We start from the raw sequence: 135,925 nt of genomic DNA, 5'->3' as shown, positions 1-135,925 counted from the left end.
TATCCACTGAGCCAAGCCGGCTAGGGCTGTATCTCTCTTTTTAAAAAATTATGTTTTTATTGATTTTAGAGAGAGAGAGGAAGGGAGAGGAATAAAGAGAAAAACATCGATGGGCTGCCTCCTGCACGCCCCCTATTAGGGATTGAACCCTCAATCCAGGCAAGTGCCCTGGCCGGGAATTGAACCAGTGACCTCTCGGTGCATGGGGGTGCATGGGATGGCGCTTAAGCAACTGAGCCACACCGGCCAGGGCTATATCTCTTGATCAGTGCATTGATGTATATAGTCCTGGGCTGTGCAGTCTCCCATCCCTTAGCTCCAGAGTAGGCAGCCCAACTCTCAACCCTCTCACCAGCCACCATTGCCTCAGTCAGACTTTTGGGAGTTTTTCCCCCAGTGTCCACTCTCTCCTGGTCAGGGCCCGGGTGACATTTTTCCAGTCCAGCTCATCTTCCAAAGATGTAGAGAGCAGTGGTTTAAGAAGCCACACATGTGTCCGCTCTCTCTGAGACAGACCCCAGAGGTCCATCTACCCAGCTCGCTCTCCTCTGCCCCAGAAGTTTTGCTCCTTTTCTTTCTCTTGCCCTCATTCATGCCGAACTCTACCAGGCCTGTCCTCATTCCCTTTGTCCTGTCCCCACCCCACCTCTGACACATTGAACCATTCCTCAAATTGCCTAATGGTGTTCCAAGCAGGAGGCTTTCAGGGTTCAAGGCAGAGAGGAAAAATATGGGCTTGTGGGGTCAGCCAGGTTAAAGGTCTTGTGCTTTTGGAATAAAAGTATCCATGTCAGGCTTGCCCCTGTGCTTCTTCTCCCACCTATCCAGGTTACCCTGTCTTTTTATAACCCCCCCCCCCCCACCCCACACACACACATCCATAGTCTTAGGGAAAGTCCACAGAATCCCTTTAGAGTTCTTAAGATCCTGGTTTGTGTTCCAGGGAATCTGGGGACATATTTTTTAAAAATATATGTTTTATTGATTTTAGAGAGAGAGAGAAAGAGAGGAAGAGAGAGAGAGAGAGGAGGAGAGAGAGAGAACGAGAGAAACATTGATCTGCTGCCTCCTGCACATCCCCCACTGGGGATCAAGCCCTAAACTCAGGCATGTGCCCTGATGGAAAATTGAACCAGTGACCTTTTCGTGCATGGGACGTCACTCCAGCAACCGAGCCACACCGCCAGGGCTGGGACATATTTTAAATTGCGCTGGAAGATGTTTAAGTTTGACTAACACGTGAGAATTCTTTAAGTCCATTAGAAGTGACTTACTGAGGTGGCGGTGCCTGGTGCTGATGCGGTGGCAGGCTTTGCTCTCTTTCTCCCTCTGGTGGTCAATCAAGGCAGGTAATGGCCGATAATCACCTCTGAAGTGCACACCAAGCTTTTGATTTGTGTGTGGTTGCTGGGCAATGGGGATCCAGTCAGGGAATTGACTTAGGGGAGGAAGCCCCAGCCAGCTTTCTCTGGGAACCTGAAGGCCTCCCAGAGTGACCCACAGAGTGCTCTGCAGACACCGCAGACAGACATAGATATTGGGACAGGACATTACTTCCTTACCCGTTTTCCTTTTTTTATTACTGTTGACTTTCTGCTCAACAAGGGGCCAAAGAGGAAAGAGAGTGGAACTTGGCACGGGCCTGGGGGAGATGGTGAAATGGGGAGTCTACTGGAGGTCGGGAGGGTGGAAGGAACTAATCCTGGCAAGAACAGGAAGAAGCTGGCAGTGATGGGCGAGAAGGTTCAGGAACGTGCCTGTAAGATATGGAGCCCACTTGCAGGATGTGGGATGGCTGGAGTACTTGGGGGGAGTTACCTCTCGGACAGACATACTTCTATATCTTCTCTGAGTATAAGAAGATGAAATAGTGAGAAAGGAAAACAGGCTGCAATGGAGGGGTGACTGGTGGAGAGGCAGGAAGAATACTCCCCAAGGTCGTTGAATTTTACACTTCCCATGGGAGGTTGGAGGTTTTGGGGTGCAGACTGCATATTGTGAGCTCTTCTTCCATAAATGGACTTCTTTTTTGAGCAGAGTAAAACCCCCAGACCCCTTTCTTATCCCTTAAAAACACCGAGATTTCTCCCTAAATTCCCAGATTAGCTTTGGAGCCCATGACAGCTCCAGACTCCGTGCCGAGCAGACTCCATTCAGTGTCTGTGACTCCAAGTTGTGCTGAAGAACTGAAGTGATAAACATACCTGTTCAGCTCGAAGCATGTCAAACTCAGCATCAACCTCAAGATGTCAGCCCCCAGCCCTCCACTGCCGTCCTCCTGAAGAGGCGGCTGGAGCAGGTGATGGCGCTCCTGTCCGCTTCATGGCGTTGCTCCTCAGCGAGGCTCTTCTGCCGGGACAAAGCCCCGGATCCTTGTTAGAGAGACGGGGTCCCAGATGGAGCTTCTGAAGCTCTGCCTCCAAGATCTCTTGGAGCTGAAGCGCCGCCCCATTTCTCCATCTCCCCCAGGCCCGTGCCAAGCTCCACTCTGCTTCCCCCAGCCCTGGTTGGGGAGAGCCAGGTGTTGTCGCCTAGTACCTGGAGGAAGGAGAGGGTGGCACAGCCGTCCCAGAGTGATCACAAGGCATCAGGCACCCACACGGAGAGGAGTCCATCCCCTTGTGTGTCATTATTAGGACTCGCCACCTCCCCTGCAGAGTCCCTCCGGGGCCTGGGTCACCTTCAGCTTCTCACCCCAGAAGCCTCTGACCAGCCTGAAGAGAAGACAGAAGAGCACTGCCTCCCCTGGAAGGAATTCTGGTCCAGGATGGTCTCCATGGGGACAGTAGAGAATAAATGGCACAGGATGCTTTGCATTTGGGGAGGGAGCCGCCAGCTTCAGAGGTGTTCTGCAGTAAAAATGTAAATTTCAGCCCTGGCCCCCATCCTTGACCTCTCTGCCCATTAGTTCTAGAGTCGAGCGGCAATGAGCACGGATTAAGAATCTGGAGACCTGGGTCTCTGGAGAGAGCTCTGCTAGGAGCCTGCAGTGTGGCCCTGAAGTAAGTACCTTCTCGCTCTGGGCCCCAGTGCTCATCTGTGAGAAGGTGGAGCTGGGTGAGCTCCCGCACCCCCTCTAGTGGTCAAACTCAGTTTTACCATAGTTGTCATCCTTCGACCCTCAGACGCCTCACCCGCTCTGTCGGTTGGGGCAGGAACCCCTTCTCCAAGGACAGGGCAAGCAAGGAGATAGCAGGAGGGGCAAGAGCAGGGGATTGTAATGCCCTCTGGTGGGCAGGGGATTGTAATGCAGCTCTGGGAGCTGGAACTAACACGTATGTGTGCATGTGTAGGTGCATGTGTGTGTGTAGCGGGGGGTGGGGGGTGGCAGCAGATTCACTCTTTCCACTCCGGGAGTGAATGAGAGAAGATTCCTTGAAAGATGTCTCCTCTTTCTTTTAGGAGAAATAGACGTGGAGTAGGTGGGCTTGCCCCTCTTGCTTTTTCCTTGGAGGAGGGGACAGCGGGCTTTGGACTCTGATTCACTCTGCCTGCAGCGTGGTAGGAGAGCCCGCTTCACAGGCATGCAACCTGTCAAGTTGCACATGGCCCCATGCTTGGTTTAATGTTGAATAATTCTTAGTGCTTTTTAAACAAGGAGCCCTGTATTCTCATCTGGCGCTGGAACCCGTAGATTATGCTGCAGGTCCTGCTTGTTACCATAGGGTCTAACCCATTAGGCCCGTTAGTCCCATCAGGGACCGACCCCATCCCCACTCCTGACCCCACCACGGAGAGCTTCCGGCAGGTAGAGGACGTATCCAGCCGGTACGAGATTGAGTTTTCTAGAAAACTCCCGCAGTCATTGGAGGACTGAGTCTCCGGCCCCACCCCTCGGACTCCGTGAACCACTGGCTCTCTAAGATCTAGGGCCTGATCCCCCTGGCAGAGAGATGAGGAGTGATCAGCGGGCAGAGGGGGAGCAGGTCTCCCCGTTCAGAGTGGGGCTCCCTTAGGGAAGGGGCCCAGTCTCTCCCTTAGCCTAAAGAAGACTCCTTCGAGCGGACTGACGTGCGGGCTGAGATCTCACTGGACCAGGAGGTGGGTCACACCCCATCCAGCCACACTCCGCCCCAGCCCCGCCCCCAGCCGTCTTAAGCCCCGCCCCCAGCTTCCTTAGTCCTGTTATCACCTCCCGCGCCCCGCCTCCGGCGCTCACTGTCTGTCCCCCATCACTTTAGCCCCGCCCCTGATCTCCCCAACTCCGCCCCATGCAATCCCGGTCTGTCCCGCAGCCGTCCTAAGTCCCTCCTCTCGCCTCCACAATCCTGAGGTCAACCCCACAGCCTCCTCCTGAACTCTCTCATCTCTCCGCCAGGACCCCGCCCCCACTGTGTCCTCCAGCCCCGGCAGCGTCCAGTCCTTTCCTTAGAGGTCCGCCGTTCCCAGGCCAGGCCCTTCAGCACCAGCAGCTCCTCCACCTCGTCCTGCAGCGCCAGACGCCCCGTGTGCTCCAGGGGGGCCGGCGCAGGCCTGGACTGAGCGTTGAGTACAGGACAGTGGTGACCAGGACCCTCCCCACCGCCTCGACGTGACTTCACCCAGTGAGCCCCGCACAGAGGCCCCTTCTGGGGCTTGGGGTCCTGTGCCCTCCCTCACGTACCCCTCCCCAGGGGATCGAGTCTGCAACCCAGGCGTATGCCCTTGACCAGAATCGAACCCAGGACCCTTCAGTCCGCAGACCCACGTCCTATCCGCTGCACCAAACTGGCTAAGGCTGCAATGCTTTTTACGTAAATACTTTTAATAACGTCCCTGCCTGCTGTCAGGTTGTTGTTTCTCACTGCTGTTATTCTGACTGTAATATACTTTTTGCTGCTTCAGATGTATTGCTTCTAACGTGCTGTAGGCAGGAAACCATAGTTGCAAAGTTATTAGAACTCTATGTATTTTTAAAACTTGGTAAAATAAATAAGTTCTGGGTAAGAGTTCCTGTGAACAAAGTCCATGAGCCTTGGCCGGTGTTTGCTTTCGATGACCTTTCTGGGCTCACATGGCCCCTGTGCACACCTTGTCACCCTGGCTGTCATCACTGATACACTAACCTGCCAGGTCCCCAGGGATGGGCACCGTGACTTCCTCATCTTTGTGTCTGCAGTGCCTGCCACATAGCAGTAACTCAGTAAATGTTTTTCGAATGAATGGGTGGACTTGTGGCGGCATCAGTTTTGGCAGCTTGGATGTCTTCTCTGCTTTGTTTGCTGCATTCCTGACTTGGGGCAACATCCCTCCTAGGCAGGAGAGAGTCCCGGAGAGATGAAGAAAACCTCTTTCTAGTTGGAACTCCCCTTGGCCTAGTGGGGAGGCACAGTCCCTCCCCGTGGGAGAAGCTGCCCGAGTTCTGCTGGTTTTGATGCTGACAGCCCTCACTCTGCAGGAGAGCTCAGCGGTGCACCCGAAAGGTCTGCATGTTGAACCCAAGGCAGGAAGGGTGGGGCCCAGCCCCACCCTGCTGCTCCTTAGCTGCCTCCCTCAGCGCCCGGTGCTCGGTTTGCTCTCTGTTCACTTCCTCTGGTGGAGAATGAGACTTTGTAGGTGCTTTAGTCTCTGTGTCGGGGGTAGTCTGGGTCTCATTAGGTTCAGAGCTCCCCAAAGAGAAAGAAAGCTGTTTACGCCATTAGTTTGGGGGTGCCCTGAGAGTTAAGTTCAGGTCGCTGCCCCTCTGACTTGGGGCTCCCTGAGGGCAGTGTCTGCTTTCTCCACCTCTTCACAAGGCAGGAAGACGCTGGCGGTGGGAGGGCTGAGTGAGGGACTTCTTTTTTTTTTTTTTCAAAAATATATATTTTTTATTGATTTCAGAGAGGGAGACAGAGAGGGAGGGAGAGATAGAAACATCAATGATGAGAAAGATTCATTGATCACCTGCCTCCTGCACACCCCCTACTGGGGACCAAGCCCACAACCCAGGCATGTGCCCTTGCCCGGAACCGGACCCGGGACCCTTCAGCCCGTAGGCCGGTGCTCTATTCACTGAACCAAACCAGCTAGGATGCGGGACTTCTTTCTCCCACCTTTACACACAGCCTGCTGGCTGCAGGATGCCGCCTGGGGAAGACAAGCCGGGGTCTGCCTCACGCCTCCTGGTTCTTGCTCAGAGTGGGCCAGGCGTGTGGCTGGGCTCTCTTGGCACCTGCCAGCTTTGTTCTTGGCTGCAGCACATGGGGTCTTGAGTGCAGCCCACTCCTCCTCTGCATGTAGCAGGCAGATGGGCCGTAAGCAGACAGCAAAAACGAGGCCACCCAGCTGCCTCGCCAGGGCCTGAGAGGCATCTTGGAATATGGGTCCTGAGCCCTGGTCCCTGGCAGAGATGAGGATGGGGGTGAAATCAGTGATGCCACCCCTTCCTGCCTGCCCTGTGGGAAAGCACAGCCCGCAGGTCAGGGCACTGAGGAAAGGGCTTAGGGGTTCAGTGACTGTTGTTCCAGGTGGTGCATCCCTGGGTCTGTGAGGCCTTGCTCTGTCCAGTCTCCTGTGATGGGCTGAGTTGGAGCTGCAGCATCTGAAGCCCCCCTCCCACCAGGTTCTGACTCAGGGACCCCAACTGGCTGGGGTGAAGGTGTCTTTCCCTGGAATGGGAGCCAATGGAGGTCCCCCCTGCCACCTCCCCAAGTGCCTACTTGCTCTCCCTCTTCCTTTTCTCCTGTCCTTGCTCCACAGAAGGAAAGGAATTTGAGCCAGAGGGGACCCAAGGGGGTAGCTGGTGGGAAGTTTGTTATCCAGGGCTCCTGTCCCATCCTGAGCTCACCGCTGAGATTTGGGGGTAAGTGTCAGGGTGGGGGCGCTAACGCTCTGCAGACCTGAAAGTTTTGGTCTCTGCTGCTCAGGATGATGGGGAGTCTAATGAGCCTCTAGGAATGGGCCCCAATGGCAGAGGCACAGGGCCCCACCTGTTCCCCACCCTTCCACCTCCACAGATCTATGCAGTCTGCTTCCCAGAACCCAGCGAGACATGGTCCAGCCTGATTCCAGTAGGGGGTGGGTGAGCCAGAGTGGGGCTGAGAGTGGCAGGGGAGGGACTGATGGAGGGTTTGATAGGGAGGGGCCAGGATTCCAAGGCCCAGGCCAGGGTGTGGCTGGGGTGGACAGTCAAGGCTGCAGCCTGAACCTTCCCACACCCTATTCCTTCCCCCACCCCTGAAGTGGGGAGGCCCAAGTCTCCTGAGACAAGAGGATGGGTGGGGTGCCCCGGGTTTTTCTGACATGAATCAAATTGAGGCTTCCTGGATGATAGGAGAGCTCAGCCTTGGGTTGGTGGGAGGAGCCTCAGGGATGGAGAGAGGAGGAGTGGAGAGGTGGGCTGGAAAGGAGACAAGGGCATCAGGATGGGTCAGAGGGACCAGGGGAGGTGATGGATTTCTCCTTGAGTGGCCACCCAGTCTGCCCCAGGCTCTGCCCCAAGCTGGGGGAACCCTGGTTCAGTGGTTCTTACCTTCAGCTTCTACTGGGGCTCCTACAAGCTTTCCCAAAGCAGCTGTTTTCTCCTTGGAGGCCACATGGGCAGATCACTCTGCATGGGGGCAAGGGACAGGGTGTGCTGATCCCTCTGGGCCCCTTGAGAAGCCTGTTTGGTGATAGGGATCTCTCATATAGCCCCCTGCTTCAGCCAACTTGGTCTTCACCCTCTTACCTCCCCACCAGGAATTCTTTCATTAACTTTGAGCACATCTAGTTTCTCCTACCCCCTGCTCAGACTCCCGCTGAGAGAAAAGAAGATTGCAAGATGGCAATAGCTTCCTTTCCCTTTGCTGGAGACTGCTAGCCGATGACTGATGTCCAGACATTGCCCTCTTCCCGCCCTCCCTGCAGGCCCCCTCCATTCCCCATCCTTCCCGTTTGTCATCATTAATTCATAGGCCCTGGCATTTCTAGCAGATAGACTCTAGTGCCAGGAGCTGAGTGCCTAGTGCCAGGTAGGAAGGGAGAAAGGAGTTGGCATCCAACCCAGCAGGAGCACCCCCCACCAAAGGGGTGGTAGCGGTGATGGTGAGGCTCTCAACACCTCCCCCCTCCTCATTGCCAGGAAATGAACAATAAGAAAAAGACCAAGGGCATTAACAAAAGTGACTTTATTGAGTTGTCTTGGGGTGATGTTCTGGGTGTGGGAAACCTTCTAATCCTCCCCACCCCTGGCTCCACCTCCCCAGTGAGGGACCCATCCCCAGCTCAGGCATAGAGGAGACCACTACACCCCCAAGGGAAAGAGTTCAGGAAACCCTTCAATATATGAAGGAGAGAGCAGAAAAATGGGGAGCCTCTGGAAAAGGAACCATGGGGCCCTAAGCCAGAGTTTCCCCAAAAGAGGACCTAGGGAGAGGAGCCTAGAGAGAGGCAGAAGTGAGGGGGGGAGCTTCTCAGTAGAGGTGAGAGAGAGGAGGAGCTCACAGGGACCTTCTCCATCTGACTGCACCCCAACTTTCTGACCTCACCTCCAGCTTGGCCCCTCCATCTCCTTGCCCTCCTTTGCAATCTCTATTTCAGCTCCAAGGTAGGGCTTGGTGCTGCCCAGACTTTCCAAGTGGTTCCACATCTTCTTTGCCTTTGTCCACACCCTTTCTGTAGGGTCCTCCCTCTTCTGCCCAAAGCCCTTAGCATTCTGGAAGAGTCAGCTCAGACCTCCATGCAGTGAAGCCTTTGAGACCAGCTCAGCCAGGCAGAGGCTCCCTCCTCCGTGCGCACACAGCTGTCTGCCCTACCTGAGTGGGCACACGTGCCACCTACATTCTCTGTTCTGTCGTCCCCCCCTCACCACGGTGCACTCGGGAGCTTTGAGTCTTGCACAATCTGGGCTCAAAGCCGGCACCCAAAACTCCAGGCACCAATAATGGTGTTGGCTGGAAGAGAGCGATCAGGAGTGTCGGAGAGACAGAGGAGGGAGGGGGGTGGGATTTGGGGGTTGGGATGGGGCTGCAGAGGAGACAGAGGGGGTCAGAGGACAAGAGAGAAAGCCCAGGGGAAAGAGTGTGGGGTGTGGGGCCAGAGGAGTGGACCTGGTCATCAGACCAAAGTGCTGAGGGTGGAGGAGTCCTCGGAGCGCACGGGCAGCACGGGGGCCCTCTTGAGGGGACGTCGGGTCTCATCCCGATTCTGCCACACATAGTGGGCCAGATAAGCCACCACCAGCGCCAGCCAGCCCCCCATGGTGACCAGCAGGGCCACATCTGTGCTCCGCCGGGCCCCGCCCCGCCCCGTCCCACACAGCTCTTCCTCCCCGGCCAGCAGCAGAAACTCCTGCCCCACGAGGTCTGGTCGGGCTCCAGGGCCACACACGATGCCTGTCCCAGTGCCCGGTGCCAGCCTCACCTGCCTGAGGACCTCCTGGAGGGCACAGTCGCAGCGCCACGGGTTGGCAGACAGATTCACTTGGATCTGCAGCCCCGCAAAGGCCTCCACGGGCACTGAAGCCAGCTGGTTGGCAGAGAGGTCGAGGTGCCGCAGTGTGCCCACCAGGCCTTGGAAAGCAGCCCCTGAGAGGTGGGCAAGGACATTATGGGACAGATCCAGCTCCTCCAGAACAGGCAGGTGCTGGAAGGCGCCAGCTGGCACCGATGCCAGCCGGTTGGCATCCAGGTAGAGCTTGCGGGTGTCGTTGGGAATGCCAGTGGGCACAGCAGTCAGGCCTGCCTGGCTGCAGCGGAATGTCCGCTCACCAGCTTCCTCTGCCATGTAGCAGCCCTGGGGAGGTACCTGGGGGCTGGGCATGGTACCCCCTGTGCCCATCACCAGCAACAGGGACAGGAGGTGACTGGCTGGTGCGAGCATGGCCACAGATTGGCATAGTCCTGGGACGGAGTAGGATCTGGGGAAGAGAAAGTCCCATAAAGGAAGAGTGAGTCAACAGAATTCCATTTCCCACTGCCAGCTCTCCCTTCCGGAGGGCTCCCTGTGGAGTCTCTGTGAACTGGGGACCTTCCTTTGGGGGATCTCACAGGCCTGGCAACTTTTTTTGCTTTCTCTTTGGGGTTTAGGGCTCCTCATTCGGGCCCTTTGGGTAAGAAGTCCCCTGGGCCCGAGACTCTTCTAGACTCTCTTTGATTCTGGAGGGCTAATCTATGAAGTCTCTTGGGCCAAAGCCCTGTTGTCATTCTGGGTCTGGGGGCTTCTAAGTGTCTGCTTCTGCCCACATATGGGTTTTCCTCAGTGGAATAAAGTCTTTTCCCACCACCTGACCTGGGCGGCTGCCAGGCGGGCCAGGTAGGCACCAGAAGGCCGGTTGGCACTAGAGTGAAGGATACAAATAGGACAGGTTGGTAATAGGACTTCAGGGCACCCAGCTAGGCTAGGTGACTAAGGGCCCACCTCAGTGCCCATCTACCCCTTTCCCTGCAGCATCCACCCCTCTGCCTGCTCCAGCTTTGTCTCCTCCACCCCACCCCTTTCTGCCCTGTCCCCTCTCTCCTCTAAGCCTCTCACCTCTGTCGCTGGGAGAGCCTTCTCCTGGGCTGCCCCCTCCCGGAAGCAGCCTCCCTGCTGCTCCGCTCTGGAGACCCGCTTCCTTCTCCAGAAGTCCTGCTCGCTCATAGCTGCTGGAAGTTGGGGGCTGGGACCCAAGAGTATTGGGTTTCCTGGCATGTGACTCCGGGCCCTAGGTATCAGATACCTGAGCCATGGCCTGGCTAGACGATGCCAAGAGAGGGCAGATCCTGGACCCTGATGAACTCTGCCTGGGGAGACCAGGCGCCATGTCCATTCCCTGCCTCGGGCTCCCCTCCCAAGACCTGATGCTGTCATCTTCCATCCCTCCTCTCTCAGCCGGGGAGGAGACCCTTCCGTTGCCCAGAGCCCGGCCCAGCAGAAGGATCCTCGCTTGACAGACCTACGGGCAAAACTGGGTGGGCTCAATCTCACATCCATTGCCTCCAGCTCCCCCCAACTCCACCCCTCCCCCCACTCTCTGTCTCTGGCCTTCTACTGCACCCTGTAGCAAACTTGTCTCGGCCTTTTCCTTGGAAAACTTGTCTCACCCTGGAGGACTTCATTTTCTGCTCCTCACAGGGTGCCCAGCCCTCTTACCTGGCAAGGGGCACTGTGGTTCAGTCTTAGTTTGTTCTCTGCATTGTTGGTAGATGGCCCCTCTAGGAGTTGGAAGGGGTTCTTCAAGGTGCCCAATGTCAGATACGGTTGTCTACGAGTATTCCTGCCGATTTTATGTTCTGGATTGGAGCTGACTCCGGTTCCCTCACTTTGCTGGGACACTCGGTTCCAAAGTTGGTACTTTTAACTCTCTGTCATGCCTGAGAGCCAAGGAGGGCTGGGACACCATTCCCCAGGGCCTCTTGATCCCACCCATCATTTGCAGCCCAAGCCACCACGTTACATCACCGTCTCCTGATGTTCACTGGGTAGTGGAAGAGTGGGGTGTCACAGAGATTTGCACAGAGGAGGCTGCGGTCACATGCTGTGGAGAGCTCCCTGAGAAGGAAAACCTTGCTGGACTTTGTAAGAGACTCTGGGTGACCAGGATCAGACACAATGCAGGACCCAGTGCACAATGCAAATGTGGGGCCCTGTGTTCCAAGAGTGTCCGAATGTCACAATATCCAGAGCAGATGGCAAAACCAAGTACAGGGCCCTTCTGAGCACAAGGTGTGGCGCCCTGGGCAACTGCACAGGTCACATGCCCACAAAGCTGGCCTTGTGTAGGTGACCTTTGACCAAGCCACTTCAGAAGTGTACCAGGGGACAGAATCAGATGGTAGGATACCGGATGATGTCATCTCTGGGGATGTACTGACCACTGACTCATTCTTGTGACATCGACAGGGCATTTCTCACACTCACTCACATTTGTCCGAGGAATCAGGTAAGCTACGTTGTCTACCTTTGGGCAGGGGAAGCGAAACGTTTGCCTGCGGGTTGCTTGTCGGTTAGCCCAGGCGCTGCGCCATTGAGTGAATACCGCAGAGTCCATTTCGGAATTGTAGCTGCATGTGGAACGCTACCCCTCCCACTGCTCTTCTCTCACACCGGGCAGGGTGGGCAGCTCAGGCACAAGAGCTGAGCCTGGCTGCTGACGGAGAGAGCTGCCTCCTTTTCAGACTAAGGCGGCTGCCAGGAAAGGTTGGGACCGGGGTGCCCAGCACAGCAGCCGTAGGAGCAGCGGTCTGGTCTGTGCTCACAGGAGAGGCCACCGGAGCGTGGATGTGGTTAACGGAGGGCCGCCAAGTGCAGTGCTCAGTGTGAAAGGGAGACCTGAGCGGAAGGAGGAGCCACACCACGAGGGTTGACAAGGTTGGAAGAGAAATTCCTCTCCGCCTTTCATTGGGTGAGGATTTCCTGCGAGCCCCATGTTTCAGGCACTGTGCTTGCCGAAGGATATACAGACGCTGTTCTTAAGGGCCCAGATCTGTAGCTGTGGCTAACCCAGCCTGCACATTAGAATCCCCTGTGGGGGGGGGGGGGAAGCTTTCAAAAATTAGTTCTGCCTGGGCTTCACGTGGACCAATTAAATTAAAATTTCTGTGAATGGGGCCTAGGCACTGGTATTTTTCAAAAGCTCCCTGGGTATCTCTAATGTGCAGCCTGAGATGAGAATTGCTGGTCTGAGGAAGACATGGACATATGGACACTTGTCTCCACAAAGCCTTAATGTGATGGCTGCGTAACTGACGTGTGTACGGAAGCTTTGAAGCTCAGAGAGAATAAATCTCTGGGGCAGAATCTGCTGGCTCTCTACTTGGTATTGTAGGGGAGGCAACATTTTACCTCTACCCTCTTAGGGTTTTTCAGCCAGGCCTGAGAATTAACCTGACATAAGACAGATTAACAGGTGCAAAGCATGCACATTTACATACCTTTTACATGACATGAGAGCCCTCATAAGACAGTGAAAACCCAAAGAAGTGGAAAAACATAAATACTTTTGTCCTAGGTTGAATAAAGAGAGGCAATTGTAGAAAAGTAGCTAAAATATACGAGGCTAGAGGAAGATTAGAGTTATTTTAACAAGGTCTGTTTGTGTAGAGTTCTCTGGGCTTTGACTCCCCATCGAAGAATGTGTCCTTTCTCCCAGTACAGGGAGAGCATCTTTCACATGGCAGTTTCTGTCTCCTGTTTTCTGGAAGAAAATAGGAGATAGGAATGCCCTTCTGGTGTCTGTGTGTGTGTGTGTGTGTGTGTGTGTGTGTGTGTGTGTGTGTGTTTTAATGTGCCTTTAGCTCAAAATAATCCTTATGCCTAAGTGGCATATTTTGGGGTGGCCTATTCTGTCACCCTTCAGTATCCATTCCTTACCTCCTCCTTTGATGACAGGTACTGATTTGGGGGTTGCAATGTACAATGTACTCAGTCTGTCCTGAGAGAGCCTGATTGGTCCTTTCAGTTTATTAGAAATCCTATTGCCCACTTTTCCCAGTCACCATTGCAGCTGGGGTGGCCCAATTCTGATCAATAATATCTAAGTGGAAGGCTGCTCAAGAGGTTTCCGAGACTGTCTTTGATTCACTCATAAAAGAGGATGGGCTGGCCTGGCTGGTGTGGCTCAGTGGTTGAGTGTCAACCTATGAACCAGGAAGTCACAGTTCAATTCCCCACTCAGGGCACATGCCTGGGTTGCCGGCTTGGTCCCCAGTAGAGGGTGTGTAGGAAGCAGCCAATCAATGATTCTCTCTCATCACTGATGTTTCTATCTCTCTCCCCCTCTCCCTTCCTCTCTGAAATAAAAATATATATTAAAAAAAATAAAAGAGCATGGGCTGAGCCCTCCCCTTCTCCCTACAGCTTTCTCCCTGCTTTGGACACGCAGGGTCAACTGTGGCCATCTGTGACCTTGGGGCAATAAAACAGAAAGGAAAGGCCAGGAGCATCATGGAGATATTGGCCTGGATATCACTGAACCACTCAACCAACACCAGCAACCACCTACCACTGGACTCATTAAAAGTAAACCCCTGCCCTAGCCGGTTGGCTCAGTGGATAGAGCGTCGGCCTGCGGACTAAAGGGTCCCAGGTTCAATTCCGGCCAAGGGCACATGCCTGGGTTGCAGGCTCGATCCCCAGTAGGGGGCGTGCAGGAGACAGCTGACCAATGATTCTCATCATTAATGTTTCTATCTCTCTATCCCTCTTCCTTCCTCTCTAAAATCAATAAAAAAAAATATTAAAAAAAAAGTAAACCCCTGTTTCAGTGCTTCTGAACGTGGCTGCACATTAGAATATGTGAGGTTTTGAAAAACACTGATATCTGGGTCCACCACAGAGATTCTGATTAAACAATTTTGCATGCTTCTGGGGATGGACTTTTAAAACCTCCTTAGATGACTAATGGCACCCGGGTCAGACTCATTCCTTTGCTTGGTATTTTCTGTTGCTTTCAGATGACATCATTCTTATCTGATACGACTAACTTTTCCAGGCTAACAGGGAAAGCTTCACCAGGAGTGACATTTGAGCTGGGTGGTTAAGGTCGAGTTCATTAGCTGGAACATGTGCAAGAGCAAGGGAGCATGAGAAGGCCTGTCTTCTCCTAGATTGTAGAGGGAGCGGTGGGCGTGGTAAAGGCTATGGTTGAACTGGAAATGGATCAGGTCCTTGTGGCCTTGTATACCATGTAAGAATTGGAACTTGGTTTAGTAGCTGATGGGTGGGTTTTAAAATTAGCTTTTATATTTGGGTCACTTTGCTGGCTGTGTGGAGAATGTGTGTGTGTGTGTGTGTGTGTGTGTGTGTAATTTTAAAAAATATTTTTATTTATTTCAGAGAGGAAGGGAGAGAGAGATGGAAACATCAATGATGAGAATCATTGATCGGCTGGGTTATCAATACATTCCCCACACAGCCTGACTGGCATGGCTCAGTGGTTGAGTGTTGACCTATGAACCAGGAGGTCACGATTCCATTCCTGGTTGTGGGCTCCATCCCCAGTGGGGGTTGTGCAGGAGACAGCTGTTCAATGATTCTCTCTCATTGATGTTTCTCTTCTCTCTCTCTCTCTCTCCCTTCATCTCTGAAATCAATAAAAATATATTTAACAAAAAAAATCCCAACACCAAAGTGCCCTATACCTGAACCGAGAATGTACTGATGGAAGAAAGACCAGTCATTATTACAACAGTCCAGGTGGGAGATGCAAGTGCCTGCATGGAAGCCATGATGTGGGACTGAAGGAGCCATGGATTCGGTGTTCCATTCTTTGCCATGACCTGTGGGGTGCATAGGAAAACTCATGGGCCAGGCTCAAGACCATCCGACATTTGTGGCACTGGGTACATCCTTTCCCAAATCCCCTTGGGCCTTTGGTTCTCTGGACCTCACAGTCTCTGAGATCCCTTACAGCCTGATGTCCAATGCGCCTATGATGGTGGGGCCGGGGAGAGGCTGAGGCATGGCAGGCCTGGCTCCCAAGTTCAGGGCCCAGGAAAGTGGGCCCCTCAGGTCCCCACCCTGGGTGGGGTGAATCACAGCTTCTCCCTTCAAGGGCAGTAATTCCATGTCCCAAAGCTGTGACCTTGGAGAAGAGGAATTCAACAGGCCTCCAGGCCCCTGCCTGCCTGAGGTAGCCTCAGATCCGGACTGGATAGAGGGGGATAGCTGAAAGGAAAGGAGGAGGGCTAGCCACTTTACCTAACAGTTAGCCAGGTACACAACCAATGCCAATGTTCTGGGCAGTTTCCGTACGAGGGGCAGCTAGGGCCTCTGCTATTCCTGTTTCTTGTGGAAAATGGCAAAGCATTTACACACCTCATGCTTCCATCCTTGAATGTACTCTCTCAATTGCTCAATGCACTCCTGGCCCTCTGAGGCATTGGGGATGCAGAGGGAAGTAAAAGGCCCCCTACACATTGGGGAAGACAGACGTGTGCACAAATACGGCCACCTGATAGCCTATGGGAGGGTTCTAGCTGATGTGTCAACAGGAGTCCGAGGAGCCCAAAGCACGAAGCAGTGGACTCTGCCTGGACAGTTGGGGAAGGCTTCACAGAGAAGGTGACAGGTGAGCGAGGCCTGGAGGGATGAAGAGGCGAGACAAGAGCAAGACGGAGCAAGGTGGGTTCTGAGAGTGGAGCTCAGTGGAGCTATAGTCTTGGATGTGTGTGGGAGTCACCTCCTCCAGCTAACATCTACTGAGAATCCACCATGCGCAGGAAATGAAACTATGAGTAAGACAGGGAGCAAGCACCCTCTCAAGGAAAGTGGATGCGTAATCCATCACTTAAATATAGCACCCTCAGGGCAGGACAGAAGTCTTTCCAAGGCACCTACGGAAACAGAAGGAATGACTTTTTGGGAGAAATGCCACTTCCCAGCTGTGTGACCTTGGGCAAAATATTTCAACTTTCTGTACTGCAGTTTTCTCGTTTGTAAAGTGGGGACAGTAGAAATACCTACTTCCCAGGGCTGTGTTAAAGTTTGTACATGTAAAGCCTTTTGGGCGGTCCCTGGAACACAGCGAGTGCTAAGTGACATGAGCTGTGATTGTTACGGGAAGGAGTTGGCATCAGGCGGGGGGAGAAGGGCCGCCTAGTAATGCAATGGGAGGGGCACCAGGGGAATTTTTCTGAAAGCTACTGGTTTCTAGGTATTGCCCTTTCCATCTGTAATATTACGTGTTCTAAGCTGCCTTTGCCCCTATAGGAGAACATAGCAATTACCCACATTTAAGAAAATACAGATGGAAGGGGTCATAAAGAGCAGGCCTGCTCTTGGTTCCAGAGGGAGGTTCTGGTTCCCAGGCCTTGGCTCTGGCCCTGGAGGCCCTGTCTGGCTCAGCCCCTTTCCTCTGCAGCCCAAAATAGCCAACCACAGGGCTGGGCGAGGGGAGGAGATGGAGTGCCCACTGGCAATGGTGCCACCCCTGCACCTCCCGCATTTCCCACCAGCTCAGTAGCTCTCACTCAGTGCTTATCTGCTTAGCATCATGCCCCCCTCTTCACCTCGGCCACCACGTGACTGGGGTGCCCCCACCCAAACAAAAACACGACCGCCAACACAATAAAGGTTTTTTTCTTCCTTGCGTTTGCTCTGGGAGAGACCTCAACACCTCCCCCCAGGAAGGAGCCGGGGGCAGAGGGGGACCAGAAATGAATTGAAGGGGAGTTGGGGGTAGTCAGAGTGGAGGGGTACCATTCTTTCCCCCAGAGGTGTATGTGGGGGAAAAGAGCTGTTTCTTACACCCCACCTCCTCACTTCCCACCACCGCCATCACCCTGGAATGTGTTCCCAGTCTGTCTCCCGCCCATGTTTGCTATCTCTGCCCACATGGGTGTATCTATGGCAAGCAGAGGCCATGCCACCCCGCCAGATGGAAACACCCCAAGGCTGGGAAATGCAGCTGTCTCCGCGGTCTGAGGCCCTTGCAGAGGACAAGGGAGCCCGTGAAGGCAGCTTACTCTGCGTTCAAAACACAAATACATTTCATAAAAAATTTAAAGCTGACAAGCTCACATTACACAAAGTTTGAAACCAGAGAATGAAAAAGATCACCCCAAATCTCTCCCTCCTAACACAAGATCTGTTTTTATTTTGCTGAATTTCCACAGGCCAGTAAAGCAGATGCTCAGATATCATTTAAAGGCGGAATGGGTTAATACGAGGCAACACGTACAGAGCACTTACTATGCGCCAGGAATTGTTGCGAGTGCTCACCTTTGTGGGCCCATTTCATCTTCACAACAGCATGAGGTTGACAATAGCATGATTGTCACCATCTCCATCGGGAAACAGGTAACTGAAGCACAGAGAGGCTCAGTGAGCTGCCTAAGGGCACACAGCTGGTAACTACAGGAGCTGGAAGTTGAACTCAGGCAGTCTGGTGCCAGGATCTCACCAAACACTTTATTTTTTAAAATCACAGTGGTTAATGCATGTGCGGGCTTACTAAAACTTCTTATGGTCAATTTCAAACATTAAAAGTAGGTAAAATGGCCGAAACCGGTTTGGCTCAGTGGATGGAGCGTCAGCCTGCGGACTGAGGGGTCCCGGGTTCGATTCCGGTCAAGGGCACGTGCCTTGGTTGTGGGCACATCCCCAGTGGGGGGTGTGCAGGAGGCGGCTGGTCGATGTTTCTCTCTCATCGATGTTTCTGGCTCTCTGTCTCTCTCTCCCTTCCTCTCTGTAGAAAATCAATAAAACATATTTTTAAAAAAAAGTAGGTAAAATGATATAAACAATCTTATATCCCCATCATCCAGTTTTTATCGTAATCACCTCATGGCCCATCTTGTTTCTTTTATTCCTCCGCATCCCTCACCCAGAGTATTTTGAAGCAATTTCAGTCATCATATCATTTCATCCACATATATTTTGGTATATATCTCCAGAAGATAAGGGGAATTTTTTATTTTAAAAATTATCACAATACCATATCATGCCCATGGACACAGACAATAGTATGGTGAAGGCCTGAGGTGGGGGCTGGATAGAAGGGGGCAAAAGGGCGAAATGGGGGACATCTATAATACTGTCAACAATAAATAAAAAAAATTTAAATTCCTTAATATCAATTTGAATAGTCAGTGTTCAAATTTCCCTGATAATTTAATATTTAAAAAAAATAATGTTAGTTTGCTTAAATCAGGATCCAAATATATTGCTTAATTTATTTTCATCTGTAAGTCTCTCCCTCTCCTATGTTTCTTCCAACTTATTTGTTAAGGGAATTGGGTGTTTTCCCAAGTCATTCTTTTTCTAGATTTTGCTGACTGCAGCCCTGGGGAATGCTCATGCTATTTTTCCCCCTGATCTTTTCATATAACCTAGAATTTTCCCACACTGCCACATCGTTTTCACAACCACTTACTATATGGCTTCATACTATTCCATCCAATGGATATATTATAATATTTTTCTTGGGCATTTGGGTTGCTTTTGGTTTTCCACTATTATACATAATGCTGGAGGGGGTAGTTCAGTTGGTTAGAGCATTGTCTGGATATGCCAAGGTTGCGGGTTCGATCCCTAGTCGGAGCACATACAAGAATCAACCAACGAATGTATAAATAAGTGGAACAACAAATTGATCTCTCTCTCTCATCCTTCCTCTCTTTCTCTAAAAATCAATAAATAAAATAAATAATGCTGGAATGAACCTCCTCACATATAGTAAGTACATGGGGTGCTACCAGAAATGCAGTTCTGAGGCCTGAACGATTTTTCAACCACTTGGCCCATATTACCAATTATTTGTCCAAGGGGTTGTGCATTCCCCAGCACCCCATAAGAGTGCTGCCACTCATCCTGAACAGTACTTAGGCCTATTCATCGCTCAAGGATGTTTGGTGAAGACATGGTAATTATGAGGGCAGAGAGCTACAGAAGGAGAAGGATGATGACAGGGACTCAGGCTACATTAAGCAGAAAGTGATGCACAATTTACCACAATCCTAGAGTGAGTCAGAACTCTATTCATTTCCATTGTGAAAAAAAAAACCTTGATAATAGGAGTTATTAATAGGGCATGGCACGTCCAGTTATCTTTCCGTTAGACTATGCATTAGTCAGCACCTTATTCGAGATGTGGGTCCAGTCTAGGTCAGTGAACTTCACTGGGAAAGACCTAGACAGCTCCATCAACTTGAAGGAGGTTGGAAGAATCCCAGAGAGAAGTCAAGGTACTCAAGTAGGCTCCACTTTGGGGGGTGGGGGGAGGGAGGAAATATATATATTCCGCCCGGTGCATGAATTCGTGCATAGGTGGGGTCCGGCCAGCCTGGCCAGGGGGAGGGGACATGGGCGGTTGGCCGGCCTGCCTGCTGGTCGAACTCCTGGTCAAGGGGACAATTTGCATATTAGCCTTTTATTATATAGGACATACACTGAGTGGCCAGATTATTATGCTGTCAGCGATCATAACAATCTAGCCACTCAGTGTATATCCTCAATGTTTTGGAGGTTTCTGTGGGAAAGACAACACTCAGTTGTTTGCTTATGTCTTCAGAAGGCTGACTATAAGGAAAGGTTCTCCAGGAACCAGGAGAAACTTCTGTAGGACACAGGGAAGAACCTTTTCAGTCTCTGGGGGTGATTATTTAGCCTTGGGATGAGTGCTCTAGGGCCACTGGCCCTGGAAATATTTGAGAAGCAGCCTGTTCTCCTGATCCGAGTGACTCAGATATCCACCTGCTCAGTGCGCACTAGGTGCTCCCGGGGCCCCACTCCAGGTTTGTGACATCTGCTTCCTGGCGGCCCTCTGGAGAGGGGTGGGTGAGGTCTGAAAGGAGTACTTCCCAGACTGCCCGGGCCAGCCTTCTCCTTCTGTCCCCTCACATTCACTTCAGTGTGTGTTCATAGCCAGTCCGGTTGGCATGTCATGACATCACCTGGTCCTGCTATTCCAGCCTGCCATGCACAGTGGACTTAGAAAGAAGCTGGGCAGGGCTAGAGGAAACTACTCAAACAAGGCCCTCTTGGTGACTCAGGAGACCTCAAGAGCCATTTAGTTCAACCTCCTACAGAAATAGCTTTCTACAATGCAACAGATGCTTTACATACATTCTTTTGAATTTGCACAACCTTGGAGGGAAGGTTTCACAAGTGTGGAGTCAGAGATTGAGACAAGTTATTTGCTAGTAAAGGAGTGCCTGCTAAGTCTACACTGCAGTAAAATCTGTGCCCTTGCATGCGGATGTGAACACTGCAGGCCAGAGAGCTGGAGCCTCCCACCCAAAGCCACACATGCCAACCTGGGACTGGAATTCAGGGTCCTAACTATTGTTCAAGGAATCCTCCCAAGACAGGCATCCTCTTCTGACGTTTGACGTGGGAGGTCAAGGATGTGGCCAGCCTGAGCCACCTGTAACTGAGTAGCCAGGCTCTGGACAAATGCTGCCCACGGGCCGCGCGTTCTCTGCTCTCCAAACTCTCATTCTAAGCCCGCTTTCAGGAAGACGGAGCAGGACAAAGGACTGCGCTAGTCCGATTCTGGAGGAGCCACTCTGGGGCCAGGGTGGAGGCAGCGAGGTGTTACTGAAAAACTCTGACCTGAGATCAAATTCTGGGTTCTAGTCCGGGTTGGGACCCAGCAGGGACCTATGGCGAGTCACTTAAAACTCCGAGTTTCCTCATCTGCAAAATGGGGGATGTGTAAACTGCACTTGAAGCGGGCGCGGACGCAAAAGCAGTTATTATGCCCCAAAGCAATACCATCTGATCTTCGTATCACGTCCTATGGAAACGTCCAAGGGGCCCAGCGAGGCCTCGCCTAGAGAAGGTGGGCGCCGGGAAGGGGACTACAAGTCCCAGGTGGCGTCGGGAGGGCCGGTACTAGGGCAGCGGGAGAAACTACAACTCCCAGGAGGCATCGGGCAGGTCGGCGCTGGGCGGTGACGCCGCGAGGGCCGGCGCAGGGCGCTGATTCGGCCGAAGGGCCAGCGGGGTGGCTACCGCCGCGGGTTGTTACTAAAGCAGCGGCCCCCGCCCCCGGGCACCTCTCGCGGGCCCTCGAGGGCCCTAGACCCCCGGCCCCGCACGGTGAGTCCGAATGGGCGGCCCCGGATGGCCGAACTGGGAGGCTCCTGGCTCTAGAGGTGGGGCGGGAAAGGAGGTGGGAGCTGCCGGGGAGGCGCCCCGAGCTGGAGGGGACCGGGGCCGCGTGAACACGGAGGTGGGGGCGTGCGTCTGCCCGCGGGATACCCAAAGGCGAAAGTGGGGGCGGAGGCCGGGGGTGGAGCGCGGGGAGGAGCTCTCGAGCTCAGGCTCGGGGTGAGGGGCCCGGAGCGGCTGGGCTTCGGGGATGAAGGTTTGGCCGCTTCCAGGGCTGGGTGGACGCGTGGAGGTGGAGGTGGGGGTGAGGCTCCGGACCTGGCCAGGCTCCGAGTGCGAGGTCCCGGGCTGGGGAGCGGAGCGGGAGGTCCCCCATTCGGTTTGAGGTCCCCCATTCGGTTTGAGGTCCCACTCAGAAAACCCAAACAATAGTGAGGACTCCGCCTCCGTGCTTCACCTTCTCCCCGGGATAGTAGGGGTTCGCCCTAGTATTCGCCTTCTTTCCATTTCCACCGCCCTCCGGAGTCCGGGAAGCAGGGCCCGAGCTAAGAGGTAAGCTACTGTGGTGAGGGGTGGGCAGAATGAAAAGGGCATTGTGGCGTGCTGCCAGGGACTCCCCGTTGGGGTCCATTCGCAGGTTTAGATGCTTTGTGCTCTTCACCCAGAAGGGAGAATGGGCATTGCTCACCTGGCAGCTGCCCTGGGACACCCTGTGGTGTTGGCTTAGGTGTTGGACAGACACGCTGGGCAGGCATGTTTGTGTGTGGAGTCAGGGGAAGGGGAGGGAAGTAGTCGGGAAGAGCCACCAGCAAGAAAGTAGTTAACAGAACAGGGTTGCTGGAGGCTCTGGTTTGAGGCAGGTTATGAAACCACTTCAGGGGCTGGCACGGGCGGCCACCTGCCAGCTGTGGCCTCGGAACTTTTCAGCCTCAGCTGCTGTAGACTTGCGTTACCTCTGCCAGCTTCTCCCCGCATCTCTCCTTCTGGGCTGGGGGCAGCTGGTTATTTTACAAGGGGAAGTGAAATGTACCCTGAGTCACACACAAGGCTCAACAAGAGTGCGTCCAGGCTGCCAATCGTTTTCTTCATTTATTGATCTGGCCTGTCTTTTTTTGGAGGTTGTGGATCTCCTGGGATTCCTGTTCTCAGGGCAGAGAGTGTTCAGGTTCAGGAAGAAGCTTTCCAGAGTGTCCGTTAGGCCCTAAGTGCAGGCCCCTCCTAAACTCATCAGGCTTCATTGGATGCCCAGTTTCAGCCAGAAAGGCGTGTAGAATGAGCTGGGATTCAGTAAGACTCTTGGCACTCCGGGACAAAATACCAGAGAGGGCTAGGGGTCTCTACTTCTGCACCTTGTAGGTCTAGGTAGGGGAGTAGTGGGGAGGGGCAGCAGCATCTGGTAGACTTGGGAACTGTTTCTCCTTAGTCAGTAGTAAGTCCTTCAGAGCCCTCACTTCTTAGCCAGCCCCAATCTCTCTCCACCTACTCCCCAAGGTGGAGGCTTTTGCATAGTTGGTTCCCAGGAGCTGTGTTAGGGTAACTGAAGCCCCAAGCCCCTGGGAAGGTAAACAACTGAGCCAGTCCAGGTTTTCTAGTTCCCTGGGCTTCTCTTGGGCCCAATTAGCCAGCTTAATGCATCGATTCTTCTAGGATGCACCCTGGGTCATCTCACGTATGTTTGCATATTGGAGAAGTGGGTTGTGTGTCACATTTCCCCCTAGGTCTCTAAGCTTCGAGTTGTCTGAGAAGAGGAAACTTGTTCCCATTATCCTGGACCTGGGGAACCGATCCTTGAGAATTCTGGCGCCTCTACAGGCTTGGCTGTGATCCAGTCAGAGATTGATTGCAACTGAGTCTGAGGGGGTTCGTTGCAGCAGGGTTAGGATGTGGCCTTCTGGGCACTTCCAGGACACCCCCACCTGGGTCCCCAGGAAAGATGGGGCTGTAACCATGGTGATGACCTTAGGGTCTTTCTCAGGCAGGACCTTCTCTCAGCTCAGGAGGTGAGCCAGTACAAAGGCACCATCTGTTCCACCTCCTGCTGGTCACAGGGCCCTCAGGGATCTGGGGACAGCGGAGCTCTGGACCAGGGACTGCTCATTCCCTTCCTTACCTGCATCTAGGAATGCAGCTGAGTTGCATCGTCACCTGGGCACCAAGGGCAGTCCTCCTGGTCCCTCGTGCTGCATGCTTCTGCCATCAGAGCTGGGCAAGGGAAGGCACGGTGCTCCTCACACCTGGAAATAGGTGCTGGGAATGGAAGCGGAAGTGAGGATGGGTGGGGTAGAGGGAAGGGGGCAGGAGAGAGGCCGCAGGTATGGTTTTGTGACATGGAGAGGGGTCTGTTGATGGGGGTTCCAGCTGCTGTGGGAGCTGTAGATGTTCTCTGTCCTCGCCTCTCTGGTGGGGAAAAGGGTGGTTTGGCAGCAGAGGGGGTGGCATCACGAGGGTTAGCCTGAGCTGCTGCCAAATGGATAAAACATCTGATTGGGTTTTGTGTCACCAAGAAGGAGGCTTCCAGGTCTGGGCAAAGGTTGATCCTAGTCTGTTGTTTTCTCTTTTGTTCTCTCCCACCCTCTTTTTATCCCGTCAGTCCTCCTGGGTCTGGATTGTAGACCCAGTACTGGAGAATTAGGGGAGATGGGTAGAAGCAATGACCCCCGCCCCCAAATATTTCATCCAGTGATCTCCTTGCAGGCCCTGCCTCTTGTTATCCCATCTGATGAGGAAAGTGGGAAAGGGTTAGATGTCCCGTATCAGCCCTCAGTGAGAGCCCAGCAGGGTTTATGCTGAGTGATTCTTAGGGTGCAGGCTTTGTGGGAAGGGGGCTCTGGTGAGAATGCTCTGGAGGATGAGACTGAGGGAGGGGCAGTGGTTTCTTTGCTCTGGGGCTGGATGTTTCTTGACCTGTCCACCCCGGCAGTCTGCTGGAAGGGGACTGTCCTGATGGGTGATGTATGGTGTTTATTCCCTCCCAGCATTTGGGAAACGTATAAGTTAAGACTTTCTCTGGCCTCCTTGTTTATGAATCAAAACAGTAGAACTGCCTGGAATTCTTGGGGAGAGCAGGATTTGGAGGGTGTGAGGGGGCAGAGAAAGTGGTGTGACCTGGCTCACCTGTGCTGCGTGTTTGCAGAGCAGCGGCAGGAGGGGGCAGCAGGATGAACGTGGGCACGGCACACAGCGAGGTGAACCCTAACACGCGGGTGATGAACAGCCGCGGCATCTGGCTCTCCTACGTGCTGGCCATCGGGCTTCTCCACGTCGTGCTGCTCAGCATCCCCTTCGTGAGCGTCCCCGTCGTCTGGACCCTCACCAACCTCATCCACAACATGGTGAGGGCCTGCCTGCTGCCCACCGACCGTGTGAGCTGCCCTTTGGCGGGACCGAGAAGGGGCCCCGAGACCTGGGCCAGAAGTCAGGGTGACATCTGATAACATCTGTCACCACAGTCCAGACCAAGCTCTCATCTCTGACCCACGCCCCCTTCTGGGTTCCAGCCCTGTGCACTCCAGTAAGAGGACTGAAATCTGCAGATTTGTCCCCTCTCCAGGATGGGGTAGCTTGTGGACCTGGAAGATGGGCCATCGAGAGCTGAACTATGGGTCCCAGAGGGTCCCCGGGACCCAGGTGCCCTGCCTGCAGCAGAAATGCCCCTTTCCCAAATTAGGATCTCACACCATCTTGACTGGAGCAGAAATGCCCCTTTCCCAAATTAGGATCTCACACCATCTTGACTCTTGCCTCTCTCTGCTCCCTCACCACCTGCCTGCTACCTTTCACTCTTTTCGTGGCGAGGCAGGGGCCTACTTCCTTCCCATCAGCTTGTCCCCTCCCAGCTGGCACGGGGAGGCTACCCCCTTCCATGTGTCTCCTCATGTCAGGCCTGCCCTCTCACCCTTATTCTCCTGCCAGACTCCCAGCTGCTTCATCCTGACTTCCAGCCCACAGGCCCCTGCGCACCAGAGGGAGGCTCAGGTCACCCAGAGCCCACTTCTGTGACTAGGGTGGAGGGGCTGAGCTGGAGGGCCTTTTGCCTTTTGTGTCCTCTAATGAAAGCCTCTCCCTCCAGGGCATGTACATCTTTCTACACACGGTGAAGGGGACACCCTTCGAGACCCCGGACCAGGGCAAGGCAAGGTTGCTAACCCACTGGGAGCAGATGGACTACGGGGTTCAGTTCACAGCGTCTCGGAAGTTCTTGACCATCACGCCCATTGTGCTGTGAGTGTCCTGGATAGAGGAGGATGCTAGTAGGCAGGCCAAGGCCCCGGGGGACCCTGGGGCCCCACCAGGTCTAAAGCCCTCCAGTGTGACTCTTAGCATAGGAATGAAGAAGGGAAGGCGGAGCATCCCTGGCCATATGCTGGGCTCAGGCCTTGTGCCTCCCTGCCCCTTTTTTCATTTGGGGTTTCCTTCCTGCCAGTGAGGTAGGTCCACAGGCCTGGGGTACAGCGAGGGCACTGAGTTGGGAGGGGCGTCTTTATTTGGGGAGATCTTGCCATCTTACTTCTGTCCTGGGGGCCTTTGCCATAACTTCTCAGCTGTCAGGAATTTGCCTCCCCCACCCAGGGAGTGAGGGAGGAAGGGGTCCTTCAGACAAAGTCTTACACCTCTCCTTAACCTTTTCCGCCAGGTACTTTCTCACCAGCTTCTATACCAAGTACGACCAGATCCATTTCATCCTCAACACTGTGTCTTTGATGAGCGTGCTCATCCCCAAGCTGCCCCAGCTCCATGGAGTCCGGATTTTTGGAATCAATAAGTACTGAGGATACAGCCTCTTCCCTGCCCAGATGGCAGGAGAGCGGTAGAAGCCTGTGCTGTGTTGCTGAAGACAGAGGAGTCTCTGGATACTGCCAGAGATGGGGGTTGAGCCTCTGGGCCCTAGTTTCCCCCCTCACTTCCCCCGGTAGCCGACTTGAAGTAGCTTGTAGCCGGGTTGGGGTGGGACCTCCCCCCCACTCCTCATCCCCCGGACTCTGACTTTCTGATTTTTTAAAAATCTTTTTCTTTTGCCTTTTGGATAGAGACTCTGAGGGGGTGGTCATGGCATGAGCTGGGCTCCAGGCTGAACACAGACCTGTGAGCTTGGGACAAGAGGCCAGGGAAACCCCCTGCTCACTTGCTCATTCTCAGACCGCTGAAGCACTTTAACCCCCATGAGGGTACGGTACAGCTTCTAGATTGTTCCACTTTAGTTCTCCAGTTTTTAGGATGACTCGCAGTGTGTGCTTGTATTTATGAAAGCCAGTGGGTGATGGTGCCTCATCCCTCTGGTCAAGAACGTCTAATCAAAGCCTCATGCTTCTGTCAGCTCCCCTACAACCCACCCTGGGTAGTGGGTGGGAGTGGAGAGGGTAAGGAGAGGGTTGGTGGGGCTGGGCATGGATGGCCTGGTCCCAGAAGTGAGGGGGCTCGGGCTGCTGCCATCCTGCCCTGGTGGAGGCGAGGAGGGGTAGGAGAAGGGGTGGGCATGGTGAGTTGAGATTCAGAAAAAGGGGGGGTCACATAGCAGCAGAGATTGGTGGGAGGGAGGGAAGGTGGGAACAGAAGCTAGACGTCATTCTTTGGGAAGTGGTCAGAGAGGGGGGCAAGCTGGGAGAGTTAATGTACCCATGGCATGAGGGTGGTAATAGGAAGGGAGACTGCCGTGGGTTTGAAGCTCCTGGGTTGGTGTGATGGGGTGGAGATGGGTGTAAGAGGCGATTACGTCGTTAAAGCACAGGTCCAGTTTGACGCTGCCTTCTGCAGGATTGTGAAGGGCGTGGGGAAATGGACAGAAAGGATGAATGGTGCGGTCCTTCACCTCACAGCCTCTCTGTGTAGACGGGCGCTGGGGCAGGGCCTCTCGTGTGACATGCACGTGTGAGGCTATTGAGGCCACCCCAGGCGGGTCAGTGGGCTGCAGAGTCCTGCCTGGGCCCTGCTGGTGCAGGGCAGGGAAGGAGCGAGGAGTGGCAGGCGCTGTCTCCTCACCCCGAGGGGCAGAGAGGTGGGCAGGAGCCTGAGCGTGGCTGGGAGGAGCCGCCGTCTCCTTCCCCAATCGCACTAGGGTCTGTGTTACTTTTGAAAAGGTGTGGGTGCCCGTTCCCCCTCCCAGGGCCCTGAGGAACGAGGGGAGGTCATTGGCTCTGTTTTCTGCCTCTTGGTCCCCCAGCCCCCACCCCATGTATCATAGGGATCTTTCACCTCAAAATCTTTCTAAGCCAAGTGTGAATAGGATTTTTACTCCCTTTGTACAGTATTCTGAGAAATGCAAATAAAGGACAATGTGTTCCTGAGTCTGGCCTCTGCTTCCTAGAGGGCCCTGGGGGGCGGGGCAGGGCAGTGTGGGAGCCTCGGGTGGGCCATCTGCCTGGATGGTGGAAGGGGCCCTGGGACTGCTGCTCTCCCTGCAGTCGGTCCCCAGCAGAGCTAGGAGCTGTGAGGGGACAAAGCAGCCACAGGCGGAGAGCAGACTCTGTTCTGAGACTGCCTGGCTGTTCGAACCTCGGGACAGGACTTCCAGACTCCACAGGCTGGGCTGGCAGAGAGATGGCTTACGCCATGGCCAGGGAGGAGGTCAGTCCAGCAATGGCTTCAGGAATGAAGCCAGAGTCCGAGGGGTGCCCCATCTTTTCCTCTGAATGCCTCCCCGTTCTGACTCTCCCCCTAGTCCTCCCTCTCTGGAGGGCTGCACCTCCTCCTGGCCTTTGTGTCTTAGAGGATCTTCATGCTTCTCCTCACCCCCCCCCACCGGTAAGCGTGAGTGGGAGGGGCAGAGGTAACCCCCAGGATTTAGTTAGGCTCACGTGGCCAGAGAGGGAGTCCTTTAGCAAGGGAACTTATCTCTGAATTCTTATCTCCAAGGTTCCTAGCATTTCAGTTTATTCTGAGCAGTAACCATCTGCTATTCCCAGGACAGGTGCAAAGTCCTGGGTGGAAGGGAGGGGCTGCCCCCGGCAGCCTGGCCTCCTCTCTGGCCCTGGTCTAGCATCACAGTCCTCAGAGTGGGTGTCGGGTAGAGTACAGGATCTTTGCTGAAATCCACCTACCGCCACCCCTGCTGCCCTGAGTGCGGCTCACACAGCACTGGGAGGAGAAATGCAGCCACCTGGGCTCAGTCCTGGAGGTGGGGTGCCCTGGGAGCTTCCGTGGACCTGCAAGAGTGCAGTCAGGTGAGGGCTGGGGACACATCAGCAATCATTGGTTCAAATCCCAGCTCTGCTGCTTACTGGCTTTGTGGCCTTGTCAAGTTAACTTCCCTGAGCTTCAGACTCTCCCTCTGCTGTATAAAGGTAATAATTCTTGCTCTAACCGGTTTGGCTCAGTGGATAGAGCATTGGCCTGTGGACCAAAGGGTCCTGGGTTCGATTTCAGTCAAGGGCACGTACCTTGGTTGCAATCACCTCCCCAGCCTGGGTCCTGGTCGGGGCACATGCAGGAGGCAGCCAATCAATGTGTTTCTCTCACATCGTGTTTCTCTCTGTCTTTCCCTCTCTTTCCCACTCTCTAAAAATCAATGGAAAAATATCCTCGGGTGAGGATTAACAGCAACAACAAAAATAGTGATGCTGTGAACTTAAATGTGAAAATACCTCTAAAGTAAAATAAAAAAGACAATACCTCTTAATGCTATTGTGAGGATTAGCACAATGCCTGGAATGCAGTAAACACTAAATATGTGGTAGGCATATTAGTATTATTATTAATTACTACCATCATCATCTGAAATGTTCTTTCGGAACTGAGGGAGGCAGGGGCCGGGAGACAGGCAGGCTCACGCTGGTGATTATCTCTGACCAAGGGATTGCCTCTGACCAAGGAGTGGAGCCAGGGTCCCTCCCCGGGAAAGGAGGTGGGCGAAGAAGACAGGTGGCATCTGCCTGAGAGGGCCACCTGGGAGCTTGTGTGAGGGGGCAGCGAGGCTGAGTCCTTTTTGTTTTGTTTTTTGCTAATCCTATCCTGAGGATATTTTCCCATTGATTTTTAGAGAGAGTGGAAGAGAGGAGGAGAGGCAGAGAGAAACATTGATGTGACAGAGATACTTCCATTGCCTGCCTCCCGCGCACACCCCGACTGGGGCTGGAGATTGAGCCTGCAACCAAGGTACGCGCTCTTGACTGGAATCGAACCTGAGACCCTTCAGTCCAAGGGCCGATGCTCTATCCACTCAGCTAGGGCTGAGTCCTTCTCTTTGACCCTGCCTGTCTCTACAGGTGTTAGTTACTGTTGCTCTTTGAGTCTTCAGTGTTACCCACCATTGCATGGCATCCGGGTAGCTGGTTCTGGTGAGATCACTCTCGTATCCTTAACACAGCCGTAGCCATTGCCTGCTGGCCCTTGGTTCGTACCACCCATATTCTATTTATTCCAAACTCACTGAATTGCATGGCCTAGTGTTCCTTGTTCTGCACCATACCCTGGCCCAAACTCACCTAATCAACTAGAATATGTATCAGTCAGAGATAAAGCTATACATATGCCACCTGCTCCCTGTATTTAAAAGGAGAAAAGCGTTTCTTACCTTTGGACTTACCTGCCTCTAGCTCAGCCATAATGCGGCATATCTAAAGGTCTGATAGGTGGGGCACCTAGCTCTACCCAGCTTTCCAGCTCCTTTCAATTCCCTTGTTACAGCTTCCTCAGACACAGTGGGCAGGAGTTGCACAGAGATCTTACAAAGGGGATTCTCACAACCTCCATTTCTGGTGAGTAGTTGAGGACAGAGGAGAGGTGGGTGGCTCCTGACATGGGCCTGTGGGCCCTGGGCACACTGCCTTTCCAGACACCCCGAAGAATTCCTAGGTTGGGAGTGAGGTGAGAGTTGGACACCACGATGGGGACAAGGACAGGAAAGAAAGCATGGGTGAGCAGGTGCCTGGCCAGCCAAAGGGACTTAAGGGAAGGTGGTCAGAGGAAAGATGGAGAAGTGGAGCCCTGGCCCCAGGAGGGAAGCCAAGGAGCCTGAGGAAAGGGAAAGAGCTCTTAAAGGAGTTGTTGAGTGATTGATGGAAGGGGCAGGAGTAAGAAGGATTTAGAGATAAGAGAGCCCTGATGTGGTGGGGACAAAGAGCTGCTGCTGAATAGAAACGGGGAGGGAGCAGCTGTGTCAGACTGGACTGGTGACGAGCCTGTGGAGGGTCCCACAGAGCAGGGGAGATAGAGCGGTACAGGGGCCAGCTTTAGACCAGGAGAGGGAGAAGGGGAGAGTGGGGGGGGGGGGGGGAGAAGCCCCAGGTGGAATTTTGGAATTCATTTTAGTTTACCCAGTGTAAGGGGACCCTTCAGAAGGTGACATGAAACTGAGGAGAGAGGACCTGGAGGTGGGCTGGCCAGGGTGCCCAGCTCCAAGCCACTCTTGCACCCAATCCTCTCTCTTCTGTTTCCTTCTGAGGCCGACTTGTTGGGAAATGGTTGGTAGGGGCACCCATGCAACTGCCTTGCAGAACATAGCAAGGGAGCGAGGCCCAGGAGTCAGAACGAAAGGAAGAAGTAATCAGTTGCCCCTCATCCCTCCTGGGTCCTCTGCTTATCAGCACTGGTGAGAGTCTAGGGGATGGAGGGCCTGCCTTCCCACCCCTCAAGGTCCCTCTGGGCAAGGGGACAACTATGCTGTGGGAGACGCAGAAAACAGGTCCGACTTTCCATTTGGGGCAATCACTGCTCCATCCTTCCTCCAGAAGGATTCCATGAGGGGCAGAAACAGGGAAAGCAAATGATCCCAAGTCCTGGTTGGCCTAGAACCTTTGGATCTTCCTTGACCCCAACCTGCCTAAGGTAGTAGATTAAAAAACCTGAGCGAATATCTCCCAAACTGAAATTGGCTTCCTTTTCCCAGTAGGTCCAGGCACAATGCCCAGCGTATTTAAGACAATTGCAAGAGCTGTGGTCCAAGAGTTGGATGCTGCAGGCGATATGATTGAAGTCAGAAGCGTCCTTGATGCTGACAAGTTTCATTGTTTCTGTCTGGTGATGGGGACAAATACACGCCATTTCTACAGAACAGACCTCACCCTGGAGGACATATTGGAGAGTGACGAGGGTGAAGGGCAGTGTGATGAGCTGGATTTTGGGCTTCCAGGTCAGTGTGAGGTACAGGAGAGATGGCCAGACAGGAAACTTGGCCCCCTCCTACTGCGCCCCACCCTCAACTCCCCATTGCCAGCAACCAAGTCAACCAGTCAACAAAGATACTGTAGAATTTGTATGAACACATCCGCATGGGATATGGGAATGGGGAAGTGGAAATTTATTTTTCTTTTAAAAATGTATTTTTATTGATTTCAGAGAGGAAGGGAGAGGGAGAGAGAGAGAGAGAAACATCAATGATGAGAGAGAATCATTGATTGGCTGCCTCTTGTACACCCCACACTGGAGATCAAACCCACAACCCGGGCATGTGCCCTGACTGGGAATCGAACCCTGACCACCTGGTGCATAGGTCGACGCTCAACCACTGAGCCACACTGGTCAGGCAGAAACTTATTTTTCTTGGAAACTATTCATAAATAGTCTTTCTTTCCCAATTTTCCCTTTGTAAATAATTTGTTTTAAAATTAGCTGATGTCTTCGCATGTGTTTATATGTTTATCACTTAAGTGGGTACATAAGTGGAGGTCATTTGCTTAGTGGTTAAGAAAACACGCAGGCTTCAGAGCTGGGGACATCTGGTTTCTAAGTCTGGCTCCACCACTTACCAGCTGGGTGACCTCTGAACAAGTTTGCTTTCTCATCTGTCAACTTGAGCAAGACTGTTGCAAGAATGAAATGAGATAAATTACGTAAATCATTTATCACAGGGCCTGCACAGAGGAACACTCAAAGTTCACCAAGTCATTCTGCTGTGGCGGTTATTATGATTACCCCTTCGTGTTCCCTGGAGATCTTGACTAAGTGGCTGGTGAGCAGAACTCACCAAGGGCTTGAGGGGGCTCGTAGAGGAGTATGTTCCACCCCCGGCCTCCACACTTGGCTATTCTTGGGGTTTTCTGGATTTGAGGAGCCCCAGGGTAAGTGTTGTTGAACCCTCACTTGAAGACATACCAGTGTCTCACACCTCATGGAGAGGAGTTCTACAGCTCAGACGCCTTGGCTGTCGCCCAGTTGGGTGTCATCCTGAGACGGAAGAGAATTCTGACAGTCCCACTGTACAGTTTTAGAGCACCTGCCATGCCAGGCACTGCTGTCATGTGACCAAGAACAGTGTCCAGATTACTCGGAGGTGGCGGCTGTTTTCATATTGGAGTTTAATAAAGCAACCGGGATGTTTTGCCATGATCATAAAAATTTGACTAAGTCAGTTTAACTTCCTTAAAGGGAAAGTCTATCTGTTTGCATAAAACATTCAGAGGGAGAGGTGAAACCAAACTTTTAAAAAAATCCGTAAGAGTGAATTGGTAATTTGAATTGATTTTTAGCAACTTGGCCTGCTCCCTTTTCAAGTGGTTATTTTATTTTTTAACTACATGGTGCCCGCCGGGCGCGGTGGCGCGCGCCTGTAGTCCCAGCTACTCGGGAGGCTGAGGCTGGAGGATCGCTTGAGCCCAGGAGTTCTGGGCTGTAGTGCACTATGCCAACCTAAGTGCGCTATGTCTGCACTAAGTTCGGCATCAATACGGTGACCTCCCGGGAGCGGGGGGCCACCAGGTTGCCTAAGGAGGGGTGAACCGGCCCAGGTCGGAGACGGAGCAGGTCAAAGCTCCCGTGCTGATCAGTAGTGGGATCGCGCCTGTGAATAGCCACTGCACTCCAGCCTGGGCAACATAGCGAGACCCCGTCTCTTTTGAAGCCTCAAGGAAAAATATACGATCGCCTTTTCATTACCTGAACTTTTAACTACATGGTGCCCATGGTGTTAAAGCGTGCATAGGGTTTGTTTGTTTGTTTGTTTTTACTACCTAAAGTCCATACTTCATTGAGATTATCTTAATTTACCTAATATCCCTTTCCTGTTCCAGGACCCCATCTAAGATACCACATTACCTTTTTTTTTTTTTAAATATATTTCTTTATTGATTTCAGAGAGGAAGGGTGAAGGAGAGAGAGAGAGAAACATCAATGATGAGAGAGAATTATTGATCGGCTGCCTCCTGCGCACCCCCTACTGGGGATCAAGCCCTCAACCCAGGCATGTGCCCTTGGCGGGAATCCAACCTGGGACCCTTCAGTCCGCAGGCTTACGCTCTATCCATTGAGCCAAGCCGGCCAGGGCCTACATTACCTTTAGTTGTCATATCTTCTTAGGCTCCTTTTGGCTGTGACAATGTCTCAGACTTTCCTTGTTTTTTATGATCTTGATATTTTTAAGGGGGATTCGTCAGGCATATTGTAGGATGCCTCTCTATTGGAATTTGTCTGGTGCCTTTTTCTCATGGTTAGACTGAGATAATAATGGGTTTGGGGAAGGAAGACCATAGAGGTAGAGCTATTCTCATTACACTATATCAAGGGTACGGACTACCAACATGACTTTCACTATTGATGTTTACCCTGGTCCCCTGGCTGAGGTCGTGTTCATCATGTCTCCCCTATAAAATTAGTCTTTTATCCCCCTTCCTATGCTGCTCTCTGTGTGCATAAGGCTTGCTTTTTCTTTTCTCTCTGATAATGTATATGCAAACTGTTACGTTGCTCAAGAAACAAACGGGTCCTGAGACATGGGTGTCGCACATACAGGACTGATCCTAGGCACTATTTCCACTTCTGTCATGTCTCACCACTTCCAAATGTGTTTTTCTCTGGAAATTCAGAGATCAGTGTGACCTCTATCCTTCTCTTTCCAGGTTCAAAGGCTGAGTTCCAAGCTTTGGATGTGGTAGACTCAACAAGGGAGTCGACAGGGAAATTGCCCAGGGGAATTACAATCGAAGGGGCCTCCCAAGAGTCCCACGAGCATGACATCACGATGTTGAGGTCCACGATATCCCAGCAATATCTGGATCCGCTCCAGGACAGGTGAGGCTGGAGGGAGGCAGCAGTGGGGAGAATGAAAAGGAGAAGCCCATATTGCGCGTCAAGGGCATCTGCGTGGAGGGCAGCCTCACTCCCTACTCCCCGTACTCCTGCCACCCACTCCTTTACTCAAGCAGGCCGTATCTTCTTCTCCGCCTTCAGGAAGCTGTCTTGTTCTCCCAGCATCAGGAAGTCTTCTGATGCCCTCAATTCACTCACATCCCTGCCGCCCTCCAGGGTGACTGATTTCTCTGGCTTGAACCAAAACGTACTGGTTTCAAGAGGCCGCTCTCCTCTGTTTTCTTATACTGAGTTGCCCAAATCTGTATTTTGTGCTTATTTCCGTCTCTGGGTTTATCACCAGCACTCGGTAAGAGAGCTGGAGAGAAGCGAAGTGAAATTAAAGCACCCCTGTAGGGCATTTTCTGCACAGAAAGTGCCACCAGCCCACCCCACCCCACCTGGGTGGCCCCAAGTGCCACAGAGTTCTGATAGCTGAGGTGCTTCCAAGGGTCTGCAAGGACATCACCAGCCTTCCCCTCAGCAATTGTTTTGTTGCTGGTGTTGGTGTTCTCTTCCTTGGCTGGACTTGTTGGGAGCTGTGGAGCCGCTCAGGAAAGGGGGCCCCAGGGCTCTCCTGAGTGGATGGATGCCTTTCCCTGAGTGGATGAATGCCTTGGTTTTTCCTTTTTAATTACAAAGCGAAAGGCTTACAGTGAAATTTTACTGATCCTTGGAACTACCTCTCCTGACCATAGTATTGTTGAGGAGTCGTCTTTGGAATTTTTCTAAGGGAGCTCAATTTTTTCTAGAAGGTCTGTTTTTTGTTGTTGTTTGTTTCTTAAAAATATTTTTTATTGATTTCAGAGAGGAAGAGAGAGAAAGAGAGAAGAGAGAGAGAGAGAGAGAGAGAGAGAGGGGAGAGAGAGAGAGAGAGAGAAACATCAATGATGAGAGAGAATCGTTGATTGTCTGCCTCCTGCATGCCCCACACTGGGGGATCAAGCCCATAATCCAGGCATGTGCCCCTACCAGGAATTGAACCATGACCTCCTGGTTTAAAAGTTGATGCTCAACCACTGAGTCAAGCCAGCAGGCCAGCCGGCCAGGCTGGAAGGCCTATTGTTTCTAGGGTGAGGCGAAGTGGTATGTGCATATAAAGTTGGGGGGCAGGGTACTCGACAGATAGAGGAAGATCAGAAGAGGCAAGGATGGAGGCCTTCCTTGAGGGTTTGGGTTCCAAGTACCAGAAGTTCCATCAGGCTGTTTCCTGTCACAGAATGAATTCCTTATGGAGTCAGAGATGCCTCCCGGAGCCTCAGGGTGGACAGGGCGGCCGGCCGGGCCCCAGGAATCAGTCTGAGGAGCTGGAGCCCCTCCTCAGAGGAGGGAGTGTTGTGGGCTGGGCAGATGCCTATCTCAGTGCCGTGGGAAAGACACATGCTTTGGACTCATGCAGAGGAGGACTTGAATACCAGCTCTGTACTTATTAGCTGTGTAACCTCGGACAATTCATAACCTGTCTCTGAGCCTCAATTTCCTCATGTGAAAATGGGTACATTTCTGCCCACATCATAGGGTTGTGGTGAGGGTGAACTGAAATGGCGTGTGAAGGAGCTTGCAGTGCTGGTACGTTCTTCCATAAATGCTAGTTGAGCTCCCTTCCCACTTTGCCCTCTCTCCCCCCACAGTGGGCAAAGTGCACTTTCATCTCAAATAGGAACTGGCTGATGGAGAGGGAAAAATGTCCCTGAGAGGTGGGGCCCCTGAGATCCTGAACTCTCACCCCCCACACTCTGTCCAGGGAAGCCGAAGAAAAAATTACTCACTTCGTTCTATCAATGCAGACAAGGGGAGAAGGCCTGTATCTGGTGACAGAAACACTGGAAACAACAAAGAAGGAAAGAAACCCTGACAAGTGAATGGCAATTTAAATTTTGGAGCCTGCTGAAGTTTTTCAATCTCAAATATGAACGCAAGGTTAGGGTCCTGGGGGACAGGGCCTGGGGGGAGAGCCAGCCTGGGCCCACCCACGGCGGGTAGAGAAATGCCAGCCCAGACTCCAGGCTCTTCAGTTCTTCCTCCAGGCCTCCCTAGTAGACGGGCCTGCTCCTTAGCCTTCTTAGGACTTCCCTCCTTGCCCAAGAAGGTGTGTGTGGCATCACTAAGTTCCTCCCCTGGTATCTCTAGTGACGCCCTGTGTTCATCTGCTTCCTAGCGCTTCCCATGGGTCACCATTACATGGGTTGTTGTTTTTTTGCTAATTCATTGTCTGCCTCCCTTTCTAAGACATAAGAGGGCAGGAGCCACAGTGCCTGGAACAAAACAGGTCCTCAATGAACATTTGTTGAATGTACAGGGGAAACCACATGAGTTTTGAGGTCAGATGTAGGTTCAAATTTCAGCTCTGTTAGTTTTCAGCTGTGAAACGGACTCACCTACTGACCCTCTCTGAGCCTCAGGCCTCTTGTCTGTAAATGGGGCATAAGATCTCTACCTCCCCCCAGGATTGTTTGGGAGATCAGGCGAGATAACTGTGCAGAGCACCTAGGGATCAGTTAACATGAGCTCCTTTTTCCTAGCACCAGAGGGCAGTGACCATCCCCCCAAAGCTGGTCCTGGGCTATAGAGTGAAGCAGCTTGTCTTCCCCAACGTGGGAAGGATGAGGAAGCAAGGTCTGCTGGGGGCAGGGTGGGTGGGGAGCTTCACACATGAGTGGAAGGGGGGTTGATTCCGCCAGGCTCTGTGTCAGCCTGGAGGGGCCCTGGTGAGCTTGAAGGTGCTCACCAGGAAGGAAGAGAGCAGGTTCAGGGCTGGGGAGAAGGACTGAAGCTCCTTGCTCAGACACCACTGAACCAAGGATCTGATCTGCTCCATCATGACACTAGTCCTTCCCCAGAGGCTTTAACTCTCATCTCCCCCCCAGTATTTGTTTTTTGTTTTTTTGTTGTTAATCCTCACCCAAGGATATTTTTCTCCATTGATTTTTTTGGAGAGAGTGAAAGGGGGGAGGAGGGGAGAGAGAGACAGAAAGAGAGAGAGAGAGGAGGAGAGAGAGAGAGAGAGAGACATTGATGTGTGAGAGACACATCAATTGGTTGCCTCCTGCACAGCACGTGGGATCGAACCTGCAACCAAGGTACATGCCCTTAATTGGGAATGAAACCGAGACCCTTTGGTCCTAGGGCTAACACTCTAACCACTGAGAAAAACCGGCCAGGGCTGTTTATTTTTTGGGGAGGATTGGGGAGAGACTAGAAAGAGGAACTTAGAGAAAACTGGTCTTTCTGATACTGGAACCTCTCTCTCTCTCTCTCTCTCTCTCTCTCTCTTGTCTCTCTGTCTCTCTCTAGTCGCTTTAGATACTTGTTTCTCCAGAAAAACAAAATCCTTTCCAGAAGGTGAATGAGCTTCTGGGCCTCCTGTTTTTATTCTACATTGGGCAAGGATACTGTTTTTAAAAACAGGATAACAAATAACAAATGGCCTGGAAATATAGTTATTAACACTAAGAATGTAATAGGATGCCCCAGAGGTGGGGATGTGGTAAGGGCAGGAGAAAAACGTGCCTGTGGGAGAAGTAGGTTGGATTGCATGTTAGCGTAGCGTTTCCAGACTCGGACAACTTTGGCTTGCTTTGTGTGGGTCAGTGTGCTGGGTCCCGGGGTCACAGCCCCAGGAAGCACTTCTGAATTACATGGCCAGTTCTCACATGGCAGCACTGGACTGCGGAGTCCGATGGCCTTAGGCTCTAGTCCTGGCTCTCTCACTCATTAGCTCTAGAGCCTCCTGAGCCATGGTCATCCTGACTTAAACATGAAGGGGTTAGACCAGAAGATCCCTGTGATTCAGAATGTGGCTTCCTCTGGAATTTCAGAGTCTTTCCTGGATCCCAGAAGAATTGTACTGCCTGATTGACCTTGGGAAGGGATAGTGAGGTCTAGATGTGGTTGAAAATTCAAAAAACTTCCAGAAGTTGTAGAAGTTACAGGTTCAGTCCTGGCAAGGCCTTGCTAGCTCAAAAGAGTAAATCTCTTGTCATTCTTATGTGCCGTAACAGCAGAGTCGGGAGATAGATGCCAGTCCCTGCTCTGACACATGTTTGCTGAGTACCGACAGCATGCTCCACCTTCTCTGGGCTTGTTTCTTTTTCAATCATCTATGTATAGTCCGACGGCTGCCTATCTCTGAGGATGTGGGAATGGGTCTGCAAATATAGTGCTTGTCATTTACACATAGTGAGGAGGACACTGGCTCCCTGGCATGGGCAGTGAGGGCTCAGAGTCCAGGAATGAAAACTTTCATCACTGGGAAGAGAATATCAACAGGGGGCTGGAGGTGACCTGCAGAGGAAGATGGTGGTTCATCTTGTTTAGGTAAGGATGGGAGCCAGCTATGTTTAGGGTGGCTGCACCCTTCACCCTTGAGCCCTCTGGCCTCAAGGACTGGAGCTCAGGTGGGGTGGCTGAGTATGTATGTGTGTGTGAGTGGGGGGGGGCGGGGCTTGAGGGGAGAAAGGTAGGTCAGGGCCCAAAGCAGGTTTTAGCTTTAGTCTGGGGGTTGCATCTGTTTCCTCTAAACACATTGGTTGTGCATAGACATCACCTAGGGCAGTGGTCGGCAAACTCATTAGTCAACAGAGCCAAATATCAATAGTACAACAATTGAAATTTCTTTTGAGAGCCCAATTTTTTAAACTTAAACTTCTTCTAACGCCACTTCTTCAAAATAGGCTCGCCCAGGCCGTGGTATTTTGTGGAAGAGCCACACTCAAGGGGCCAAAGAGCCGCATGTGGCTCACGAGCCGCAGTTTGCCGACCACGGACCTAGGGGAACTTTAAAAGTAGTGATGCCCAAGTGCCACCTCCGGAAATTCTGATTTAACTGATCTGGGGGTATGGCCTGGGCATCAGGATTTTAAAAATCACTTCCCAGGTGATTCTCATGTACAGTCAAGGCTAAGAACCACTGCTCCAACTTCCTCTAAATCCTCACTACTCTTAGTATGATCTAAAGATTGCACTTTGAAAGGTAAGGACTCAATAAGCTTGGATTTCCTGGAGGTGGAGAAGAATTTGGGGTTGGTACTAGACTGGGGGTGAGCTAGGGAGATGGAAGTGGGGTCAGCGGGCAGCAATTATGGTGGGTGTTTGGGAAGAAAGATGCTTCATTTTACCAGGAAAAGATTAGAGGAAGGGAACAGAAGTGTTCTCCAGAAGAAACATAGACGAAGAATAGGGTCTTGGTAATGGAGCTTGTTGGGCTGGGTAGGGTGGGTTCTTAACTGCTGCCTCAATAGGAAAGTCTTTGAACTTGGAGGATTTAAGAAACATGAAGGAGAAGGTGCAGGACACAGTGAGCGGTCTCCAGGATCTGACTGAAGAGGAGCGAGAAGATGTGCTAAGCTACCTCATTAAGTGCCTCACCACAGACGAGGAGCTGAGGATCTAGATGAAAGAGTAAGAGGCCCTAGAAAGAACTCGGGCAGAGAGAGGGAGAAGGCGAAGTGCAGGCAGCAGACACACCGCAGACAATCTGCTCCAGAGGGACGAGTGCTCACCTCCCATCTCCTGGCCACAAGTCCTGACCTCCGGTGAGCTGCAGATGGAGGGCCCAGCAGGCCCTCTCCTGAGTAGCCTTTTTAATGCTGGCATCTTGGTTGAGGCACGCGCAGAAGCCATTCTGGAGTTCCTGGAAGCCTTGAAGGGTGAGGAGGAGTCTGGATGGATGCTGATGTGGAGGACATGCTGAGCAGAGGGGTCTGTGGGGAACCACGTCTTGGGAGGAAGGTGGTACACATTGCCTTTATCTCTTGTGAGGAGTAAACCATCACATTTCAGAAACCAGCCATCTTCCCCAGACCAGGGGCTGAGGGACTGCCTCCTCCTCCCGTGTGGCAGTCTCTGACCTCCCGTAGGCTAAGCGGGAAACAGGAGCCACAGCAGGAGCCCATTGGGAATACTCCCATCTCGCACGCCCAGGAGCTCTCTGGAACCTCTTCTCATGCTTGTCTTGGTCTGATCAGACACTGAAGCCCTGTCCCACTGCGTGCCCCTCCCTCCTTTTTACCCTCAGAGCTGTCTGAGGAGAAGGAGCTTATGGCTGAGACCCTAAAGAAGGGGACCCTGCCCCTGTTGAAGGACCAGGTAAGAGAGTCTGGGCTGAGGGCCAGGTCTTAGTAGAAATGAATGCCCATGCTTTCAAGGGACCCAGAAGTCCCAGGATTTTGTCCCTTCTGACTTAGCAGTTCTTTGTCAGCTCATGTCCATCAAGCTGGTTTGTGGCAATTCCCTGGACATATAGTTTCCGGGACAATTAGGAATGGGCAAGAGAGGGAGGTGTATTAGTCCCAGGATGCAGTTGGCACCATCTTAAGTGCCAAACTGATTGGTTAGCAGTGCCTGTCACTATGCTGAAAGTATCAGGCTCTCCGGGCCTGCAGGGAAGAGGGCCATGCTGGATGACTGTGTCTGCCATGGGCTCAGGGTTCAGGGGTGTGGCCAAGTATAGCCATTGCTGGTATATTTCTGTGTTTCTAGCTTTTACAGCCTGGTGGATTTCCTTCCAGGTGGAGTCTCTCCTGGAGCAGAACTGGGGTGAGCAGCCCTGTGATGTGGGCTGTGACCTTGAGACTCTCTATGCCCTCTATGTTGCTATCTCCATCTTGCTGCAGCTGAGTGAGAAACCTGCCTCTGTGCCTTCCTGTTAGCTCTTTTTTCCCCCAATCCTCACCCAAGGATATTTTTTCCATTGATTTTTAGAGAGAGTGGAAGGGAAGGAGGAGGTGAGGAGAAAGAGAGAAACATCAACGTGAGAGACACATTGATTGGTTGCCTCCCGCATGCACCCCTAAGGGGGCTGGGGAATCTGCAACCGAGGTATATGCCCTTGATCAGGAATCAAACCTGAGACCCTTCTGTCTGCAGGCCGATGCTCTAACCATTGAGCAAACTTAGCTTTTTAACCATTCTCCCCACACACCTCTGGGTGCTCCCCTCCCAGTCCACCCACCACAACCCTCCCCATGTCACCAGAATGAGGTCTTTAGAACAAGCAGCTGGCTCTTCTTCGATACATCCCATTCCCTACATGATAATGTACAAAACCAGACTGGATTGTTTGCACAGACTTCTTATTAAAAGTGGAAGATTGATCATATTTATTTCCTCTCCTTCTTGAAACTTCACTAAATGACAGTAAAGCGATGGAAAAGACATAAACCCACAAGAATAAAGAGAGTGAGGCAGCAGGTAAGGGATTTCAACACATCTTTGGAAGCTAGAAAGTCATTAAAGGAGTGCAAGCCGGGAAGTGCAGGGCTGAGGGATGCTGCTTTTTCATCATAAGCCTTTTAGTTCTATTTAATATATTTTTAAGACAATGCAATTAAAAGTATCAGACATATGCTTGTTATAAAAGATTTCAAATATTTCTCAAATATTTCTTTTCCATCTAATATACAACCACTATTAACATTTTGGGGTATGTTAACATTTTTCCTGTGCAATAGCTTTTAAAATGGTCATTTAAACATGAAGCTAGCCCTAGCCGGTTTGGCTCAGTGGATAGAGCATCAGCCTACAGACTGAAAGGTCTCGGGTTCGATTCCGGTCAAGGGCACATGCCCAGGTTGTGGACTTGAGCCCCATTGATGTTTCTATCTCCCGCTCCCTTCCTCTCTGAAATCTATAAAAATATATTTAACAAATAAATTAAAAAAATAAACATGAAGCTAGGGTGATATAACATAGATTTGTTTTGTATCTTTTGAACTAGAGTTATTTTTTTTCTTTTAAGTTTGTAAAAATATTATATGCAACAGGAATTCTCATAAGTTCTGTTGGTCAACCACTTTGGAAGACTAACAGTATCTACCAAAACTAAACATATGCCTATGACCCAGCAACTCCACTTCCAAGGCATATACCCAAGAGAAATGAGTGTATGTATTTACCAAAAGACAAGCATATACAAAAACATTAATATAAGAGCCACACTGAAAACTCTTCAAATGTCCATTAACATTAGGATGGATACATATATTGTGCTATATTTACATAATAAAAGAGAACAAATTACTACTATACATAACAACATGGATGACTCTCACAGACATAATGCTGAGCAAGTGAAAGAACATTGGTTTTTTAAATTTATTGATTTTAGAGAGAGAAGGAAGAGAAGAGAGAGAGAGAAATATCCATTTGTTGTTCCACTTATTTATGCATTCCTTGGTTGCTTCTTGTATGTGCTCTGACCTGGGATTGAACCCACAACCTTGGCTTATGGGGACAATGCTCTAACCAACTGAGCTACCTGGCCAGGGCAAAACTCATAAAAAGCATCTACTTACTGACAAAATAAAGAAGCTCAAGCCATAATATACAGTAAGTGAAAAGGAGACCTAGGAGATAAGTATCAGAACACTAATACAATTTTACCCCTGGTAAAGGCGATGGAGATCTGCAAATCTGAGTAAGCTGGGACTTCACTTTGGCCAGCCTTGTGGTCCAGAAGTCAAGGCCAAGGACCCATCCAAGATGGGGAGTCCAATAAAAGGAGACATTCTCCATATTAAACTGGAATCTCATTAAGGTAAGGGTGAATCATCAGTAAACCCACAGCCCTTGCCTCACCCGCAGGAAACTGTGGGGAAGACTTTTGGGATTGAGTGAAGAAGAGGTTTATAAAAAGGACAAAAGTTCTGAAATATTGTGGCCGTAGGCTAGTCTTTTCACAGAACTTAGCCTGCATTTTCATCATCTGGGTGTTTCAGAGTATCTCAAATTGCAGACTTAGTTTATGAAGGAACAGGATTGGTTGTGTACCCAGATACCTGTCAGAACGAAACACAAATCTTTTCTGGAGAAAGTTATTTTAATTTCCACAAAAAACATTTAAAGAACAAGAGTGGTTCCCAGTAAAAGATAACAAAGCATACAAGGAAATGACACTATGAGTAAGAATAAGCAGAAACAACAAACAGCTCAGACATAGATTCTCATGCATAAACAGACACTTGATATATGGGAGAAGTATCATTACAGATTAGTGGGGAAAGGCTAGACTTTATTTATTTATTTTTACTAGCATTGCAGGAAATGTTAAAGGGAGTGCTTTAAGAAGAAGAAATTGAGAGTGAGAGGAACATACATCAAGGCTAGACTTTTCAATAAATGGTCCAGGACAATTGGGTAACCACGTGGATAAAAAATGAAATTTGATTCCTACCACCCAGTATATATAAAATTCCAGGTATATTTCAGACCTAAATGTGAAAGGCAAAATTATAACTATATTAACATTATTAGTAAAGACTTTTGTTCAATCAAAGATATAAAGAAGTGCCCTAGCCAGTTTGGCTCAGTGGATAGAGCGTCAGCCTGAGGCTGAAAGGTCTTGGGTTTGATTCCGGTCAAGGGCACATGCCAGGGTTGTGGGCTTGATTCCCAGTAGGGGGCGTGCAGGAGGCAGCCAATCAATGATTCTCTCATCATTGATGTTTCCATTTTTTCTCCCTCTCCCTTCCTCTCTGAATCAATAAAAATATATTTTAAAAAAGAAATAAAGAAGTGAAAAGATAAACCGCAGAGTGGGAGAAAATATTTAAAACATGTAACTTACAAAGCAACAGTAGCCAATATAGGGAATTTGTACGAATCAATAAAAAAAAAAAATGACCCAATAGAAAAATAGACAAAAGTCTTCTACAGAATTTCTTTTTTAAAAGAAAATCCTAATGGCTAAAAAACATGAAATGATGATTAACCTCATTAGAAATAAGGGAAATAAAATTAAAACCACTATGAGATGCCAATGCTTATCAAATTGGCAAAAGGTTAAAAGTGACTATCACTTTTCATGAAGATTGTGCCAAGAGCGAAGAAGGAAGGCTCTGGCCCTCCCAAAGCCAAAGCTGAAGTAAAGGCTTTGAAGGCAAAGAAAGCAGTGCTGAAAGGTGTCCACGAAAAGAAAGATCTGATGTCACCCACCTTCTAACGGACCTAAGACACTGTGGCCCCGAAGGCCACCTAAATATCCTTGGAAGAGCACCCCCAGAAGAAACAAGCTTGACCACTATGCCATCATCAAATTCCCCCTGACTACCGAGTCAGCCATGAAGAAGATAGAAGACAACCATACATTTGTGTTCCTTGTGGGTGTCAAGGCCAACAAGCACCAAATCAAACCGTCAGTGAATAAGCTCTATGACATTGATCAGGCCTGATGGACAGAAGAAGGCATATGTTCAACTGACTATGATATTTAGGATGTTGCCAACAAAATTGGAATTATCTAAACAGTCCAGCTGGCTAATTCTAAATATAAAAATTGTACACTGTGAAAAAAAAAAGTAACAATATCAAGTGTTGTTAAGTGCCTGAAACTTGCATATACTACCGCTGAGAGGGTAAATTAGTACAATCACTTGAATACCAATTTGGCATTACAAATGGAAGATTTACTACCCTATGACCCAGATATTTGACTGCTAGTATAAACTCTAGAGTAACTTGTGTGCATGTGCATCACATGTGTTGTACTTTTTAAAAACTATGTTTTTATTGATTTTAGAGCTAGAGGGAGAAGGAGAGAGAGAAATATCCATAAGAGAGAAACATCAATCGGCTGCCTCCTGCACTCCACCAACTGAGGATCGAGCCCACAACCCGGGCATGTTCCCTGACCCGGAACTGAACCGGCAACCTCTTGGTTCATGGGTTGATGCTCAACCACTGTGCCACACTGGCTGGGCATCACAGTTTGTTTATCCATTCTATTGTAGGAGAACACTCAAGTTGTTTCCAGTTTTTTACTATTACAACATCCTACTGACAAAAATTCTTAAAAGTATATATCGCCTGGCAGGTGTGGCTCAGTGGTTGAGTGTTGACCCATGAACTGAAAGGTTGCTGGTTCGATTCCCAATCAGGGTACTTGCCTGGGTTGTGGGCTCAATCTCCAGAAAGGGGGGGGGGTGGGCAGGAGGCAGCCGATCAATGATTCTCTGTCATCGTTAATGTTTCTATCTCTGTCTCCCTTCTTCTCTGAAATCAATAAAAGTATGTTAAAAAAAAATCTGAACAACTCACCAAAGAAGATATACAGATGTCAAATAAGCACATGAAAAGATGCTTAGTATTGGATGTTATTAGGGGATTTAAAATTAAAAGAACAATGAAATACCACTATATACTTATTAAAATGGCTAAAATCCTAAAACTGAAAATACCAAAGCTGGTGAGGATGAGGAGCAACAAGGACACATTCATTGCTGATGGGAATGCAAAATGGTAAACCAATTTGGGAGACAGTTTGCAAGTTTCTAACAAAACTACACATAATTTTACCATAAATCCATCTATCATGTTCTTAGGTATTTACATGATTAAGTTGAAAACTTACGTCCACAAAAAACCTACACACAACCCTGGCCAGTGTGGCTCAACGGTAGAGCATCAGCCTGTACACCTAAGGGTCTTGGGTTCTATTCCTGGTCAAGGTCATGTATCTGGGTTGCAGGTTGATCCCAGGCCCCGGTCTGGGTGCGTGGCACATGCGAGAGGCAACCAATTGATGTGCTTCTCTTACATCAATGTTTCTCTCTCTCTCTCCCTCTCTCCCTCCCTCCCCCCTAACTTCCCTTTCTCTCTCTCTAAAGAAAAAAATCAATGGAAAAAATGTCCTCAGGTGAGGACTGACAACAACAAAAACATAAAAAACCTTCACGCAAATGTTTACAGCTACTTTATTCATAATTACCCCAAACAGGGAGCAACCAAGATGTCCTTCATACATCCATACAATGAAATATTATTCAGCAATAAAAAATTATCAAGTCACAGAAAGACATGGAGGAGCCTTAAATATATATTGGTAAGTAAAAGAAGCCAGTCTGAAAAATTTACATGCTTTATGATTCCAAGTATAGATATTTTCGAAAAGGCAAAATTATAGGGACAGTAAAAAGATCAGTGGTTGTCAAGGATTCTAGGGTGAGGGGGAGAGATGAACAGATGATGCACAGGGGACTTTTAGGGTGGTGAAACTATTTTGTATGAAACTGTAATGGTGGATGCATGTCATTACGAATTTGTCAAAACACATAGAACTGTATTACACAAAGAATGACCTGTATGTAAACCATGTACATACAGCTAATAATGTATTAGGATTGGTTCATTAATTGTGACAAATGTATTATACTAATGCAAGATGTTAATAATAGGGGAAACAGGAGGGGTGAGAGTGTGGACTAGAGCGAGTATATGAACTCTTTAATATCTTCTCAGTTATTCTATAATATAAAAATGTACTAAAAAATAAGGTCTATTAATTACGTAAAAAATAAGTTAAAAGCAAAGGGACAAAAAGAAAGAACTTTTTGCTCCTAAATACAAAAGTCATATATATATATGCTTTTATATCGTATAAGTAATTTCAAGCAAATTAATATATGGAAAGTACAAAGTTTTTATTGTATTATACTTTGCTACTCTTCTTGACCGTAATATAGTCTTAGGCACAGAGCAACAGATTCAGTTTGTAAACAACTAAACATATTTCATTAAAAATCATCCACTAAATACACATTCCTTTGTACAATGGAGATTTTAGATTAAACGCCTTCTTAGAAATGCCATGTCAACTATCTTTTTTTTTCTTTTTTAGTTTCTAAAGTGTATGCTTTCCAATGTTTTGGTCTCATTGATCTTTCTTAATGGAACTATGATGCTCTGGGATGTGAACAAATCTTATGTCCCCCACTTCCACAAGCAAGTAGCAATGCTTTACCTCTAGTCTTCATATTGCAATTTTTGTTTGAAGTTTATGGGCAAAATTTAGCTCCGTAGGCAAGGATGGAAATGCAGGTGTGACAAGTAACATCAGCATCTGGACTAAAAGTCCCAGGACTACAAACCACTGCAGAGGAAAACACATGGAGTAGATTATTATAATTTCAATTAGAGATATTTTATACCAATAGTATAAACCTGCCTTTAATAACACATCATTTCAATATCTATGATATATTGAGTAATGTTCTGTCAAGTTAAGTTATAGAGAATATTGAATATGTGAATTTCAAACATTGTAATTTAATGATATTAAGGCAGGAGAAAGTTAGAATCCCATCTTTCCCATTAGTATCAGCATTTTATAGTATCTTCTGCAGTGCCCTATTTATGAGTTCCTATTCCTAATTCTCTAGTTCCTATTTCCAATTCTGTTTTCTAGGTAGGACCATTCTGTTTTCCTTCACAGTATAGTAGCTTAAGTCAGAACACTGTAGAGATGTTTTATAATATAAAAGAGTATATTAAGAAGAATTGATTGCTATATTCAATTCAATTATCCTAAGTGAATTATTAATTTATTCTAAGTACTCTAAATATATATATGTATATTTTAATTTTTATTGCATTTATTGGAGTTGGTTAATAAAATTATATAGGTTTCAGGTATACAATTCTATAATACATCATCTGTAGATATTTATATTTTATAATTACCGCAACAGGTAGCACAATTACTGTGTAGACCTTCATTTTTTCCAAAGCCTGAACGACAGCTATCCATACGTGCCATTTGAAAACTGTGGTCCATAAAATGCATAGCTGGTAGAGTTTTATTATAGTCATGGTAGAAAAGAAATGCTTGGCTTCGGAAAAATTCTGCTATTCGATCTTTTGCCTAGATTTTAAAATAGCAGTGAGAAGTAAAATGACTAAACTGTGAAGCAATTTCTCCTCCTGCATCAGAGGCAATGAAACGTACTATCAGCACACTCACGCCATCCATGTTTTACAAAAAGATGAATTCCTGAAAAGTTATGTTAATACTAAAATTAGCCTTGACCTTATCAACTATTATTAATTCGTATGTACACTGGTTAAGAAAAATTAACTTGAGATTAATAAACACTTGTTTTGAATTATTTGCAGCATGTCTATTCCATTTTTAGATAATATTATTTCTAATTCCAAAGAACCAAGTAAAATGGAAACTAAACGTTTTCTTTAATCAGCATTACAAACTAATGAATAAATTTTATTTTATTTTTTTTAAGCATAGAGTTTATTTTTTATTTTTATTTTTTAAAATATATTTTATTGATTTTTTACAGAGAAGAAGGGAGAAGGATAGAGAGTTAGAAACATCGATGAGAGAGAAACATCGATCAGCTGCCTCTTGCACACCCCCCACCGGGGATGTGCCCGCAACCAAGGTACATGCCCTTGACCGGAATCGAACCCGGGACCTTTCAGTCCGCAGGCCGACGCTCTATCCATTGAGCCAAACCGGTTTTGGCTTAAGCATAGAGTTTAATAAGGACTAATATAAATTCAGTGCTTCCCATAACCCATGCATAATATAAACGTTACGGGCTCAGGAACTAGATCAGGAGAGTGAAGAGATTTTTTTAGACTATGCCCTTAGCCTCTGAGGATGGCTGAGGAGACATGAACCAGTGCACGAATTCGTGCATGGGTGAGGTCCCTCAGCCTGGGGGGAAGGGACCATGAGACGTTGGCCAGCCACAGGAGGTTGGCTGTGAGAGCACACTGACCACCAGGGGACAGCTCCTGCATTGAGCATCTGCTCCCTGGTGGTCAGTGTGTGTCATAGCTACCGGCCAGTCATCCAGTCGGCCGGTCATTCGGTCCTAAAGGTCACTTAGGCTTTTATATATAGAGATCATAGATACAGTTTTGAAAGAACCACTGGTTTAACCTAGGATGACCTGATTGTGAGGTTGTTCTTCAAGCTGCTGCTTAGTTAACATTTGGGAAACAAAAACCAGGGACCCATTTTCTGTGACAGAAAAACATATATTAACCTAGGGAGGTATATAATATTCCATATGTACTATTCCAAAACAAAGCATCTTGAAATAGCCAAGACTCACAATCTCAGTATAAATAACCCAAATCAAAAGTCAATAATACTTAGTTTTTAAAATAAAAGAATAATTTAAATCTACTTCTGTAGAATGTATTTATTATTGATAAATATTCACAACATGGAGAAATAGATTTTTGAATTAGTTAGAAAAATTTTAAATAGCTTTATTGACTATTCAAATACTTTCCCCTTACAATGAAATTCTCACCTGGAGGATATTATGATTAGTGATATTTTCACAGTCAACAGCTTCATTGCATGCACTTTCCCACTGTGGTACAAAAGCATGAACTGGAAAGGAAAAATGTATCTTCACAAGGATTCTAAAAAGTTCCAAACATTCCAATAAAGCTCTAAATACTGAACTCAGTAGTATGAATGGGTGCATGTGTTGAATCTATCTGATCCCAGTAATAAAGTTGCAAAAACTGAATAATTTATACATTATGATTTTACTCCATCTGGGGGCTAATGGAAGTAACTACAAGGCTTTAAAATAAATAGAAATAAGATAAAAATAAAAATGTTTTGGTTCCTCCCTTTTATTAAGTTCTCCAAAATCCAATTTAAAATTCTGTAAAAAGCTATGGTAAATATTAGCTGCACAGTTAAAAGCCATATTTATAAAAATAAGCAACCATATATCACAATTGAAGGTAAATACTGTAATGTGTTTATTTTTTAACCAGGCTAAGGCTAACAATATATTTTAGTGCTTAATAAACATTTAAGGCCTACTATTTGAAAGCTCACATTAATATGGTAATTAGTTTTGTAATCTGTCATGGTTCAAGATTAAACTCATAAAATTAAAGAAAAGTTTAAAAATTTTTTACCTTGAAAGGCTATAAATAATTCAGGTATGAGGCCATGTTTTGGAAGTTTGACAAAATGGCATTTATATGATGGTTGTTTGATACGGCAAGACAAATCAGAAATTAAATTATTCAAGATTTTCTTCAGCAATGTAAAAAGCAGTTCATTATTTCTTCCTACACAAGATTTTGTGGTAAAACGTACGGCCATCTGATATGAATAATCAGGTTCCCGATAGGCTTAAAGAAAGATGAGAATAAAAACAATTGTGTCTAACATTAATTATCTGTAACAATTTTCAAGTAACATGTAATAGTAAATTCATCAATCTTGAAAATCAGCATAGACACTTAGCCAATAAAATGTTTTATCAGTTTGCTCTCATAAAACTATACAAAACTAATAACTTGAATGAAAAGAATATTATTTTCATCTGATATATTATCTACTCAGTACACGTAAAGTAGTGGCTTTGGTGGGCTGGCTATATATATGTGTTAAGGAGAAAATAAGATTTGGGGAGGGTCTTCATTGGCAGAGTGTCATTGTTGTCACAATAGCCAATGAAAGGGATCATTAATTTGCTTTTATAGGATTAAACATCAGTTTTTAAGATACCCGTCAAAATTATGACAAAGTAGATTGCATACCTAAACAATGGGAAGTGGGAAGCTGAAAGGGGATCATTTAGGATACACTATCTTGACATTAATTTAAGAGTTTGCCTGGTCAAATACACCCAGAATGCTCTGTAAAACATAATGATTAGATAGGGTATCCCAAAAAATGTATACACACACTTAGAATAATTATAAAGGCAGTATTTATTAAAATACATTTCATTTTCAAAATTGAGCTATCAGCTGTTAAAGTGCATGTACATTTTTGGGGGATACCCTAGATATGACAGACTCATTTTCACTAAAGAAACCTTACACTTAATTCTAATCAAGCTAAGCATATTAAGTTAAAATGTGCCTATATTCTTACCAAACATCATAAAGTCATATCTATTCTTTACCATCTTTTCTTTTTGGGTTTGTACTTTGATAATCTTATAAGAAAGAGTACATGAATAAAGTCCAGATAAAGACTCCAGAAAATCTTTCACCATCAGCTTTCCTGTTTTAGTTATATTTATTCGATAATTTCCTAAACAGAAATAGTAAATTACTTGGTTATTTAATATATAACAATTCAAACATTATTTAGTAAGCTTAGGGTTACAAATAAATACAAAAATGTAAAATTTAATGGACTATTTTAACTTTAAGAATTTGACAAAATCTTAATTCTGTCATATTACTCTTTGGAGAACCACAGGAGATAAATACAGCTTTGAAATAGGTTTTGGTTTTCTTTAATTCATTTCTTGATGTATCTAACTTCAATTGGTTTATACCAATCATTCAGTAAATAAAATTACACTGCCCTATAATGCTATACAATTTCTTCACATAAGACAGAAATTAATATTTATAATCCACGGCACTCTTCTAATATCCTGAAAATTACATATTAGATACCTCATCTCCTTTTACAGGTGCTATAAGGATACATTTTAGGTTTTATAAATTTTTTTAGCTAAAACAACTCTGGGAAGTGGGGTTCAAAAATTACTGCTTCAGTTTTTACGTAAGGAGAAAATAAGGCACAGACCCAGATATATGATTTGTCTAAGTATGGAGCAAGTGGAACTGCAATTACAATTCAGCCCAGCTGTCGTAGCTCAGTGGTTGAGCGTTGACCTATCAACCAGGAGGTCAAGGTTTGATTCCTGGTCAGGGCACATGCCCAGGTTGAGGGCTCGATCCCTAGTGTGGGGCATGCAGGAGGCAGCCAATCAATGATTCTCTCTCATCATTGATGTTTCTATCTCTCTCTCCCTCTCCCTTCCTCTCTGAAACCAATAAAAATATATTTTAAAAAATCAAATATCCATTTGTTTATTCCAATAAGTGACAGTGCTTTTCTAAAAAAACTAGAGGCCCCATGCATGAAATTCATGCCCAGGGGGGTGTCCCTCAGCCCGGCCTGCACCCTCTCCAATCGGGGACACCTCAGGGGATGTCCAACTGCTGCTTTAGGCCCGATCCCTGTGGACCGGCAGTCAGACATCCCTCTCGCAATCCGGGACCACTGGCTCCTAAACGCTTACCTGCCTGGCTGCCTGATTGCCCTAACCACCTCTGCCTGCCGGCCTGATGCCCCTAACTGCTCCTCTGCCAACCTGATCGCCCCCTAACTGCCTTCCCCTGCCAACCTGATCCCCCCCAACTGCCCTCCCTGCCGGCCTGATCACCCCTAACCACTCTGCCTTGGCCCCCGCCACTGTGGCTTTGTCCGGGAGGACGTCCTGAAATTGTCCAGTATAATTAGCATATTACCCTTTTATTAGAATAGATGTTCACATCATTAAAAAAGAAGGTATTAAAATCAAATAATTTACCTGTTAATGGCTTTTCATCAGGCCCAATCCATAAGTACGTGGGGTCCACTGTTTCTTTTTTAGCAAGTTCTATATCCATACAGACAAGGAATGGGCTATTTTGGTGTAATTCTACATATATCTTCACTGTGATAAGATAAAATAATATATAACTACATTATATAGCAAAATTAACTTAATAAATGCAATACCTACCATTTTGTCCCAAAGATACTCTGATTAGTTCTTTTCAGATTTCACTATTTTTAAAATCAGCGTATCATTCATGATAACATTTAGAATGCTAAAGCCCTTTTTGTTTTTCATCGTTTTATTTATTTTTATTCTCACCCGAGGATATTTTCCCATTGATTTTTAGATAGACTGGGAGAGAGAGAAAGAAATATCATATCGATGTGAAGAAACACATGGATTGGTTGCCTCCTGCACATCTCTAACCAGGGCCCAGGCAGGGGAGGAGCTTCCAACTGAGGTAGGTGCCCTTTACCGGAATCGAACCAAGGACGCTTCAGTCTGCACAGACCTTCTATCCACTGAGCCAAGCCGCTAGGGCTCTTTCTCATAGTTTTTAAAACTAGTCAATACTTTTCTTTTTCTGTGATATTATAGTTTTGCTTATAAAAATGTACACAATACAATGTACAAGTTCAGAATTCACTGCAGTCATCATTATTTGAAGGGTTAGTGGAATCAGTTTAAAGATCAGAAAAGGACTTGGGTTTGGTGGCGAAACTATTTTAGATGATCATTGTCACCCCTAAAGGAAATTTGATATTTAACTATAAATGGGAACAATAATTAAGCCTATATGGGGCATACTAGGTCGATTTTCTGCAATTAACCTATTCTGTTTCAGATTTGGTGGGAGCAGCAATAATCTGCTTGGAATCAATGTGGCCCAAGTTATTCATTTTAAAGCCTATTGAATGCCGGGTTCTGAACATACAAAGAAGACTCCGTCCTACAATGTGGTGGTGTCAGGGAGGGGCAGAACTCCAAACATCGAGAGATTCCAAACATGAGACATGCCATGAACCGGCCCAAAGTTATCTCAAGTTAGCCATTTGACTAGTTTTCCTTGGGGGATGTGGGAAAGTTTCATCACAGCGATAAAGGGCATTTGAGCTGAACCGTAAAAGATGTGTAGTTCTAGATAAGCAGGGGGAGAGATAAGAGTGTTGCAAAGAGAGAAACTTCCAGTCCTGGAAATGACTCCTCTGAGTCGGCCTGGTACGTTGCAAAGGAGCAGAGACACCTGTAAGTGAGGTGGCACCAGAGAGAGAGATCTGGATCGAATCCTAGCTCCTTATCCTTACGAGATGTGGGGCTTTCGGCAAGGTGGCCTAGCTAAGGCGGAGCAGGGTAGCTGTAAGGATGACACCAGGCAACCTTCCGGAAGTGCAACGAAGCACACAGCAGACGGTCAATAAGCATTGGCTGCCTTTCCCTCCACGGGAAGAACTTAGCAGGTCCATGGCACCCCGGCTCTTCCGACAGACTGTGCAGGTGACGAGGTCTTGATTACCTGTGTGCACTAGCTTGCCATAAACGAAGCCTTTCTCAGTGAATTCGGAAAAACGCTGCCATCCAACTGTGGAGGAAAGAAAGCACTGACATTTTAGGTCCAAGAGGAGCCAGGGGCTCAGAGTGGGGCAGGGCGGGGCGAAGCGAAGGAGATAGGCAAGAGGGGAGAGTCCTGGAGGCCGGGCGGGAGGATCCCACCTCTGGTGAGGTACCAGAGCACCGTGGAGACCAAGACCCACGCTCGCATCGCCTCACAGGGCCTAGGGTCCCGCGGGAGCGTCGAGGGGCCTGCTCCTTCCTATCTCGGCCCCGCCCAATGCCTCCTCATCTCCCCCTCCACTGGGCGGAGCAAACCGCCGGGGTCACGCCCGGGGGCGGGGCGAGAGGGCTCTGGGCACGCGCACTGGAGGCCAGCGCCCTGCCCTGCCCCCCCCCGCCCCACCCCCCTCCCAAAGCGCGTGCGCACGCGGCCTGCTTAGTGTGGAAGCTTCGAGCCTCCTGTCTGGCGCCATTTTCCCGCGCGCTGGCGTCCTGCTTCTCCGAGCAGCCCTTGCCGGAAGAAAAGAGGACGGGAAAAGAACCCAAGGCGTGGAGTTTCGGCCCCTTCCTTAGGCTAGGGGCTGAAGAGTTCACAAGGAGAACACTGCAGGTCCTAAATATGGCGGTGGGCATGCGATGATATTAGGCCCCAGGGAAGGGAGAAGCTTGTGAGAACTTCCTCCTCACAGGGAACAGAGAGCATTTCCTAGGTCCTTTTTCTCGTGAACAGTGTCTGAAACTGTGTCACGACCTTTTTTCACACTCTTATACCCAATCTGTCCCCAACTGCATTTTCCTACCCACGAAACGAAGAAGGTGTTTCCATGCCTTCCCACTCCAGAGGAACGTTTAAGCTTCTTCGTTTTCAGCTTCACCAGATGACAGGGGAGACCTTGCATGCAAATCTGTGTAGTCACCTTGCTCTTAGAAATGGGCTCTGTTGAGCCCCAAATCTGCTTTTCCTGTGGGGATGGATAAGGCAAGATCAGAGAACGCCAGGAGAGACCAGGCCGGCGTCTTTCATGCTTCCTTCCTGGCTATTAACTCGGTGGCCCGAAAGCCTCTGTTGTTGTCTATTTCTTAGCAGCGGGACACCCTCGGTCGTGGTTTTGAGTAGGCTGGTGGGTAGAGAGCCCAAGGTTCAGACAGGGTGCAGAATGATTATTTGGGGTGAGATCAAGAGGTGGTGTGTGTGTTTTTTCTTTCTTTCTTTTTTCAGTTTTATTTCCTTCCAGCCGAGTCAGTACTTGGACTGTCTCAGATGGTCCAGGAGCAGCCTTTGTCAGTGATTTCATTTTTAGTCACTGTTAATTTTACTTACATAGCATAAGCCATGAAATGTGATTAACTGAGTCAGATCCACCCCTGTCAGTTACCATGTCTAGATTCAGTTTAGCCTCAACTGTTCCTTCTTAAGGTGATGAAAATGAAGGCAAATGATCTTTGATTCCCTAGAAGTTTACCAAAGTTTATTCCTGTTTTAGTCAAAGTACGTTATAAATCCAGTGTTTTATTAGCTTCTCAGTTATAAGTAATTGATCCTTGTAAATCCTGTATGATAAATTTGAATGCTATCAGAAGAGTCTTCACCAAATGAATGGTATATTTTTATTGGTTTCAGAGAGGAAGGGAGAGGGAGAGAGAGATAGAAAAACATCAATGATGAGAGAGAGAATCATTGACTGGCTGCCTCCTGCCCGCCCCCTAATGGGGATCGAGCCTGAAACCTGGGCATGTGCCCTTCATCAGAATCGAACCCGGGACCCTTCAGTCCTCAGGCTGACGGTCTAACAACTGAGCCAAACCCGCGAGGGCCAGATTTCCTTATTTTTTAGCTAATGTCCTTTTTCTGCTCTAGGATCCCATCCTGTTTCCCATATTACATTTAGTTATCATGTGCCCTTAGGTTCCTCTTGGCTGAAACAGCTTCTCAGACATTTTTTAAATTTGATGACTTTGACAGTAACAGTTTTGATGACATCGATCTGACCTTTGACCTTAACTGGTGGGGCACTTTGAAGAATGTCTCTCTTGGAATTTGCCTGGTGTTTTCCTCACTAGTAGTCGGGGGTTGTGGGTTTTGGGTGTGGAAGGCTACAGAGATAAAATGCCATTCTCCTCACATCAAGTGAACATTCTATCAACATGCCTTACACTGTTAATGTTACCTTGATAACCTGGCTGAAGTAGTGTTTATCAGGTTTCTCTACTATAAAATTCTCTACTATAAAGTTACTATACTTTTTTGGAAGGAAGCCACTATGAGAAGCCCACACTTAAGGTGTGTAGAGTAGCCACATAAATTATTTTACCCATTTACTTTTTACCTATCCTCTTAGGTATCACTCTCTGGAGTTGGAAATACACAATTTTGAATTATTTAGAGAGTAGTAACACGTTCCAATGTTAACAATAAAGAACAATGCCATGAAGATAAAAGTTTTTTATAACTTTTTAATATTCATCCTTACACCATCCCTGTGAAGTTTTACAGTTCCTCTTCTGTTACTTTGATGTGCTATTTTTTGCTTTTAGAAACTAACAAACAACAAATTTCCCCTTTCAATACTAAAATTAGACTTTGTGTTTAGACTATTTCTCTGAAATTGATATTATCCTGTAGAACTCCAACCCATACAAGCTGTAGAGATGCCTGGCCTTAAAACAAAGCCAATCTAAGGCATTCACTCATTTTAAAAAAAAAATCACACACACACATACGTAGATATGTATATATGTTGACCTTCTGTACCCAGGCATATTTAAAATAAACTAAAATTCATAAAATTGTAAGCGTACTTTAACTTGTAAGAGTGGGTTTCTTCCAATATGATCTACTGATGCACAAACGCCCAACCTTAAGTCTCAGATATATTTATATTATATACACTAATAATATAAATTTATACCAAGGGTGGTAGTGATCTTTTTTAGAATGATTCACATATTGTCCAATTCAGTACTATGGGTATCTTTATAAGGTTCACCTAAACATGTCCCTCAGACTTAGTGTGAAGAAAAGATCTGCTTTTGAAAAACTGTTATGTGGTCATTTCCCCTTTCCTCTCCTTACAGTCAAATGTGTGCTTTACTTCTATAAAGTGGGAAGGATGTTGGGAAAAGATGCTTATAGTACATCTTTGTGTACTAACATCTTTGAGTTAATTTTACTATCTTATCCCCTGACCCTAAACTCCACTTTTTAAAAACGTACTTTTCTGATACATTATATATGTATTTTTGTAAGCTGTCTAGGGTCCAATTTGAAAGAAGGCAGGGTAGTAAAAAATTCACAGACATAGAGTGTGTAGTATTTTGTGAGTGGAGGCAGATAAACTAAGCAGTTCCCAGAAAGGAAAACCCAAGTGAGAGAATTGCTTCCCAAAATGAAAAAGGTGAGTTGATAAAAATGTCCAAATCCTTTTGAACTGTCTTAGAAATTTCTGCAAATTTGGACCAAGAACTTTTATCATGTGAAATGAAAAACTGAGGAAGAGAAAAAAAAAAAAAAGAAAAGAAAAAGAAAAACTGAGGAAGAAAAACATAATACTTCTAATGAAGTTCTCACTGTTATTCATGGCTATGATCTTGGAATCTAGACCAAAAGTTCCAGATCTTGCTCAATTTAAGACAAACCGCCTTTAACTTAAACTTGCAAGAAAGCCATCCAGACTCCCCCGCCCTTCACCCAATGTGATAATACTCTCCCATCCATATTCTTCTAAAATAGACATTTTGAGACAAGTTGCTGATGCGCCATTTCCATCCTATAGGGGTTCTCCAGTTTGACATTCAAAAAGGGGATGGAGGCGCGGAACCTCCTGCGCTCCTCAGTGAGCGTCTTTTAGAGCCGCCGCCAGCCAGCGCCGCTGTAACCCCGCGCAGCAGCAGGTCGCGGGCTCCTGCCCTTTTCGATCTGCGCCGACTCGCCAGCGGATCTTGGGGACTCCCCGAGCCGGGAATCTCCCGCCAGCTGCGAGCTGCGTCCTGGCGACGGCAGGAGCACGTGGAGTGGCCGGGTAGCCAGAGCTGCTGCTCCAGCCCAGCCAGGCGGCGAGATGGAAGGTGAGCCTCCAGCCTGCTTCTTTTGTAAAGGGTCTTTGAAAAGCTCGGCCAGGGCACGCAGCAGAGAGAGTTCCTTCTGAATCTCGGTTTTGCTTCTATTTGCTTCTTTTGTCAAAAGTAAGCATGAGGCATTTCAGAGGGAAAAGCGCGTCGGTTCTCCTACATCTCTCATTTGCTTCCCTTCTCCTTGCCAACTTTGGAAAGGGGTAACTTGTCCGAAATGCAATTTTTTAGGGGGTGTCAAACATGAGGGGCCAACTCTTAAGTCTACAGAGGAAGAACGCTCACGGGCGACCCTGAAATGGCAGCAAACATGGCTTGGAATAAATAATCCCTTTGGATGTTTCTTTTTTCATCTGTGGCCTCAGTGTCCATTGGATTTAGGCTAATCTGAGTGGCATGTTTAGAAAGAAAGGTGACTTTTTTCTTCTAAGAATAAATGCTGTCATATAGGAAAGGTAACTTTTAAAGTGGTTGGCATCTGCTGGTCCCTTGGAACTCGAACTTCCAATGATCCTTTTTTTACCCATAGCAAAAATCAGGCTCACATTGAGTTTCATTTGAATTAATTTTGAAAGCCATAAAATTATCTTCGCTTCTCCAAAAAATTTCAATATGTACTTCTTTGGGATAACTAAAATTTCACACTATTATAAACTTTTCAATAGTCTTTTCAACAAGTGTTACTAAAATCTTGAAAATGGCAGATGTATCTCAAGTTGGGGGAGGTGGTCCTATTTAGAAAATCAGAATTTATGAGAAATGTATTCGTTCAATTAATAGATGAGAGAATGACACCTAATTGAAATGTTAATTTTATAAATATCATGAATAGCATGGATTTTTCTTCATAAAAAATCAAAGGATCTCTTATTGCCAATGAACTTTCATCTTTGGCAGCTTTAGGTCTAGAGCATATGAAGTTATTAAAGTTAGATTAATTTGGGATATGAAAATAAATATGATGAAGCTTTTATTTCACAATATAATTGAGTGCAATGGTGTGGTCCTAAATCCTCAGCTTGTACAAGGGTATGCTAACAATTTTTTTAAACTACCTTGGCCCATAAGTAGAATGCAAAATAAGTCAATGAACAGTATGTATTTAGTGTGTTCATAGAAACGTTAAAATGGCCATTATTGAATAATGTTCAAGTATTTTCTCTTATGAAAAATTCTTTATGCTTTAAAAATTTTTAATTATTAGGGTTTTTAAAATAACTTAAAAATTGGCATTTTGAATATTTTAAAAATGGTTTATGAAGTGTAATTTTTAACTTGTAAAAGTTCTGGCCAAAGACAGGAAAAAATTAGATTACTGTACATAATGAAAAAAATACTTTTTAAGAACTCTCATGCTTTTATTATAAATAAATTGCTGAATTTGTTTTTATGAAATTATAAATCAGAAAAAGCAACACTACTTTTTCTAGTCTTAGCCATTTCACTTCTCAAGAATAATGTACAGAATAGTGTAAATTCATGGAAATTAGAGTGTTTCTCTGAAAATGTTACTACTACCAAATTCATTTAATATGAAGTAAAGAAATTATTAACTAAATAGAATAAATTAGGATATTAATGCCCTAACAAAGACTTTTAGATAAGCCTGGATGAAGACTCTCTGGATAAGGAAGGAATGAAAACTTGTATAGAATTCAGAACGTACTATATATGGGAAAGATACAATGTAGAATATAGATCAGTGGTCAGTTGTGAGTTTAGATGACTAAATTCATAGGTTCATGGAGATGGATAGTATATAGTAAGCTTAATGCAAAAACGTCAACACTTAATCAAAAAATAAAAATTTTAAAATGGTTAAAGATGTGACTTAGGGTATTCTAATGTCAAGTCCTTGAGAACAGAGTAATGTAGTTAAATATCTTGTTCATTGATAGCCACCCAAGATTGACTAATATGGCTCATGTGTGTGATATTTAAAGTATATTTATATTATTTTGATATTTTGGTCTCAATCTAGCATAGAGATTTGATCTATATTGTGTACTCATTTTTTGACAATGTAAGAAAGTGGAGTACTTTATGGAATGTCTTTATTTTTTGCCCAATTTGTTGGCCAAATTGATATGCTAGAGTTTACTGTGAAGCTATATAGTTAGTCATTTCTTTAGCATACAAAATCTTTTTAAATTCATTCATATTTTTATTCAATAGACATTTATTGAGACTTTATGTGTGCAAATAGATAAAATATGCCTTTGAAATAGAAATCTTGTCATATAAAATTAGTCAATGTACATGATAAATTAGAAGCTATAAATTTTTTCTCACGATCTGTGATCCTAAATATTTGCTTTTTGTTTGTTTTTCATAGTACATATTTTACTTATATAGAATAGTGAAAGGTGAGCACGAATAATCGTTTGTAATCCAGTTTATATAGCATTATGCGCTGGTTATTTGTTCTGATGATCCTAAATATTTTCTATCCAAAGACTATTTATGCTGCTAAATTTTGTTATTTGTACTGTAATAATTAGTTTCATCTATCTGGTATGGTTGAGAAATGAGGTGGTTCATAAATATGAATTTCACAAGTATTGGCATGTTTTTCATTAAATATAAAATCTTTCTATTTAAACAATATTGGATAGAGATTTTTCTAAGTGTATTTGTTTTACAGCCCTCTGCTTTATAAATAGGTGCACAAGAGATAACTTTGATTTGGTGACCCTGGGTCACTATTTTGACCATCAGCTAACGTATTGTTCTATAGTATATTCTCACAGGGGTTTTGAACTGTGCAGAACTGAATGCCTCTACACTAAATATTCCCTGGTTATTGTGCAATTTTTGTCTCCTTCTTGATGTCATCTTCTACTTCTTACCACATTGCTTTTGTGGAAGCCATTTTTCATTTCAAGGTCCCTTTCCATGCTCTGGATGGTTGAGATTTACAGAGATATACCCTTCGGATGGTGGAGGGTACTAGCCCTCCATTATGAGCTGATGAAGGATGAAATGGTAAAGGTCAAAGGAACAAAAGCCACAGAAAGGCCATGGGGTCCTAGTAGGACATAATTTTAGAAAATTTCCTATAATCCAATGAAATAGACTCACACTTCTTCTATGTCTGCTAAAATTTTCACCCCATTCGTTACCTGGCTGTGCTTGTCTGCTCATCTTTCAAGACTCAGGCGTAATCTCCTTCTGATGACCTTCCCTGGTGCCTTCTGGTACTTATTCTACCCAGTTCTTCACTTCCCTTAGCTAGGCTAGAGGCCTTTCCTTTCTGTGCATACGTCTGCCAATTGTACTGAAAATATTTATTGATTTAAGTGTTTATTTCCCCACTAGTCTTTAAGCTTCTTATTTTTCTACATTCAGTGCCGGAAATAGTTCCTGGTTCATAAAAGACCCTCAGGGTTTGTTGCATTAGTTAAGAAACTAGTGCTGAGGAGTAATTTTTATTATGTTTATTATGATGCCTTTTATTTTATTAATTTTTGTGAGTAGGGGATTGGTATTAGCAATTCTTTGATAGAACTCAGAAAATTCTTAAAGTACTTAATTAAATGGTATAATAGAAAAAGGAAGCTTAGAAAACAAAAATTTTGGTTTTTGTGTGTGTTTTTTGGCTAGCCTATCACTTAAAGCCAGATCTTATCTATTAACTTTATATCAGCAGATTTTAGGATCACATATTAATTCATTGAAATACAGATCAGATATAAGCAGAAATTTGTTTTCTCAATCGGCAAGATATAGATGATTAAAATTAGCATAAAAATTTCCAGTGATACTTTTTAAATATCTTATTATAAATTTGTCATTAGTATATAAGTGTATACTAGTATATACTTAACACTTATTTGGGACTAAAATATCATTGGTAGGTATTTTATTGGCCAGCCACTGTTAATTGGCTCCTAACTCAAGATATAGTTCTTAGGTCATGTATGAGAACCGAGTGATTAACACAGAAACCTGCATGTAATAAGTGCTCAATAAATTTTTTTGTGTGCTAAGGATTCATTAATTATTGTGAAAAGAGACCCTAAACATCATAAGGACATACAGTGCTCTCTGCTACCTGGCTTTTTAAAAATAAAATTCTCCATTAAGTGGTATATTTATAATTATTAAAAATCATAAGGATGACCCTAAGGCTTTTTAAATCACTACAAAAAGGTAAAATAATATAAAAGTAATTACAGTATATTTCTATTATATGTAAATGTGACTTTTGTATAACTATTACTATAATGTAATATCTCAAAATACTGTAGTCCCCAGTGATTATGAATGATAAATTTTTCAGTCTTAATTGAAACCTGCTTTTTGCATTCAGTTTTTAGAGTCTAAAGTCGTGGTGTACAGTAAATCAAAATAATATGGAGTTGATACCATATATTGGATACTAGAGGCCTGGTGCACGAAATTTGTGCACGGGGGAGGGTGTCACTCAGCCCGGCCTGTGCCCTCTTTTAGTCTGGGAGCCCTCAGGGGGTGTCCGACTGACGGCTTAAGCCTGTTCCCGCTAGTCAGACATCCTTAGCACTGCCGCTACCGCCACTGCACTCACCAGCCTGTGAGCCTGGCTTCTGGCTGAGCACTGCTCCCCCTGTGGGAGCGTACTGACCACCAGGGGAAGCTCCTGCATTGATCATCTGCCCTCTTGTGGTCAGTGCACGTCATAGCAACCGGTCATTCTGCTGTTCGGTCGATTTGCATATTAGCCTCTGATTATATAGAATGTGTCCCATCTAAGAGAGATAAAAAAGTTGTGTTTACTAATGGATATGAAACAGAATAAAAGCATTTATAGAACAATATTCTTTTTAATATTTATTTATTTATTTCAGAGAGGTAGGGAGAGGGAGAGAGAGATAGAAACATCATTGATGAGAGAGAATCATTGATCGGCTGCCTCCTGCATGCCCCCTAATGTGCCCTTGACTGGAATGGAACCTGGGACCCTTCAGTCCGCAGGCTGACGCTCTATCCACTGGGTCAAACCAGCTAGGGCTAGAACAATATTCTTTACTCATTATCAGTAATTCAAAATCAGCTCACCTCCTAACATTTTATATCAATGAAATTGGCAACACATACACATATCACAAATTATACTTATTGAGTGTAGGATAGGGGACATATGTAATACTTCAACAATAAAGAATTATTAAAAAAACAAACTATTGAGTGCTTTTAGAAATGAAAACATCAGGTTATTTGTTGGTTTATAAAGAAAACTTTTTTATAGGAGAAATAGTAAACATTTCAATAGCATCATAATACAAAACTATATTTTCTATTTTTAACTCTTAATTATCCAAAGATTATTTAACTAGATTACTTACATATTTTGGATATTAATACACCTTTAACCCCTTCTAGACTGTCACATTCCAAAATGTTGGGATTTTTTTTATCACGGTCCAGTCCCCAGCACATAGTAGGAGTGCAGTCATATTTATTGAGTGAATTAATGAATGAGTTGCCTGTATGTTTGGTCATTTGACCATTGGTTTGGCTTTTATGGTAAAGAGAATAAGGTAAATAGTGACATTGAGAGGTTTGGTAGAAGAGTTTGAAATATTGGCTAAATCCAATAGGATGAATACTACCATCTTTCTAATCCAATATTGGCTCTTTTCTGCTCTGAGAAAAATAATATAGTTCCTTCTAACTTTTGGATTTGTTCCATTCTTTTTTTTTTTTTAATTGATTTCAGAGAGGAAGGGAGAGGGAGAGATTAAAACATCAGTGATGACAGAGAATCATTGATCTGGTGCCTCCTGCATTCCCTCTACTGGAAATCGAGGCTGTAACCCGGGCATGTGCCCCTGACTGGAATCAAACCCAGGACCCTTCAGTCCGCAGGCCGACGCTCTGTCCACTGAGCCAAACCGGCTAAGGCTGCTACATTCTTTATTTCAGTGAAGCACTGAAATTTCCACAGTATTTTTTCCTGTGCATATTGGTTCATGTAAAATTATTTAAGTAAGAGTATCAGTAACTTTCCTATTCCCTGTAAAAGGCTTAAGCTGTACCGTTCAGAATTTGAAAAATAGCCCAGCAGGCGTGGCTCAGTGGTTGAGCGTTAATCTATGGACCAGGAGGTCACAGTTGAATTCCTGGTCAGGGCACATACATGGCTCAGTCCCCAGTGTGGGAAGTGCAAAAGGCAGCCGATCATTGATTCTCTCTCATCATGGATGTTTCTATATCTCCCTCTCCCTTCCTCTTTAAAATCAATAATAAAAATATATTTTAAAAAATCTTATGTGGGACAGATGCAAGTGTGATATTCCACTTGAGATGGGGAAAGAGGGCAAGAGACTATTGCTAGGCCTATCTAGCTATTGGCCCTTTCCTTCCCCAGCCACAGATCAACACTTGTGCCAGCCCTCTGAAACCCTGGAGTTCCATTGAACACATTTTGAAAATTACTGATTCGGATGGCTGCATGTTTTGTTTTTTTTCTATTGGTAACCCTGTATCTAAACTTGCCTCTTTCGATCTAGTTTGAGGATTGCTGCCAAAATGATCTTCCTAAAATCTCAAGTTACTCCTCTACTCAAAAACCATTTTAAGTATTTTTTTTTAAAAAATATATATCTTATTGATTTTTTACAGAGAGGAAAGGGGAGGGATAGAGAGTTAGAAACATCAGATGAGAGAGAAACATTGATCAGCTGCCTCCTGCACACTCCCTACTGGGAATGTGCCTGCAACCAAGGTACATGCCCTTGACAGGAATCAAACCTGGGACCCCTCATTCCGCAGGTCAACACTCTGTCCACTGAGCCAAACCGGTTAGGGCAAGTATTTCTTTTAAAAAATATATATTTTTATTGATTTCAGAGAGGATGGGAGATGGGGAGAGAGATAGAAACATCAATGGTGAGAGAATCACTGATCAGTTGCCTCCTGCACACCCCACACCAGGGATCAAGCCCGCAACCTGGGCATGTGCCTTGACCGGGAATCGAACCATGACCTCCTGGTTCATAGGTTGATGCTCATCCACTAAGTCAGGTCAGCTGGGCCATTTTAAGTATTTCTTAGTTGGGCATTTCAGATAACTCACAATGTAGCTTCAGTATTCCTTGCCAATGGTATCCTTTGTCCCCTCATGTTATTCTGGGCTGCTTAATTTTTCCTGCTTTGTCTAACTCCCCATTTTTCTAATGCTGTTCAAACTCAACAATCCAAAAATGAACTCATGGTCTCTCCAACCCAAACTAACGTCTGACTTTTCAACACTGTTAATATGATCACCATTGTGCCAATTGAAATCCTCACTCATCCATTATGTCCTTCATTCGAAGTTGGAATCTCTCTTTTCTGATACTTGGTAACATTTTATGTATGTCTAATGACTGCTAGAACTGAACTGCATTTTATATATAAAGATTAAGTATTTTTGCATGGTTTTAATATGATCCAAATTGTCTAAGAATGCAACTACTATATAAATTAAGAGATGATTCTTTAGTTCGGAGCCAAGACTTTGGCCCTTATTGATACAACCTGCATTCTTCTGCATTTTTAGCTCTTGCATTCATGGTGATTCTACAAATATGTCTGACTACTTTATTATTATATCTTTTAGAATAATTATTCTGCTACATTTACATATTGAAATACAAGTTGTCATCAGTTTCACTTTTATATTAGGGCTTTATTTTAAAAACAACTTGTATGGGAAGATAGGTTATGTTTAATTCATGATGATAAAAGAGGTATCCTATATAATAAAACCCTAATATGCAAATTGACTGAACGGCAGACCGGCCAGTTGCTATGTCATGCACTGACCACCACGGGGGCAGACGCTCAATGCAGGAGCTGCCCCCTGGTGGTCAGTGTGCTCCCACAGGGGGAGCCGGGCTCACGGCTGGTGAGCGCAGCGGTGGTGGTGGGAACCTTTCCTGCCTCTGCTGCAGGCGGGAGGTAAGGAACAAGGGGTCCTGGACTGCGAGAGCCCCGGACTGCGAGAGGGATGTTTGACTGCCAGCTTAGACCCAATCCCCAGGGGTAGTGGGCCTAAGCCAGAAGGTGGACATCCCCCAAGGGGTCCTGGACTGCAAGAGATTACAGGCTGGGCTGAGGGAACCCTCCCCCCACGCATGATTTTCATGCACCGGGCCTCTAGTTATAAAATATTTTTGCTAAATGGGGGACACTTGGTAAGATTGAGAACCACTCTAAGTTTACTATACTGCAAGAGACCAGCTATAGCCTAAAAAAGATAACGTGCACGAAAATCACCTTGCATTTATACTAGACACAAAATTAGGGTCCAGCAAATATTTCAGTTTGGTTCACAAATTATGTATAAGGATCCTTTCTTGCTAATCTAAGTGTGGTCTCTAGACAAGCAGCAGGGAACATCTGGGAATTATTACAAATGCAGACTCTTAGGCCAGACTTGCTGAATCAGAGTCTGCATTTTAACAAGATTCCTAAGGAATTCTTATGCACATTATAGTCTGAGAAGTATTACCCACTATTTGAAAAGTATCCGTGAAATTTATCATCACTCTTATAGCGCATTATGGATTAGCAGTGGATCATCTTTATATATATATTTAGATTGTATTTTTATTGTTTAAATGCTAACTTTAAAAGATAGTTGAACAACAAAAGCTTTATAACATTTAATTTTGGTATTGTATACATTTATAACACAACTAGAGGCCTGGTGCACAAAATTTGTGCATGGGGGGGGAGGGTCCCCTCAGCCCAGCCTGCACCCTCTCCAACCTGGGACCCCTTGGGGGATGTCCGACTGCCGGTTTAGGCCTGATCCCGGGGATCGGGCCTAAACCGGCAGTTGGACATCCCTTTCACAATATTGGACCACTGGCTCCTAATCACTCACCTGCCTGCCTGCCTGGTCACCCCTAACTGCCCCCCGCAAAGCCTGGTTGCCTTTTACTGCACCCCCCTGCCGGCCTGGTCGCCCCCAACTGCCCCCCTCTGCTGGCCTGGTCACCCATAACTGTCCCCCCTGCCGGCCTGGTCACCCCATGCAGCCTGCTGTTCAGTCGTTTGGTCATCCCTCATTAACCCCCCTGCCGGCCTGATTGCCCCACACAGCCTGCTTGTTCAGTCGTTTGTGTCCCTCACTAACCCCCACTGCCAGTCTGGTCGTAGGCAGCCATCTTGTGAGGGTGTGAGGATTAATTCGCATATTACCTCTTTATTATATTGGATATAAATCAGAAGTCTTCATTTTTTTATTCAAAAAATGTTTATTTATTGAGTGCTTGTTATGTGCCATGTATGCAAAAATATTGGTAATACTGTGGTAAAGAAAATAGACAATGCTTTTGCCCTCATGGAATTTATAGTCAGGTAAGAAAAACAGGCCCCCCAACAAGTAAATAGCAGAAGAAATAATTAAAACTATGCCATGCATTATGAAGGAAATAAAAAGAGTGCTAATGTGGAGAACAGTAGTGGGGGCAGGGTTGGTGAAACTCTCCTCTAAATAAGAGGTCGAGCTAGATAGAAGTTTGGTTATCCTTAGCACATATATGATTTTTAATGCCATGGTAATGAATTGTATCACCTAAAGAGAGCACGTAGTGAGAAGAGGACTCAGAATTGAGGCCTGAGAAACATCTTATTTAGGTAGTCAGGTGGAGGAGGCTGGAGACAGCAAAAGAGAAAAAGCAACAGGGCAAGACAGGAGGAAAATCAGCAGAGTGTGGTGTAATGGAATTCATGATAGGAGCGTTCCAAGAAGGAGTGGGTGGTCAGCTATGTTGAATGTTGCTGAAAAATCAAGTAAGGTGAGGACAAAAAGTGTGGGTTAATTTTGGTGACATAAAACCTGCTATTGACTTTAACAAAACTGTTTTTTTTTGTGGAGTAGTGGGGATGGAAACCAAACTGAAGTGGTTAGAGCAGGAATGGGAATAGAGGAAGCGGAAACATTGATCAGACCATTTTTTTTCCAGAAGTTTAGCTAAAAGGTGAGAAGCACATAAATAAGTGGTGCTGATGCTGGAGACAAATGTGAATCAAAAAAATGTTGCTTGTTTGTTTTTCAAAGATGAATGGCAAACAACCTGTATCCTAAGTTAATTGGAAAAAAAATCAAAGGCTAAAAAAAAAAAAATCACATGACAGAACATCTTAAAATCTCAATTCTCAGGGAAGTTTGGGGAATTAGCTATCACTGAAACTATCTTTATATTTAATTGTCACATGATATTATGACAATTAAATTTATGTAAATTTCCTAACCAGGAAAAATTTTAAGATATATGGTGTCTTTTCAGTGGATGGTTAGTGTAGATATAATCTATAAAGACTATTAGAAGAATCATTAAAACCCTTGGAATTCAAACTTTTTGCAAAAGTTGGAACATACTGCTCTAATTGCACTTGTAAGGTTTGGATTTTAGATCTGTGAGAATGTTTGAGTGTTCAACAGATTTTTAAAAAATACATATTTTGGTTGCTTGGCCTGTGTGGCTCAGTGGTTCAGCATTGACCTATGAACTAGGAGGTCACAGTTCGATTTCCTGTCAGGGCACATGCCAGAGTTGCAGGCTCGATCTCCTAGTGTCTGCAGGAGGCAACCAATCAATGATTCTCTCATCTTTGATGTTTCTATTTCTCCCTCTCTCTTCCTCTCTGCAATCAGTCCTATCTAATAAAGAGGGAATATGCTAATTGCTTTCAGGCCTTCACAAAGATGGTGGTGCCCACAGCCAATAAGGAGGGAATATGCTAATTGACTGCCACGCCCTCAAAGATGGTGGCACCCATAGCTACAAGATGGCGGCGCCCAGTCCCCTCAGCCCCGCCGGGGGCTGCAGGCGCTCCGCATGGCTGGGCCCACCCCCAGGCGGGTCCGGCCGCTGCGCACTCCTGCCTCTGGAGTCTCTCAGTCCCCTCAGCCCCCCAGCTGCCCAGGGCTGGCCCGAGGCACAGGCAAGCCTTGGATGGCTTGCCCAGCCGCCCAGGGCCGCTCGAGGCTCAGGTAACCAGGGCCAACTGAGGCCACTGCAGCAGAGGTGTGATGGGGCATTGCCTTCCCTGATCGCCGGGTCGCCTCCCGCTCCTGAGGGCTCCCAGACTGTGAGAGGGGGCAGGCCAGGCTGAGGGAACCCCACCCCTCCAGTGCATGAATTTTTATGCACCGGGTCTCTAGTAAAACTATATATTTATATATATAAAATAAAAAATATAAAATATATTAAAAATATATTTTTTTATTGATGCACACCCCACACTGGGGATCAAGCCCACAACCCAGGCATGTGCCCTGACTGGGAATCTAACTGTGACCTCCTGGTTCATAGGTCAATGCTCAACCCCTGAGCCACACTGGCCAGGCCAACAGAAATTTTTAAAATAAGTACACGTCTTAAGGTATGTAGCTTGATTCATTTTTACCTATATACACACCTTCCAGATCAAGATATGGGACATTTGCATCACCCCAGAAGGTTCCCTTATGCCCATTTATAATTAATATACCCTCCTCACCCAAAGTTAACCATTATTTGGACTTACATAAATCATATATCAGTTTTCCTATTCTTAAGAATTACATATAAATGGAATCATACAGTATGTCCTTTTTTAATGTCTGGCTTTTTTTTTTTTTTTTCTGAATATACTCAAGGTCCATATTGTAACATTTATTCATTCTCATTTGTTGTTGAATAGTATGAATATACTACAATTTGTTTATTCATTCTACTCTTGATGGACATTTGATTATGTCCAGTGTTTGTCTGTCTTATGAAAATTCTTATGCATGTCTTTTAGTGGACATATACACTCATTTCTCTTGGGTATAGATTTATGATTAGCATTTCTGGGTCATAGGGCAGGTGTATATTTAACTTTAATACATATTGCCAAGCAGTTTCCAAAGTGGTTGGGCCAGTTCACCCTCCCACTAACAATGTCTGAGAGTTCCACTTCCATGTCTTGCCAACATTTGCTATTGTCAGTCAGCCTTTTTAATTTTAGTCATTTTGGTGGGTGTGTAATGGTATTTAATTGTGGCTTTAATTTGCATTTTCCTGATGAATATTGATGTTGACTACCTTTTCATATGTTTATTGGCCATTTGGATATCCTCTTTCCTGAAGTGCCTGAAGTGCATTTTTTAAAAGTTGGGTTCTTTATATTTTTAATTAGTTTTGTAGGCATTTCAAAAATATTTTGGAAATGTATACTTTGTCAAAAGTGTATTATAAATATTTTCTCCCAGTCTACACTTTGCTTATTTATTTTCTTAATCTATTTAATGACTAGAATTCTTAATTTTAATAAAGGCTAATTTATCAAATTTTCTTTTTTGGGATTAAGTGCATTTTATGTCCTGTTGAGGAAATCTGTGCCTATCCCAAGGCCATAAAAATATTCTCTTGTGTAGAAATTTGTTTTTTTTTTAAACTTTCACATTTAGATATATTACCCAGTTTAAATTAATGATTCTGTTTTCTACCCCAGTTATTTTATTTAAAAAAATATAGGCATTTTACATTTATAAAATGAAAATTTTACTAGGAATATGTGGGATTCACTTATATTAGCACAAACATTTTTTTTTAAGTAGCAATAACATGAAATGCACATTCTTTCTTTTCTCTCTACATGTTCATTTATGGCATGTGATAGTCATGGTAAAATTGAAATATATCTGTCTATAAATTCAGAGTAACTGACCTTTCAAGGGAAAATAACACTAGATGTTAAATTTGTTGTTTTAAACCTGTGCTCCATAGTCTATAATTTCTTCATTAGACATTTAATCTAGGGGGAAAATGGAATACTCAATTTTAAAAAGAGATAAGGTAGAAAGAATTGGAATGGTAACATGGGCTGTATTTGATCCGGTGCCCTCAGAAAGTAGTCTTGATATCTCTTAACCTTTACCTTAATCCAAGGAAGAAAGAAAGGAAGTATTTCATGGTTGGAGGGATTACTCTCATTTTAAGGCATGCTCCTTGTTTTTATGTCTTCATTCCCCTTCAATCATAATCATTTGAAATTAATTGAATCTAAAATCTGTTCTATTTCTGTTCTTCTAAGATCTATAATCTATAGGAAAGCACTTTAATTAAAACATTAAATTCTTTGAAACAAAGGTAAAACTCAAGAAATTAGTCCTGCTTCTCTCCTTAGTGTGTCACTGACATTGTACCCTTGGACAATTAGGTGACTATATTTTGTCATTCTTTGTGTCATGAACTTTGTTGGTAAAATGGGGAGAATAATAAATGCAATTATACTCTTCATTTTCCAGAGATGCTGTGAGATAATGTGAAATTTCATTTAAATGCTTCATGATACCTTTTTGGAGGACCACAAGCAAACAAAACCAGGTCCAGAAGAAAGCTCTCACCGCAGTTAGGGAACTGAATAATAGCATCTGAGTAATAACTTACCTTGTGTGCTCCCAGGAAGCTGAACTAGGACCTGAAATGGACATTTCAGGAAATTTGAGTTCAGCTACATTTAAGAAGGAACTTATTAAACGTTTTTCCTGAAATGGAAAGGAATAACTTCTATATTATTGGAAGTGTCTAAGGGGAGCCCATCCAGCCCGAATAGGGAGATATTGGAGGGAATTCAAGCATCAGGTGGCAGAGGAAGGTCACTCAGCTAGTTAAGATATCTACTCCATTTCTTTTTTTTTTTTTTATTTTTAATTGATTTTTTACAGAGAGGAAGAGAGAGGGATAGAGAGTTAGAAACATCGATGAGAGAGAAACATCGATCAGCTGCCTCCTGCACACCCCCTACTGGGGATGTGCCTGCAACCAAGGCACATGCCCTTGACCGGAATCGAACCTGGGACCCCTGAGTCCGCAGGCCGACGCTCTATCCACTGAGCCAAACCGGTTTCGGCTACTCCATTTCTAATATTCTGATTTCATTAGTCTTAGGTATCATTTTTCATTATGCAGAATTGTTCTTGTGATGCCAAGATTCCAGGAATTGATTATATGTGGTAGTAATAAAAAGAAATGGTGAAGGACCTTTTAGAAATAATAGCTAACACTTCTGCCCCTAATGTTAATGTTGCAAATGTGAGTACATTTTTATAGTGAGTGACTCAGTTTCCTAAGATTTTGGTTAAAAAGTAAAAATGAACATTTTAGATTAAAAAAGAACTATTTTTTAAGAGACATGGGGATAAGAGTCAGTTTATTGTTACGAAGATAAAAAGGAATGTCAGCGTTCAGGGACAGCTTTCTGGCAGCCACCAGACACCAGAACTGCTGGCAGCTGGCAAAGTCAATGCAGCGGTTATTCTGAGATTTGACATTTTGCTCTCCTTTAGCACCTACAACTTCCTACTGGGAAAACAGAACAGCCAGTGAAAACTTGATCTCTGAAACTTAAAGTATAATTTTGTTAGCTGGTATTCTCAATTGAATAATAATTACATAGTAGTCTCAAAATGAAGGCAAGTTCATAACCCTTCAAGTTAAAAATATGGTTACAAATTTTGTTGCTAATGTAAATAATTTGGTTTTGTTAGTAAGTGGTTTATATTAAAGCAAAGAGGTAATAACATTCCCGTGTGAACTTTGATGAAATCTTAATTAATCAGACTCCTGCCATTTCCAAGTTTAAATTTTAGTTGTAATCTACTCCCTTTAATTTTGCAGCACATAAAAATGCTGGAATGTCTGAGAAAAATATTGATATTATAACAAAAATTCTAGCTAGTGAAATTTTTTAAAATGGCATCTTTGTCAATGAAAAAGAATCTGAAGGAATAAAAACAAACTTGAAATGGTCATCTTCCAGTAAGCATTGTGAGGAAAGCTTGTTTTCAGTACTGGTAGAAAACAACTTGATATTGCTAGTAAAGCTTTGAATTGGTGAAGTGCTTTGGAAAGCTACAAAAGAAATAGCCTTTAACTTTTACAGTCCAATAGATCTGTCAGCCATCTCAGTAATAGAATAGCTATGCCTTTTATAAGATTTGTTTTTAAAAGGTAAGGTGTCACTGGAAAGAACTAATGATTTAATTAAGCTTAAGAAATATTAGATTGAGTATTAAGTTGCAGGAAAGGAAGAAGAGCACCTGATATGAATGAGTGTTAACTAGGGTTTTCTGCTGGTTTATAATTTTGGCTTTTAAATGAGATAATAAATATTTTTTTATCTAATGATACCAAAAAGTCCTAATGGAAGCATGATGCCACATATATATTTGTACACATACATATAAGTACACTTAAAAATATTTTACCTGAATATTTGGCATCATGTGGTGGATTTTTTTTTACGTTCTGAAAAGTCATATTAATTTTTCAATCGGTCACATTTGTAAAATATTTTGTGTGAAAGGTGCTGTCTAGATGACTTATAACTTTGATAACTACATTAATGGAAATCACAACTGTTTCCTAGAATTCCAATTATAAAAATAGAAATATTGATAGGAGATAGTCCTTGTTAAGTTGTTTCCTGGCATAATATCTTCGAAAGTTTGGTTAATGTTTAATTTTTTATATGGTTTGATTTACTTTTTTCCCCTTGATCCAAGTTACACAATATACTTCTAATTTTTTTCTAACCACTTAAAAATGTAAAAACCAGAGTTTTCATGTTTGTTTTAAAATTTGCAGTGGTATCCCAAGCAGCAGTGAGATATTCTAAAACAGTGCTATTTGGTATAACTTTCTGAGGTGATAGAAATGTTCTTTTTGTTGTGCAATAGAGTAACCACTAGCTACATGTTCTTTGAATACTTGAAATGTAGCTGGTGTGGCTGAAAAACTACATTTTTAATTTTAATTAATTTAAATTTAAACTTAAATACCGCAAGTGCCTAGTAACTACTTTGTTAGACAGTACAGTATTACTATTAGATTAGTATTAGTAATAGATCTAGAGTTTGGCAAACTTTTCTGTAAAGGACCAGATAGTGACTGTTTTAAGCTTTGTAAATCATATAGTTTCTGTTGCAACTACTCAGCTTTGCTGTTGGACTATGAAAGCAGCACTGGACAATATGTAAGTGATTGGGTTTGTCTGTATTTACAATAGAACTTTTATTTATGGGCACTGATATCGAACTTTACATAGTTTTCAAGTGGCACAAAACAATATTCTTCTCATTATTTTTCTAACCACTTAAAAATATAAAAAAATCATACTTAATTCACGGGCCACACAAAGACAAGTGGTAAGTCGTAGTTTGTGGAACCTTACTCTAGAGTGTTCATAAGGATCAAGAGATGTAAAAATTCATGGTAGAGATATAAAAATTCATGTCCATCATGAATGGGCACTATTTGGGGAGTTAAAGACACAGCAAAATAGCAAGAAAAAATGCACATAACATCCCTGTTCTCATGGACCTTACATTCTGGTGTGGGGAGGCAGATAAAAACAAAAATGACCAAAAATATGTCAGGTGTTAACAATAAATAAATTTTATGAAGAAAAATAAAGCAAGGTAAGAGAAAAAGTGACAATGGAGGATGACATTTTATATAGGGTAGTTATGTAAAGCTTATTTGGTAAGGTGACTTTTGAGCATACACCTGAATGAAGATAGGAAGTGGCCAGCTAGCTAGCTGGGGGAAGAGCATTCTGTTAAGAGGGGAAGGTAAGTACAAAGGTCCTGAGGCAGGAGCATGCTTTGCCTATTCAAGTAACAGGATAGATATAGACAATATTGTTTTTCAATGAAATTAACCTACTTTGAAATTCTTCCATCATCTGTACTGGATATGTATAAACATCAGTAAAGAAAACTGTATTTCTGTCAAAAGCAATATATAGACCCTTCTTTCTTAGTTTTCTAGAGCCTTCTTTTAAATATTTTAAAGGTATGTTGACTGCCAACACATTGAAAGACCCCAGAATATCCCATTAAATGGAAAATTTTTGAGTTTTTTTTAACTGTAGTATAAGAAATTACAAAATGATCCATTAAAAACTGAAAAGTTTTAGACATATTTAATAGTTGGGAATTCCTTTACCATCTACCTACGACTTCATGTTTTTATAAAGACCTTAATTTCAGGGAGAGAAAGTGTACTTCAATCTATTTTGTCCTTGTGTTTTAAGTATTTTTTTAGCACCTAAGAAGAACATCCATGCTGCCTGATTATGCATGGTTTAATGTCTCCTTAAAATTCTGAATACTGAGTCAGAATCTTCTCTTAGAAACTACTCAGTTACTTCTAGTGTTATTTACAGCACAAAAAGGCCTCTTGAAAAAATATTTAGAGTTATTTAAATGTCATTGTCAGAGGATTTAAAAGGTTCAGGGGACCAGGACCTTTTTTCTTTAGGTCACCAAGTCAAAAGCCATCTTTCTCTGTAGTAACTAGAAGATGTTTTCACATGAAGGTTGCTCATGTGAAACCTTTAAACTAGGTTTCTTTCCTTTTTTTTTTTTTATTAAGAATCCCTTTAGTATGCAATTAAAAGTTTCACAGGTAGTTTTTTTTTAACTAAAAAAACCCAAAAACTCACAACACTGTCAAACTTACAGAAAAGTTGCAATACTGTACAAAAAAAACCCTGTTTTTTCTGGAAATTTTGAGAGTAAGTTGCTGATATGATACCCTTGAATACTTTAGTATGTATGTTCCACCTTCTACAAAACAACTATCAAAATCAGGAAATTAACATAGATACATTACTACCATTTAATCTTTGGACCCCATTCAGATTTCTCCAATTGTTTTTCTAATGTCCTTTACTGCAAGAGTATTCAACTTTGTATTTAGTTGTCATAATTCTTCACTCTCTTTCTGTCTGAAACAGTTCCTCAGTTTTTCATGACCTTGATACTTTTGAGGATTTCAAGCCAGTTATTTTATAAATGGTCCCCCAATTAGAGTTTAGTTTGTTTTCCCATGGTTAGATTCATGTTATGCATATTTGGCGGAATATCACATGTGGTGAAGGCCTGGGGTGGGGCAAGTGGGAGCAGGATAGAGGGAGTCAGTGGGGGGAAGGGAGGGGGGAGAAGGGGATATCTGTAATACTTTCAACAATAAATATATATTTCTTAAAGAATGAGATAGGACAAAACAAAAACAAAAACAAAACAAAAGACCCATGGCAAGGCCCTGGCCAGTGTGGCTCAGTTGGTTGAGCATCATCCCATGCTCTGAGAGGTCACTGGTTCGATTCCTGGTCAGGACACATGCCCAGGTTGCAGGCTCCATCCCTAGTAGGGAGCATGCAGGTGGCAGCCAATCAATGATTCTCTTTCCTCATTGATGTTTCTATCTCTCTCACCCTCCTCACCCTCTTCCTTCCTCTCTGTAATCAATAAAAAAATATTTTTAAAAAATAAAATAAAAAAATAAATTCTCTGGCTGATTCAAATTGGTAGCTGATAGTTGAACTACACTTATATGAGTCACACTCTGAGCAGCCCATCTGAACAGAAATTTGTGCTTCTAAAAGGGTGGTCTGGGAAACACTCAATCCCAGGCTTACTGTGACATCTGGTTACCCTAGCTGCTGCCCACCACAAATGAGACAGAATTTTAGTTTAAATCCAGGCAAGTTAACTATATGCTTTATTTTAAAAAAGTAAAATAAAGAAAAATTCCCATATTGTTGAAAGGAACATAACAGGATACATAAATTCTATAACACCATTTACAATGTCCAGAGTATTATCCAGAATTTTTAGGTCATGTGAAGAAGGAAAATGTTACCTGTACTTAAGAGAAAAGGAAATCAGTGGTTACTGAACTCAAGATGACATAGATATTGGAATTGGAAGACAAGGATCCTAAACAGCTATAATAATTATACTCAGAGATATAAAGGAATATATGCTTGTAATGAATTAACAGATAGGAAATCTCAGCAAAGAAACTATTAAAAAAGAACAAAGTGTAAAGTTCTAGAACTAAAAATTGTAATATATGAAATAGAAAGTTTATTGGACAGGCTTAACAGCAAATTATTATTCAAATCCACTTACTTTTGTCTTAACAGACAAAAGTAAGTGGATTTGAATATATATATATATATTCAAATATTTAGGCTTATATATATATATATAAAAGACTAAACTGAACGATCGGTCGCTATGACACACACTGACCACCAGGGGGCAGACTCTCAATGCAGGAGCTGCCCCCTGGTGGTCAGTTTGCTCCCACAGCCAACCTCCCGCAGCTGGCCAACCTCCCACGGTCCCTCCTCCCAGCTGGCCAACTGGCCCTAATCAGCCCAATTGGGACTGGGTGAGACAGCCCTGATCGCCGGCCAGGCCAAGGGACCCCACCTGTGCACGAATTCGTGCACCGGGCCTCTAATATATCAATGAAAGTATTCTATCTGAACAACAGAGAAAAAATATTGAGGGGAAAAAAGAATAGAGTCTGAGGGAACTGTGGGGAAATATGAAAAAGTCTAACATATATATGCAATTGAAATCCTAAAAGGAAAGGAGCAAGAGAATGGAGGAGGAAAATTTTAAGAAATAATGTCCAAAAATTTCTCAAGTTTGGTGAAAAACATAATTTTACAGATAAGTTCAATGAACCCAAGTGGGATAAATTCACATAAAATCTACCTAGGCATATCAAGCCAAAAGTAAAGAGAAAACCAAAGGTAAAGAGAAAATCTTGAAAATATTCGAGAAAAAGAATCTATACTAATAAAAGGGTAATATGCTAATTAGACCGGGAGACCTTCCCGACAAAGCCATGGTGGCGGGGCCAAGGCAGAGGCGGTTAGGGGAGATCAGGCTGGCAGGGGAGGGCAGTTGGGGGTGATCAGGCGAGCAGGGGGGAGCAGTTGGGGGCGAGCAGGCCAGTGGGGGGGTGCGAGGGGTGGCGAGCAGGCTGGTGGGGGCGATGAGGTCAGCTGCGGGGGAGTTGGGGGTGATCAGGCGATCAGGCAGAGTGGTTAGGGGCGATCAGGCAGGCAGGCAGGTGAGCTGTTAGGAGCCAGCAGTCCCGGATTGCGAGAGGGATGTCCTACTGCCAGTTTAGGCCTGATCCCACAGGGGTCCCAGATTGGAGAGGGTGCAGGTTGGGCTGAGGGATAATCCCCTCCCTCCGTGCACAAATTTTGTGCACAGGGCCACTAGTCCTATATAATAAAAGGGTAATATGCAAATAGACCAAACAGCAGAACAACTGAACAACCAAAGAGTAATATGCTAATGATATACTAAGGCTGCTCAACCGCTTGCTATGACATGCACTGACCACCAGGGGGCAGAACTCCAACCGGTAGGTTAGCTTGCTGCTGGGGTCTGGCCGATCAGGACTGAGCGAGATGGGCCGGACACCCCCTGGAGCCCTCCCACGGTCCCTCCCCGGCCTGATTGTGAACCTGTGGGGTCCCTCAACCTGGCCTGCGCCCTCTCACAATCCAGGACCCCTTGGGGGATGTCAGAGAGCCGGTTTCAGCCCTATCCTGCAGGCCACTCCCCTTGGGAGGGCCCCAGTTGCAGGGCTCAAGGCTGGCAAGCGCTGCTGCAGCAGGGCCAGCCTCTCCCGTTTGGGACTGATTGGGCATGAGCTCGTGGCAGGCACAGTAGGGCCGGGATGAGCGGGAGTGGCAGGTAGGAGTTGCAGGTGGTGTTGGACTGCGGGTTTCAGCCCGATCCCTGCAGGCCACCCAGAGGGACCCAATCCGTGCATGAATTCATGCACCGGGCCTCTAGTAATATATAAATATTATCACTAACTTATCAGAAACAGTAGAGGATAGAAGACAGTAGAATGCCATTTTTATTTATTTGTTTATTTTTTTACATTTTACTTTTTTTGGTATTTTATTATTTTTTTAAATTTAATAAATCTTTATTGTTCAGATTATTACAATTGTTCCTCTCCCCCCGCCCCCCCCATAGCTCCCCTTCACCCGGTTCCCACGCCACCCTCTGCCTTAACTCCCCTTCCCCCACTGTCCTCATCCATAGGTGTACGATTTTTGTTCAGTCTCTTCCCGCATCCCCCACACCCCTTCCCCCCTGAGAATTGTCAGTCCACTCCCTTTCTATGCCCTTGATTCTATTATATTCACCAGTTTATTCTGTTCAGCAGATTTTTTATTCACTTGATTTTTAGATTCACTTGTTGATAGATATGTATTTGTTGTTCATAATTTTTATCTTTACCTTTTTCTTCTTCCTCTTCTTAAAGAATACCTTTCAGCATTTCATACAATAATGTTTTGGTGGTGATGAACTCCTTTAGCTTTTTCTTATCTATGAAGCTCTTTATCTGACCTTCAATTCTGAATGATAGCTTTGCTGGGTAGAGTAATCTTGGTTGTAGGTTCTTGCTGTTCATCACTTTGAATATTTCTTGCCACTCCCGTCTGGCCTGCATAGTTTCTGTTGAGAAATCAGCTGACAGTCGTATGGGTGCTCCCTTGTAGGTAACTAACTGTTTTTCTCTTGCTGCTTTTAATATTCTCTCTTTTTCTTTTGCTCTTGGCATTTTAATTATGATGTGTATTGGTGTGGTCCTCTTTGGATTCCTTTTGTTTGGGGTTCTCTTCACTTCCTGGACTTGTAAGTCTATTTCTTTCACCAGGTGGGGGAAGTTTTCAGTCATTATTTCTTCAAGTAGGTTTTCAGAATCTTGCTCTCTCTCTTCTTCTGGCACCCCCATAATTTGGATGTTGGTACGCTTGAAGTTTCCCAGAGGCTCCTTACACTATCTTCATATTTTTAGATTCCTTTTGCTTTTTGCTTTTCCAGTTGGGTGTTTTTTGCTTCTTTGTATTTCAAATCTTTTACTTGATTCTTGCGATCCTCTAGTCTGCTGTTGGATCTCTGTATATTATTTTTTATTTCAGTCAGTGTATACTTAATTTCTAGTTGGTCCTTTTTCATATCCTCGAGGGTCTCGCTAAATTTATCGGCCTTTTCTAGAAGATTCTTGAAAAACCTTATAACCGTGGTTTTGAACTCTATATCCAGTCATTTGCTTTCCTCCATTTCTTTCATTTGTGACCTATTTCTTTGTCTCTGCATTTTGGCTGCTTCCCTGAGTTGATAGAGTGGCTTTGTGTGCTAGGTGTCCTATAGGGCCCAGTGGCTCAGCCTCCCCAGTTACCTGAGGTGGACACTCTTGGTGTACCCCTTTGTGGGCTGTGTGCACAGTCTTCTTGTAGTTAAGCCTTGATTGTTGTATCACTGGGAGGAATTGACCTCCAGACCAATTGGCTGTGTCTACGCTGGGAGAACTTCTGTGCTGGAGACACCCTTATGAGATAAGACTTGCAAAAGCCTCTGTGCTCAGCTTAGATGGGGCGGAGTCTCAGGGCAGAGCAGACAGCAATGGCTTCTCATCAGCCCTGCCCTGTGAGGCCCCTAGGTCTCAGTGTCCCACGGTAATTGCTGCAAGCACCTCTGAGAGAAAGCTGTCCTCGAGTTTCGCCCACTGTCAGACAGTCCAGTTTCTCCCCGAATGAGTCTGGGTCCCCAGAGTCTTTCTCGGAACTGGAGTTCAGAGCAGTCTGGAGCTTTTGTCTCCCTCCCGATTGAGAAAGCCAGCTGCGTACTCAGTTGCCAGCCCTCTCTGTGCACGCCTCTGTATCTCTGCCTTCTGCAGCTCCTGTGAGTTTCAGTGTGCTTTTCTCTTTCCTTCTAGTTGTAGAATTTCCACTTAGCCAGCCTTCCTGTGGTTTTGGATGATGTCCGTTTTGTCTTTTAATTGTAGTTTTGAAATTGTTGTGCGAGGCAGCAGTTTAGGTGTTTACCTATGCTGCCATCTTGGTTTCTCCTAGAATGCCATTTTTAAAGTGCTAGATGAGAACTGTTAACCCAGAATTCTATAACAAGTAAAAATATCCTTTAGAATTGAAGGAAAAATAAAGATATTTCCAAATAAATTAAAACTAAGTTGTCATTCACGCAGTGGCACCACTAAAAATGCAAAAGGAAGTTATTTTTTTATTACTTTTTTTTTTTAATTTTATTGATTTTTTACAGAGAGGAAGAGAGAGGGATAGAGAGTTAGAAACATCAATGAGAGAGAAACATCGATCAGCTGCCTCCTGCACACCCCCCACTGGGGATGTGCCCGCAACCAAGGTACATGCCCTTGACCGGAATCGAACCCGGGACCCTTGATTCCGCAGGCCGACGCTCTATCCACTGAGCCAAACCGGTTTCGGCTACTTATTACTTTTTAAAATATATTTTTATTGGTTTCAGAGAAGAAGGGAGAGGGAGAGAGAGATAGAAACATCAATGAGAGAGAATCATTGATCGGCTGTCTCCTGCATACCCCCAACTGGGGATCAAGCCTGCAACCTGGGCACGTGCCCTTGACTGGAATCCAACCCTTTAGTCCGTAGGCCGGTGCTCTATCCACTGAGCCAAACTGGCGAGGGCTAAAGGAAGTTCTTTAGACTGAGTTCCACAGATGGGAGCTCAGGTCTTCATGAAAAAAAAAAAAAAAAAAAAGCAAAAGCACCAGACATATTAAGTATGTGGGTAAATACAAAGCACTAATTTTTCTTCTTAATCTCTCTCTTTTTAAAAGACAATGTAGCAAGTTTTTTCCTTCTTTTTAAAATAAATTATTTTAGAGAGGGAGGAAGGGAGAGAGAGAGAGAAACATCAATGGATTGCCTCCCTCATGTGCCCAACCTGCAAGCTAGATATGTGCCCTGACTGAAAATCACACCCACTACCTCCAATCAACTGAGCCACACCAGCCAGGGCTCTTCTTACTCTCTGTAAAATACAATTGCTGTGTAGCTAATACCTTATATACTCCTTGAGGCACTTTTTAAGGAGGATATAGGGAAAGAATAGTCCTGCTCTAAAGAGGAAATCTGCTGCTAAAGCTTCCAAAATGGTATCCTTATTAATTTTAGGATTCTCAAATCTGAAAAAATTTTTCTCTAAGCAGCTAATATTTATTATGTATACTTTTTCAGATATAAAACCAAATGTGGAACTGAAAAGCAGTCAGGAGCAGTCTGTGTCTACAGGTAAAGTAGCATCAGTTCTTTCCTGTCTAGAAATAGAACTTTACTGAAATTACCTAAGAAAGAGGAACATTCTGATTGCAGTAAAAATGCTATGGAAATGTGTTGGGGAAGAAAAATATGGTTGTCTCTTCCTGTTACAAAAACAACTCATCAATTTAGGTAATATAAGTTCTTTGGTATTTTAGGACCAAGCCATACCCACCTACTGATTCGTTTGAAGAAAGACAGTTTTTTTTGAGTAATATAGTAGCTTCTATTTGAACAACTTGAGCTTTTCACTCTAGAACACTGATCAGCAAACTTTTTTTGTAAAGGGCAGATAATAAATATTTTAGATTTTCTGGGCCACATATGGCCTCTATTGCAGAAACCTCTTTATATTTTTTACAACCCTTTAAAAATGTAAAAGCCACTCTACCTCCTGGGCCCATACAAAGACAGGCCATGGTTAGATTTGGCCCGTGGGCCATCGTTTGCTGACCCCTACTTCAGAATGAACTATAAACATTTAAAATCATGTATTTCCCCCAAATAACTCCTATGTTTTCTCTGTTGATGAACTCACTTTTTAAATAAAGGTTATGTTGCATTAAAAAATTTATCACTTAAATGCCTTTTTGTGTTACTGTGAGTTGGCCCCAATTTTTCTGTGAGTGTTCTTTTTTGGGGTGAGTTTTGATCCTGTTTATCACATTTGTTTTTATGTAGGAATTTTGTTATTTGCTGGGCTGATTCTTTTTTCTTTTATATTTTTATTGATTTCAGAGAGGAAGAGAGAGGGAGAGAGAAACATCAATGATGAGAGAGAATCATTGATTGGTTGCCTCCTGCACGCCCCCTACTGGGGATTAAGCCCGCACCCCGGGCATGTGCCCTGACCTGGAATTGACCTCCGGTTCATAGGTTGATGCTCAACCACTGAGCCACACTATTCTGGCTCCACATAATTACATTTATATGTTAACAGAAAAGGAAAATAGGAAGCTTACTCTAAGGAAAGCATCTTTCCAAAATTGGGTTATATTAGTATTTTCAGGCTAAATATTTCTCATCACTACATATCAATACTTCTTGGTCATAAATAGCAATAACATCCTACCAGATATTGTAAGATATCCCAAAGGAGAGAGAATTTCTGTACAGAAAGAACCCGAGTTCATTTTAACTCAGGTGAAAGAAATATCCAAGAAAATCATGTTTAATGGAAAAGTGCATGAACCCCAGATATATTTCTAAACCTCAAGAGTTTTCACATATATCCCACTTAGAGTATGTGTGAAAGGGATACTATCACTAAGAATTTGTGTGAAGCTGAGATGGGAATCTACTTTATACATGTTTATAAAAAATTGTTTAAGTTGACTGCATAGTTAAAATTCTTTTTATCTCCTAGAAGGTCCAGTGATTTTAAATGACTACAATTTAACCAAACCTAATGAGACAGAAAATGTGGACAGTGCAGAATGCCCAACTAATGAAGATGAAGATATGGAAGGTGAGCCATAGTGTACAACTTATGGTTATAGATATGGTTAAGACTTAATATGAAGAAGAAATGAGGAATCCTCCAAGGAAAACTTGTATTTGTGGATTGATTTAGTTTACAAGTATTTGCATTTAATAATTTGCTATATAGGTTATCAGCAAATTTTGAGAATTTAAGGTATTTATTCAGTATTCAAGTTATACTAACTTTTTAAAATGTTACTTTTACTCCTTTTCACTATAAAAACAGCACATGTTCATTATAGAAAGATTTGTCTGGGGTGTTTTCCAACACCAACAACCAATTCTTCAAATCTTAGACACCAACTGGGAATCCAACAATTCAATTATCATAATAACTCCTGGAGTTAATGCTGAACCCACAGATTAAGGGATCAGTTTCACACGATTGCTCTTACTTCAGACACGAGTTGTAAGTACCAGGTCCCCTGGTTACCTGCACTAATTCCAATTGGCTACCAATTCAGGGTTTTTCACAAACCTCCCTGAGTTTTGATAAGTTGCTAGAACGACTCACAGAACTTAAGAAAGCACCTTTCTTACTACAGCCAGTTTATTATAAAGGATATAACGCAGGAACAGGCAAGTGGAAGAGATGCATAGAGCAGGATATGGTGTGGGAGAGTTTCCATGCCCTCAGGGCATAACACTCCCACAACTTTGATGTGTTCACCAACCCAGAAGCTCTCTGAATCTCATTTTTCAAAAGTTTTTATAGTGCTCAATCTATAGTCCCTTCTACTCTTCCTGGTGGTTGGTGGATGGGGCTGAAAGTTCCAATTTTCTAGTCACTTGATCTTTCTAGTGACCACACCATACTAAGGCAATTTAGGGTCTCTACCCTAAGTCACCTCAGTAGCATAAACTCAGGTGTGAGTGAAAGGTGCTTGTCATGAATAATGAAACATACTATCACGAAGGAAATTGCAAGGGTTTTTCAATTAGTAACTCTGTGCTAGGAATCTGAGACTAAGACCAAATATATTTTTGTACTATACCACAGGACACCCTCTGGTCTTTGACCACGAATCTCTTATAGTAAAAGGATCATAAAGGTCAAGAGATCCTGGTATAGGGAAGGAAGAAACTTGCCTCTAGCCTTCAGGGTTCTTTCAGCTCTTCTAATAATTAAACCTACAGGAGGCAGGTTAACCAGAGAAAATAACCAAATCTAATTACTTTCATCTGTATGGGGATGAAAGTCAGAGATCCCACATTATGGAGAGGTTCAGAGACAAAAAGGGAAAATGAGGTATATATGACATTCTGAGCTAAGGATGAGGTAAGGTAACTCAGGACTTCAGGGGATCTTAAACAATCAATGTTCCAGTTGTCAGTTCCAATTCTCTATGAAAATATTATTATGAGCATGCTACCTCTCTGCCCATTGGTTGACATTATGGGCTATAAAATGTATGCCTTGGTCTGAAGAAATATGACTTGGCAGTCCATATTGGTGTAATGGCTCCTGTTTCAGTTCTTTTTTTAGTACTCTGACCATTTGCATCTACCACCAGGTAAGCGAAGTCTAGTCCAGAGTCAATGCTTATTTTGTCAAAAACCCATATGTAGCCCTTTTGGGGCTACTGCCATTGGTTCTTTATAATCCACTTGTCAGCTATGTGCCGGGCCTTCTTCCTGAGGAACCTTACCCATAGTCATCTGCAGCCTCTGTGTCACTTGTTAATAGACAGAACAGTTTGGTTGGCATTCTGAGCCTCAGAGGGTAAAAAAGGAATATGTCCAGATTCACCTCTCTTCATTTCTGTGGTCCTCAAATGTCTACTTATTTCATGGACCCAAATGGCCACATTAAGCAAGTACATTGCAATATTCACTCATTGGTTCTAGTCACCTTTTCAAACCTGGAAGAGGGTTCTCTGATGGGTATTGACATGCCCTACTTTAATGCACCCATCATATTCCCATAGTGATTTCCATAAGGCAGTGCCCCGTATGGGCATCCTTTAATAGACCAAGTTTCCATTGTCCTTCGGCATATCCATATGGCCAGACTATTGGCCAGGCTATTAGCCTTGACCCATGAGTCCTCCTGGTTCATAGGTTGATGCTCAACAACTGAGCCACATCAGTCAGGCTATATATGTTTTTCTTAAAGGAAAAAAGAAAAAAATGTTTCTTGGGATCTTTTGTCTTAGATACTTAAGGGATCAAGCAATAGAGTTCTATGTCTAAAACTTCTGAGATTCAAATCACAGCTTCAACTAACATTCCAGCTCTGCCTAGCTATACTTTAATTTGTACTAGTTCTTAACCACAGAGACTGAAAAATGCTGCCTGGCACAGGATGTGGTCATTTGTGCTGAGGAAAGGCATATGGTGTTCTACCAGCTTTATGCAATTTCTTGAAGGTGACATCCATGGAGCCACATTCAGAATGAGGCAAATAACTACCTTCAGCTTGCATTTTTCTGTGTTAGGGTTTCTTAGTTCTGGTAGGTAATGCCATTACGTATATGTTTGAAATGATGGTCCCTATACAACATTTTGTCTGAAAATTTATAATTTATGTTAGAATTTGCTCTGGGTTCAGAAATAGCTATGATTTTTATATTATCAGGTAGTTGGCGGGGGCGGGGGGGGGGTGGGGAAGAGACAGATTAAATACCCAAAATAAAAAAGAAGCCAAATAATTTCTATTCAACAATAGGAATTTAAAACAAATATTGTAAAAACCTATGTGGTTCATTCAGCACTTCTCTAAGAATCCATACAATAGTTTGCAGCCTCTGAATTAGACCTGCTCCAGAAGTGCTTCCAAGAAGAAAAGAGAGATTCAGCGCCTGTGATCCACTTGTTTGGGGTCATTTTCAACTGCTGTAGCTGCCTTTGCTATTTCTAATCCACTAATACATGTCAGTGGATTGATGGAATATCTGTGAGTTTTTCTCAGTTATTAGGGCTCTGGGAGTGTCATATAGTACTTGGTATAAACTAGAAGATATAATCAACCATTCTAAATAATTTGGGAGAGAAGAAATGGTTCTTCTTTCTAAGCCTGATTTAGAAAGAAATGAATAGGTTAACTTTAGTGTTGAAAAAGTAATCCATTATTTCATGATTAAGCTCCAAATTGATTACTATATTATTAATGTTGGCATTTAATCTGGGTCACATACATTTGGAACAGGTTATAACCAGGCCTCTGCCTTTTTATTTTATTTTTTTAAATATATTTTTACTAGAGGCCCGATGCACAAAATTTGTGCAAGAGTAGGCCTTCTCCTCACCCCGCCCCCCTCCCGGCAGCTGGCACCGGCTCCCCTCTGGCACCTGGAACCCTGGCTTCCCTTGCAGCCCGGAAGGACATCCGGTCTAATTAGCATATTACACTTTTATTATTATAGATTGATTTCAGAGAGGAAGGGAGAGGAAGAGAGAGACAGAAGCATCAACAGGCTACTGCCTTTTTTTTTTTAATTTTTTGATTTAGGTATTACATATGTGTCCTCATCCCTCCATTAACCCGCCAAACCCCCCTATGCCCTCGCCTTTTAAAAAACTATAATATGAACAGTATATTTAAATTATACATGCTAAATTATAAAATAACAGAATGAAAAGTAGCTGGTGTGACTCACTAGCTTAGCATCAACCTATCAACCAGGAGGTCACAGTTTGATTCCCTGTCAGGGCACATGCCAGAGTTTTGGGCTTGATCCCCAGTAGGGGACGTGCGGGAGGCAGCCGATCAATGATTCTCATCATTAATGTTTCTCTCTCTCTTTCTCTCTCCCTTCCTCTCTCTGAAATCAATAAAAACCATTTAAAAAAGAGAGAGAGAGCCCTAACCGGTTTGGCCCAGTGGATAGAGCATCGGCCTGTGGACTGAAGGGTCCCAGGCTCGATTCCAGTCAAGAGCATGTACCTTAGTTGTGGGCACATCCCCAGTAGGGGTTGTGCAGGAGGCAGCTGATTGATTTTTCTAACTCTCTATCCCTCTCACTTCCTCTCTGTAAAAAAATCAATAAAAAATATATTTTAAAAAAAGAAGAGAGAGAGAGAGATAAATGCAGTTAAGGGCTGCATAACTAAGGTAGAACCTCAGCTTTTTATTTTAGTCCTTCTTCCTCTGAAATTGGATCCTCATCTTTGCCATTTCCCACTTAGAATACGGAAGGAAAGATTCTGTCCTGGCATGTATGTTTTGAAGTTGTGATTCTACATGCATATGCTGGTGGCATTACTTTTCTCTCTTGGAATAATTAGGGAATATTTATTTGGCTACTAACTCACTGCATTGAACACTCTACTGGCCCCATTTTCAGCAGCCCCCTGCCAACCACCATTTCTTTCTACTTACACTAGCAGTTTGTTCTGGAGATGCTATGGGGCAAAAAACACACAATGTACCTCACTATCCATCAGCATCAGCTATTTACCCTAAGTTGTACATTTACCCTTTGTTTAGTTTCATAGGGCTTCTACAACAAATTACCACAGTGGCTTACAACAACAAAACTTTATTCTCTTACAGTTCTGGAAACTAGGAGTCCCAAGCAAGGTGTCAGCACAGTCTTTCTCTCTCTAAAGCAGCGCTCGCCAACTGGTGGTCCGTGGACCACTGGTGGTCCGTGAGGTCCAAAAGGTTGGCAACCGCTGCTCTAAAGGCTCACCCTCTAAAGGCTCTAGGGAAGAATCCTTGTCTTTTTCTAGCTTCTGGTAGCTTCTAGCAATCCTTGGTGTTCCTTGGCTTGTGGCAGCATAACTCCAATCCCTGCTTCTGTCAGCACATGGTCTTCTTCCTTGTCTTCTCTTCTTGTAAGGACACCTGTCATTGGATTAAGGGCCTATCCTAATCCAATGTGACTTCATCTTAACATTGATCTTATTTCCAAATAAGGCCACATTTGGAGGTTCCTGACAGACATTAATTTGGGGGGATATTCAATGTACTACACCCTTCATCTCCCAAATTTTTACAGCTGAATATAAAATATACTTGGTACTCATGAAATAGATTTCTTTTTAATGAATTGTACAGTGGTGATCAATTAGTGTATTTGTTTAAGTACTTTCATTGTGTAAGAGTTAGGATAGTACCTAATTCCATGAGAAAAGTTGAATTTGATAATTTTTTGAAAGGCCTTGCATTTTCTTTCTTGCAATACCTTATGTGAAGCTTAAATCAAAGATAAGAACTTTCATTAGAAAGTGTGCTGAAAAAAATTTTCCCTCTTAGGAAATAAAGTTCCCATCTTCAGTAGCTTTCCATGTCAGAGTCTCAATCTCTTTTGAGGTGTACAACTTTTTGCACTCATGAGAAATACAAATTACTTTGATGCTTCTGAAAGGGGAGAGAAAAAAACAAGCCACATTTGCGGTTTATGGATGCTAATTACTGCTACATTCAGATATGTGAAGGAGGGGCCTATGGCTGGAGCGAGCTGGGAGAGACCAAGTAAGCCTCGCCTAGGCGCTCACTGAGGTTCCAGCGGTACTGCTCATACACGCAAATATATGCTTCAAAAGGAAGTGCCGTTTTTTATCAAAATATTACATCTCTCAAGCCCAGATCAAGACCTGTTGCTCAAGGGATGCAGGGGTTATCTTACAAAATCAGCAGTACTTTGCTGCAGCAGTTCACTCAGAGGGGATTTCTGTAAATACTCACAATGGGCAGAGAGGCGTTATGGCTTCTACTGTGTCAACGGGTAAGTTCTGTTGGTGATAACCCAGACACTTCTCTTTGAATCTTTTAAACAAAAAACATCATATCAGAATTTTTCTTAACCAAGCTGAATAGCACAGTGAACTACAAGGAACTTATAGGAAGATAATTGACATCTGCCAAAGAAAAATGGACTGCTGTAAAAGTTGACAGAAAAATGGGCCTTTCCACTGTCCTTAGTGGGTCTTCTGAGACTCTTCCCCTCCTTTTGCTTTTCTTTAACTGTGGAGCAGTGGTAGTGGTGCCTCCTTGCAGTGAAACAGGTTGAGTATGAAATAAAATGGATCCCAGTCCAGTTGGTTAGCGGTATGTGAAATACCTATATGTGCCTGCTAACTCGCCTAGCATCAGTCCTTGCCAAGTAAGTTCATCTGCTCAAAGTTTGACATCAGTCATGATGTCCTGGGCCATTGTATACTCTGGTGCAGTTTGGTAACCACATGAAGGCACTCTGCTAAGAGATAAGTGAGGAGTCCCAGTGATGTGCCACAGTCAGCTCATTACCCATTGTTAAATTTTCAGGAATTTTGTGAGCTGGCTGACTTCATGTTGGTAGCTTGAAATAGGCCATGATGTTTATACCACTGACATCAGCAAATGCTACAGAAAAAAAGCCCGCCCTCCATTCTTTGATTTGTAAGCGGTTACCAGCACACCATTGGCCTGAGGAATGAAATCCTGTTCTCGCTCACTAGGTCATAGTTTTTCATAATTTGTCAGAGGGGCTTTTTTTTTTTCTTGTAATTTGCACGAAGGAGAATAGTTTTTGGAGATCAGATGAGTTCTCTCCACAAGATAGTAGATAGGATTCAAAAATTTCCTCTTTAAATACAGAGGTCACATTATTGTAAAGTTATTGAAATATAGGAGTTTGGGCTAGATACTGTTACAAAAAGCATAAAACAACAGCAGTGAAGTTTAGACTAGACACAATTGACCATACATTAAATTTAAAAAGTCCCAAGTGATCATGAGACAGTCACTTCCTACCGAATCCCGTGGCATAAGAATTTTAGCTTGCTCTTGTCAGAGACGGGAGGAGCAGAGGACAACTGGAGGCAATCACCATTCCTGTTGGATCCAAATCCATACATATTGCATTGTGGCAGGGTCTCACTGTACTTTATTGTTTACCAAAGAGTTGATGAGGTGGCAAAGACAGAGTCTTTTTTAGTCTTATTCTTTTATGCTATAGTTTGGGGTACACAGTAAAAGCTCAGTATTTCTTCTTCTTTCTGTCTTTCTACCCAGCCATTTATCCATTCATCCCCTGCATTGTTCCTATTGCTCACTAAATCATTGTCGGTTACGTAAAGTGAAGAAGAACATATTGCCTACATCTTGACAATGTGGTCTTTTTTAGCAGTGTTCTTCAACCTGGGATAAATGGAATACTTTCCAAGGATTACATGAGTGTGGATAATTTTAAGAGAATTAATTGCCAGGTCTTCAATTTCATTATGTGTTCTTTCCTAAAACTCTCTGCCCCATAAGGCTGGTATAGTTAGGTTCTCCTTTCTGTCCTCCCCTTTCACAATGATCCTTCTCCACTCTATAAAGAAAGGCGTATCTCTCACCCATCCCAAATCTTACTTCTTTGCCATGAAGTACTAGAATACATACTTCCAGGATGCAAAAAAAAGGGTCAATTGGATAATTCCTTTAATAAAAAAATTTCATAAATGCATCTCCTTTCATCCATCTCATTTAAGAGATACATTCCCCAAATTTTTACATTTTATATTTAATAATTATTGATTAAGATTTGTAATATACCTATATTTTATCAACTGTATGCTAATAATAATAACTCAATCCAGAAGAAATTTTCTAACATATAGAACTTCATGGTAACAAAAATATTTTTAATTTATATATATTGTTGTTGAAGAGACATGTGACAGGATGAGCAATAGAAGGTGCAAGCCTGAAAAAAATAGTAGATACAGATAAAATTCAATGAGGAAAGTGAAATTGAAATAAAAATTTAAGGAGAAAATTTATGATTAAAAAAAGTATATTTTTAAATTTATGATGGAGTAGATTAAATCACTAAAATGTATATTCCATTAGATACATTTGAAAGGGTGCAATAACAGTTTAAACCATCATTATTTACAATAAACAAAAATTGTTTTAGGCCTTTAATTTTTTTATTCGAGTACCCTTGAAAGAATTTTGAAAAATTTTGTTTCTTCCTTATACAGAGTAGATATTAAATTGACATCTAAAATTTTTTATTATAATCCACAAAAAAATTTAAAGACTAACCATTGTCGTATAAAGTATAGCACAGACGAACCTTCGATTTAAACCTGAGCCTGTTTAAAGGCATAATACAAAGATTCTCACCCTGAGATTTCAAGATTTGAGAAACGTTTTAAAACTACCGGTATGTGAAATTTTGTGTCTATGGGCATGTATACATTTTTCTGGGCAAAGAGTACAGTTCTTAAGAGAGTTCTAAAACTCAGGAAAGATGAAAAAGCCCTGACCAAAGTGTATAAGGTCTTAAGGCATCTTAACTTTGCTGTTTTTATAATAGTTTCATATGTAATGGACTATAGAATTGCTGCCAACATAACCAATTTTGGTTCAGTTTTGTATAGGTATAAAATAATATATACTAATTATGAAAAAGTCATGTGGTAGGCACAATCCCCCTTTCTTCAACACGGACCTGAAACCTGTCTTAAAGCAATCTTTTAGTTTTGTTTCTTGCTGATTCAAAGCCTTTTCTTAATTTTTATAGGGAAAGTTGCAGATGCTTCATCCATAGTAAAATGCTGGATGGAAATTTGGAAGTTTTTAACAGAATAGACATCGTCTGCCCTTGACAATTCTGTTATGTGGTTTCTTCCAGCATCTAATACTCCATAGTCTTAATAGGTTGGCATAGTGTTCACGTTTAGAATTAGGAAAATTACATTTGGAAATTACAATTCCTTTAATAAAATTCAAATGACAACACAGTAGTATTAAAGCTTTGGATTTTAAAGTGTCACACACATAGCAGATGAATGAAGATGTCAGTGCCAGGCCTAAAGGAGGGCCCTGGTAATCCACCCCTTGGTGTATAACCTTCAAATACCAATAAACAAGATTATCTGGATTTAACATGTGACCTTTCTCATTCTGACTGGTAGGTCCAGATGTTTTCTCATTCAGCTGCCTTATTGAAATCTGCTTTTTAACCAACAATTGCAATTGGGTCTAGATTTGAGATTGCAGGAATGACAGTCTTAAAAACTAGATTCTGCAGTGGGTGATGCTGTCTAAACAGTAACCTAGGGAGAAAAATGATTTAATAATTAAAAATAATATGTAACCTCATAGTAGATATTTCACCGTATTAGTCAGTCTTAATGGCATTAAAGACATTGACAAGATTTGTTAGAACCAACCTTTTCTGCACCTGCATCTATAAAAGCAGAAATCCCAGTCATGCCTTTGTTATCCTTTGTTAAACTCAAGGAAGTTCATGGCAGCCCCAGAGAAATAGGAAAGGCTCTTAATTAGCTTCTCTTAAGTCAGTCTAGGCTTGTGGCCATGATTCTATCACCAAAATTTGGACACAACTTAATGTACCTTTGTTACCTCTCTTCATTGCTTGGAGCCCAGAACTATTTCTGGCATTTTTGTTGTTTTTGTTAATCCTCACCTGAGGACATTTTTTTTCCCATTGATTTTTGTTGTTGTTGTTAATCCTCACTGGAGGATATTTTCTCCATTGATTTTTTTTTTAGAGAGTGGAAGGGAGGGGGAGAGACACACAGAGAGAAACATTCATGTGAGAGAGACACATCAATTGATTGCCTCCTCCACGCACCCCAACTAAGAATGGGGATCAAATCCGCAACCCAGGCATGTGCCCTCAACTGGGAATCAAATCCACAACCCTTCGGTGCATGGGCAGATGCTCTAACCATTTAGCACACTGTCCAGGGCTCTGGCATTTTTACATGAACTGTTCCTTGCTCATTATCTTGAATTTCTGATTCTAGTCCTTCAGGTTATACAGGGTTCTCTCTCTCAGACTGTATAGAAAAGGTAATTTTTTATTTTCTTATGATAGCCCCAGTGAACCCTCAGAGAGCTTCCCCATGGACTTTATACTACTGCTGACTGGGTCAGGGACAGTGCTCATTAATTAAATAATAAAGGTTAGTAAAGCACATTAAATTATTAATAAGAGAAAGTGAGGCCTAAAAGCACATAAAAAGACATATAAAGCACAAAATATTACAAAGGAGTAATATAACTAGAAAACTATGGATATTTAGAGATTTTAGAACAATTTAGGAAGAGCAAAAATGAGTAATTACTTAGGTGTTCTCTGAAGTTGATAATAAAGTAATTAAATGTGGGAGATGTCCTGAGGCCAACTCCTTTACAGTTGATTATTTCAGCCTGCACCTTGTGTTGTTGTTTTTTAATCTTCATCCAAGGAGTGAGGATATTTTTTCCATTGATTTTTAGAGAATGGAAGGGAGGGGGAGAGGAGAGAGAGAAATATTTATATGAGAGAGACACATTGATGGGTCATTGGTTGCTTTGGGATTGATCCTGAAACCCAGGTATATGCCTTTGATCAGGTTTCCAATGCTCTAACCACTGAACCACACTGATCAGGCTGCACTTTGTGTTTTTTAACATAACACTCTTTGAAAAGGGCATGAAATCAGTTGTATAGGACCAAAAGGAGTTAAAGATAGTCTTATGAGGATTTGTCATATGGAAGTAGCTCAAAAGACTACACTTGTTATGATGTTTCTTATAGTCCTAGTGAATGAGTAGCAGAACTCTCGAGACAGAGTCAGTAGCAGTATAACTAGCTATCAGTTTGGTTTTCTAAATCCTTTTATTTTTTTAAAATATATTTTATTGATTTTTTAACAGAGAGGAAGGGAGAGGGATAGAGAGTTAGAAACATTGATGAGAAAGAAACATCCATCAGCTGCCTCCTGCACACCTCCTACCGGGGATGTGCCCGCAACCAAGATACATGCCCTTGACCGGAATCGAACCCGGGACCCTTCAATCCGCAGGCCGACGCTCTATCCACTGAGCCACGCCGGTCAGGGCCGTTTTCTAAATCCTTTTAGGGATCTTTTTTTTAAAAAAAAAACCACAACTTTAATCCTATATAATAAAAGGTGAATATGCAAATTGACCGAACGGTAGAACGACTGGTCACTATGATGTGCAACGACCACCAGGGGGTAGATGCTCAACACAGGAACTGCCCCCTGGTGGTCAGTGCGCTCTCACAGGGGGAGCGCCGCTCAGCCAGAAGCCAGGCTCACTGCTGGCGAGCACAGCAGCGGTGGCAGGAGCCTCTCTCGCCTCCGCAGCAGCGCTAAGGACCCCACAGGGAGTGGGCCTAAATCAGCAGGCAGACATCCCCTGAGTGGTCCCGGACTGGGAGAGGGCGCAGGCCTGGCTGAGGAAACGCCCCACCTCAGTTCACGAATGTCATGCACCGGGCCTCTAGTGTGATTATAACTTGCATACCTTTAAGTGTTCAATTCAGTGATGTTTAGTAAATTTATAGAATTGTGCAACTAGTGCTATGTTTTAAAACATTTCTTTCACCTTGTTTGCAGTCAATCCCTATTCTTGCCCCTCTGCCCCAGGCATCCACTACTCTGATTTATGTCTCTATAGATTTACCATTTCTGCTATCTCTTGTAAAAGAAATAATAACAATGTGTAGTCTTTTGCTTCTGACTTCTTTTCATTTAGCATGTTTTTTAAGTTTATCAAGTTGTTGCATGTATCAGTATTTTTTCCTCTTTACTTCTGAATAGTATTTCATCATATTGGTATGGTAGATTTTGTTTATCAGTTCACCAGCATTCTGATTGTTTCCATTTTTTGGCTCTTATGAATAATCCTGCTGTGAACATTTGTGTACAAGTCTTTGTGTGGACATATGTTTTCATTTCTTTTGAATAGATAACTAGCAGTGGAACTACTGGGTTGTATGGTCAATTTATGTTTACTTTTGTACGAAACTTGTCTATATTAGTGCCCTGGCTGGGTAGATCAGTTGGTTAGAGCATCATCCTGATACACCAAGGTTGCAGGTTTGATCCCTGGTCAGGGCACGTATGAGGAGCAACCAATGAATGCATTAATAATGTGTTTTTCTCTCTCTCTCTCTCTAAAAAAATCAATAAAAAATTTAATAAAAAGAAACTGTCTATATTAGTTATTGATTGCTATATAACAAATTACCCCAAACCTTAGAGCCTAAAACAATAGAAATTTGTTATCTCAGAAATACAGGCACAGCTTACCTGGGTCCTCTGCTTCACAGTCTCACAGGGCATTGACCTGGACTGTAGTCGTGGTGAATGAGTAGCAGAACTCTTGAGACAGAGTCAGTATCAGTATAACTAGCTGTCAGTTTGGTTTTCTAAATCCTTTTAGGGGTCTTTTTTTTAAAAACCTGAAGGCTTGATGAGGAAAGGATCAACTTCCGGACTCATGTGATTGTCAAGATTCAGTTCCTTGAGGTTGTTGGACTGAGGGCCTCATTTCCTCCCTGGGCGTTGGCTATTAACTGCCTTCGGTTCTTGCCATGTGGGCTCTCTAGTTTACTTCATCAGAGAAGCACCAGAGAGAGAAAATAAGAACAAGCAGAATTCACATCTTTTATAAACTAATAACAGAAGTGATTTCCCATCACTTTTGCCATGTCCTATTAATTAGAAGCAAATCACTAGGTCCAGCCCACATTCAAGGGGATAAATTATACAAGGATATGAATTCTAAAAGTCAGGAATCATTGGGAACCACGTTAGAAGGCTGCCTACTCTAGTGCCAAACTTTTTGCTAAATGGCTGTACCGCTTTACATTCCTACCAGCAACACATTAAGGTTCCATTTTCTCCACATCCTCACCAACAATAATTGTTGCCTGTCTTTCTGATGATAGCCATTCTAGTGGGTGTGAAGTGATGTCTCATTGTGGTTGTAATTTGCATTTCTCTAATAACTATTGATGTTGAACATCTTTTCATTTGCCTATTGTTCATTTGTATAATGTCTTTGGTGAAATGTCAATTCAAATCATTTCCACAGCTTTAATTTGGTTATTTGTCTTATTGAGTTGTAAGATATTTTCATTTATGAATCATGCTTTTGGTATCAAATCTAAGAAATCTTTGTGTAGCCCAAGGTCACGAAGATATGTGTCAGCTACTATCCTAGGCTTTTATATACATTACTTTGCCTACTTTAATTACTGTAACAACCCTGTTAGGTGTACATATTATCCGTCATTGAAGAAATGAGAAAATTCACAGAAGTCAAGAGACTTGCTGAGGTCACACTGCTAGTTAATACAAGTTGAACTGACGTTCTGTCTTATTCCAAAGCCCATGCTCTTTCATCAGAACTTAAAATCAAAAAGCATTCAAATATATTTTCAGTGGGCAAAATAAGAGGGAAATAACATTGTTCCTTTCTTATCATTACCAATACTCATTCTGATGCTATTTGAATACTATTAGCAGAAACCTCTCTGTGATTTTTCTTTTAAAATATATATTTTTATTGTTGATAGTATTACATTTATCTCCCACCCCCCTTTACTTCCCTCCTCTCAGTCCCTACCCACCCCCCAGGTCTATCCATGATCTTAAAAGTTGCCTTTTGAAATAAAAAGGGGTGTGTACTCTAGTTTGTTGGTTAGATTTCATTTTAGTTTTATTCTGCCAGACAATACTTCTTCCACAATTTCTTGTGGAGCTAGGATGCATCTTTGCTCGAAACCCTTAAGTGTTACGGGGCAGCTGTTAAACAGTTGTTATACTTTACCCCCAGGGATGAACATGTTCCAGTGACAAGATAGCTTATTCCCTTATGCTTTTACCACTGTACATTCACCTAGGACAAGTGAGTGCTGAGTTTCTTTTCAGGTTTCTTAGTGCTCTATTCCATTATTTGACGAGAGAGAGAGAGAGAGAGAGAGAGAGAGAGAGAGAGAGAGAGAGAGAGGAAGCAGAAAAGAAGAAAAGTCCAAATAATATATATCATGTGGTAAATTTTATATTATTTTGTACATATTTTTCCCCCCAGAACCTAAGACATTCTCTTTATTAGAAAAGAGGTTGAGCCATGCTCCGAGTAAAAGAGACTTGTTATAGATGGTAGTTAAGTCCTTGGGCATCCACTGGCTCCATTGTGACCACTGAAGAATCTTAGATTTGTCCAGGTGTTTGCAGCCCGAGAACACCAATTGTTAATGTCATCTGTCACTAGAGAGCAACCAGTGGATGTATTGCTGCTGCTTTTTAAAGGGCAGTTTCTCTAACAAAATGTTGTCTTCTGACATGCTCTCATATTTAGTACGAATGTCCGTTTTCATAGTTTTGAAAGAGTAATCCATTTCTTCTTGGAGGTGCTAGCTCCTTGCAAATTTCATAAGGAACATTATTCACTTTGTTGATGAGTCCTTTTTTTTCTTTAGCTCCTGTCTCAGCTGCCTGCCCAAACAGACTCTTGTACATATTTTGTTTTAATTAATTAATCTTTTTTTTGTTTTTAGTTTATTGATTTTGAGAGAGAGAGGGGAAGGGAGAGGGAGAGAGAAATACTGATGTGAGAGCAAACCATCGATTGGCTACCTTCTGCATGCCCCCTACAAGGGATGGAGCTGGCAATTTTTTGCTGCGTGGGATGATGCCCAGCCAACTGAGCCACACTGGTCAGGGCAAAAAGAGCAATAATTTTTTTTTTGCGGGGGGTGGGGGGAGAGCAAGAATTTTTTAATACTTAATTCTTATATCATTTCCTTCTCTTCCAAAAATCCTATAGCCTTTGGGTCTGGTTGGCATACCTTAAGTAAGAAATGCTATTTATTGCCAGACTACTGCGGGCAAAGAAGTCAACTAGAGAACTGGTTGATTCTGATGTATCATGAGGAGAAACTCTGCATACTACAGTTCACCTTCAAAATGATCTAGAGAGGTACTGCTCAGTGGTTAGAGTGTCATCCTACAGACCGAAGGGTCTGGGGTTCGATTCCTGGTCAAGGGCATGTACCTGGGTTGCAGGTTCGAGCCCTGGCCCTTGTCAGGGCATGTGTGGGAGGCAGCCAATCAATGTGTCTCTCTCATGTTGATGTTTCTCTCCTTTCTTTCCTCCCTTCCATTCTCTGTAAAAATCAATGAAAAAAAAAAAGTCCTCGGGTAAGGATTAAAAAAATAAATAAGTAATAAAAATAAAATGTTATAGACAAGTTAGGGAGAGGTACGCCAGATTGACTTATTATTTCTTCCCTGCCTGGTCTTAGTATCATGAAATTGGTTCAAGTTGCCCAAATAGTTCATTCATTCATTTATTCATTAAATAGCTATAATAGCTGGGCCCTCTGAAAGGTTCTGGGGTCACAAATATTATTAAAAACTGGCCCCTGCCTTGAAGATCTTTCTCATCTTTATGGGAAATAAACATGCTGTCATATAACACGACACATACTATGTATACCAAGAACTTCTTAATGCTCTGGATGTAGAAGACAATTCAGTCCTTCCCTTACTCATGATCCTGAGTTTTGTGTTGTGACAATCAGAATATTTTCAGTCAATTTAATTATATTTGGATGACAATTTTTGGATTTTTCTAAGAATCACGTTTTAATATGCTTTAAATTTTTTATTGAATTCTGTTCAAAGAAAGAGTGAATTATTTTATACAAGGGTATTATGAATGAAAATAAAAAATTTTCATCTGGATTTATAATTGAAATGTGTACTAGGTACATACTTTAGTCTTTCCTCTATTATGTGGAGCAACAACTAAAGCCTTAACCTCATTAAATGCATTTCCATTCATTAACTTTCATTTGATAACAGTTATTTTTTAGAATACTATACTACATAGGTTAAATGAGCAATAGAAAAAGTTTATAGTTATAATGGACAGAAATGAAAAACTACTTAATATCTGTGTACTTTTAAAATATATGTATATATTTTTATTGATTTCAGAGAGGAAGTGAGAGGGAGAGAGAGATAGAAACATCAATGATGAGAGAGAATCATTGATTGGCTGCCTCCTGCACGCCTCCTACTGGGGATTGAGCCCACAACCCAGGCATATACTCTTGACCAGAATCGAAGCCAGGACCCTTCAGTCCACAGACCGACACTATCCACTGAGCCAAACCAGCTAGGGCACTTCTTTATAGTTTAGAAGGAACTTTCACACATCATGGTTTTCAATCCAAACAACTCAAATAAAAAATTCACCTGGTCCTGCCAAAACCGGTTTGGCTCAGTGGATAGAACGTCAGCCTGCGGACTGAAAGGTCCCAGGTTCGATTCCGGTCAAGGGCATGTACCTTGGTTGTGGGCACATCCCCAGTGCGGGGTGTGCAGGAGGCAGCTGATCGATGTTTCTAACTCTCTATCTCTTTCCCTTCCTCTCTGTAAAAAATAAAATATATTTTAAAAAAAACAAAACAGGAAAATGTTCCCATTTAAAAAAAAAAAATTCACCTGGTCCCATATCTGAAGAGCTTAGCCCAACTGAGCAGCTCAAACCTTACCTACTGCTCATGTGTAGTATATTCCTGTTGTTAAAAGTAATAAGTCACCTAGCCGGTTTGGCTCAGTGGCTCAAGTGTTGGCCTGTGGACTGAAGAGTCCCAGGTTCAATTCCAGGATTCCAGTCAAGGGCACATGCACGGGTTGCAGGCTTGATCCCCAGTAGGGGGCATGCAGGAGGCAGCCCATAAATGATTCTCTCTCATCATTGAAGTTTCTATCTCTTCTCTCTTCCTCTCTGAAATCAATAAAAAATATTTTTTTAAAAAGTAACAAATCTCTTGTTCTAATGGGAAAGCAAAGAATTACATTGAAATTATTAAGTAAAATTATTATTATTATGGCAATGAATGAGCTATTCGATAGTTAGATAAAAAGACAAAGATTAGCCTGGCTGGAGTAGGTTAGTTAGTTGGAGGATCATCCTGTGCACCAAAAGGTTGCCTGTTTGATTCCTAGTCATGGCACATACCTGGGTTGTGGGTTTGATCCCTGATCTCGGGGCGTGTACATAAGGCAGCTGATCGATATCTCTCTCTCTCTGTTTCTCTACTTTCCTCTCTGTAAGCATGTCCTCTGGTGAGGATTAAAAAAAAAAAGACAGATTAATGTCATTAGTAAAATTGAGGGTGATACCTTGGTTCCTTTGCAACTGAAACTGTCTTCATGTTTTTGTTTTTGTTTTTTTTAATGTATTTTTCTTGATTTCAGAGAGGAAGGAAGAGGGAGAGAGAGATAGAAACATCCGTGATGAGAGAGAATCATGGATCAGCTGCCTCCTACAAGTCCCCCACTGGGGAATCGAGCCCACAACCCTGGGCATGTGCCCTTGACTGGAATCAAAGGGATCGAGCCCACAACCTGGGCATGTGCCCTTGACTGGAATCGAACCTGGGACCTTTCAGTTCGCAAGCCGACGCTCTATCCACTGAGCCAAACAGGCTAGGGCTGTCTTCATGTTTTCATGCTAGTGCTCTTTAAGGGCAAATTTAGAAGTCTGTGTTTTAATGAGAACCTAAACCAAACCAAATATTATACTGCTATCTCTTATTTCACCACAATTGAGATACTAATATTTTATCACTTATTGGTCTGATTCATCTTTGATAGTTTTTTCCTAACTTTAAAATAGGTGTTACTAGATATCTTTAAATTTTAAAGAAGAGAAAAATGAAAACATAGTGGATTGTATAAATCAATGACCCAAACTTTCATTTTAATTGAAGCTTTATAATCTTACCGGTTAGCAAATATTAAAACTTCTTTTTCTTTAGTTCTCAAAATATCATTGTTTTACCCCCTCCTCACTTTACACATAAAAATGTATATTAGAAAATGAAAATGAACCATAATTTCACTATTCTTGTTCATAATACAAAGAGGCCATTGTGGGAAAAGAGAACAGAAATTAATTTTATAAGGAAAACTGTTCTAGTTCATGTATTTGTACTATATTGGGTCATAGCAACAAACTCTGTAGACTAAATGTCTACAATCCATACATCTCCCATTTTGCTCTTTAGTGCTTCGAGCTTCTAAATCCTATTAACAGCTGTCAAAACCTGGTAAACTATTTAGATGCTTTCACAATTTGTTTAATTGGATAGTTAGAAAATGGCATGCTAGAAAAGCCCACCCCCCTTTCTTTTAGCTTGGCTGAACATCTGTAGCATTAGGGCCTCATTATCTCTGAATTGGCATAGCAAATCAGTGGCATCATTAAAATGCCACATTAAGATGATTAAGCTTCTTTGTTATCCAGTTGACTTTTGCATGTGCTGAGGATTTCATGGTTATGACCCCCAATCCTTGTAAAACACTTAAACAACATCACCCTTTTGTGTCTTCCCTGTCTAACAGCCTTTATTTATTTATTTATTTTGTCCCTTCACACAATACCTCTGGCAAATATGAGGCTGTTACTCCAAACTTTGTCCTTCTTTCAGTTACATCTCATAGTTCAGAGTGGAAATTCAGAGCCCTCTTTTTACACTGGGAAATTCCTACTTACAACATGCTAAAACACCCAACTTGCCTGTTCTCTTCGCCATCTTTGAGAGGTTCTTCTCTCCAACTGAGCATTTTATGTGCCTGTAAAAACAAACTGAGGCACAGTTGGCTGAGACGGCTATTGCCCCTGAAGGATTTAGATGTTGGATCCTTTCCAAGACCCATTGTTTTTGCAATGTCTCAGGTGAAACCAAAAATGTCTACTCTGGAGTGCAAGCCTTTCATGTGATAACCATCACCCCAGGAAATGAAACCATGTGCATCAGCCCCAGTGAGCCAAGCCTTTGTTCTCTTCAGCCTACAAAATTCTCGGGGGGAGGGGGAGAGGTGTGTGTGTGTGTGTGTGTGTGTATGTGTGTGTGATCTTCCTAAGAGGCCTCCAGAACATAGACAAAGATGGAAGCATTGTACCCTAGAGAAGCTCCTTTAGAAAGAAGTTAATTTTCTATAGGTTATATTCAATTTAGACATCTTTTGCTCCCCTCTGGGAATGTTTAGCAATTACCTTTATCAGCAATTTGTGGTTTGGTATGTCCTTTTCTCCACAAGTTCAATTATAAAAGATTTATTCAGGAAACCTTTAACATTCTTTATTGTGGTATGTAGCATACTTACAAAAAGGCAAATATAAATACATGTATAGTTTAAAGAATAACAAAATAAGCATCCATGAACTCATCACCTGGCTTAAGAAGCAAAATATTGCTAGGGCCTATGAAGATTCTTGATAATCTTTCAAGGGGCAATTTTAGCTGTGTGTCTAAGAAACCTGATACATATAACAAGAGACTGGAATTTACAAAATTAAAATTATTCACATTACAAAAGCTGTATTCACTTTACAAAAGACTTTGGGATACTGTAGGGCAGTTCCTCAAGTAATACTCAAGTATTTCTTGCCAGATTTTAAAGATTTTTTGCGTTTAGATGTTGCCAGATAAACACATCTCTGAATGTATAAGGTAAATCTGTGGAACAATATTATTGGTTTTACATATAACATTTTATGAACACATCAACTATACAAGGTGAATCTATAGAGGTTAATAACATCATGCTAAATATAAAGTAGAATGAAGTATGTATATGAGAAAGCACAGAAATTGGGGGAAAATTTTCTAATTTAGAATATCAAGGAAGACTGGAAGCAAAAGCATTTAAACAGCATCTGGAAGTTTGGATAGAATGTTGATGTGGGGGAAAGACTGGAGAAGAGGCTTGGAAAACTGTGATTAGTCATATTGCTCCTGTGCTTCTCAAACTTTAATGTGCATAAAAATCTTTGAGGATCTTGATAAAATGCTCACTGATTCAGTGGGTCTGGAATGGGGCCTGAGAGTCTGCATTTCTAACAAGCTCTTAGGGGATGCTGGAATTGCTGATCCAAGGACCTCACTTTGTCTAGGAAAAAGGATAATTCAAGGACAGTAGTGAGAAATGGGATGATCAGGGCAAAATGAAATTATTGCAAATTTCTGAACAAGGGTTTTAGTGCAACAGGATGGTTAATCTGGCTATAGGATATAGTATTAATAGAGGTTACATAGTCTGTGGGCCAGTTAGGAGGCTAATGCAGTGGTATATTCATGTACTAAGTGTTCTGTATATACTTTATGCAGAATACTGTGTTAAACTCTATAGCAATGGTTCTCAAATTTCACTGTGCCTAAGATTTACCCAGAGAGCATGTTTTTAATGCAAATTTACCAATTAGTAGATATATGGTGAGACCCCCAAAATTTCTATTTTAAAACTACACAACCTCCGGTCTTACATAAACAGGTTAAGCAGTGTTACAGGGGATACTAAGTTAAAAACAAAAACAAAAAAAAAAACTGTGTATCTTCTGACCTCAGATAGTTTCCATGTTCATACAGGAGATGAGGTAAGTTTGTTAGTAACTCAGAAAAAGGATAGATTGTTTTGTAGCTGAAGGAACCAGGGAAAGCATATTGGGGGGAAATTGCATATTAGTTTGGCCTTAAAAGATGTGTAGGATTTAGACCTGTGGCAATGTGGGGAAAGATCTTTTAGGCAGTAGAAATAATGACATCAAGAATACTTAGTTGTTTAGTTTGGTTCAAGACATCTGAGTAATCAAAATGAATGTTACAGTCCTAGCTGGTTTGGCTCAGTGGATAGAACATTGGCCTGAAGACTGAAAGGTCTCAAATTTTATTCCAGTCAAGGGCACATGCCCAGGTTGCTGGCTCAATCCCCTGTAGGGAGGCCTGCAGGAGGCAGCCGATCAATGATTCTCATCAGTGATGTTTCTCTCTCCCTCTCCCTTCCTCTCTGAAATCAATAAAAATATATTTTTTAAAATATCAATATTACAAAAATAGGTTGTAGCCAGATATTGAAAGGCCCTTTAAAGTCTTTGTTTCTGAGTTTGAATTTTATTTTGTTGACAGTGTAGAATATTGAAAAAATTTGACAGGGCAGTGATATGCCAGAGCTATCATTTAGGAAGCACAATATGGTGGTAGTGCATAGGATGAGCTGGAAAGGAGAGAGAGCGAGAGGCAGGGAGAACAATGTGGAGGCCACCACAATAGATCATGGAAAGGGTCTGAGATTTAGGATAATGGGCATGCAGATTGGACAGAGGGTACAAAAACAGAACCAATGAGTGATTAAATGTGGGGCACAAACAAAAGGAAGGAAAGATGACTGTAAGGATTCTAGCCTGAATAACTGAGAAGATTAATAGAAGGCCTTTGGAAATAGAAGTCTGAAGAAGGGGAGATTATACCTGGAGATATATATATTTGGGGATTATTCATATAAAATGCTAGTTAAAGCCTTAAGAGTAGATGAAATTGCCATAGGGGAGATGGGGTAGAGGGGGGAAAAAAAGAGAGTTAAGGACAGTAGGAGGCAGAGGGAGGAAAAGGAGCTTTAAAGAAGCAATCTGAAAGTCAAGGAAAGAAGATAGCTTCATTGGAGAGGTATAAGTAGAGGAGAACAGGAATAGTGATCTACAGTGTTGGGCTCCAGAATAATTGGGGAGCATAGTACACAAGGCCATTGGATTTAGGAATCAGGAAATTACTGATTTTCAGGGGCGCAGATTCAGTGAATTATGCAGGCTGAAGCCAGATTATAGGGAATTTTATACCAGTTTTGAGGCTATAGGAACAGTAAGCATAGATTACTTTTGTAGTACATCATCTAGAAAATAATTTTGAGAGAGAATGAGTATAGATATGATGAAATAAGAGATTAAACTGAATTGCAAATGGAATGGAAGAGAGGATTTGGCATCTAGAGAGCCTGAGGACATAGAATCTATAGGTCCTGGAGACTGATTTGATGTGAAGATTGAAAGGAAAAGAATTCCAGTTTCAATGCATGGAGACTGAAAGAAGGAATGCCATTTGTAAATATAAAGAAGCCATACATTAGCCCTACCGGTTTGGCTGAGTGAATAGAGCACCGGCCTGCAGACTAAAGGGTCCCGGGTTCGATTCTGATCAAGGGCACATGCCCAGGTTGTGGGCTCGATCCCCAGTGTGGGACATGCAGGAGGCAGCCGATCAATGATTCTCTCTTATCATTGATGTTTCTATCTCTCTTTCCCTTTCCCTTCCTCTTTGAAATCAATAAAAATATATATTTTTTAAGAAGCCATACATTAGAAGCAGGTTTGGGTTCAAAGATGACAAGTTTCATTTTAGACATCTACATATATATATATGTGTGTGTGTGTGTGTGTGTGTGTGTGTGTGTACATATATCCTATATAATAAAAGGTTAATATGCAAATAGACCGAACAGCAGGACAACCAAACAACCAATCAAAGCATAATATGCTAATGATATGCTAAGGCTGCTCAACTGTTTGCTATGATGTGCACTGACCACCAGGGGGCAGATGCCCCGACTGGTAGGTTAGCTTGCTGCTGGGGTCTGGCCGATGGGGACTGAGTGAGATGGGCCGGACACGCCCTGGAGCCCTCCCATGGTCCTTCCCCGGCTGTATTGTGCACCAGTGGGGTCCCTCAGCCTGCCCTGCAACCTCTTGAAATCTGGGACCCTCGGGGGATGTCAGAGAGCTGATTTCAGCCCGATCCTGCAGGCCACACCCCTTCAGAGGGCGCCAGATGCAGGGCTCATGGCTGACTAGTGCTGCTGTGGCAGCGCAAGCCTCTCCCAATCAGAACTGATTGGGCACGAGCCGGAGGTAGGCACAGTGAGGCTGGGATGAGCAGGAGCTGCAGGCAGCATTGGACTGCAGGTTTCGGCCTGATCCCTGCAGGCCACCTAAGGGACCCAACCTGTGCATGAATTTGTGCACTGGGCCTCTAATATATATATATAATATGCTAAGTGTCCAACCATCTGGTCGTTATGACGTGCACTGACCACCAGAGGGCAGATGCTCAACACAGGAGCTGCCGTGATGCGCATGCGCACTGGCCATTTATAGAGAAATGGCACTGCAGACCTGGTGCCCACAAAACACTCAGCTTCCCCAAAGTGGGACACAGGCCCCGCCACCACCCTGGAATGGCAGCCCACAAAATTGCAGCCGACTCTGTTGAGACCCCATGGTGCAAAATGCGGCCCACAGCCCAGCCCAGCTCAAAAACGTCACTGTGGGCACTGGATAATGACGTCACGTAGCAGCGCCCAGCTTCCTCGCCCTAGCAACTAGCCTCCTTGGAGTTTCTACAGCCCAGGAACACGACTTGCTTTATAGCCAGGTGCAAACATTTTACACTTTAACCAGATGTCTGTGAAGTGTTTTCCCGTGCCTCATCTCATTTGATCCTCACAGAAGTCCTGGAGAAGGTAGATAGGAGACTTGGTGGAATCCTATTTTCTTTTAATTAGGCAGAAAACAGAGATTTAGGAAACTTAGAAACTTGACCCGACTGAAAAGAAGTAAGAAATGGTGGACCTTGGTTCCATACCTCACGAGACTTCCCAAAGGCCTCCCTCTTGCAGCTCGGCCACCGACATGCCATCCAGACTCAGGAAGACCCGAAAACTTCGGGGCCACGTGAGCCACGGCCACGGCCGCATCGGCAAGCACAGGAAGCACCCCGGGGGCCGCGGTAATGCTGGTGGCTTGCATCATCACAGGATCAACTTCGACAAATATCACCCAGGTTACTTTGGGAAAGTTGGTATGAGGCATTACCACTTAAAGAGGAACCAGAGCTTCTGCCCAACTGTCAACCTTGATAAACTGTGGACCCTGGTCAGTGAGCAGACACGGGTAAATGCTGCCAGAAGCAAGACTGGAGTTGCTCCTATCATTGATGTGGTGTGATCGGGCTACTACAAAGTTCTGGGCAAGGGAAAGCTCCCAAAGCAGCTTGTCATTGTGAAGGCCAAGTTCTTCAGCAGAAGAGCCGAGGAGAAGATTAAGGGTGTTGGTGGGGCCTGTGTCCTGGTAGCTTGAAGCTACATGGAGGGAAGTTCATTAAAATGTCCAAATACTTTTGGGAAAAAAAAGAAATGGTGGACCTTGAAAATGACTTCAGGTTTTCTCACTGCACAGAATATAGTCAAACACTGCTACAGTTAAATATTTTACCCTTTGTTCTTCCTGTGTAATCTACAAAAATAATCTGCTTTGTGTTGATATTTACTGCTGTGTTGCTGACAATTACCTGAAAGAAAAGTTGGGGTGCTTCACTGGGCTGGAAAAAGTTTGGCTAGTAAATCAGAAAGCAGGCCGAATTAAGCAAGTTTATTCTATATATATAAAAGGCTAAGTTGACTTGCGCATTCACGATACATATAAAGCTCTCACTGGCACCAATCGTAAGCATGTGTTTCCATCTGTCATTGTCGATCGTGAATTTGGTTGACACTTCTATTATAGAAAAAGGGTGAATAGCGATATTAAAATATTTCTTCTAATTTCCTTTCAATGTGCACAAATTTGTGCCCCGGGCCACTAGTGTATTAATATTTTCAAGAGCTAATAAGTAGGATGCCCTCTTTTTCTCTGTTACAATAAATCTACCCAGGGGATGGAATCTCTTCCTTAGAGCAGGCTAGTGTCTCTGGTAGTTTTGATGAACTGTATTTGGAGGCTGGGTGCTAAGCCCAATAATCTCTCAGGAATCCCAGCTGTATCTTAGATACTAATATATTCTAATATTTGACTCTGTTTACTTTCACATGGTAGACCATAATGAATTGTTGATCCCCTATAACCATACAGAGAAGCTATCCAGATTTTTAATCTAAAACTGGTAAGACCCTAGCCTGGCCAGTGTGGCTCAATTGGTTGGAGCATTGTCCTGTCCGCTGAAAGGTCACAGGTTCATTTCCTGCTCAGGGCACATACCAGGGTTCCATCCCTGGTTTAAGTGCATATGGGAGGCAACCAATCCATGTTTCTCACATCGATGTTTCTCTCTCTCTCCCTTCCCATCTCTAAATAAATAAATAAATAATTGGTAAGACCTTAAAGGCAAACCAACATCTATACTGAGAACTCTTTTGGTCCAGTAAGTCCAAGAAACTTCTCTAATGCCTGTCCATTTTCCCTTAGGTTCCTTATTCTCAAATACCGTCTTCCTTGTTCTACAGCTAAGTCCCAAAGGACAAGCATTGAGATTTTATCTTGAGCCTTGTCAGTGTATTATTGAGTTTTTAGTCAAGTTCATTGAAACCAAAATCCTGAGGGAAGGAGCAACTAATTCTCTTACGTTTTTTATTTTTAGAAAGACCCAACATGTTGATCTTACTTGTTTTTAATTGTCACTGACCACGGAATGGCTAGTCTGTTCATACTAACATTTATAACCCAAATTAAAAGGATTATTTTCTGCTGGCTCTTTTCTATCTGCTATTTTTTGTTTTCTGTAGCTGAAGTTTTCCGTTGAGGTTCTTTTTAACGCCTACATGCAAACTGAAGAGCACTCAAGCTTTGGTGGGATATCACCCACAGCTGGAGTGATGGAGGAAGGGAGGAGAGTACACACCTCAGGTGCATCCTTCTCTTAAAAAAAAAACCACTTAAGCAAACAAATTCCATCTGAAAGCAGGCAAGACCTGTCTAGAGAAAGAAAGGAATGAACCTCTTTCCATCTAGGAAATGGATATCAATTCATATATAACCCAGATGCATGGGATGAGCAAATTTGAAAGGTGTTGGCCCTGTCCTGCAGTCCTACATCTCTTTTAATCGAAGAGTGAGAGGTTGTGAACCATGAACCGTGGTGAGAAGTGGTGGAACAGTGTTGCAGCAATGGCTCCTCTGTTGGTGGTTAGGCCCTGTCTTGCTCTATTAAGCAAACACAGTTAATATAGATGAAAGGTAAGCTTGATAGAAGTGAAAATTGAAACTTGGTTGAAGGTAGTAAGCCAGGCACAGCTGCAGTTTACTTCCTCCTATGTGGCAACAGGAGCTGCACTCACTGGTGTTTTTGAAGGGATGTAGTTTTTTAAAATATCTTTTCTTCAGAGTGTTTTGGTTTTTAACATCTACACCATTGATGGGAGAGTGTGGAGTATGGAATATGTCAGTAATGAGCTACTTAGACTTGATGTGCCTAGTGTGTGAGGTCAAATCCAAGTTCAGCATTCTAATCCTGTTAACTGGCCTTTAATCTTAAACAAATCACCAAGAACATCTCTGTTCCCAGATTTTCTTATCTGAAAAACAAGGAATTTAAATCTCCAAATTCCCTTCCAGCCTTAAAGTTCCATTGATTTATGATTCCTCATGAGGAAGTATAACTTCCAGTTTCTAAGTACAAATATTTTAAAAAGTAAGCATTTATGCAGCATGTTTTAGATATGAAAAACCCCTTACAAATGTTTATTATTATCACATCAGGCAAATATTTAGGTTTGGTTAGTGTCAGTACATAGTTTTGCCTTGTTCATTTCTTATGTTCTTATGTTGCAACTCTTTTAAAGATAGTACCTGGTCAGCCAACTTACTTAGACCAGACCCTCTTCCCTATCCAGTCCTACAGTTCTTGGATCTTGAGTTTAGTTGGTATGGGTCCCTTTCCCCTTGCTTAGGTTGAGCTCCATTTAGTTATGTCAATGAAAGTGACTCCTCAGAAGGTTATGTTAAAGAATTACTTCTCCTTTTATCTTTCTCAACAGTATTTCACTGGTACTGCCAGCTTCCTCTACTTTCAATGTTGTCTCTTTATCAGTTCCAAGATAGATAAGATTCATTTTAGCAGTTCATCTACATGGAAAAGGAAGAGGCAAAGCATCGCTTAAAATTAGAAAAGCTGTAGTAACTATTCAACTTTCAATCTTAGTGGTTTAAAATGGATGCATTGGAAGAATTAAAACAGTGTTTTCTTCTTGAAACCAAAGAGCATATCATTTTGGCTTTTAACTGAAGCCACCAAAAAAGGTACTAGATCTGAAAACTTTTCTTCTCCCCAGTACTGGAGAAGAGTTGCTCAAAATGATTTTTTTCATAATTGCTTGAGAAGTCATAGCTAAATCTATTATATCCTATTTTCTAAATGGTCTGTCATGTGTGTGTGTGTGTGTGTGTGTGTGTGTGTGTGTGTGTGTGTGTTTTCCCTGACTATGGTTCTGAATTCCAATGATGAGTGATCATCTTAATGGTGTTTCCTTGTTTTGTATATGTACAATTTTATGTTAGCTTCATTTGGTATTTGTCAGTTGTGGGTCTGCTCTCTGAGCTGCTTTGATAGATCCAAATACAATCATTGTTTATTTCTTGCATTTTCCTCCCTGCAGACGATTCAACAAAAGTGAAAGATGAATATAGTGAAAGGGATGAGAATGTTTTGAAGCCAGAGCCCATGGGAAATGCAGAAGAGCCTGAAATTCCTTACAGCTATTCCAGAGAGTATAATGAATATGAAAACATTAAGTTGGAGAGACATGTTGTCTCATATGATAGTGGCAGGCCGACCAGTGGCAAGATGAACTGTGATGTGTGTGGATTATCCTGCATTAGCTTCAATGTCTTAATGGTTCATAAGCGGAGCCATACTGGTAAATAGTCTCCTTTATCCGTTCTTCTGAAAACTGTCCTAATGCAACCATGTGAGAAATGAATGTGGGACAACTTTTGATTACTTTCATTGATTTTTGCTATAATTCTGATGTATGTCTCCCTCTCTGCATTTCCATTTACCCAGTAATTTTTATTTCTGCTTCACAATGCATTTGGCAAATATTGCAAATGCTATGAATAACAGAATGAGTGTAGAGAGCATTTTCTTCATTTAATAAGAAGGAATTGAATTGTATGGTATACTTTTTAAGCATCTTTCTTATATTTTTGCATAACTTTTACGGAAAGCAGATCTCATATATTGGGTTCAAATGTGGTAGATGAAAGGATATAGTTTTTATTACCAGTTTTAAAAAATTTATCTTCAAACAATAGTCTATAGAAATATATACAAATATAACAGATCCATTGAGCCCAATAGAGTCTGTCTGTTATGAATACTTTTAAAAGAAGTATTTTTCTCCCTTAGTAGCTAGTCTGTGGCTCTTTTTTCAAATTGAGATTATATTTTTAAAGGAATGCTAAGTAATGTAAAAATTTACATCTAGAAAGCTCTTCTAGAGCTACTCTTATTTTTGTTTTTTTGTTCTGATTCAAGACAAGGTGATAACTAAAATAGCCTTGCAAGGTGAGTGCTTTTTCTCTTCTGGAGGGAAGTTTTCATAAGGAAGTCTTATGTTCGCCTGGAAATACAGCTCCAAGCTGACCCCAATAAAAACAGACTGTCTAAAAAGTGAGCTTTTGCCATGTGCATAGGCTTCACCATTTGCCAATGATCAGAAATCTCCTTTTTGTCCTTTTTAAAGGTGAACGCCCATTCCAGTGTAATCAGTGTGGGGCATCTTTTACTCAGAAAGGTAACCTCCTCCGCCACATTAAACTGCACACAGGGGAAAAACCTTTTAAGTGTCACCTCTGCAACTACGCATGCCAGAGAAGAGATGCACTCACAGGTCATCTTAGAACACATTCTGGTAAGTGAGAGCAAGGAGCATTCCATATCTAATAAATGTTTCTCAGTGCCCATTGCAGAAACTAGAAAGAGTTAAGTATGGAGATTTTCATCTGTCATTACTGTTGAAGGGTTACAACAGCAGAGACCTTTAGGGCTAATTACACTTCCATTAAGGCATTAATTGCTCTCCGTCTGGCTCAATGGGGATGATCATCTCCTTACCATCCTTGCTCCCCTAGAGAACAACACAGACAGGAAGAGCCTGCCCTATAAAAATGCCTTTTTAACTTTTTTTTTTTTTTTTTGCCAAAAAAATTAGAGCCATCAGTATTTTCTTATGGTGAACTTTATTAAAATACTATTTTCCTTGAAAACACACACACACTTTTCATTCAAAGTCTGGACAAGCCAATGTTGTATAGTTTGTAAATTATGTAAAACTGTATACTGGGTATAAATCATTAGTAGGTGGTTACTTTCGGCTACTCTGGGCTAAACTTGAAGTTTTTTGGCCAGTCTTGGCTAAATTTCTTTTTAATTGAAATATAATTGACATAATATATCATTGTATTAGTTTTAAGTGTACATGGGCTAAATTTCTTAAACTCAGCTTCTTTATCAGCCTAATTATTTTTAATCTCTAAAAGAGGAGCAGCAATAAGAATTCATTAAAAACAATGTTCTATCTTGTTTTTTCACTTCTTATTTTAACCAAGCAAGATGATAAATTTGTTTTCAACATTTAGACTTTCCCTCCTAGAAAAATAAAACTGACTTTATTTTTCAAATTTGGGACCTCATGTTCTTGATGTTATCTGACAACATTTTAATTTGAAGAAGAAAAAAAAAAAGGTTTGTTTTTATGTCAATCCACACACTGCTTTGACTAAAACTCAGCCCCAAATCCTCAAATGATCACAATTCAGAGACCAAGGAATAATCAAATCAGCCCCAACAAAATCCACTGTGAGACATCATAAGTAGCAAAAGAAGGGTTTTGTTTATAGCTTAGTGTTCAAAGAAATGAATTAAGGCTGAGTTTGGTTCAAAAAATTAGAATAGTTCTCTTCTGTTGCTTTTTTTCCCACTAAGATCTAACAGTAGTAGTTATTTTAAAGACAGATTTTAGAAGACACCAATTTATGCAGAAACTTAACATTTTTAGCCCTAGCAAACTGACATTTATTTTAATTTGGGATTCCGTACGGATCTTTTATTTATTTTTATTTTTTAAATTTATTTCAGAGAGGAAGGGAGAGGAGAGAGAGAGAGAGAGAGAGAAATGGAAATGGAAACATCAGTGATGAAGGAGAATCATTGATTGGCTGCCTCTTGCATGTTCCCCACTGGGGATTGAGCCCGCAACCCAGGCATATGCCCTGACCAGGAATCGAACCCATGACCTCCTGGTTCACAGGTCGATGCTCAGCCACTGAGCCATGCTGGTCGGGCTCCATACGGATCTTTTAGTGCTTTAAGTCCCAAAGGCTCTGTTTTAAACAGAGCAAGAGGATTATAAAATAAAAATCTCAGTTTCTAAAACTGACAAATTTATAGGGTACATTTTATCAACAAATCAGAAAGGCCAGCTCTGCACCCAGAGTTGAAGTTATTTTTTATATATTTTAAGCAATAAAGCATTTGGAAGAGTTGGGATGATAAATGGCCTGAATTGTATGGATGAACTTTTGAGGAAACCTTTATTTCATCTTAGAAATTAAGATGAAGTCATTTTTGCAATTCATCCTTATTTCTGTTATTCAAAATTATCCTTAGTTCATTGCTCAGTTTTTATCAGTTTAGCAGACTTTATATCCACTTGGCAAGGATGAGCTAAATTTATCCAAATATGTCAACGCTCTAAGGCCATCAATTTCTAGCTGAATGGCTAACTCCCACAACACAGAGCATTTTTTACTTACAACCAGATGGACATCACAAAATAAATGATCCCTTCCTATTTCTCTCTTAAACCACACTAACCTCCTTGAATAAAAAGGCCCCGTATTATTCTCTAAAGAAGCAAGACTGGATCTGGAGCCAAACCACTATGTTCAATGATAATCATTAAATCCAAATCCTTTTATTTGTGAAAGGAGACTGTCCTTTCAAAGAATACATCATAATTCATCATAGACCATAACCAAACTTCAGTTTATTAAATTTAAAAGTAATGCAGTTGCAGAAGTATCCAAATTCTCTGGCTGCCCTCAGAAGTCTCATTCCTAGTGAGCAGTTTTCATAGAACTCCGATACACCATTTGTTCTGTAACCCTGAGGGTCACTGAGTGCCCCCTGTGCTCTCCTTATAGTTGAGAAACCCTATAAATGTGAGTTTTGCGGAAGGAGTTACAAGCAGAGAAGTTCCCTGGAGGAGCACAAAGAGCGCTGCCGTACATTTCTTCAGAGCAGTGACCTTGGTGAAACCGGTGAGTTCATGCAACACTCATTCTACACAGCATCTACTGTTCTGGGTGTGGGATACAATAGTAAATAAAAAGACCAAAAAAAAAAAAAAATCCTGCACTTATGGAGCTTATATTTTCATGGGGAAAGACAGAACATAAACAAAGTAAATAAGTAATGTATACAGTATATTAGGAGGTGGTAAGTAGTATCAAGAAAAATGATGGGTGGGGGGAAGACAAAGAGGGTAAAGAGGATCAAATATATGGTGATGGAAGGAGACTAGGTTTAGGGTGGTGAGTACACAATAGAGCATACAGATGTTTCATTATAAAGTTGTACACCCGAAATTTATAGAATGTTATTAACCAATGTTAACAGATTTAATAAGAAATAAAAGAAAAAATGGGGACTGAGGGAAATCAGCGAAGGCTTCAACCAGGAGACATTTAACAAACTTAAAGAGATGCGGACAGAGTCCTGTCCTGCTGATAACTAGGAAATAGCAAGTGCAAAGGCCCTGGGGCTTGAGTTTGAAGAAGTATAAATAGTCCTGTGTAGTTGGAGTAATAGGACAGAAGGCCACAGAGGAAATGGGAAACCAGATCTTATCAGACCTTGTAGGCCATTGTAAAAACTTCAACTTTTACTCTAAGTGAAATAGAAAATCTTTAGAGGGTTTTGAACAGAGGTGACATGATTGGGCTTCTCCTTTGAAAATAATCACTCTCCTTGCTATTGAGAATAGATTGTATTTGGGGCAAGATTGGAATTTGGAGAGTCTGGTTAGGAGGCCATTGCAATCATTCAAGAAAGAGAAAATTGTGTCTTGGTTGTGGTAGGAGCAGTGAGAAGTGTTCTAATTTTATATATATTTAAAGGTAGCACCAACAGGATTTCCTAACAGATTGATGTGGGATGTGATGAAGAATGCAGTTGCCATGAACTGAAATAGCAAATTTCTTGAGGGTAGAACAGCCTGAAGGGTGACTAGGACATAGTTGATTAAAACTGCAAGGATTTTCTTTGCACAAGGCTCCAACATAAAATACTTCTCTAGTTATATTTTATTCAGTGTTTTGAATTATATGCCCCGTGATGATTGGTTGAAACACTAAATTCTTTCCATGTATAAATTGTGGTTTTATTTTATTTTCATTCTTCAGTCGAAACAGCCTGAAACTTTTTTGTGTTGCATCTCTGCAGCTGTCCTTTGTCCTATCCCACTGACCATCATCCTGGTTCTGTAACTTGGGTTGTCTGGCACTTTTATTTGGTCACTTGAAGTACTTGCTTAGGTACAAATCCTCAAGAGATTTGGTGTTTGACAGTAGTAGTTGCAGTTGAATAGTTTAAACATACTAAAGCAAAAAGATCACAAAAAGATGATAGAAATAATGTGAAACTCAGGGAAAATGGAGTGGAAATCATGAGTTTAACTGTACCCGTTTTGAGTGAGAGGAAACTTTTGTTACAGATAAAGCCTATTTTACGGTGTTAGGAGCTGGCCAACTGAATTCTGTTGGTTTACACTGCTTCTGCTTTTTATCCTGATGGCATCTTTGGCTTTATCAAGGAGTTGGATTTCCTCTTTATTTCTAAAGAGAAATATTTACTCTCTTTAAAAGAAACCCCTCCAAACCGTGGGTTTTGACATCTTAAGCAACATTCTTAAGGTTAGTCAGGCAAAACCTAGGCATCTTCACTTGTAGTTCTATATTTCATACTATAGACAAGCTCTTACTGTGAGAAATCCCCAAATTATGAAAATCTATCATATTCCAAATAAAGCATAGTATTTAAAGCTAGAAAATTAAAGAGAACATCTAATCCTATGTCTTCATTTTAGAGGTAAGGAAATAGAGATTTATCAAAAGTTCAGTGACTGACTTAAAAATCACTAGAACTGTCATTGTTTTAATGATTAGCTGTATATATATTTTTTAATTTATGTTAGAGCCCTAGCTGAGCAGCTCAGTTGGTTAGCGTGTCATTCAATAAGCCAAGGTTTCGGGTTCAATCCCTGGTCAGGGCACATACAAGAAACAACCAATGACTGCATAAATAAGTGGAACAACAAATGAATATTTCTTTCTCCCCTTCCTCTCTCGCTCTAAAAACAATAAATAAAACATTTTTTAAACTTACGGAAGAGATAATTAACATACCATAAAATTCATATTTTAAGTGCACAATTTAGTAGTTTTTAATGTATTCACAAAATTATACAACCATCACCACTAATTCCATAACATTTTCATCATCCTCAAAAGAAACTCTGTCTCAGCCCTGGCTGGTTTGGCTCAGTGGATAGAGCGTTGGCCTGTGGACTAAAGGGTCCCGGGTTCAATTGTGGTCAAAAGCACATGTACGGGTTGCAGGCTTGATCCCAGTGTGGGGCGTGCAGGAGGCAGCCAATCAATGATCCTCTCTCATCATTGATGTTTCTATCTCTCTCTCCCTCTCCCTTCCTCACTGAAATCAATAAAAATATATATTTTTTTAAAAAAACAAAACCCTGTCCATATTAGCAATCACTCCCCTCTCTCCAGCCCCTGGAAACCACTAATCTGCGTTCTATGGACTTGTTTATTCTGAACATTTCACATAAATGCAATCATACAATATTTGACCTTTGATGTCTGGCTTCTTTCCCTGAGCATGTTTTCAGGGTTCATCCATGTTTAGCATGTGTCAGCATTTCATTCCTTTTTATGGCTGAACTAGAGGCCCAGTGCACAAAAATTTGTGCACTTGTGGGCGTCTCTCAGCTTGGCCTGTGCCCTCTCGTAGTCCAGGAGCCCTCAGGGGATGTCCACCTGCTGGCTTAGGCCCACTCTCCACGGGGAGTGGGCCTAAGCCATTAGTCAGACATCCTTAGTGCTGCCATGAGGCAGGAGAGGCTCCCACCACCACCGCTGCGCTGGCCAGCCATGAGCCAGCTTCTGGCTGAGCGGTGTTCCCCCTGTGGAAGTGCACTGACTACCAGGGGGCAACTCCTGCATTGAGCGTCTGCCTCCTGGTGGTCAGTGCACATCATAGCGACCGATCATTCCGCTGTTGCATATTACCCTTTTATTATATAGGATTATTATATAGGATAGTATTCCATTCTATGGATTTACCATGTTTTATTTATCCATTCATCAGTTAATGGATGTTTAGTTTTTTCCTACTTTTTTTACTTTTGGAAAATATGGCTATATTTTTAGGTTAGAAGCCCGATGCACAAAGATTTGTGCCAGAATGGGCCTTCCTTTCCCTGGCTGCCGGCACCGCCTTCGCTCTGGCTGGAGCCACCTTTCTGCCTTCCCATGCTGCCCAGAGGCCCTGCCCCAGCCACTTGGCACCTGCATAAGCAAATTAACCCGCCATCTTTGTTGGGTTAATTTGCATGCTCACTCCTGATTGGCTGGTGGGTGTCACGAAGGTTCAGTCAATTAGCATGTTACTCTTTTATTGGGTAGATCTGATTAGCAAAAGACATATAGTAACACACATACATATGTATATATGTGTGTCTTGATTCTCCGGAATAGGGGAAAAATCAGTACCCTACCCTCTATGAACAATAAGCTCAAAATTATTGATTTTGAAATTAGGTTACCACCTTACTTCCCATCCATAATCTTTTTTAGGAATTTCAAATTAGGAATTATCAAGAGAAGTATTTTAGTTATCTTTAGTGGTAGAAGGTGATTCAGGAAATGCTGAAATACAGAGGTTAATTTGCATTTCATAGGGTGGTTTGATGGATGCGTGCAGCATACTTTAAGTCTCAGCAAAAAAAATAAAGGGTTAACTAAGTCAGCAAGTTTTGATTTAAATAAAACAAATATGTTGTAATGGTGATTTCAGGTTACAGAGTGTATAAAGCCACAGTTTAATCAAGTATAATAAATACTTCATGTCAGTCAATATATTATTCTCTCTTCTATTTCAAATAGTTCCCATGATTTCTCCTGAAGTCCAAAATGCAAAGAATATTTAATCCAACACAAGCCAATACTTTAATGATTGCCACTGCTTTCTATATGGTTTCCTTCTTAAAATTTGGGAATCCCAGTCTAGACATAGTGTTCCATTCTGAGCTTGATGATAAGAGTATCACCAATGGTATACCTTACCCCTTCATTCCTAGCTTTTAAAGTGATGATGCTCTATAGCTACTGTGGATGCAGCACTTATTCATCAAGTGCTTGTAAATTGAAGTGCCTAGTGTAAGAGCCAAGCCTTGGCACCAGCCTGCCCCATCAGGAAGTAGACCCTTATGGAAGCAGAGCAGATAAAAAGGCTCGGGGCTGGAGTCTAGTCTGCAAAAAAAAAGCCGCGTTGAGCAACAGGACTTCTGACCTTACTCATCATTTTTCTCTTATTCAGGTAGCATTTGTTGTATTCTCTATGTGTCAGGCTCTGTGTCAGAGCTGTTTGTAAAGAAAATCCAACAAGGGAATGGGCACTTGATTTATTGACATAATACAGAGGTCTAATAGAGATATGTGTGATATTGTTTGTTCAGTCCACATTTCTTCACCAGATGTCACAAGTGACATGATCAAGTTACTCCAGTTCTGCTGTCTTAATGCAGTATATATAAAAGAAGAGTGAACAGGGAAGCCCACAGATTTCATTTTCTCATTAGTTTGATCCTTATTCCAGATAGGGACTAACAGTTTATATAGAGATTCATTTAGCCTCATTTCATACAAATTATGCATTCTTGGACCAGGACATATTTTTGTATGACAAGTTCTAGGAATTAAACGATTTTTTAAAGTAATTGGATACTTATATTTATTTTAGAATCTAGTAGTCAAAGCCTTTTATCTTCATTTTCATTGTTTCAATTGTGCTAATAGAAGCATGAGAGTTTCTGAATAAACTTATCAAGTAACAGACCAAAGAAAAAGTTTAAAATGTTTTAAAAGTCTATATTCCCAACTGATTATTTTGCTTAAGAATTGATACTATCGCCTAGCTGGCGTGGCTCAGTGTTGAGCATCCAACTATGAACCAGGAGATCATGGTTTGATTCTGGTCAGGACACATGCCCAGGTTGCAGGCCCGAACCCCAGTGGGGGGCATGCAGGAGGCAGCCAAAGATTCTCTCTCATCATTGATGTATCTCTCTCTCTGTCCTTTCATCTCTGAATCAATAAAAATATTTTTTTAAAAATTGATACTATCTGCCCTAACCGGTTTGGCTCAGTGGATAGAGCGTTGGTCTGCAGACTCCAGGGTCCCAGGTTCGATTCCGGTCAAGGACATGTACCTTGGTTGCGGACACATCCCAAGTGGGGAGTGTGCAGGATGCAGCTGATCGATGTTTCTCTCTCATCGATGTTTCTAACTCTCTATCCCTCTCCCTTCCTCTCTGTGAAAAGTCAATAAAATATATATTTTTTAAAAAATTGATACTATCTTACAGGTAATATTCATTCTACTTGCTAAAAACGGCAGTAATTTTATGTAACATTTTTGTTAGAACCTGCCTTGGTCTTTGATAGCAATCTCTTGTTAGACAATTCTGATGGCACAATAGCACCCCTTTGTTCCACTCTCCATAGCTACCGACACCATAGAGGAGGCAGGAAGCATGCCTCTTACTTGAGCTCTGTTTAACACTTCAAGATCTAATGAAGGGTTTTGAACAAAAACAAAAGTACAACAGATTACATAACTAAATCTGCAATCACTTTCAGAGAGAAATGGCATTATGGGAACAGTTAACAAAAACCAGACAAACTATTTCAGACTTGCACAGAAATAAAAGTAGTAATCTATTCTGTAATTAAGACTTCATATTCATTTCATTATTTTTTTCAGCATGTCTTTAAAATCATTTTTCTAATGAAAATTTGTGTATTTACTATATACTAGACAAGTGACATGAAGGGGAATTGATCCAGAACTACAGTCCTACTCCTGTGCTCTCTCATGAACCAAGTGTGCAAGTAGTTCCTTGCCACAATCCCATATCCCCACACCCACCCCTTGCAACATTAAACTGCCAAACACCACCCAGGAACGGATTTCCTATTTCATCATTTAAACCCATTATCTTGTTCCCTTACTATCTTGCCAAACTGGTTTCCCTCCACTTACATTTCTGAGACATGATGCAGCAAGATAACAAGTCTAGACTGTTTGTATAAATAGACAGTTGGGTCCTAAAGTTGAAGCAGAGGACCAAAAGCCAATAGTCTCCTTTTTCTTCCTTTTTTGTGTATTATCTAAACTCTTTGTAATCCACAAAAGATTGTCTAAGACCAAAGCATTTCTTTGTGTTTTAAAGGGCACTCATTTAGTGGTATTGCACAGCAGCTGGCCAAGAATTGCAAGGCCAAGACTAGCAGTTTGGGAAAGAAAATGAGAGTGCAGCATATTCAATTGAAAGTTTAGCCTTTGCCTAACTTGCCAATTAGAAAGTAGTTAACTCAATAAAGATTAACTTACTCTTTAGAGTGTATTCACACATACAATGAGAGTTGGACTCATGGAGTTGATATTTTGAGTGAGGGTGTGGGTGGATGAAGCCCTCTGGTTTAGTTTCAGAGGATTTCTTTCAATGTAACCAGAATTATGGAAACGGGAAAGTCTCCACCTATGCCTCAAATTATCCGTCTATCCATAACCTCCAGAATTTTGTGTTTTAAATGTGAGTCATTTGGTCACTAATTTACAGGGTAAGATTTATCTAGAAATAACTGTCAAGACAAGCTTGGTGAGTAACCAGGGATAAAAAGGTGATATTATCTCGGAGGGTTGCCATTTAGTGACATGCCCTAATTACATTATTTAGGTCAATGTATCCCCGCTTTGGCATCCTCCCAAATATATAGAGGATATTGAGTATGTGTCCTCAGACAACTGCTGTGGTAATTGATAGTGACTTTGGTAAAATGTAGACACCGGCTACTGAGAGATAAGAGGGAAAACTAGACTGGCAGCAGAATGCTTGGTGAAAGTCCTGGGACTAACCGGCCATACCTCTGGATAATGACAGGGCCATTAGAGTAGTGACGGAAGAGACTAATAAGAATAGGGCAAAATGGGGATAAAGTTAAAAATTCCCAAAGTACTGTTCTTCATTCTAATTTCACTTTAAGTCTTTTTTTTTAATAATAAATACAGGGTGTGGGGGGAGCCTTACCTGGATTTAATCCTCTCAAAGGTGCTCAAACCAGAATGAATGTTCCCAGTCAAAGCACAAACTTTGCCTCTCTGATGCTTCTGAGAAAAAGCCGCCTTCTAACAGCCTCAGGAACTTATTTCAAATCCCAGGCCTTTGTCTTTCATCTCTCTGCTCTGGGGATCTGGGTACTACCACATCTGGTGGTGGTTTGTGTGAAAGGAAATAATATATATATAATAGTTTCCTGTTTGGTCATTTAAACTTATTTCTGTGCTGGACAGAATTTGATACACTTCACTCAATAGCAGTGTCCCTGTCACTGAAGTGCCAGTTGTTTACAATAGCTGTCAGTCAAAGTTGCAATACTTCACCACTAGCCCCAAAGCTGCAAGCCTTTTACTCTGACCTTACTGTTTTCATTACACAAATAGTATTGTTAATAGCTTAAACTGGAGGGTGGGATTTATTTCTTTAGAACATAGAATTATTTTTTTATAAGAAACTCACAAAGTATAGTAAGTATGACCATTATTATCATCTTAATCATTTCTGGAGCCAGATTTCATTTTATTTCTGATTTTTTAAAATCCTGAGTTTATAACTTATTATGTAATGATTGGTGTAGTGTTTTTTAAAAAAAATCAAAAACATGCCAATAAAAAAATGAAAAAATATTTAATACTTTGACTTCTCTTTTTCTAATTTGGCTTTCGTTCTTTGGCCCTGACCATACTTGATAGTCTTGCCCTGGAAGTCTTTCTCTGTCTCATTTACTGCAGAGGGGGCCAGTGTTCTCTCTGGGCATGTCCATTTGTGGCACTGAGAGATCATAGAATTGGTGACCTTATTTCCATATATTAAAAACTCTTCACACAACAAACTCTTCACCTTCAGAACAAGCACTGACACTTCCTAAGTCTATGTATATAATTGGGGGGTGGCAGATCGGGGGAGTTGGATCTATTCTGCAATCATCACTTGCTTTTTACTCTCATCATGTAGCTAAAACCAATTCCTTTTTCCTTAAAGACATTAGAAATGTATGGATCCTTCATTTTAATTAGGACCTCCTGAAATGCTTATAATGAAACAGAGAGAAATGTTTGTAGTATCACAATATGTTTGCTTAGGGCAGGAGTGAGCAAACTGTGACCCTCAGACCAAATGTAGCCAGCAGATTGTGTAGAGGTTTTTACATTTTTAAAGGGTGGTGGGTTGAGTTTAAAAAACCACAGAGACTATGGAACACAGGCAATATGTATCCCATTAAAGTTTAAAATATTTACTATCTGGCCCTTTACAAAAAAAGTTTGCTGGTCTCTAGCTTGGGTTAGCATCATGTGTTAAAGTTTAAAGCCCTGTATTTAGAGCAGCTTGTATCTTTGAACTTTAAGCATGAACTCTTATAGGGGACTGCTTGCTGTATAAGGGTAAATTATACTTATTTATTCCCACTAACTGTTTAATTGATTAGATATTCTTCTAGTGGTTCTCAATTCTGGCTGCATTTTAAAATAATTTGGAGACCTTTACAAATCTGTTGCCTAGGCCCTTACACCAGAGATCCTGATTTAATTGATCTGAAAGTGGGGCCTGGGCATAGGTGTGTCTTACATGCTCTTAACCAGTGGCACATCTGGGAACCACAGGCCTACACCACTGGAAGGTCTGTTTGTGGATTAACAATTAGATCACTTTCTTAGGCAGTTTTTATTCACATTTTTCATTAGAAATGTAATAAAGACGCATTATACAAATTGCTCTTTAATTTCAAGACAGAAGTGTTGCTCAGGGAAATTTTAACTGAGACCATTTTTTAATGTGAAGAACATATGAAACAGATAATGCAGAGCCCAGAGAAATAGAATTTTAAAAGATAGGAACTGAAAGAAGCATGCTGAGGGGGAAAAAAAGAAAGAAAAAAACCACTCAGAATTTCAATACACAAATCACTGAGTAGATTTTTTGCTGTCTGGGTAAGAGTATCTATTTTCAAAAGTGCTATTAACATAAACAGAGCAGTAAATCTGGGGCACCATACTTTTTTTTTTCCAAAGTTGTTAAGAAGAATTATATCAGTCTGCAGGTGTCACACGCAGTTACTCAGAATCAGAAAGAAGGCTGATCGGAGGTTAGAAGATCTCTCTATCTTTTTGCAACCAACCACGTCCATTCTGTTTATTTAATACTTCCTCTTGCTAATGAAGGTACTGTTTGGGGATGGGTTGGGCTTTTCCATCTCAGCATAAGGACTGCAAGATTTGAATGTGCCCTGTTGCTGTCTTCCCTGACCACAGCAGGTCCCCCAGGCAAGAATCTGAGCAGTAATGACCGGTAACAAAAGATTATGTACCAGATATCTGACATTTTTTCTTCCAGTTTATTTGTTCTTCTTCCCCATTTACCAACTTTTTCCCCTCTTCTTTTTACATTTTCCCAAACCAGCAAGTGCGGAGGCAAGACACATCAAAGCAGAGATGGGAAGTGAAAGAGCGCTGGTTCTGGACAGATTAGCAAGCAATGTGGCAAAACGAAAAAGCTCAATGCCTCAGAAATTCATTGGTAAGAATACAACCCTTTTTCCTGCTGCTGTTAGCAGATAGTTTGAATAAGATAACATAGGATGCTTATTACATTGGCCCTTCCTAACTTAATTTCTGTTAAAATAAGGTTATTGGTTTTCCATTGTTCACCTTTATTTTTTGTGATTCATTTTGAGAACTAGAGCAAATAGAATAAAATATTTTAACTAAAGAATCTTCACGACTGAAGATGGGAGTTTTTGGTATCCAATTTCCTAAATGGAGTGGGTGTTTAAAATGATGTTCCTTCCTCTTTATTCTGAATGACATATGTTGCATGAGTTTGTGCAAGTAAGATGTTCAAGATAACATTTTTGTAATCTTTTGTAATTATATTTTACAAGTTGGTTCCGTTATCATGTTCAAACTTTTTTCATGCTCTAAAATGTATTGCCATGTTTTCTTGAATTTGATTCATAATTGGCTTTAAGAGAAAGTGTTTGGGAAAACATAGATTTAAATAATAAGATTTAATTTAGTCATTTATCTTACTGGAGTTAATTTTTATGCCATTGGTTTTCACATTGTCAAAAAATACAACTTAAGGAGATGACTAAGAAATAATTATGTCCATTAAACTATTAGGACTGCTGAAGGGCAGAGATATTTTGCTGAACTCTCCCAGATGCTTACATAAACATGACCATGATATTTAAAATAGATTTGTATTTGTGAAGTAGGCAGCTGAATTAAATGTATCAGTTTTGCTATAAATTGAAAGTGCTATTGAACAAAAATAGTTATCACATTAAAATAGACCTCCCTCAACACCAGTGATATTTTAGAAATCTGTCAGTCTATTTTACCAAAGCTGCTGTTGCTGTTGATTTCTTATTACAGTCCTTTTGTGTTTATTCTTTTCAATAGCTTTTACAGATATTAAGTGCCTATCTGGTTTTTAAATCTTGTTAATTTATTCTGGTCTAGATAATTTCTTACAGGCTAACATTTTATGTGAATTATAAAGATATAATGAAAGAACCCATTTATTTCAAAATTACCTAACTTGATATTTATGCTTATTTATTTTGATTAGCTGAAAAGTGTTTGTACCCTTTTAGTCACTTTAAGAATAAATTTTGTCAGACTATAGTTGTTGCATTTTAGCTCAGAGAGACCCCCTTCCTCCTTACCATCTTCCTCTCTTTGTTGAAAGAAGTCAGGGGGTATGTAGTGACTTTCATATGGCACAGTGGACCAACTGAGATGCCAAGATATTATTTTAGATGTTGTTCATATCTCTTTTGAGCTTTGCTTATATGAAGAAGTTCTGACTGGAGTACAGAAGAAAGCTTTGATTGTTATTCTATGCCATGAGCATAATTTAATTCGGGGAAAGTTTTGACTCTAGCTGATGTGGGGAGGTTCATGGGGGGAAATGGGCAAGAAAAAAATGTAAAGTGCCTTAATTTAAATTCAGTTATGATCAATACATTTTGGTCTAAGAGAACTAAAATATGAGAGAAGGTACCTAGTTCTTATAGCTAACTCACACCTATTGTTGAGCTACAGTCCTACCTAATATAATAAAAGTTGCTTTGGTATTTTCATGGATTTAAAAACACATGTTTCACCCTGGTCAGTTTTGCTCAGTGGATAGAGCATCAGCCCTTGGACTTAAGAGTCACAGGTTCAATTACAGTCAAGGGCATGTACCTTGGTTGTAGTTTCAATCCCTGCCCCTGGTTGGGGCATATGTGGGAGACAACCAATCGATGTGTCTCTCTCACATCGATGTTTCTCTCTCCCCCTCATTTCCACTCTCTCTTGAAATCAATGGAAAAATATCTTTGGGTGAGGATTAACACAAACCAACAGAAACCCACATGTTTCATATGTCCAGGTCCATGCCATTTTACTCGTTGCATCAGGGATTGATGTTCCATTTGTTTGTTACCATTGTGACCAGAGGATTTTCATGCCTCCATTTCCAGACTCATGAGAGATGCTGATCTTGTAGTTTGATTTCTTTCATCTTCTAAACCCATCACATTCTCTCTTTGTGGAATCAGGAAACCCCGTAGAGTTAGCTTTTGATTTGCACTGAGGTGTAATAACTGCAGAGCTTCAGGGCCCCCAAATAATTGGGGGAAGTTTTTTTGATAAATTGTGGTGTAGTGCAGTAGGAAGAACCCTGTATTAGAAGCCAAAAGACCCAGGTTCTGATTCTAGCTCAGTCATTTCTTAACTGTGTGTTTAGACAAATCACGTAACCTTTCTGAGCCTCTGTTTACTCATCTGTGAAATGAGGAGACCGAATAGGTGATAAAGTGATCAGAAAGGTCCCTCCCAGCTCTATCATTCTACAAGTCTGTGAGATGAGTTAGAAAAGGTAGCAATTATGAATACCCTTTGTGTTTATCAAGCCCTTATGAATGACTTTAGATAACTCTTTTCTCAAGGTTGTATAGGTATGGTGTTTATGTTAGGAACCATATCATATATTTTGGGGGTATTTTTAATAAGATGAATCTGATATTCTATAAAACAGCTGTGTTAGCTCAATAGTCATATATTTGACTTAGGAACCACTGCTTGTTCATTCACTTTTTTGTCCATTTATTCATCATGAGATGGTTATAAAGCTCCTGCCCCACACGTGATATTCCTGTTCCTAAACATTAATCTTCTAGCATTAGCTTATATCCTGAACCTTTTAGAGATATTTTTATAAGCTTTTTAGTCATTTAACTCAATCAATCTTTTTGATAGAAAATATCAAGGGCGGCAGGAAAAGGAACATTATGATAGTGTGATATGAAGTGATGTAAAATATATGGGGCTAAAGTTTCCCTCCTCCCCTCTTCTCTCCTCTCTTCTCTCTCCTATATTTCCTCTCCGTTTTCTGAAAAGATCAGCTGCCAGGGAAATGGCAGTGGGTAAAGTGTGAATGAGTCACTCCCTTTAATCCTTGCTGACAGTTGCACAGCACTCAGACATACCTTGGCTTCCCTGCCCTCTTGAACTATGAGGGTAAGGGTGAAATTATATAATCAGGTCAGCCTGATACTTTCCCAGCAGGCTAGAGATAATTACCAGTAGGTAACATTTCTCATCCGTTAGAATTGAACTGAGGAAGTGGGACCTATTGGATTAAGTTTAAATGCATTTAGAAACACACAAAAAACACCATGACTCTATTGAAGAGTAAGAGTGCAATTGCATTGCCCAAATAGGAGAAAAATAAAAATCTTTTTTTCCTAATTCTCCAATAAATTTTGTATCACTTTCTCTAAAATGGAAAATAAATTGGCACGCATTCATTAGAAATCGGCGTCTTCCAACATCAAAATAATTATTCTTAGTTCTTTTCAAAGGACAAGAAGACTTTACTTTTAGTGCCCAAGCCTTTTAGGGGTTGTCCTTTCTCTGAATCTTTTTCTCCTATTATAAATTTGTTGGACTATACTTCTAACTAGGCCATCTTCAAATACTTGGCTCAAAATAGAGGCCAGATTTCTTTCCTGGGGGGAGGAGGGAAATGATGACATTTCTGCATATTGCTTTTTCTGATTTTCATTCTTTTTCCAAAAACAGATGTGGTATTCAGACCATAGCATCTTCTTATTTAATTTTATGCATTACTTTATTAAAGGAAGTTTTCATGTCTAAATGAACATGAAAAAGATCTCACCTGCGGTAAACATGAGTGAGGTTTTGACACTTCAACAAACACCATCAATTCTCCCTGTGAAGTAACTAAAGAGAAATTGTCCGCTTTGGTTAACAGAGTGACAGGAGCCGTTTTAATACCTGTTTCTAAAAGCACAAAGTAACTTCTCCCACCCTTTCCCAAAAGGCTGGAATCCATGCTCCTATATGTATTTAAAAAGTCATAGCATTTTAGATCTTGAAGGGATATTAGGAACCACCTAGTGAAGTTCTTTTACCAAGGAGGGAAAGGAGGTCAGAGAGATAAAGAGACGGGGCTAGTAGGTGACAGAGCAGGGCCAGAACCTAGAGCTTGAAAGTACTGCAGTCTAAGGGGCACCCAGAGCAGCGCATGTCGTGTGGGACACGGGGCTGTGGGCAGGGATGAGTTTAGACATTGAAGCTCATGGAAGAAAAGCTCTGAAAAGGGGCAGTCATTCTGCTTCAAGGGTGTGTTTTCATTTTTTATTATTAAATTAAATTTATTGGGGTGACGTTGGTTAATACATTATATGCGTTCCAAGTTTATAGTTCTGTGATACATCATTTCTATTTCACCACCCAAAGTCTGCTCTCCTTCCATCACCATATATGTGGCCCTTTTACCCTCTTCATCCTCCCCCCATGGTGTGTTTTCTTGAGAAAAGAAGTTATCTCCCGCTGGTGATTCCATCAGGACAGACAACATCCAAGTAGCCCTTCACAGAGGACAAGGCGTCTGCAGCATCAAAAAAAAAAAATTGTGGTCCACAGCTCAGTTTTCCTCACTGCCACCCCCACAGCTCTCTCTCTTCTCTCTCCTTCCTGCTTTGTATTCTGTGGCTCCCCTCTGCTTTCCTCCTCCTGGGAGAAGTGTTAGTCACTTTAGTCTTATTTAGATTGAGATTAGAGCCATAATCATCATCAGATATTCCATTTACCCTACTTACCTGCCTTTTTTTTCTTTGGATATATGCTTGCAGTAAGTGATAATACATATGGAAAATTATATGAAGGTCGCAGCAATACATTCAAGTGACTTGAAGAAACTTTAAAAACAAAGCAAGTCTGAATATTTCACATTACCCATCATGATGATGGCAATATTGGAATTGTGTTATTTTTATAATGTTCAAATCATTTCCCCCTCCGCAAAAAAAAACTTTCAGTGGCTCCCCATTGGAATAAAATCCAAACAATGCAGGCAGTCTGAGTCTTCCACACTTTGTCTCCAGTTTACCTTTTCTAATATTATTACTTCAGCCAACTACTCTCTTCATTCAGCCACAATGTACTCACACTTCTATACTTTTCTACTTCCATGTAATGTTCTTCCCATGCTCTGTCTGAAGTGCCCACCCTCACATCTGCCCTTAAAGGTACACATGGTCTACATTCCTCTACTCTCCTGAGCTCTCTCTCAGCTCTCTCCCTCTGCACTCAAGGCACGGTTAACAGTCTGCTTTTTGTTATATATATGTCTGTCTCCACCACCATCATTATCACCACCTCCCATTACAAGAAAAAAACATTTTTTAAATATATTTTACTGATTTTTTACAGAGAGGAAGGGAGAGGGATAGAGAGTTAGAAACATCGATGAGAGAGAAACATCAATCATCTGCCTCCCGCACACTCCCCACTGGGTATGTGCCCGCAACCAAGGTACATGCCCTTGACCGGAATCGAACCTGGGACCCTTGAGTCCGCAGGCCGACGCTCTATCCACTGAGCCAAACTGGTCAGGGCAAAAAAAAAATTTAAAGAAAAGAATAGATTGATATTTGCGCCTTGTTATGTGTGGCATGTTTGAGAAGTGGTCTGTATTTCTCTTCACTCTCTTGGCTACTCTATACTTGGTTTCACCACATATTATTAAGAATATTGATTTGTAAGAAACTATAAATGCTGCATCTCCTATGAATTGCAATTATGTGTGTATTCCTCAAAGCTCCTAAAATGGTATGATGGTGATGATGATGGTGATGATGATAGATCTATCATTTATTGAGTTCTTACATATGCCAGACACTCCATTGAACACCTTGCAGACATCACAATTCTGCATCATAGATATCTTGAATGCATGGTGCTGGTCCTTAGGGAACAAAGCACAGTAGCTTTTCCCTGAAGTCACTGCCAGTGCTGGGATTGTGCCACCTTGGGCAAGGTAGCGACCAGGAAACAGCAGTTAACGCTGAAACACATACTGGGGTTGCATCCTGGTTCTCCATTTACCAACTGAGCAACCTCGACAAGTTAATCAACCTGTTTGCACTTTCGGCTCTTCATCTGTCTGAGAGATGATAATTCATCTTAGGTAAAATGAGGCAATATGCAAAGTACCTAGGACAGCACTAGGTATATAGTAGAAGCTCAATAAATAGTAGCTATTCTTATTAGTATTGCATATAAGGCACAGTATTGGGTACTGTGAATTATAAAGACCAGAAGTAAACAGATTAGGGTGGTGAGTCTTGTCCCTTGACCCCAAAGACAGAGGATGGAATCCACATGCTAAGTGAAGGTCCTTTTTAGCTTTAGGCTGTGATTCTGTTCTTTGAAGTTGGCACTTAGAAGCCAACAACCGTGTGCCCTGGCCACATTGGGGCAATTCAGGACAGGTGGTTGCTTACTAGTGTTACCAAAGCCTAAATATTAGGGATCAACACCTTTAAAAAGAATTACAGGCCCGCCCTCGTTGTTTTGGCTCAGTGGATGGAGTGTCGGCCTGAATACCAAGAGGTCCCAGGTTCGATTCCGGTCAAGGGCATGTTCCTTGGTTGCGGGCACATCCCCAGTAGGAGGTGTGCAGGAGGCAGCTGATTGATGTTTCTAACTTTCTATCCCTCTCCCTCCCTTTCTGTAAAAAATCAATAAAATATATTTTTAAAAAGATTTTTAAAAAAAGAAAAGAATTATAGGCCCTAGCTGGTTTGGCTCAGTGGATAGAGCATCGGCCTGTAGACTGAAGAGTCCTGGGTTCAATTCTGTTCAAGGGCAGGCTCAATTCCCATTAGAGGGTGTGTAGGAGGCAGCCGATCAGTGATTCTCATTATTGATGTTTCCATCTCTCTCTCCTCCCTTCCTCTCTGAAATCAATAAAAATATATTTAAAAAAAGAATCACAGGTAAGGAATGGCCCAACCAAGCAGTCTTGGTTTCTAAACTTAAGACTTGCTGTTGCCATTTGTATTTTCATTGGAAGCAAAACCTCTAATTCAGCCTGAAGCTGCTATCATTAGTCATTCGAAGGTGTGGTATGATTTTGACTAGAAGCTAGACTAGAGGCTCCGTGCAGGTTTGGGAGCAGTTACACTGTTGTGGTTTGACTAACCTTTTTTATGAGTGTGTTACTAAAGAAACGTGAGCTATTGGCTTTTCAATTACTGTAGCTTACCCCTTCTGAGTTTCATACACATTGAGTCATCGAGTCTACAGGTGACTGATAATCATCTGCACGACTCAAGTTACCGTAACCCAGAGATGAGGGGATCTGATGACTGCATGGTGCGTGCACGTGAAGATCTGAGGCTCTCCCATCCTCTTCACAATGAACAATGGTGTGCGTTAACCGCAGAGCTCAGTCACCTATTTCCACTCATCCAGGGGTTCATTTTCCTCTTAATGTTTTGCCTCTTACAACTTTAGCACTCAGCTGTTCTCTGACATGTGCTGCAGGTGGTATAGGTTGTGAAATTGTAGGCCTAATGAAGTAAAGCCAACTCTTGGGAGAAAGGATAAAAGCAGAGTTTGTGTTGTACCTGCCCCACCATAGAAACTTTATGGAGCCTCTCTGTTGGGAGGAAAGATAAAAAGATGCTCAGGGACCCCTGGTATGGGGAGTTGAGTGAGCTAGCCACACTGGAAAATCATCAATAACCTTGAAAAAGCCAAGAAACCAAAGTTCTGTGTCACTCTCTGGGGAATGAACAATTGTGACCTTAGCTGGCTTTCCTGTTATTAGCCTCATTCTTCCCAACAGCCTTGATCAAAGATACACCTGATCTGGAAGCTGAAAATAAGAAAGCAAATGTCTGCTTTTCTGTTGCTTTTTGTTGAGTTGACAAGGCAGGATGTTTTTCTTTGCATATTTTTTCTCTCAGGTATTTGTCTGGAATCTATCAGGTTGGCCTTAAGGTAGTGGGGATGCAGGACAAATCCATTTGATTACATTAACCCTTTGCACTCGCTTGCTTTTTCCTCGATTCCTTTATTCTAATGCTAACCGTGTCGAGTCACACTCGACATCCGAGTGCAAAAGGTTAAATCTTTTAGCTGGTCTTTCTGGCTCCAGTTCTCTATGTTCTGGTTCATCTTACACATTGCTATTACATTAATATCCTGAAAACAGCATTTCGACCACAAGCTTGCCGTGCTCAAGGGCTTGACGTGGTTTGCTGTTTATTCAAATCCAAACCTTATGGTTGACCATTCAGAATGCCCACCATGTGGTCCCACCATGTGTTATCTTTCTTCAATATCTCCCAAAATGTGGGATGCAAAATGCCAGGAGGCCCACAGGCCTTTTAAAAACCTTCATTCACATGGCAAGAAATTTATTTTCTTTTTAGTTCTCTTTCAGTCTCCCTGATTATATCAAGGAGAAAGATTGAAACTTATTTTGATGCTAGTCGTTGAACACTCTTGGTGATCTCTGTTTTGAACAAAGAGAGGGTAGATCTTTGTCTCCAGTACTCACAGTAGAGTCTGATCAAGATTGAATCAATTACTCTGTTTCATCGTCTTTATTTTTCATAGTTACCTTCTTTTTGTGATTCTGGTTTTCCATATATGTTAGTGACATAGTTTTCTTAAAAAACATATTTATTTTAACAAAAGAAAGAAATGAAACTGATTCAAACAAAACAAAAAACCTTGATGTTTACCAAGTGTTTTCTATGTGCCAGGTACTGTTCTAAGTGCTTACCATGGAGTCTGTGAGGTAGATATGATTATTATCCCCATTTTACAAGAGGACTTGGAGCCAAAGAGGTTAAGTAACTTGCCCAAGGTCATGCAACTAGTAACTGATGAGCCAGCATCAAATCCAGTCCATGTGACCCTAGCGTTCATGCTGTCCACCACCACACCACCCTGGTGTGTGAATATTGCAGAATGTGAAGGAATAAGTGAAGCTTGAGAAATACTTTATTTTATACGTCTGATATTAGCTATACCCAGACTTTCCGTTTTCCCTGCTGTAGGCCCACTTTTCTACCTCCATTCATGCTACTTCCTCAATTAGGATGTCCCGTCTACCTCTGAAAAAATAAAAATCCTACCATTTCGACTCGTCTCAAAATTTAGGTTTTCCAAGAATGATTTCCCTTCCCCAAGTATTCTTAAAATGTTTGCATTCACTTAACACTTAAGTAAATGATTTGTACCAAACCACCTTGCCTTATAATTCTTTTTACAGAAGACACATTACTCTCCTGCTTAAATGCTTCAAACATGGCATTTAGAATAAAATCAAAGGCTCCATAGGGCGCATCCCTTTCACCACTTTAAACATTTCTTTTTCTCCAGTTCCATATATACAGGTTGGAAAGACCTCAAGAAAAGGAACTTGTTCTTCCAATCCTTTTGTTTTCTTATATTGGTTTTTCATTGTTGAACCCTTTACTGTCTGGTGGTGACAAATTTGGAACCACAGCATGCCTAGGAAATGTTACAGAAGAGAGGATATGGTTCTGCAAATCTCGCCAGAACCCAACGTCTACAGAATGAAAAAGCATCACATTTTAGGCCCACTTCCAGCTCTTGACACATCTTTCCCGCTTTCTCTCCCTTCAACCAGCCACTCACCACTGAGCACATCTGCCATCACTGTAGGCCCCGCTCCTGCCTTTCCTGTGGCCAGAGAGCCTTGGTTTTCTAACACTCAACACCCACGCGCCCCGAAGGTGGCTAAACTCTGTTTTCAAAATCTCTCAGCAGTTTGACATGAGAAATAGGAAAGGGTGACCACAGATAATTTTGTCAGTTAAGTGTGAGATAGGTCCTAATGATCACACATGTATCAATGATACCTTTTTTTAAGCAAAAGAATCACACACTTTATGAAAGGGACAAAGATCATGATCTTTCATCAAGAAAGCTTTTCTAAAACTTTCTACATTTGAAGCTCTCTTACTTAAATCTCAGTCTGTCTGGTGACTGATGTGTTTGGGGAGTGGCAAGTACAGGGAGTGGGGAGTTTCTGGGGCTATTATTTCTACCCCTGCAGCTATTTTAAAAGCTGCAGGCCAGTCATAGATCATCCCCGCTTTTGGCAATACGTCCATCCCCCTGGCTCCTTTAGTGTTACCAGAAGAAAATAACAAGCAAAATAAAAGTTGGGGGAATTGACTGGTCTTAGTAGTTCCTGCGCAGAAGTGCAGATGCCCCCGTGCCCCTGCACAAGGAGCCCCCACTAAACCTTGTCCTCGTGTTCTCTCGCTTCATTTCCTCCAGAGTTTCCCTCTGACAAGAGCAGTGGAAACAACTCACATTGTAGTTTCAACATAATGACATCTCTGACTCCCCCTTTTGCCTGCTAACCTAATTTATGTTGACTGCCCTAACGTGTGCTGTCAACCACTGTCCCCTGAGACTTCAGCACCGTATGGAACCATTCTGCATGAGCTGGGTGTACCTGCAGGCAACATGTCCTTTCTCTCTTTTCAAGGACTCTGGAAAATCATTTTATAATTGCTCTGCCTTTGTGTTTTTCCTTTTGTAATTCATTATTTTTACTTGTTCTAGGTGAGAAGCGCCACTGCTTTGATGTCAACTATAATCCCAGCTACATGTATGAGAAAGAGAGTGAGATAATACAAACCCGGATGATGGACCAAGCCATCAATAATGCCATCAGCTATCTCGGTGCCGAAGCACTGCGCCCTTTAGTCCAGACACCGCCTGCTCCCACCTCGGAGATGGTTCCAGTTATCAGCAGCATGTATCCCATAGCCCTCACCCGTGCCGAGATGCCGAATGGTGCCGTCCAGGACCTGGAAAAGAAGCACATCCACCTGCCAGAGAAGAGCCTGCCTTCTGAAAGAGGCCTCTCCCCCAACAACAGTGGCCATGACTCCACAGACACTGACAGCAACCATGAAGAACGCCAGAACCACATCTACCAGCAGAATCACCTGGTTCCTCCTCGGGCCCGCAATGGGATACCACTTCTGAAAGAGATACCCCGCTCTTATGAGCTCCTCAAGCCCCCACCCATCTGCCCACGAGACTCCATCAAAGTGATCAACAAAGAAGGGGAGATGATGGATGTGTATCGGTGTGACCACTGTCGAGTCCTCTTTCTGGATTATGTGATGTTCACCATTCACATGGGTTGCCACGGCTTTCGTGATCCTTTTGAGTGTAACATGTGTGGGTATCGAAGCCATGATCGGTATGAGTTTTCGTCTCATATAGCCCGAGGAGAACACAGAGCCATGCTAAAGTGAACATCTGGCCCCAAAGATGATTACGCCTGAGCATTCCACATTGTTTTTAAAAACCGACACCCCTACCTAACAAATCCCTCTCAAAACAAACTCAGTTCCAGACTCTCTTTCGTACCACTTTTAGTATCAGAGGGTCATGCTCACATGGGCAAAGAGAGGCGCTGTCTCCATTCAGAAGTTGTTTGCAGATAATGCCGATGTTACTGCTTTTGTGAAACCTTTGTTTGTCCATCAGGGACTTGAATTTTATGATATTTAAAAACCAGAGAAGTATTTGATCACTTTCTTTTGCATAAACAGGACAGGCATACCTTGGAGTTTGTTGCCAGTTGAAAGAGTCCCCCTCGTAGTGCTGCATGAAACACTCTTTCTGAGATATGTCAGCCAGAAGTGCCAAAAGGTCATGAGCCCAGGTCCACACAGAAGAAGAGCTGGCCAATTGACCTTATGGGAAGTCTTGTCCTTCTGCATTTAACAAAAGGCGGAGAGTTAGGATCTAATCTCCCCATCCCAATTAGAGTCTGATAGTAAGGAAAAGATGATCCATAAAATAACTGTCTGTTATCAATAACTGAAGACTCAGTCTTGGAACATCAGATCCTTTTCTTACCACATAAGCAAAAAAAAACAAAAAAACCGAAGTCATCTGATAATACATCTGCTTCTACTCTTTACCCTCCGTCTCCAATTAAAAGCTGCTTTGGGTTAAAGAAGTCATCTACAGGAGAAATTCTACACAGAAAAACTGATGGTTTTCAATATAGACTGTCATGGAAACTCCAGGAAGTTGTCCACTGTGGGCTATGGCATCCATTTCCTGTGATCAAGATGGGCAGAGCTGGGCCTTGGCCAGTATTGCTCAGTGGTTAGAGGGTCAGCCCACACACCAAAGGATCAAAGGGTCTTGGGTTCAATTCCTGGTCAAAGGCACATACCTGGGTTG

At 43.0% G+C, this 135,925-nt stretch overlaps 5 protein-coding genes and 1 pseudogene across 8 annotated transcripts; 4 read left to right on the top strand and 2 right to left on the bottom strand.

Annotated features, from left to right (window-relative positions):
* Window positions 1-8,994: 8,994 nt before the first annotated feature.
* On the bottom strand, window positions 8,995-22,045 carry LRRC3C (leucine rich repeat containing 3C). Its single transcript, XM_054709429.1, has 4 exons — window positions 21,872-22,045; window positions 21,565-21,762; window positions 21,316-21,452; window positions 8,995-9,796 (listed from the first exon to the last, which is right to left on the bottom strand). Exons 1-4 carry the CDS (start codon window positions 22,043-22,045, stop codon window positions 8,995-8,997), a joined length of 1,311 nt encoding a protein of 436 aa, XP_054565404.1.
* On the top strand, window positions 21,257-27,695 carry ORMDL3 (ORMDL sphingolipid biosynthesis regulator 3). Of its 3 annotated transcripts, XM_054709583.1 has the most exons (5): window positions 21,257-21,402; window positions 21,891-21,966; window positions 24,548-24,746; window positions 25,484-25,635; window positions 26,048-27,695. In XM_054709583.1, the coding sequence occupies exons 3-5, from the start codon at window positions 24,573-24,575 to the stop codon at window positions 26,181-26,183; spliced, it is 462 nt and encodes a 153-aa protein (XP_054565558.1). In that variant the 5' UTR covers window positions 21,257-21,402; window positions 21,891-21,966; window positions 24,548-24,572; the 3' UTR covers window positions 26,184-27,695. The 3 variants fall into 3 exon arrangements, with proteins under 3 accessions (XP_054565558.1, XP_027984600.1, XP_027984598.1); XM_028128799.2 differs by lacking the exon at window positions 21,891-21,966 and having other exon boundaries at window positions 24,553-24,746; XM_028128797.2 differs by lacking the exon at window positions 21,891-21,966.
* A 3,553-nt stretch (window positions 27,696-31,248) lies between these two features.
* Window positions 31,249-41,057, top strand: GSDMB (gasdermin B). Its single transcript, XM_054709428.1, is given in 11 exon segments — window positions 31,249-31,477; window positions 34,179-34,350; window positions 36,152-36,248; window positions 36,250-36,327; window positions 36,930-37,039; window positions 37,727-37,749; window positions 38,698-38,724; window positions 39,648-39,797; window positions 39,924-40,055; window positions 40,424-40,494; window positions 40,917-41,057. Coding segments are annotated over 11 exon segments (1,230 nt in total).
* Window positions 41,058-46,808: 5,751 nt separating this feature from the next.
* Window positions 46,809-54,356, bottom strand: ZPBP2 (zona pellucida binding protein 2). 2 transcript variants are annotated; one of them, XM_008153823.3, is made up of 8 exons: window positions 54,243-54,356; window positions 54,046-54,111; window positions 52,521-52,646; window positions 51,062-51,223; window positions 50,092-50,310; window positions 49,464-49,546; window positions 47,863-48,043; window positions 46,809-47,272 (listed from the first exon to the last, which is right to left on the bottom strand). In XM_008153823.3, the coding sequence occupies exons 1-8, from the start codon at window positions 54,289-54,291 to the stop codon at window positions 47,178-47,180; spliced, it is 981 nt and encodes a 326-aa protein (XP_008152045.1). In that variant the 5' UTR covers window positions 54,292-54,356; the 3' UTR covers window positions 46,809-47,177. The 2 variants fall into 2 exon arrangements, with proteins under 2 accessions (XP_008152045.1, XP_054565473.1); XM_054709498.1 differs by lacking the exon at window positions 51,062-51,223.
* Window positions 54,357-82,018: 27,662 nt separating this feature from the next.
* On the top strand, window positions 82,019-134,982 carry IKZF3 (IKAROS family zinc finger 3). The gene is made up of 4 exons (XM_054709089.1): window positions 82,019-82,067; window positions 83,461-83,562; window positions 123,762-123,878; window positions 134,279-134,982. The coding sequence occupies exons 2-4, from the start codon at window positions 83,556-83,558 to the stop codon at window positions 134,980-134,982; spliced, it is 828 nt and encodes a 275-aa protein (XP_054565064.1). The 5' UTR covers window positions 82,019-82,067; window positions 83,461-83,555.
* Window positions 106,763-107,289, top strand: LOC114227153 (60S ribosomal protein L27a-like; annotated as a pseudogene).
* Window positions 134,983-135,925: the final 943 nt, after the last annotated feature.

This window comes from Eptesicus fuscus, chromosome 20 (genome assembly GCF_027574615.1).
Source record: "Eptesicus fuscus isolate TK198812 chromosome 20, DD_ASM_mEF_20220401, whole genome shotgun sequence".
Taxonomy (NCBI): Eukaryota; Metazoa; Chordata; class Mammalia; order Chiroptera; family Vespertilionidae; genus Eptesicus; species Eptesicus fuscus.
This window is presented reverse-complemented; position numbering and strand designations above follow the sequence as displayed.

Bases quoted from the DNA above. Each gene is read 5' to 3' on its own strand.
- LRRC3C (XM_054709429.1), bottom strand. From the start codon at position 22,045: ATGGACCCCAACGGGGAGTCCCTGGCAGCACGCCACAATGCCCTTTTC. The intron at 21,763-21,871 runs GTGAAGCACGGA...TCCGCTCCCCAG, and splicing joins CCTACTATCCCGGGGAGAAG to CCCGGGACCTCGCACTCGGA. The intron at 9,797-21,315 runs GTAGCCACCCCG...TCTCTTCCCCAG, and splicing joins TTTAGTAACAACCCGCGGCG to ATCCTACTCCGTCCCAGGAC.
- ORMDL3 (XM_028128799.2), top strand. From the start codon at position 24,573: ATGAACGTGGGCACGGCACACAGCGAGGTGAACCCTAACACGCGGGTG. The intron at 24,747-25,483 runs GTGAGGGCCTGC...CTCTCCCTCCAG, and splicing joins CCAACCTCATCCACAACATG to GGCATGTACATCTTTCTACA. The intron at 25,636-26,047 runs GTGAGTGTCCTG...CTTTTCCGCCAG, and splicing joins ACCATCACGCCCATTGTGCT to GTACTTTCTCACCAGCTTCT.
- ZPBP2 (XM_008153823.3), bottom strand. From the start codon at position 54,291: ATGCGAGCGTGGGTCTTGGTCTCCACGGTGCTCTGGTACCTCACCAGA. The intron at 51,224-52,520 runs GTAAATTATTTG...ATTTCTGTTTAG, and splicing joins TGATGAAAAGCCATTAACAG to GAAATTATCGAATAAATATA. The intron at 50,311-51,061 runs GTAAGAATATAG...TCTTTCTTTAAG, and splicing joins ATATGACTTTATGATGTTTG to CCTATCGGGAACCTGATTAT.
- IKZF3 (XM_054709089.1), top strand. The intron at 123,879-134,278 runs GTAAGAATACAA...TACTTGTTCTAG, and splicing joins AATGCCTCAGAAATTCATTG to GTGAGAAGCGCCACTGCTTT.